Below are 117,167 nucleotides of genomic sequence, written 5' to 3' on the forward strand. Positions count from 1 at the left end.
CAATCCAGGGACTGAACCTGGGTCTCCTGTATTGCAGGCAGATTCTTTACTGCTGAACCACCAGGAAAGCCCTTAGTGAAGAATATATGGCCCCCCCCAAAAAAGAGTAGCTGAGTTTTAGCATGCTCTTGATGTGAAAGGATAATTTTGACGTTTAAAATCAAATATACCATGAACTTATTTTATAAATCTTGTATGTGCATATGTTAGTCACTCAGTGGTGTTTGACTTTGTGGCCACATGGACTGTAGTCCGCCAGGTTCCTCTGTCTGTGTAACTCTCTAGACAAGAATACTGGATTAGGTAGCCATTCCCTTGTCCAAGGGATCTTCCCAACCCATGGATTTAACCTGGGTATCCTGTATTGCAGGCAGATTCTTTACCATCTGAGCCACCAAGGAAGCCCATAATTCTTATATCCATAGTTAGTTTCTAATCCTGTCTTCAGAAACACTGATGGAAACAGATTACAGTTTTCCTCCACTGAGCATATAGATTGATCATGCCTTTTTTTCTAATGGACTGATTCTGTCCATTAAACATAGTAAAATTCAATACAGACATAGAGGTTAACGGACATACAGTGCCTGATTTATCCTGGACACCCAAAAAGTGAGTGAGGCCTGGGTCCCATCCTCCTTACACAGTCTAATTGGGGAGCTAGACAACACCTGGACCCCATGAGGTTGACTTAAAGACCAGAAAGACCAAGCTGAATGCTCAGGAAATCTTCTATAGTGGCTCATATTTTATCATGATGTACTGAGGATTAAATAATCAAAGACATTGTTTAGACATTTAGAAAATAAAGGGAATCCAAGAAGAAAATTTAAACCCTACAGGCTGGCAGCAAATAGAAGCTTAGGCCATAGGAGGGAGAGGTAGCCAAGATGGCGTAGGAAGACCTGAACTCACCTCCTCCCATGGATGCACTAAAATTATAACTACTCACAGAGCTACTATCTGTGAGCACAACCTGAAGGCTAATGGAAAAAAGTTTCCACACTAAAGGCATATTGAAGGAACCACAGTAAGATGGATAGAAGGGGTGGAGACAAGGTATGTCAGGACCCACATGCCGGGGCCAGCAACGCACAAGTAGATAATTACAATCATAGAGTCCTCCCCAAGAAGGACAATCATAGAGTCCTCCCCAAGAAGTGAGGGGTCCAAGCTCCACATCGGGCTCCCCAGCCAGGGCTTCTGCACTAACAAGTCCCCCAGCAAGAGAAGTGGAGGGCTAAAGAAACAGATTCTGCTCTTAAAGGGCGCGCACAAAATCTCATGTGCTCCAAGTCCTTGGGGAGAGGCGGCAATTTGCAAGGTGCCTGTGTCAGACCCACTTGCTGATTCTGAAGCATCCTGGAGAGGCAGGAGGCAACTGGGACTTGCCCGGGGCTAGAGACGCTGGCCGCAACCATTCTGGGGAGCTCCACCAGTGCTGGCAAGCACCATTTGGAATTCTCCCCCAGCCTATTAGCAATGTATTCTTTGACATCAGTCTTAGCAATGTGTTGTGGATCTGTCTCCTCAGTCAAGAGAAAAAAAGCAAAATTAAGCAAATAGAACTATATTAAACTAAAAAGATTTTGCAAAGTAAGGGAAACTATCAACAAAATGAAAAGGCAGCCTAAGAATGGAAGGCCACAAGCCAGGCCCTGGGGTCTTGGCTCCCAGTCTGTCTCCAACCTTGATGGCATAAGAATAGAGTTATTAAGAGCTTAAGGACAACAAGAAGTCAGCCTCCCAGACGGACAGTGATACCACTTTGTCACTGCCCTAAGACTTAACTATGTATTTCTTCCTGACTCATGAGATTAAAAATCTGTGCCCAAATGTTGTCCCTCCATTTCTTTGTCCCAAAGAAGAGGAAGCCAAGACCTCGAGATCCTTATCCTTGGAAGTAGTGAGGTTCACTCAGATTTGTCTGATCCCATTCTCAGTGTCCTTCTAACCCCATGCCTGGTACTCTTAGCTATGAGGAAATAGCATCTATGCTGTGGTGGGAATTTCCTTTTGAAATTGAGCCTATCAAAATTTGCTTATGTTGTTGACCATTTTTCGGTGGTTAAGAAAATCGCATTGAGAAAAGGAGCCTCTTAGCAAAGTGGGGGTGGAAAATACGCTGTGTTTGTGTGTGTGTGTGCTCAGTCGTTCAGTCTTATCTGATTCTTTGTGACCCCTTAGACTGTAGCCCACCATGTTCCTCTGTCCATTAGATTTTCGAGGCAAGAATATTGGAGTGGGTTGCCATTTCCTCCTCCAGGGTATCTTCCTGACCCAGGAATTGAACCCACGTCTCCTGAATCAGCAGGCAAATTCTTTACCAGTGAGCCACCTGGGAAGCCCTGGAAGAAACATTAAAAGAGGGAAGATATGAGAGCAAGGACAAAATTTGAGAAAGAGGAAGTGTTCTGATAAAACTGTGTCCCAACTAGGATCCTCACGTACCTTCTGACTTTTTCTGAGTTCAGGGGAAAATGTTTCAAAATTGTCTATTATTTCAGCTATTCTTGTAGGGCTGGATATCTCAGCACATGGAGCCACAAGAAGGGTAGTAGCAGAGCTAAATGTTAACTGTTGCCTTCAAGGGCTTCTCTCCAACAGTGAAAGCCTCTTAAAATCACTAACTCCAGTATTTTTTAAATGCTTCTATAGTCTAAAGAGATTTTACAGTTTATCACCTTGGTAATAGCAGTTATCACAGAAAGCATTATTGGAATACAAGTATGCGTTCCTCCTTGCAGAGGTTCAATGTTTTCATAAAAACACAATGAATGAGGCTTTTAAAATATCAAACATCCATTTTTTTCCCCTAAGTCAAATTAGTTACGATTACATGAACAGTTTTGGAAAATATGTGACAGTTATAGCTCATAACTAAGTGGTGCTATAACTTCAAACAGCACGTCTTAATGTTTTCATATCATGGCACATAAATGATGAAAATATTTGGCATCTGGGATAAAGTGAAGAGAATTGTGTGTGTTTTGGCACCTAGGAGAAGGTGAAGAGAACTTGGGAGAGGTTTATAGGGCTTGGTTTTAAAAATCATTGCTTTTTAGTATTATGATTCTATGGTAAAAACAAAGTATTCAGGAAAACAATAAATATTGAATTTGCCTAAAATTTCCACATATGACACTTTCTAAATTTTTATAGATTTGAGTTTTCTAATATCAGTAATGTTATAACTCATTCTTACTGGAAGAGAAAAATATTTTTCATTGAAAAAAGCTGAATTCACCGTGCCAGAATTCTGTTTAGGTCACAAAGTGTATTATAAGACCATAGTTCTTGATGTTTCATGATATTTCAGAATTAGCCATGTTGACATTCATAGTTTCGAATGCATCAATCCCTACCCTAGCACCATCTGGGGGCTGGGGTCCAAGCCTTGTTGTTCACCAGAACTGATTGCCTTCAGCATTAGCCCTCTGGGAGGCCAGCTTTTTAAAAGAACAAGTCTGCACTTGCACAAGCTTCCAAAAACCTGGAGAAAGGGAACACTTCCCAGGTCATTTTGTAAGACCAGAATAAATTTAATACAAAAACTGAAAAGGATATTGTCGGGGGGAAAAAACCATTAGCCAATCTCATTTATGAAAAATAATGCAAATATTTTAAAATATTAAAATATTTTAATATATATATAAAATATCAAGAACAAATTGGGTGTATCTTAGTGTCAAGTTATCCAGTATAACTCCATGCACTAAAAGAATAAAATAAAAAAATCTCAACAGGTAAAAAGAAAAATAATTTGACAGAAGTCCAAGATCTATTCATGCTTTCCTCTTTTAAAAAATTTTTGAAAATTCATTCATAAAGATCCTTCCATCTGCCTCTCAATCCACCCTCTAAGTCAATCTGTCTGACAAGAATCAAATTATTTTAATTTGTTTATATCACAGATTAGCCCATCCCACCAAGTGACCAAGTGAAGCTGCTCAGTCGTGTCCGACTCTTTGTGACCCCATGGACTGTAGCCTACCAGGCTCCTCCATCCATGGGATTTTCCAGGCAAGAGTACTAGCGTGGGTTGCCATTTCCTTCTCCAGAGCATCTTCCCGACCCAGGGATCGAACCCGGGTCGCCTGCAGTGTAGGCAGACGCTTTACTGTCTGAGCCACAAGGGCAGTCCTATCCCACAGTCACTCTCAATAACAAAAACGTAACTGTCCTCAGGTTTAGAACCAGTGAAAGAGGAGACAGACACTGTGGTCGTTCAAGCCTCAGTCTCCTTATCAGGAGCTGACTCTGACTTCAACTGGCTGGGAATCGGGGCAGCACGAGCGCTCTCAGTAGCCACAGTCCTGGACTGAGCAGCAATGCACCATGCTTCTTCCAGCTGTCACCTGAGAATTGAATGACTGCATCTGGCCTCTGCATCCCCGGGACCTCTTACAAGGAGCTCATTTCCAACTCCCAGCACACAATCTGAGTGCTTCTCAGCTCTTGAGTGAACACAGATCACCTGTGGGTACCTTTAAATCTTTAAAAACGAATTCAGTCAACCTGTAACAGAGCAGGACCCCACAGGGCCTTTGTGGGGGGACGGGGGAGGGGGTTGCAGAGGACTGGCCTTCCCCCACACCCTCTACTTTAGCTCCTCTCTGAAGTTTCTAGATAATAGTATTTTATGCAAATGTCCTGAGTTGTTTTGCAGTTGTGAACTCCCACAAGACCACCACCAAAAGGAAAATGTTAACTACTTGATGATCTGAAGCACATACTCCCAGGCCTCCTGGAGCCTAAGGACTGATAGGTTAACCCCTGTGAAACTGCCTGCTATCTCACCATCAACCAGTCAGAGGGCTGTGCACAAGCTGATCCTAGACACTGCACACACACCCCTCACCTGGCCTTTAAAAGAGGCCTCTTAGGCTTTGCCTAAACTTTTTGGGGAACTCAGGGTATTTTAGGGTATGAGCCACACTTCTGCTTGCATGGCCCTGCAAGAAGCCCTTCTTTGCTCCAGACTGCAACATTTCTGTTTATTTGGCCTCACTGTGTGTGAACTGGCACTAACAAATCTGGAGTAAATCTGCCAGGTGATGCCTGCGGAGCTCCTTCTGCTGACCACACTTTAAGCAGCAAAGTAGACTACATACTATCCCAGCTTGCATCCCACCTAATGGGAGGACAAGGTAGGAAGTGGGGAAAGCCATTGCTGTTTTCCATTAATCAATCAGGCCCTCCTGTTGGCAGCTGCAGCCACCGACTTAACAGTGCAAAGGTGGAAGGTAAGTCCACCTGGGGAGGTATGAACGAACTTCTTTTGAGGGTGGCAGCTGGGAATGGGGGACAGGATGAAAAATATCTAAGCAAACAACGTTCTGCACTGTTTTTGTTATGAATCGTTCATCTTCCAGACTGATCTGGAGACAGGAGTCAGACTGCAGTTTCAAATTCTGAATGACTCTGAGATTTTAATGATGTTGGAGAATAAAGTTTCATTTTAGGCAGTGAAACACGTTTTTAAATCTCATATCTTTACATTTTTAGATCCAACAATCTCTAGAGTGGTTAAGAATAGATTTTATGAATTATCACTCAGTTCAGTTCAGTTCAGTCGCTCAGTCATGTCCAACTCTTTACGACCCCATGAATCACAGCACGCCAGGCCTCCCTGTCCATCACCAACTCCCGGAGTTCACTCAAACTCATGTCCATCGAGTCGGTGATGCCATCCAGCCATCTCATTCTCTGTCGTCCCCTTCTCCTCCCACCCCCAATCCCTCCCAGCATCAGAGTCTTCCAGTGAGTCAACTCGTCTCATGAGGTGGCCAAAGTATTGGAGTTTCAGCTTTAGCATCAGTCCTTCCAATGAACACCCTGGATTGATCTCCTTTAGAATGGACTGGTTGGACCTCCTTGCAGTCCAAGGGACTCTCAAAGAGTCTTCTCCAGCACCACAGTTCAAAAGCATCAATTCTTCGGCGATCAGCTTTCTTCACAGTCCAACTCTCATATCCATACATGACCACTGGAAAAACCATAGCCTTGACTAGACGGACCTTTGTTGGCAAAGTAATGTCTCTGCTTTTTAATATGCTACCTAGGTTGGTCATAACTTTCCTTCCAAGGAGTAAGCGTCTTTTAATTTCATGGCTGCAATCAGCATCCACTAGCCATGTTTAAAATATTTTCTCTATTTTCTAAAACACCTTTTCACAGCCCTCAAAATAACCATAACCAATAGGAGATCAAGAGAGTCTGTCTTTTCACAGCTATTGGTAGGAAACCAGAAAAGTAGAATTTATTTATCTGAATGCTACAATTATGAGTCAAAATTAAGTCCCTTCATTCTTGAGTGAAAGTTGCTCAGTCGTGTCCAACTCTTTGCTAACCCTTGGACTGTACAGTCCATGGAATTCTCCAGGCCAGAATACTGGAATGGATAGCCTTTCCCTTTTCCAGGGGATCTTCCCAACCCAGGGATCGAACCCATGTCTCCTGCATTGGAGGCGGATTTTTTACCAGCAAAGTCACAAGGGAAGCTCTCAGAAGAGAGGGAATCCCTTTTCTTCTGTTCACCCTCTACCTTATTTTTCCCCTCTACTTTTCTCACTCTAAATCAATATGGTGGGAGGAAAGAAGGAGAAATTTCACTTTTCCATCACAAATTATGTCCTTTACCAATAAGAAGATGTAATGAGACCCCTTTATGGAATCCTGAAAGATGGGAGAAGATTGTAGCCAAGGGAGAAGCCAGGCTCTCTCTCTGTGTGTGTGTGTATATGGAGCACACTTGGATTGAAGCTAAACACCTCGGAATATAATTTGTAGATTTTGATTTGAAAAAAAGTTTCAGTTCAGTTCAGTTCAGTCGCTCAGTCGTGTCCGACTCTCCGTGACCCCATGAATAACAGCACGCCAGGCCTCCCTGTCCATCACCAACTCCCGGAGTTCACTCAAACTCATGTCCACAGAGTCGGCGATGCCATCCAGCCATCTCATTCTCGGTCGTCCCCTTCTCCTCCCGCCCCCAACACTTCCCAACATCAGAGTCTTTTCCAGTGAGTCAACTCATCGCATGAGGTGGCCAAAGTATTGCAGTTTCAGCTTTAGCATCAGTCCTTCCAATGAACACCCAGGATCAATCTCCCTTAGAATGGACTGGTTGGATCTCCTTGCGGTACAAGGGACTCTCAAGAGTCTTCTCCAACACCACAGTTCAAAAGCATTGATTCTTCAGCGTCAGCTTTCTTCACAGTCCAACTCTCACATCCATTCATGACCACGGGAAAAACCATAGCCTTGACTAGACGGACCTTTGTTGGCAAAGTAATGTCTCTGCTTTTGAATATGCTATCTGCTGCTGCTGCTGCTAAGTCACTTCAGTCGTGTCCGACTCTGTGTGATCCCATAGACGGAAGCCCACCAGGCTCCCCGTCCCTGGGATTCTCCAGGCAAGAACACTGGAGTGGGTTGCCATTTCCTTCTCCAATGTGTGAAAGTGAAAGTGAAGTCGCTCAGTCGTGTCCGACCCATAGCAACCCCACGGACTGCAGCCTACCAGGCTTCTCCATCCATGGGATTCTCCAGGCAAGAGTACTGCAGTGGCTTGCCATTGCCTTCTCCAGGTTGGTCATAACTTTCCTTCCAAGGAGCAAGCGTCTTTTAATTTCATGGCTGCAATCAGCATCCACAGTGATTTTGGAGCCCAAAAAAATAAAGTCTGACACTGTTTCCACTGTTTCCCCATCTATTTCCCATGAAGTGATGGGACCAGATGCCATGATCTTTGTTTTCTGAATGTTGAGCTTCAGGCCAACCTTTTCACTCTCCTCTTTTACTTTCATCAAGAGGCTTTTGAGTTCCTCTTCACTTTCTGCCATACTACTTTAAAAACTGTTTTATAATTATGTAAAATAATTTTTAAAATTGGAACCAAAATGCATAAAAAAGATGCTAAATGTGTAAAAGTTGGTGTCATAACCACACAAAGAAGAATTATTTCAAGTGACTTTAAGGACAGTAATTTTACAATTTCTCTCCAGTGGGATATACCTAAGATTTGAAAAACTGCCCCCAAATGATAATGATTTTGGTTATCGTATTATTGGTGTTGGAACTGTTATTCTGACAAGGTTTTATTGTATTGTGTTTGTATTGGAAATGACTGGGTCATAGGAGGGGGAGAGAACAGGGAGGAAACTTCTCTCTCTGATTCAAACTCCTTTCTGTGCTCCCGTTTTTGTTTTTGTCTTATTTTTTAAGACATACAACATAATGATTTAATATACAGTATATGTTGTGAAATGATTACTATAACCAAATTAACACATCCATCACCTCGGGTAGCTGCGTGCGTGTGTGTGTTGAAAACAGTTAAGAGTGTTCCCCATTCTTCTTTAGTGTCAGGCGAGTGTATTCTCCTCAGTTCTGTCTCATCACAACAAAGATTTGGAGTGATGGACATTAAAGCCCTCAGCATGTCACAGCTCTCAGGTCTCGAACAGACCGTGTTATAGCTCTTAGATAAATCAGTGTTACAGCTCAGTGTTACAGTTGTTATTTAGAAAATAGCAGGAAAATCCATCCTTGAGACATGAGGGCATGTTGACACCCAAAGACACAAAAAGAGCGCCCCAGCATGCAGGAGAGAAAGAGAAAGAGCCCCGGCATTTTGGCTTCTCTTTTTATATGTTTTTTCTCCCCGGGGCCTGTCCTATGTAAATTGGGCTAGCCAGGAGTGTTGTTTGTTCTACCTGAGGTCCTCACTCTGGCCCTCGGACTTTCCTTTGTTCTATTTTCACGGACTTTTTCCTTCCTTGTCTTTTAGCCACCACCATTCTGGACTCCTGTTTCCTATTCTAATTACCTAACATTTAGGTTTCAGCTTTTTTGCTTTAATGGCGACTAACCACTTGCTCACTTTTAATGTGAATGTCTTCTTAGCGTTGCCTAATAATGCTGTGCAATTGGGTCACTAGTCTTATTTTAAGCAAACTTAGATTTGAAATGCAAGCTAATACTTTCAAATACATGTCAGGGTTTAACTTGGAAGGCAAAAGATGAGCACTAAGGACTTGCATTTTCCCAATAAACTGAGTTCTTTGCTCTCCTCCTTAACATCTAAACGAAGAAATCAACAAAACGACTTAACTTTAGGGCTGGGAAGGTAAATTGTCGTCTAAAACATCTCACAGTCTATAAAACCTGTCAGGACAAATTGTTACGTTATTATTGACCAAATGCGGATGATATAATTTGGGAAACTTTTTATATGCGTAGAAAATGAAACGTTGGAAAAGAAGCCCTCGATCACTGTGTATCCCCAGCTCACGACCTCAGTCCACGCTACACCTGCCTTCCTGCCTGCTCTGCGAGGTCCCAAAGCATGGAAATCCCACAGCGCCTGCAGAATTCTGCACCCGCTTCAGGCTGAAGATAAGTGAACATTAGTTGTTTTCGTATTTATAGTGAAGGAGGAAACAGAACAGGCTCCATCTTGAAAGCAGGACCCCATCTTGACCGGACTATGGACTTCGAGCTATATGCCCAGTATCTATGGAAACGACATACCAACCGGAAAAACCAGGCCCCCGGAAGGAAGAGCCCCGGGCTATCCCTTGCCTAAAAGAATACCCTAATTATCTGTGTAACAGAATAGAATCATACATTCTATTATGCTTATTGGGGTATGACCACAGGCCTATTGATAATTGTCCACTGTTAACCACCTAGGCTTAAGGCATATGAATCACAGGTTAACTGATTGTCAGGGAATTTGGGGAGGTGGGTTTGTGCACATACACTTAAGGTATATATATAATGTTTTCACAAAAACTAGTCCGGGTCCTTGGCTAAAAGGAGACTCTACCTTGGGCCTGCTGGTGTAATAAACTGCATTCCACTATCTGCATGAGTGAGTGAGTTTATTTCCCGGAACGCATGGCTACAATAGTAGCTCTTTTCATAAAACCTGACAAATACCAGGCTCTCAATAAAGGATTATTAAATTAATGGCATTATGCAAAGTTTACAACACTGGAGAATAAACTTTGGTCATGAAAGATACTAAACAGAGGATGGCTATTCTTGTTACAGTTTTACTGTGGATCCATATACTAATGTAAAAATCTACCTTAAGGATATTTTTAAAGGCCATTTGTTCTTCATTGGGAGTACCCTTCTATCATAATGTTGTTGTTTAGTCACTTAGTTGCAGGACTTTTTGTGACCCTATGGACTGTAGCCCACCCGGGTCCTCTGTCCATGGGATTTTCCAGGTAAGAAAACTAGAGTGGGTTGCCATTTCCTTCTCCAGGGGATCTTCCCTGTGTCCAACCCGCCTCTCCTGAATTGCAGGTGGATTTTATTTTACTGCTGAACCACCAGCGAAGTCCTCCATCATAATAGTATTGATCAAATGATGATTATACCTTTACTAGGGGTATTAATTATATTGTGAAAGACGTTATCACTATAAAAAATTACTTTTTTAAAAAAAGTACAGAGGAATGAGAGGAGAGGAAGAATATACGCATGAGAAAGTGCTTTTTCTTTCTCTTTAATAGTTTGAATAAAAGTTTTGATCTGGAGAAAGGCAAAGGGCAGGGGACTAAACTCTAATCTTGAGCTCTCCTGCAGTCTCCTAACAGGTCCTCTCCTGGTCCTGGGCATGGCAGTGGGAGGTGTTCAACCTGGCCAGTGGCAGAGGCATACTGATTGTCACCCTCACACAAAGCCAGTCTTTAAATCTGGGCAGCTGTGAGAGTGGATATGCAGTGAGGCAGGAATCTGGTTAAGTGGGAGATGTTTCTGCTTGGAAAATGTTCCTTTCCTGAGAAACATCTTTTAGGTCTTCCATTTCTTGACCCTCTATGCTTGTCACAAGTCCACCACCACCACTCCCAGACCCTAGCCACATTCAGACTCCACTCTCTGGCCTAGCAGAGCAGCACCCAGCCCGGATCCGACGAGGTCCCAGGATGCAGCCCTCCTTGCTCCTGTCCTAAGATCCCCATGTTAATGAAGATTATCACATATATAAAGGATCAAAATATCTTTATTTTGATAACAGATAATTCATAATAGAAGGGCTGATAAGAAAGGGAAACTAAATTTTTAAGATGAAATATTGAGAAAAATTTTGGGTTTTTTTTTTTTTTACATTTCCCTTTTTCTCATCTAAAAATCATGAATGATATCAAACTAATATTTTCAAAATATCCTGAATACAGAAAAGAAAAAAACCTTGAATACTTGAATATTTTCTGAAGACAATCTTGATTCATTCTACCAAGGTTGTTAAAAGACAGAGACTGTAATAAACTTTAAGAAGTATAAAGTTGAATGTTTGTCACTGTTGTTTCTTTTTCTGGTGTTTAGCAACAGAAATAGAATGCACTTAACAGTTTAAGCATAACAGGATTTATTAGGAGATAAAGATCATTCTAAAGGAGATCAATCCTGTGTGTTCACTGGAAGGACTGATACTAAAGCTGAAACTCCAATACTTTGGCCACCTCATGAGATGAGTTGACTCACTGGAAAAGACTGATGCTGGGAAGGATTGGGGGCGGGAGGAGAAGGGGACGACAGAGAATGAGATGGCTGGATGGCATCACCGACTCGATGGACATTAGTTTGTGTGAACTCCGGGAGTTGGTGATGGACAGGGAAGCCTGGCATGCTATGATTCATGGGGTCGCAAAGAGTTGGACAAAACTGAGCGACTGAACTGAACTGAAAGATCACTTAAAATTCAATAGAGAGATGAATCCAGATTTTAAATTGAGCACCAGAGAGTATCTTTCAGAAGCTCACTGCAGACTAAGGCACAAAGATTCTGTCAGAAATCAGAAAATACTGCATCTGTGGCTACCACCCCAAGTTGCTCTCTGAGGACCATGCAGCCCCTGGCAAATGCTGGATTTGGGGTCATTCAGAGTGTTTGTGGGAAATGTGTGCACCAAGTGTTAATAAACTTCATGCACTATTGTTAGAGGATAAATACTACATTCATTCTAAAGAACCACCTAGCAAAAGTTGGTAGGGTTAGGTTTATACATTTTCTATGACATGATTCTGCTCATGGGTATATATCCAACAGAAATTTTCTCACAGATCCATAAGGGACTATTATATATGGTGGTGGTGACTAAACAGCCATCTGAGCATCCACTGGGGACAGCAAGTATATAAAATGGCAGAGACTTATCAGAGGCTAATGTGCCAGATGTGGAAGCAAGTCAAAAGTCCATATAAAGATCTGAAGAATTTGCAAATGAGTGGAAAATAATAAAATAACATGTTTAGCCTAATATCTTTTACATGAATTGAAAATATAAGGACACACATGAATAAATCACAAAAAAGACTGACACAAGAAGAGACTTTTTAAATAAAATATTCATAGGAAGAAACTGCAGTGGAAGAAGGGAAAGCAAATAACAACTAGTTGTGCCTCCCCCCACACTGGATTTCAGCTGTGACTGGAATTCCGAGTTGGCCTCACTCTCCATCCACAAAGGCAGAGCACTGTTATCTACTCTGAATATCTTTGTCTGAATTCTCACCTCAGCTGTAAATGTCTTTAAATTACCTCCTAAATTTATCCAGCTAGAGTTTTCAATCATCTGCCATCTTTACTGTCTGTTCCGTTTGAATTTTCTGTTTTGTTACTTTTACCATTTATTATTTCTGTTATGGTCTTCCCCCACTGCAGCTAACAATAAAAAGCTGGCTTTCAAAAACAGAAATATAGATCAACGGAACAGTACAGAAAGCTCAGAAATAAACCCATACACCTATAGTCAATTAATCTATGACAAAGGAGGCAGAAATATACAATAGAGAAAATACAGTCTCTTCAATAAGTTATGATGAAAAAACTGGACAGCTACATTTAAAAGAATTAAATTAGAATATTTTCTCACACCATACAAAAAAATAAACTCAAAATGGACCAAAGACCTAAGTGTAAGATCAGATACTATAAAACTGTTAGAGGAAAACATAGGCAGAACACTGACATAAATTGCAGCATTATCTGTTTGGACCCACCTCCTAGAGTAATGAAAATAAAAACAAAAATAAATGGGACCTAATTAAACTTAAAAGCTTTTGCACAGCAAGGGGAAGCATACACAAAATAAAAAGACAACCCACAGAATGGGAGAAAATATTTGTAAATGAAGTGACCAACAAGAAATTAATCTCCAAGGTATACAAACTCAATGTAACCTCCAAAGTATGCAGCTCAAAAACAAAAAATAAATAATTCAGTCAAAAAATAGAAGATCCAAATAGACATTTCTTCAAAGAAGACATACAGATGGCCAAAAACCACATGAAAAGATGCTCAACATCAAAAAGCACATGAAAAGATGCTCAACATCACTAATTAATACAGTAATACAAATCAAAACTACAGCTCACATCATCATAAAGTCTACAAACAATAAATGCTGGAGAGGGTTTGCAGAAAACGGAACCTTCCTGCACCGTTGGTAGGAATGGAAATTGGTACAGCCACTATGGAGTTTCCTTTAAAAAAGTAAAAATAGAGCTACCATGTGGCCCAGCAATCCCACTACTTGGCACCTATTTGTATAAAAGCACACATATAAGATACACCCCGACGTTCATTACAACACTATTTATAATAGCCAAGACATGGAAGCAACCTAAATGTTCATCAACAGACAAACGGATAAAGAAGACGATATAGATAAATAGATACAATGGAATATTGCCTGCCTGCTCAGACTCTGCGACACTATGGACTGTAGCCCACCAGGCTCCTGGGTCCATGGAGATTCTCCAGGAGCGGGTCGCCATTCCCTCCTCCAGGGGATCTTCCCAACCGAGGGATTGAAACCGGCTGTCTCACATCTCCCGCATTGGCAGGTGGGTTCTTTACCACTAGCCCATCTGAAGCCCTTCTATACCCCAGTGTGCGCTCAAACATTCTTTCTCTCCAGTGTACTAGTTCTTTTCCTTTTCAACCCTAATCCAACCTATATTGAAGAGATTTGATCTGCGTAATTTTATCCGAGATGTATGTTTTTGTATTATCAGTATTAGGTCTTCTGATGCAGTTATCTCCTAGGATTAATGCCGCCACCTTTCTATCTGATAGGGCTTCCAGGAGGCCAGAAGAGCATAAAAACTGCGGACTGAGGACTTCTGAATCTCAGACACTTTGCATCTCCTGGTGTGAGAGCCACGCGTTGGCGCAGTGCTTTCCCGGCTGTGAGCTCAGAGCCTGGGGTCCAGCCGGCGAGGCTCCGGGGCCCTAGAAGCCGCCAGACCAGAGCTCCGCGGACTCCGCGTGGTCGCCGCTCCCTTTCCACACTGCCCTGTGTGAGCTCTCCTGGGAGCGTCCGGGTTTCGATGGGGAAATGCTCTCTAGTCCCTGCGGGCTTCGGCGATGGGACAGTTCGCTAAACGGACGCTTTGCTGGAGCCTGGAGCGCCTCGCAGGGGGACGAAGAGCCCCCCTGCCCCGGACACGACGCCGGAGACCCACCCGGACCCAGAGCCGCCCCTGGGAGAGGAGGCCGCCGCCCCTGCAACCTCCCTCGCCGGGTGGCAACGTTTCTTAGACCGAGAGGATCCAGGGAGCGCCTAAGGCGGGGACACTACGGAGCCTCGCGCGGCTCCTATCTTCAGAACCCACCGCAGGTGCCAAGGCTGTAGGCAGCGGATCCGCCGCGCAGGGGCCCGGAAGACCCAAGGATGCCAGGAGTTGGAGGTTTGCGCTGAGTCCCTCATCCCCGCTGGCAAATGCTACCGTAACAACTCTGCCTTTGCGCCACAAGGATGGAAGCCCTTTGCCTTCCGAGTTCTCGGATAATTTTCCTTTCGCTAATCAATAAAGACGACGAAAAACGATGTCACAGTTCGTTGTTCCTCCGGTGAGTCTCTGGTTTGTCTGTTTGGGAAGACGAGGCGCACGGACGGCGGTGGCTGCCTGTTCCCAGTGGAGATCCTTGGTCGCCCGACCTTGCTGGGCGCCGTTGGGACCCTGGGGTCGCCTGTGCACCCAGGGAACGGGGGTACATTGGGGAAAGAGCGTGGCCTCCCGTCGACTCCCCGACCCACACTGGGCCTCCAAAGAGAGCAGACAGGCGGTCTGCAGCCCCGAGGACTCCGCTTGCCCGGGAAGAGCCCCGGCTCCTTGGCCGTGGTCCCTTTTGGCTCCGAGTCCAGCTCAGGGCCCTCCAGTACCTGCGCGCGGTTCTGGCGCCGCCTCCACCGCATTCCTCCACCCCTTCCCCGAACTCACCCAGAAGTTCAGGGTTCCTAAGGCCCAGATGTTTCGGCTTACTCAGACACAATCCAAACCCCAAAAAAGTGTCCCTTAATCCCTCTACCCTCCCCACCGTCCTTGCCCAACGCCCGCCAGCGACCGGCGGAGATGACTTGCTCCGAGACCGCTGGCGTGGAAGTTGAGAGGATAATGACCTTGGACTAGAGGCCGGGAAACCAGCCACCCTGCTCTGCTGCGACGGGCTGATCGCTGCCTTTCCTACTCCAACCGAATGTGGGACTCCCACGTAGCGAGGATTGTACCAGTGCAAGGAAACGACCAGGAACGAACCTCTCTCCAGGAGGACCCTCCTCTCCTCCCCTCCCCCACCTTTAACCCAATCAGCAAAAACCACTCAGAACTTCCATGACCCTCCCAGAAAGATGGAGTTCGCCTCAGTCCCCAGGGACCCCGAGGTAATTTGCAAGGCAAATGAGTGTGGATCCCGCCTATCAACACCAAGGTTTCCCAAAACCTGGTCAGGCAGGCACTATAAAAGGCACACTCCGCACCCAGCTCAATCATTCGCCCCTGCGCTCTCGGCCTGGTGAGGAGACTGAAGCCATGGAAGCGCACGCACACTGCTGCTTGGAAGCGCAATCTTGGAGGAGGGCACCTCCCGAGCCCCACTTGCCTCCGGGCCTGAACCGAGAACAGGCCTGGGCCTGGGCTCTGGATAACTTCCCCGCGCTGAGCCGCCCCTCCTGCCTAAGCCCCGAGTTCTGCGGGGACCCGCACTACTGCGCCTGTGGGCTGCCGCGCCACGCTTGCCCCGGACATGCGGACGGTCCGAGCGTCCAGAGCGGCCAGAAACGCTGGCGAGAGCCTCAAGTGCAGGAGCCGGCTGCCAGTCCGGGATGGAGCGACGGTCCCGTCAAGAAGAGGCCCAAGCCACACAGCGGGCCCAGGAGGCTCTGAACAGCCAGCAGATGCCAGCAGCTGCGGAGGCCGCCAGACCCGCGGCCAGATCGCCTCCAGGACCCCAGGACGCCCCCACTCCACCCCACTCCATCCCACACACCCTGAGGCTACCGAAAACTGAGACTTGAAACCCGGTTGTACCCGGCAAGGAAAGGAATAGCAGCCTCCTGCCTGACTCACAGCACCCCTTCAATCACCACCCTGGACTGGAGCCTGAGTCACCCCAGAGGAGGCCTCATTCTGCCGGGCTGGACTTCTCCCCTGGGCCCCGCCTCGCTCAGCTAGCTTAAGGAACTTGCTTGTAGCTGCACTCAGAATCGTTGTGTTTCTTATGTATTCCGATTGTGCACAATGATTAAAGCCGGTTTCCCTATTCTCTGCCTGTGGAATTGATTTGGGTGGGTGGAGTCAGGGCTGGAAGTGATATGGGTGAGGGGCAAGGCTGTACCTCAAAAGGGAGCTGGGACCCAGGTCAGGGCTCCTTAACATCGATGAACTGAAAAGTGAAACAATGACATAACTTTGACTACCATAGAGGCCTATATTAAACTTTTTCATTTTATCCACTGTTGGTAAGGTAAAAACTCCACAACACAGCTTTTGGAAATTGATTTGAAAGGATCTTTGGAAAGGCAATATTGTATGGAAAGCACATTAAACATTTCATTGTGAACACTATTTTGACCCAGAATTTCACTTCTTACAAGCAAAGAATTATACTTTAAAAAATTGTGCTTTCCAGTAAAGGCTGGGAAAAAAATATGATACATCTACAGGAGTCCCTCTCCCATTTTAACAACTATTTCCTGCTTCCCTATTCATATGTCTGCAGGAGTAGCCAAGTTAATGCTTAACCTTTGTGCTAACTGGGTATTGGTTGATGGTCTAGATCTTGGCATTTACCCAAGCCAAGTCAGCAAGTCCCTACCATGGAATGTGCAACTGAGACTTAGAATTTGATCTCTTTTTTTAAGGTTTGTGTTTTTTCTTTCTTTTTTTTTTTTTGGCTATGCTGGGTCTTTGCTGCACCAGGCTTTCTCTAGTTGTGGCACATGGGGGCTACTCTTCATTGGGGTGTGCGGGCTTCTCATTGCAGTGGCTTCTCTTGTTGAGGAGCAGGGACTCTAGGTGCTTGGGCTTCAGTAGTTGCCCCACAGGCTCAGCCACTGTGGCTTGTGGGGTCCAGAATGCTGTCTCAGTAGTTGTGGCTCAAGGGCTTAGTTGCTCCACAGCATGAGGAATCTTCCTGGATCAGGGATTGAACCCATGTCCTCCTCATTGGCAGGCAGATTCTTAACCACTGGAGCACCAAGGAAGCCCCAGAACTTGATCTTAACATATACTCTAAGTACCAATTTCCTTCCCAATTTCTTGTTATCTATCTCAAGTCTACATGTAAAGGGAAGTTCACATGTCTCTTCCTGGATTGTTCATACAATCATTACTTCCAGCCCTCACTGAGGCCCACTCTGTTATTCCCAGCTCCTCTATAAGAAAACTTCACATCACTGCTCCTCTCCCACTGGATGGATGGATGGATGCCAGGACATGTGTGTGTGCTAAGTCCCTAAGTCGCTTCAGTTGTGTCCAACTCTTTGTGATGCTATGGACTCTACCTGCCAGGTTCCTCTGTCCATGAGATTCTCCAGGCAAGAATATTGGAGTAGGTTGCCATGCCCATCTCCAGAGGATCTTCTCAAACCAAGAACTGAACCTGGATCTCCCACATTGCAGGCAGATTCTTTACTGTATATTCTGCACTGAAGTCTTCTGCATTGCAGGCAGATTCTTTACTGCTGAGCTACCAGGGAAGCCCCCAGATGCCAGGACATGCTCACCCTAACAGCACACAGTTGTCAGTGAGCTGGTTCTGAAAAAAAGATTACTGTTTCAGGATGCATTTCCTCTTTACTGCCCATTCTTTAATCCCATGAAGTATCATCACACAAGGTGGAACAGCTATATTGATTTTTATAGAAGGATGGGATAACTGAAGGAAACTACACATCAAGCAGGAGAAAATTAAACTAAATATTTAATTTTTAAAAAGTTATCCTTCTGAGAGTACCCTATGACCCATTGTAGAAGATGAACCTCTTTAGAATTAGTCTACTTACAGGGCACGATAACGATCCAAAATAGAATCTGAATATTTACCCCAGGCACTAAACAGAGCCAACTGGGTTTCCCAGACTCTCCAGATTGTACTGCTCCCTTAAATCAAGTGGGCTCACAGCTATCACTTGTGCTAGGAGGGCTGAAAGACATAACTGTGGCTCCTCCTTCAGGAGTCTACATTTTGTTTCAGTTCTTTCTCAAAACATAAAGAACAGCGGCACTAAGAAGGCGGTCAATAAGCAAGGCCTCCTCATCCTCAGACTGGAATCCCAACCCCCAGGAAAAGGAAACACATAGTTAGGATCCGTGAGAATAGAAGGATCCTTGAGGATCCTGTAGTCACACACGAAGACTGTCCCTGACTCTCACCAGAAGCCAATCCATGCCTCACATACCCTTGTTAACTCTTCTCACAGATCTATCTATATTCTATCATGATACTCTTTTTCCTAACAATGGACCAGTACTTATTTTTGGTATAGGCAGAAAAAGAAATGGACTTACTTTATTCGGAAGCCTGTCTACATCATTTCACATTCATTCTGATGATTATTTTTTGAATCTATAAAATACTCATTGTTTCTTCCCTTCTTGAAACCACCTCTTTCCTTCCTTGAGACTATGGCTACCTGGAAGATATGTTCCTATTTCACATGCCCAGTACTGAAGGATGAGTTTGCTCCATGCTGGCTTACAGGATCAATGGAATTCTCTTATTCTTGATGCTCAGAAAAGTTATTTATGAATGAAATTTAGAAAAAAACAGGTAGGACAGAGTACTTGATTTGCCATTTTCTTTGAAAATTTAAAGAGAAAACGTAAAAGAGAATGGAAACCCTTACAGATTAAAAGAGACTGTTGCTGTTTATTCACCCACTTGTGGTATCCAACTCATGGTATGCAACCCCATGGACTGTAGCTCGCCAGGCTCCTCTGTCTGCGGGATTTCCCAGGCAAGAATACTGAAGTAGGTTGTCATTTCTTTCTCCAGGGGATCTTCCCAACCCAGGGATCAAACCCACATCTCATTAGAGTTCCGACCCCCCCCCCCAAATCAGTTGCAGCCATTCCATGTTATTCTAATGGAACCCCTTCAACTTACCACTATTGGCTCTCTTGACCAGAGCCTCCAACCCTCTACTTCCTCTGTTGTTCATGCTTTCATCCACTTACTTTATTTACTTATTTTTCATTTTGATTGTTTTCCTTCTGTTCTCTGTTTCCTTTTCCCTCATTTTTACCCCTACCATTGTCTTTTTCCCTCAGCTCATGCAAAATATTGGCTTTAGTGAGTCTTTCAAACATTAGAGTTTTCTTTCCAAGCAGCAAATCAACTGTCATAGGGAACAAGATTCAGCTGTATCTTCATGTTCTCTTGTCTGTGTCTTTGCTCTCCCCTTAAGATTCAGCTCTGCCAAATCAGGACCCAGCTCTACAATTCTGCCTGTGCAGCACTCTCACAGCACCTTGCTCACAGTAGGTTGTCAAAACATTCTTATTTAGAACTCTTTGAATTAAACTGGCTTTGTCAAGTTGAAGAAAAATGACTGATCAAGGAAATTTAGGCTTGGATGCACTGACATGTTTGCCAAGACAATGTCTGAAAGAAACGAGGAAGGATGTAAGGAGATGCAATTTCACTTTAGATCTGACACTAGAAGGAAAAAGCAAACCACTCTGATTAAACACACAGAAAAAGACAACATTTTCAGTTTGCTGTTGATTGATGTTATGTTTAATATCCATGATCATATTATTAAGAATGATGATGATAATAATAATTGTAAGTGAATAATAGGGTTTTTTGCCAGGAAATATCTAATTATTTGACTTTGTTATTGAATTAGCCATAAAAGCTTCCTGTTAATTTTTTGCTATTATCCAGGTGAAAATATGAAGACAAGAAAGGTTAGGTAACTAGCTGAGTCATATAGAAATAACAGACAGAACTTCTTTTTTTTTTTTTTTTGCTGTTGAAATACTGGTTTTATTCTTGGTCACAGCACCATCAGAGTTCCTTTCATCTGAGTCAGAGTCATCAGAGTCAAGAGGATTAGTAAAACTGAGGGGTGCTCTGAATAGAGGGGAACTGTCATGATGATCTGCAAGATCATGCATTTCAACTTGTATTGTGGGGCTTGGTGTTGAACTCACAGTTTTCATTGTTTGACAGTGGATATCTGAGGATTTGCCTTCAGATGAATCAGGCATGGGTAGAGTGTTCTCAGGTCCATGAAATGACCACGTTAAATGTCCTTTTCCATCAAGAGGTAAGTGGTCTGGCCTTGGAGGTGTGTCTGAATTCTTCTGTGATGCTTCTGGTAGAATAATCGGATCTTTATTTGACTGTGTTGCATTGCAGTCCACACAAGAATTTTGGGAAATCTCATCAACTTTTAGATCTCTTGAACTTAATTCCTGTGACTTAGAGATTTTATCAACTGTACACAGTGAAGCCGAAGCAGATTTAATTTTAATTGCATGTCCCCTATTTAAGAGTGTGTTCCCATCAAAACTTCTTGGTCCTTCTTGAAGAGGAACCTTCTTAATCTCAAAACTTAAATTTCGCTCCAATTTTTTATCTATCTGTTCAATAGTTGATTCATTTTTCCCTGTAAGTTCCGTTGATTTATTATAGTTTCTGTTGAGGTCTGTTGAAGGTTGTTCTGATGAAACCATGTGCAACATTGGCTTTGGATGGTATCTGTCATTGTCCTGCCACACAGTAGTGACTGTCGGAAAAGCTGAAGGGGGAGAAGGTGTCAAGATGGGGGGCACTGGGTGAGGTTCTGGAGGCTGCAGTATTTCTTCCTTAGCATCCCCTTCTACAAGGCAACTGCGGGTCCTTGGTGGTTTTGGAGGGGGAGAATCTTGTTTGTCATGATCTATGGAGCTGATCATATTTTCAGTGTTAACTTCATTCACTCCATCAGTAATTTTCTGGGTGCCATGAATTTCATATAGTTGTAGTTGTTTTTCAAACAGTTGGGCGATAGCTCTATGAACAAGCTCATATTGCTCCTTAGTTTGTACTGCAGAATGCCTCTGTGTTCTCATTTCTTGTATTAAGTTAAAAACATTAAATTCTTCTGGTATTTTCCCAGCTTTTAGTAAATTCCATGTATAATCTATGGCACAAATGGCACCTGTTCGTCCACAGCCTGCACTGCAATGAATACAAATAGGCACACCTTCATGTTCCTGTGTATTTCCTCATTAAGCTTATCATGTCCAGAATAGAATCGAATGATGAAGGAACATCATGGTCTGGCCAGTTCACATAATGAAACTGATACAGCCTACGAGATTCATTTTGAAATTCAAGTAAGAGTGTCCTAATGAAGTAGTCTGTTCTTGCTTGTTCAGCTTCACAAGAAATTTTAAATGGTGCAAATGTTATAGGGTCTTCTCCATACAAAGGCCAATACCGTTCACATTTTTTCCTTCCCATCTCAAATTCACGACAGGCCATTACAATGATTACAACATTGTACTCCCATATCATCCTCCAAAAATCTATTACTGTATTTGCTAAAGGTCCTTGGGTTGCCACATATGCTTTTGGCCCATAAACACCATGGCAGTATGTCCTTATATCTGTTCTTTTTAACATTTTCTTCTTTTTCTTTTCTCCAGTGGCTGTGGGATAAATCTTTTCTGTTCTATATTTGGTTGACAATCTTCTTAGTCGCATGAAGTCCCGGGCGAAGTTGTCCTCCCCATTGTGGTCCGGACTCTTCATGGCCTGGACCCTCTGGATGAATTTCCTCAGGATCTCCACTTGCTCCATCCTCCCGCGTCCCCCCGGCTGCGGTCGCTGGCCCCCCCGCCGCCCGCCCGCCCGGCGCAGAGCCCGCTCAGCCTTCCCCAGCTCGCCCCCACTACCCGTCCCGTCTCTCCCGACCCCCGACGCTCCCTGCTCCTCCCCATCGCCCAAGGCAGCGGCGGCACGGGCGGCACCAGCCCGGCTCCCGACCCTACAACTTCCAGGAGCAGCCACTCTCCCACAGTAGTAGCCGAGCCGCTGCGGCTAGCACCAACCCCAACCCCCAGCCTGCTCCATCCTCCTTCCCCGCCCTGCTCCTGCTCGGTCGGAGACGCAGACACCGCCTTAGGAACACGGCTCTCCGATCGCCCTGCCCCCCCCCTTCCCGGTTCCTCCTTCCCTCCCTCCAGACTAGCAACCTCAGCCGCCACTCTCCCAGACAGAACTTCTACCCAAAAAGTCTGCATCTAGATTCCTAGACCAACTCCCCCTACCAATATGTTGGCTCGAAGTCTGAAGTAATTTTAGTTTAGAACTGAAGAACTAGAGTGAGAGTCTGACCAACAGTGTGATTTCCTACAAAAATGGCCAACTTCTCATTCTGATCAACTGGATAATATTTGATGGAACTTTCCCAGCAGAAGGGCCCTGAGACTCAATGGACATACAGTTACCTAAAAATGTCAGGCACTTAGGATACTTTTCATAAAAGAGTAGCCTTCCAAAGGGCTTGTCTTGACAGAGCCCCTGTACCTATTATTCCTGTAAAACCAAACAACACAAGAACATTAATTCTCTCAAACCACAAAATCAACTCAATTTTGAATAACTCAATCAGATGACTGGATTTTCCTTTAACCTCCTCAGATCCCTCCTTCTAAACCAGTTTGCAACAGGAATAAAAAGACAGGTCAGGATTAAAAGCCTTGCTGTTGTAGAGTCACTAAGTCCCCTCTGACTCTCTTGCTACCCTAAGAACTGTAGCCCGCCAGGCTCCTCTGTACTTGAAATTCTCCAGGCAAGAATATTGGATGGAGTGAGTTCCATTTCATTCTCCAGGGTGTGGATTCCGGGTCTCCTGCATTGCAAGATACCTTACCGCTGAGTCCGAATTTTCCTTTCATCTCCTCAGGTCCGGCCTTCTGAACCAATTTGTAACAGGAGGACAACCACACATCAGGACTATAAGCCTAGGAAAGCATAAATTCTCAAGGAGGGGATTCCTGGAAACTTCTCCGCTGAGGGGCGAAGCGATGGAGCACTTTCCCCGCTGTGTGCGCGAGTCCTGGAATTCCTCAAAGGAGCCCCAGGAAACAGAGGTGCTGCAACTCTTGAGCTTAGCGGACCCTGAGGAATGGCAGCTGCCTTGCTATCCTACTCTGGGCGAACGCTCTTCAAACAAGGAGAACTTCAGTCGGAAACAACTTTCTACCCCCTGCGGGCTTCTGCGCCCATACTGCCCGAAACACGGGCCCGGAGGCAGAGCAACTGCGGGCCGGGAGCCGGGCCGCCAACTCCGGACACCACGCCCGCGCTCGGCCGGGAGCCACCGGCGCCCTCAGAAGGGGAAGACGCCGCGCGCCCCCAAAGCTTCCCTGGGCGGATCTTGCCGCAACAGGAGGACCCGTCGTCTGAAAACCGAGACCTCCGACCCCGGGGACTGTTTCGGAGCATCGCCCTCCTCCTGACCTGGGGAGACACCACCGCAAGTCCCCAGAATGGTGGCCGCGGACCTATTCTCAGCGGCCGGAAAGACCTAGGCTGCCTCTCCCGTCGCCTTTGGCCCCAGGAGCCCTCATCTCCCCTGAGACTCTTCATTGGACGATCCTCTGCGACAGAGTCTATTACAATAGCACCTCTCCGTTTAGAAATCGTGGAAGAATTCGTCTTCATAGACATTTGGGAATTTCTCTTTCTCTTAATAAACTGTACCAAATTCCAACGTCTTTCTCTGTCCTGCTTTGACTTTGGGGGAGGGCCGGGCACGGGGGCGTGACGGCCGGTGCAGTTCTCCTAGGGGACCCTCAGTACCCTGATTTGCTGAACTGGGGATGGGGGAATCGGTGGGGGTTCTTGGGCACACCGAGTGGCCAGGGGTCCACACAGCTGTTGTCAAACTGGGTCTCACTTGTCAGGATTCAGGAGATCCGGCAAAGCGCAGCAGGCAGCCCCGAGAACTCCGCTTCCCGGAAACGCTCCTGCTGGCTCGCTGGGACTCTCCCTTCCAGTCCATTTGCGGGGCGTCCAGTCATTTGCATGTGGCTCCCCGGCCCCCAGCGCCCGTCGCCGCTCCAAAGGTTTCCAGAAGCCAGGACTCTGCAGCGCAGAGCTCCTGTCTCCCTCGGACACTTTCCTGGGCGCGTCCCTTCTTCCTCTGAGCCACCACGAACCTGATTTCCAGCTGGCACGCCTGAGCTGACCTGGAGCCAGATCGCTAGGGCCGCAGACAAGAGAGAACCCGGGATTGGCTTTGTGGTGAGGGATTTCTGCAGCCAGATTCTGGAGCGATTAGGCTCGCTTCACATCCTAACTCCACTTGCCAAGGCTCCTGACTTCTCATTGCCAATCAGAGCAGAACTCTATTTCCCCCAAACCTGGGGTTGAAATGGGGCGCTGAGACAACAATGGCAGGCTAAGTGTAAGAGCTCAATAAACGTTAACACAGTCATTCTGAGAATCTCTCAACTGCTGTGATCTGGGGGTAAAATCCTTCACCGGGATTAAGCTCACAAGAGTCTGAAAGTGGGGACTCCCTTCCCAGGTAGGTATTTCTTTAAATTCTTTCACCTCATCTCTCCAGTTTCTGGTATAGCACCAAAACCCACCCTTTCTCTCTTTTTGTGCTGGGATTCCATGGACCACCTGTGAAGACTGCATGCTGTGGCTCAACCAGTATGGAACCCTGACCTCTCCCCAGGGAACTGCAAAAAGTATTCTTTTCACCCTCCTATTGGGCCCCAGGGTGATATTTTACCTTTTAGACTCAAATAGAAAATTTCCAGTGACACTTTAGCATGGAAAGCATACAGCACGTAATAAGAGGATGTAAAAGCAGCTTCATAAGGGGACACTGGGTTTCTAAATGATGGATCCCAAGAGCAGGAACAGATAACTGGCAAGTGATTATTGGGAAACTTCAACAGTGACCCACAAAAAAACTGGCTGTAGCATTGCTGTGCCAAGTAGTAGAAATATGTCTGTCCCAGTATGAACAATGAATTGACCTTTGCATAGTAGAGAGAGAAAATAGCCTGAGTGGCTATAGCACACAAGAGGAGTGAGGTTTCCCAATGGGGAACCTATAGGTAAAGACCTATTAAGCAGCTTTCCAGCTGACACCCCTCTCCCTCCAAGCCATACAAGTCATGTTATTGGTTCCTTACAACCTCTCTAGAAAGAAACTGCTGAGAGGGGAGATAATGTATTAGAGAATCTTCAGTTTACACAATTCAAATTACACTGTTGTTTTATTTTTTTTAATTTATTTTATTGGAGGTAAATTGCCTTACATTAATATATTGGTTGGTTTTGCCATACATTGACATGAATCCGCCCTGGGTGTACATGTGTTCCCTTTCTTGAACCCCCCTCCCACCTCCCTCTTCCCCATATCCTCCCTCCAGATCATCCCCGTGCACCAGCCCCAAGCATCCTGTATCATGCGTTGAACCTGGACTGGTGATTCATTTCACATATGATAATATACATGCTTCAATGCCGTTCTCCCCAATCATCCCACCTTCACCCTCTCCCAGAGTCCCAAAGACTGTTCTATATACCTATGTCTCTTTTGCAGTCTCGTATACAGGGTTAAGGTTATCATCTTTCTAAATTCCATATATATGCGTTAGTATACTGTATTGATGTTACACTGTTGTTTTAAAATTCTACTGGTCACTAGTGTCTTGGAAAAGCTTCTTGAATCATCACTTACTATATGTTTCTTATATACATTTGTATTTTCCATGGAAAAACAGTGTCATAACCTAGAAACTAAATAACTCAGCTGATGTGTGGGGTCATATAATCTGACAGAGTAAGGAAGGAAATGTGAACACATCTTCAAACATCATCAGTTAGGTTTCCCTTATCAATCCTTCAGATACATCTATAGTCAATCTCATAATTATTAGGTCAATATCATATATTTGAGCAGTCTTATAGCCAGTAATTAAATTATCCAATCAAAACTAACTAAAAACTTCAGCATCATCCAAATGATCTATCAAGCATACTTTGATGCTGTCAGGGCCTCTTGAACAGAGAACTCCACAATTGCTGTGGTCAAGATACATTACACTTAGGATTGGTTCAGAATGGTGGAGTAGAAGGACATGCACTCATTTTCTCCTGCAAAAGCACCACCATCACAACCAGCTATTGAACAACCATTGACAGGAGGATGCTGGAACCCACTGAAAAAGGATACCGCACATTCAAGGACAAAGGAGAAGCAAGGAGGCAGTAGGAGGGGAGCTATCAGGAAAAATCAATCCTATGCCCACCAGGCTCCCCTGTCTCTGGGATTCTCCAGGCAAGAACACTAGAAAGAACCAATAGCAGAATAACTGAGTCAGAAGAACAGGTAAATGACCTGAAAGACAGAATGATGAAAATCACTGCAAAACAGACTATAGAAAAAAAGAATGAAAAGAAATGAAGGTTCATTATACTTGGGCCATGTGAAGTCAGAATTTGCCCTCCTTCTCTCCCTGACTGCATTAATCCTGTTCTATGGTGAGACCTTAAACTGATATTCTCTCTTGATGATGACCCCTCCTCTAGATTTTGCATGATTTTCTATCACATAACTCAGATCTAAGTTGAAAGGACACTCCCGGATCTCTAATAATTCTATCTTGACCCTTGCAGATAGGAGGAGCACCCTCCCCAAAACATTCTTTCAATTAGTTTATAACCATTCTCGATACACTAAAATAATCTTATAAATTTACTTGGTGACATGTTTACTGTCTGTTCTTCCCATGAAAGTATCTGGCACTTTATGGCAGATCTCACTGTCTGCTGGGTTTTATGTTTATACCCAGGACCACGTACATAAGTAGCATAATATTCAAGCTTAGTAAGTCTTGGGAGTGAAGAAAGAATGAATACACAGAACATATTCTCCAGTCACAGGCTGAACAGAAGGGCAGATTTCTTTGGAAAGGAGAAAAATACCTTTCTTGGAGGGAATTGTTTGTTTTTCCATGCTATTTCTCAGAAGATGCTATTAGACTTACTGTAACTTTCTAATGCTAACACAACTGAACCAATCAAACCTGGCCAAACCTTACTCAACTTAGTTTCATTGGGTGGCATTCAAGAAGGGCATATTTAGATATTTCTTCTCACCAGTCCTGGCATCCTTAAGCAATGTGCAGTGAAAGTTATCACATCCATGTTTTAGCACCTTGTTCCTGATGCCTTAGAGGTCCTAGGCTTGAGGACTCCTGTTTCCTGCTCTTCTCTCTCTATGTGGGGACATGCTGCTTCACCCTATAGGACAGTGAAGGCTTGGCACTTCACCTGTCTTGCTGCAAAGGTTGTCTGCAAGCAAGAGGTGGGAACCTGGCTACTGTTCTCCCTTCACTGAATAGAAGCCTGGGTCTGTACAACCACCAGGAGCCAGGCAGAGGCTCAGGGGAGTGCTCTGCTTCTGGGAGCATACTGTGTGGGAGAGAAATAATGAGAGCTCAGATGCTATCTCTGTGCTATGAATAGTTGGGAAGCTTCCAAAAAGGTCTGCCTGGGAGTTGACACTTGGGTTCCTGCCTGGTCCCACTACAGCCTCAGAGAAGCTGAATGCCCAGAAAAGCCACAAAACTCCATTGCAGGTGGTCAGAGGGTGCCCACAGGATAAGGACATGGAATTCTGTCTTCTCTAAGCCTACGTGGGCGGTGACCTCAGTGTTTTCCCCTCTAACTTGGTTAAAACCATCTCCTGGAATTCGAAGTCCTGTTGTTATAGTCGCTGCCTGCCCAGTGTTCAGTCCCCCTAGTATACATTCAGCCTCTGGGATATCTTTTCAAAATCATGCCTTCCATTTATTTCTTCTGTGCTTTCCTGGTGGCTCAGACGGTAAAGAATCCGCCTGCAATGGGGGAGAACTGGGTTCGAGCCCAGGGTTTGGAAGATCCCCTACAGGGAGGGCATGGCAACCCACTCCAGTGCTCTTGCCTGAAAAATCCCCATGGACAGAAGTCCTCGGGGATTCTCCAGGCCTGGCAGGCTACAGTCTGTGGGGTCGCAGAGTCGAATACGAGAGACTAAGCACAACCATTTATTTCTACGGCTGTGTAGTTTTGGATCATGCTGATATAACCACAATTTTTTAAATCATGTAAAAGAATGATCCCGAGGTTGCTCGCTGGCTGGCAGCAGTGTGCACTCGCTTCTTCTCAGTACTTTCAAGCGTCCCGGGACGTCGTGTCCTGAGTCTGTGATTGGCTCACCGGAAGGGCGGTTTACCCTTCCAACCGAAGTGTTTCCGAATGCGCGCACCAAACCTTCTCCACTGTCCCCGCTTTCTCGCCAGCAGCACAGCTACTTGAGGGGCCCGGGGATATTTCCCTTGGTAAAAGCAGTAAGTTGCCCAGAAACCGCCTTGTGGCACAGAACTCACCTTCCAGTTCGACCCGAGCTCAGGGCGTGGGAAAGCTCTCCAAAATCGAACCCCTAAGTTCTCCCAGGATATCTTCCCCACCCCTGTTACCGGTGGCACTTTCCCTGGTTGTGCTGAGCCCGAGGCCTTTCTATCACAGAGCACGTTTGCATGCAGTCGTTTTCTCGGTGGCCTCGGTGCTCCTCCTGCGTCCCTGCGCGGTTCCTTGCTCCCGGGCCGCGTTGCTTGGAGCCAGCGCCAAGTTGCGGCGCCGGAGTTCGGGTTTTGCGAATCGCGGCTGGAGAAGGCGCTGGTCAGCGTGGTTTCTCGAGCAAAGCGAGTGGCTATTCAGGACCAGCAGGGGGTTAGCCTTGCTGGTCGTAAAAAGTCGGGCTTTAACCTTGCTCTCGGGATTTTTTAGTCTGAGCAAGCCGGGCTGGAGGGATTCCTTAGGGTAGCAAGTCGCCCTTCATTGCGGCCTGCGAGTTTTCAGGCGTAGCAAATTCTGGTTTCAGAACACCAAGTCTTCGCTGGCATTTCCTGGTTTGCGGTGCCGCAGAAGCTCCAAAGCCAAAGTATGGGCCCGGCGGGCCGATCCCTCCCCTATGTGGTCGCTTTGTGGGACCTCGCAAAGCTAGTGTCTGCCTGATGCCCTTTTGGACGGTGGTGGAACGATGAGATTAGCCTCGTGCGATTGTAGTCCTTAGTGGCAGAGTGTGTGTGTGTGTGTGTGTGTGTACGCGCGCGCGTACACACAGTCGCTCAGTCCGACAGGACTCTGCGATACCATGGACTGTAGCCCGCCAGTCTTCATCTAAGGGATTGTCCAGGCAAGAATACTGGATGGATTGCAATTTCCTACTCCAAGGGATCTTCTGAACCCAGGGATTGAACCTGTGTCTCCTGCATTGGCAGGTGGATTCTTAACCACTGAGTCACCTGGGAATCCCGTAGTTTTGTTTAAGTAGCCCAAACCGTTTGTCCCTAGGGGGATTTTCAAGCCTTATCTATATTTTATTTTCTTTCATCCCGCTTCATTCATCTCATTTTATCTCCTGCACTCTCATCTTTCCTGAGAGTTAGCAGCCCTCATTTCTCAGTGTCCGCTATTTTTAGTGCCTTGAAAGCTCCAAAATGAATAGTTGCCTTTGAACATAGAGCCGCTGAACTGTGCCTACCCGGCTGGGTCTCTGCACCGGCCCCGTAAGAGGCTCTGTGTCAGAGATTTGGACTTTGCGGCCCTGGCCAGTACACCGGACCCGAGCATTCTCAGAGCTTGCCATTAGAGTCCAGCCGGCACTTTCTCAGGGTCTCAGTCCCTCGGCCATCCCCACCCTCAGAGCGAGTGGCCAGAAGCAATGTACTTGCTTAGAGCCGGTTTCAATTTGGCAAGTTCCACATTAACCTCTGCTTCCCATTTCACTCTTGTACAAATCACAAGTCTTACAAGTCGTAGTATGTTCCGCCCAGCGATTTTCAGCGTGGCCAACACTGATTTAGCAAGAGTGACAGTAATCATTTAATGGTAGTGTTACTAACCAGGGTTCTTGGCCTCTTTAATCAATAAAAATTGAGGAGAGGCTAGATGAGAAATTCAGGCAAGTCTTTACTGGAGCCTGCTGCAGAAAGTGGGAGCTGAGAATTTGCTTTCTCAAGGAGGTGGGGCAGCTGGTTCTTTATATGGGGTGAGGATAGGGGTGTGCCCAGGGGTTGGTGGATTGGGTGGTTTACCAACCCCTTAGAGGGTGTCGTGAGCAAGGAGCATGCGCAGTACCCTGCTCTTGCTCTCCGCTCTGAGGCAGGTGGGATTTTAGGTCTCTTTTCCTTGTGTCTCCTTGTCCAGAACTTGCCCCAACTGGGCAGGCACGCGGTTCTTTTAGTCCCTTATAGTTTCTTTGTATCTTGGTGCCTCTGGAGGAGACATTTTGTCCAGGTGCAAGCATTGCAGGACTGCAGCAAAGGGTCCCAGGTCTCAGGCCACCGCAGTAGACTATACCTATCCACGGTGTCTGCTGTCTCATCTTCGTAGAGTTAGCTTCTCTGAACGGTTGGCTTGCAGAAATTCTTTTTCGGTGTGGTTTGCTGTGCAATTGGTGCGATCGAGTTGTTTTGTTTTTACTTGTATCTGCGCCTGAGGACTTATTCTCATTTGTATTATTATAATGTAGGTGTAGTTTTCCACCGAGTCTCTGGGTCTGTCTGCGCTCAACGGTAACCCTCTGGGGCGCACCCGGATCTTGCGCCGCCAGTGGAGGGTCCGGGAGCCAAGGTTGCGGGCGGTTCCAGCCGCCCTGCCGGGGGTTTCTCAGCCACACTTCGGCCTGCAGCGCCGAGCCGGCGCTTTCTCTTTGGCATCCACCCTCCCGGCGCTAAAGGGAAATTCTCTCCCTCGCGTGGGCCCCAGATCCCCTGTGCTGTCACTTCTCGGCCCCAGCACCGCTCGGTTCGTGCCGCCGGGTCAGCGTCGCGGCGCCGGGATCTATTATTCGCCCCGACCTGGGATCTATTAACATTTTCACAGGGAGACAGACGGGCTGCCATTTAACTGACTCAAGGCGAGTCTGCTACCCGCTGGCTGTCTTGTTGGCGGCGGCACCGTTCCTTCCTCCAAACCCGATGTTTCTCGGCCGCTGACCGCTAGGGTCTCAGAGTTTCTCGGTGACTTTCCCGGCGCCAGGCCCCTCACCTCCCTAAAGAAAAGGGGATTTGATTTAGAGTATAGACGCCCTGTCCCGGGCTGGTGTGGGGCGCCGAGTTAGAACCACGTCCAGCACCGTCTAAACGCTCGGTGAATGTTAGCTACAAGTTTTCTTAGAATTGTTCTCCTACTGCGATTTCTCCGGGGCCAAATAGTTCCAGAGGACTGAACTCAGCAGTGATTGAAAAATCTGGATTCTCTTCCCCAGGCGCCTTCTCCTATAATCTCTTCGTCTCCCTTGGCTAGGGTCTGGAACCCCACACTCCCCCTCCCTTCGCTGACAGGACTCTGTGTGCTCAGTTGTAGAAGTGAGTGCTGTGACTCAGTTGTTACAAAGCTCGACTCTGGTGGAAACTACCGAGGAAACACCGGCCCAGTGCACTTGCCCGAGGGCGATCGACAAAACGACAAAACGCTGCCACAGAGACCAAAAGAAAGGCGGCACCCAGCAGGAGGGCACGGCGCAGATGGGAAGATTGTGTCCAAAGGCAGATGTCAGTTTTGAAGCTTTTCGAGGGTGCTGTCCCCTAGAAACTGAGAACCGAGTTTCAAAAGAGTTTGAAATCTTGAAAGATCGGAGGTGCAGGGGATAAATGGCATGAATAAAGTGGGGTGAAAAGAAAGAAAACATGGACCGGCCTTGAAAACGCCCCTGATCGAGAAACTTGAATAAGGCAGGTAAGCAAAACAAAATCGAGTTTATTCAAAATACACGGGTAATTTAACTCAGGCTATTTCTTACAAATGCCTTCGAAAATGATTTTTTTTAAAACTGCTGTTATCTTCTTAAAACGAAGTAGGAGGGGACTTCCCTGGTAGTCCAGTGGCTAAGACTCTGAGCTCCCAATGCAGGGGGCCTGGGTTTGATCCCTGGTCAGGGAACTGGATCCCACATGCTACCACTAAGAGTTTGCATACTGCAACTTAAGATCCTGTGTGCCACAGTGAGGACCCAGCACAGCCAGATAAATCAATCAATCAATAAAATGCCTTAAAAAAAAAAAGAAGTAGGATAATCACTTCAACCCATCCCCTGCTCCCTGGAAACCCCCAGGGTAATAACCAATCATTGTAAAGGTCAAACAGTTTCCTCAAGTTCATTTTATAAGCTGCCCTGAGTCATCAAGGCTCTGGGTTTCATACTAGTTTTGAATTTGAAATCTTCCCTTTTGAGAAGTTTGTTTCTTCTTCAATAAAATATTTCTATCCAGTAAAACTCTCTGGAATTTTAACAGTTCTTGTGTTTAAAATAGGGTAGGAAGTAATCTGAAGCTGGTGAGTAACTGCAAATGGTGCCCATGGAGCCCGTTGCCCTCACTGATTTCGACTGATTGGAGATCTCAGCTCTTCTCCCTTTGTATTGAGATCTCCAATTCTGTTGAGGGGCCTTTGTGAAAGCTTCTTGGTAAGTCAGTCTACTCTGTTCAAAAGTGGGAGTACCTCATGATTCTCTGTGTTTTTGAAAAATGGCCTGGCAGTGTTGTGGCCTGAGGAAATAAATGCAAATATGTGTTCCACTTGGTTCAGTTCAGTTCAGTTCAGTCGCTCAGTCGTATCCGACTCTCCGTGACCCCATGAATCACAGCACGCCAGGCCTCCCTGTTCATCACCAACTCCCGGAGTTCACTCAAACTCATGTCCACAGAGTCGGTGATGCCATCCAGCCATCTCATTCTCCGTCGTCCCCGTCTCCTCCTGCCCCCAACCTTTCCCAGCATCAGAGTCTTTTCCAGTGAGTCAACTCATTGCATGAGGTGGCCAAAGTATTGCAGTTTCAGCTTTAGCATCAGTCCTTCCAATGAACACCCAGGATCAATCTCCCTTAGAATGGACTGGTTGGATCTCCTTGCAGTCCAAGGGACTCTCAAGAGTCTTCTCCAACACCACAGTTCAAAAGCATCAATTTTTCGGTGATCAGCTTTCTTCAAAGTCCAACTCTCACATCCATACATGACCACGGGAAAAACCATAGCCTTGACTAGATGAACCTTTGTTGGCAAAGTAATGTCTCTGCTTTTTAATATATTATCAAGGTTGGTAATAACTTTCCTTCCGAGGAGTAAGCGTCTTTTAATTTCATGGCTGCAATCAGCATCTGCAGTGATTTTGGAGCCCAAAAACATAAAGTCTGACACTGTTTCCACTGTTTTCCCATCTATTTCCCATGAAGTGATGGGACCACATGCCATGATCTTTGTTTTCTGAATGTTGAGCTTCAAGCCAACCTTTTCACTCTCCTCTTTCACTTTCATCAAGAGGCTTTTGAGTTCCTTTTCACTTTCTGCCATAAGGGTAGTGTCATCTGCATATCTGAGATTATTGATATTTCTCCCAGCAATCTTGATTCCAGCTTGTGCTTCTTCCAGCCCAGCGTTCCTCATGATGTACTCTGCATAGAAGTTAAATAAGCAATATACAGCCCTGACGCACTCCTTTTCCTATTTGGAACCAGTCTGTTGTTCCATGTACAGTTCTGACTGTTGCTTCCTGACCTGCATACAGGTTTCTCAAGAGGCAGGTCAGGTGGTCTGGTATTCCCATCTCTTTCAGACTGTTCCACAGTTTATTGTGATCCACACAGTCAAAGGCTTTGGCATAGTCAATGAAGCAGAAATAGATGCTCTTCTGGAACTCTCTTGCTTTCTCCATGATCCAGCGGATGTTGGCAATTTGATCTCTGGTGCCTCTGCCTTTTCTAAAACCTGCTTGAACATCTGGGAGTTCATGGTTCACATATTGCTGAAGCCTGGCTTGGAGAATTTTGAGCATGACTTTACCAGCATGTGAGATGAGTGCAATTGTGTGGTAGTTTGAGCATTCTTTGGCATTCCCTTTCTTTGGGATTGGAAAGAAGACTGACCTTATCCAGTCCTGTGGCCACTGCTGAGTTTTCCAAATTTGCTGGCATATTGAGTGCAGCACTTTCACAGCATCATCTTTCAAGATTTGAAATAGCTTAACTGGAATTCCATCACCACCACTAGCTTTGTTCATAGTGATGCTTTCTAAGGCCCACTTGACTTCACATTCCAAGATGTCTGGCTCTAGATCAGTGATCACGTTATCGTGACTAACTTGGTCGTGAAGATCTTTTTTGTACAGTTCTTCTGTGTATTCTTACAAAACTGGAAATACGATCTTGTGCCTTTTGGGGAAATGGGTCATTAGTGAGGAAATAAAATTTCTATTTCAAGGCAGGACAATAAAATTTAACAGAAAACTCTCTTTCCCTTCATGCCCCCCCTTTCAGCCTCCTCTTTCCCTCCCAGTGTGCATCCTGTGATACACACCAGCCAGACCTCCTGAAAGAGGGGAATGCCTGTTCCACTCTTTTTGTGACCCTAGCAATGCAACTTCTTAAAGATGACCATTCTTTCCCAACTCCATAGGGGGTCATAGTGACATACTGCTTGCTTTGTGTTTACTTGGACGATGTATCTTTGGGAAACTTTATGTAAAATGTCATTTTGTAGGCTCCTTTGTCTCAAAAATGTATATGACTCTACCTTGGGCTGCTAACAGGAGGAACTGTTTTTATAGCTTCTAAGGGTCTATCTCCTGGGTTGCAATTCACAGTTTGACTTGAATCAAATTCTCTTTTGCTTCTTGATTGTTCATTGAATTCCTGTCAGTATTTGCTTGGCATAGTTGGCAGGATATAAGAGACACCCAACAGAGGAAATCTGGACTCTACCCTGAACAGGTGCTTGGACACATGCCCGGCCCTTTGAGCCCAACTGGCTTTTCGGTATTCCTTTTCAGTATTTATCTTTTGGGTAAATTCTCCTGATATCCCGGCATCATTGCTTTACATTTAAAGTTTAAATGACATCCAAAGTTTCCCTCAAGCCATTTATCTTTGGACTTGGCCTCCCAGGTGAGTACTGACATTCCCTACGCTGGGATGGGGAGGGGGTTGGAGTGAAAAAGCTTAATTGCCTTTTTAATTTTTGACTTAAGTTGTAAAGACTGTGTATCTGTGGTCTGAACAAACCGTTTGCTAGTGAGAGACAGCCGGCTCAGCTGCGAAGAAAAGGGACCCTTGTTCCTCCCAGCCACAAGGCCTTCTCCAGCGACTGAGAACCTATCAGAAGTGTCTGAGGGTTAGTCCTCGTGAAGGGAGGCAGGGATCGCGCGTTCCGAGCCTGCTGGGTTGCCGCGGGCTTTGTCCGCGGCGCAGGGACCCTGGCGGTCCGCTCCTTGCCCGCCCCCTGGACGACCGCTGACCCGCCGGGCTGGAAGCGCCAAGCCGGCCCAGGCCAGCCGCGCCTCCCAGGTCCTCCATGTCCAGCCGCCAAGCGGGCTGGCCGCAGCTGCCCTGGTTGCCCTCACTGCGGAGCCAGTCAGCCTGCCTGCCTGCCGCGCCGGCGGCCGCGGGTTCGAGACCGCCTCGATGCCCGAACCAGACCCCAGGATGCAGGGCTTCTCGCTGGAAAGCGGAGCTGGCTCTTCTGCTGCTGGGCCTGCCGGAGCCTCATCGCCGTCAAGCTGGCCTTGCCGCCTCCTGAGCCCATCTACCACGGTGCTGGCGACCTTCCCTGGCCTCGGTCGCCGCCACCGCCCTGGCCCAGCCGCGCAGCAGGCGCCAGAGGAGGGCGCGGGGCCGGGCGCCTGCAACCTGCGCCAGAGGGAGCGCGCACACTTGGAGGTGCTCCGGGTGCGAGCTGATCGCCGTCGAGGTTTTCTCGCGCACCGCCTGGGACAAGCGGCTCGGCTGCACGTTCCTGTGCCGGACGCCCTTCAGCCGCCGCACGCTGTTCTCTCCCACCGCAACGCCGTGGGCCTGGGCCAGATGCGCAGTTTCTCTTGATACATCGGCCTCCGCTCGCGCATCGGCTGCAACATCTACCAAGACTACGGCGTCAGCTCCCGCAAGCCCTCTAAGCTGATACCGACGCCGCCAGGCGGCAACTGCGCACCCAGTACAGCGTTAAATCCTGAGAACATCCTGTATGGTCATAGCTTTGGGAAGCACCTACCCCTTGGTAGACCTGGCCTCGAGGTATGAGTGTGCAGTTGTAATTCTCCATTCGTCGCTGATGTGTGGATTGCTTGTGGCTTTTCACGATACCAGGAAAACATACTGCTTTGATGCTTTCCCTAGCATTGACAGATATTTAAAGTCACCTCTCCCATACTTTCGCGGTACACAGGACGAGGTCGTGGCCATGAACGCAGGAGCGCTTTCCCAGGGCCGTGGAGCCCTTCTAGGTCAAAGGGACCGGGGATAATGACATAGTTTTATATATACAATACCTAGAAAGACTACGACAGTTCATATCTCACGAACTTCCTAATTCCTGAATATGACTTGATTTTACTTCATCAACTGTGAACGTGCTTCAACTGGATGGCTGTCATGGGCCTGATAACCACGAGGAAATGCCCAGCGTTTCAGGCGTCCTAATCAAAGAGCTGAGGACATCTTGGTCTTTTGTATATAGAGGTTCTTCTAACTCACACATCATGTTAAACCGAACAGTTGTGATTTCCAGCTTTGTTGCCTTGTGGATTGGAAAGGAGAGCTGAGTGGGGGGATCGTCTTCTTGTGCTGTAAAAAGGATGCTCACACCCCTTTCTCCAGCTTGCCCATCAGGTGGAAATCATTTATGTAGGACTCAACCTCTCTCCGCCAGTGTTCTCAGTATTTGACCCTTTCAACCACTGGATTCATGGCTCTAATCCATTGTGAAGATGGGGTAGTGTAACTGGAAACCATTTACATGATGAAAATTCCTTTGTTAATTTTTGTTAACATGCTGATCTTTCCCCCACACAAATCAATTAAAGGGTAATTTATTGGGACAATTGTGAACAGCTTCATCAACTGGAACAATATAAATATAACTGGAGCCTTCATATATAAAAGTAAACAGGATTTTTAGAGCGTAAATTTATTACTAGTGCACAGAGTTTTAACATTTTGATCATTTGATTAGTCTAACAAAGAATCTAGCCCACTGTCCTTCTGTAAAGTCCTCCTTGTAGGCTTCTTTAAAGTGCTGTACATATTTGCAATTACATAGTGCATAGATTGTTAATGGGTAATTTTCTTTTGTCAGGTTTCAACAACAAAACTGCAAATTTATTTATAATGTAAATGATTGAATACATTTTCTTAATATGTTTTACTCCTATATTTTGCTATTAAAAATGTTAGAACATTTCTAAGACAAAAATTACAAGTTTATGCTTTGAAAAATTATGTAATTAAAATTTCACTAAATTTTTAGTTTAGGAGTCACTTGGGTTTGACACAGGATTTGTGCCAATAAGCATCAGAATTGTAAAAATACTAAAACTACTACACTACTTGTAGTGGTTGGGTTTGGGTTTGAGGGGGTCTTTGGCTTTATTAAAATGATTTTCTTTCCCCAAATTTGAAAACCTTAAATGTACTGTAAGCCTTAGATTGCTGTCTAGTTGGATTAAGATTGATTGCCAGTTTGTATACTGTTGCTTGGATATGACACAGTAGTTGGTCATGGAATAAAGGATGCATGGATCAGAAAGAAATTTTAAAAGGAATTCTTAAAAAAAGAGTTTTATGCATGGTGAGCACTGAATAAAAATAGATGGAATTCAATCAGGTGAATGAATTTTAATAGTGAAGTTGTACAAAACTAGAACTTATCTTTTCCCTTATTAAGAGGACAAAGTTTTCTTGAAATACTGATCTTTTTTGATAAATAGCTTATAAACTCTGTTTGCTAACTCTTATGCAACCTGTTGTAATTTTCTGTATTTGCCTTTGAAATCTTTTATTGTCACTTTGGTTAAATGACTAAGTGGTGTTTCACAGTGACTATGATCCTACTTAGCCAAATGTTAAAAATCCTTGTGATATCTTTGACAAACTTTTTCAAATCAGATTCTGAATGAAGTTCTTTTGACCTCTGGCTAACTTTGGAATGCTTCAATGCATCCCTGAACATCTCAAAGAGAGATTTTTAAACTAATTAAGCTTATTTGGTGTACTAAATTACATGGAAAATATTGTCAAATAATTATAAACTTTCTTAGGTTATAAACGTTCTAGAAATTATATGATCTTTCCTAAAATTTGCAATGTTGTGGTATGTTCTCAGTCTTTTCCAGTTATTATCTCAAAATGTTGTATGTCACAGAAATAGCCAAATTTCCTTGACAACTGTATCATAACCCATTCTTTAGCTAAGATTTTTTGTCTTTTGTCATTTATAGTTATTATCTCACTCTGATGCTTTTACAAAAATCTTATGTAGATGACTTGCTTTTATGCTTGTAAACTAAATTTGAGGAGCTTGGTGGGGTACAGTCCTTGCAACCACAAAGAGCCCAACAAGACAGCACATTTCTCATTCATAATCTCAAACCTACCTATACTCTGATCTTAGATTTTTAATTTTTTTCCTTGAATTTCCTTTCCTTTGTGCCAACTTGTCCTTGTCCATAGAATTCCAAAGTTTAGCAGTCTTCTGGTTTCTTTATCTGCTATTTTCATTCATTCTACACCCTATTCTGTTGAGCCTTCTCACCCCATGTGAGCAAAACCAGAGAAATAGTTTCAGCAGAAATCTCAGGTCTCCTAAGATGCTTAGGCTCTGCTTCCAGCATCATTGGAAATGGAGATGGTGGTCCCTGGGGCAGGAGCTGAGCTGTAATGCTTGGAAGTGTCCAGGACACTAGAGTGTCCACACTCAGTTCGCAGAGTTGGGTAACTCCGGCTGATGGTGAGATCCCTTATCAACAGATCTCCTCCACAGCGTCCACCTCTTCTGGGGTCTCCTTTTATGGATCCTTATGACTCTCAGGAGTCAGTTGTAGGCAGTTTCTATGCACTGCCGCTGGATGCACTGCGTTCTGGGTCTGTGTCACCAACAGTTGCAATGCACAAACTCAGAGACCAGAAAACAAATCTCACTCAAAGTCCTGGAGGTCCCAAGAGAGTGGACTCACCCTGGGATAGGATCAAAAGGTGACACCTCCTGGCTCCCTCATCCTAGATCATCCTTTAAGTGTCCCCTCCACCCACTAGCTTCCCAGGTGGCACTAGTGGTAAAGAACCTGGCTGCCAATGCAGGAGATGTAAGAGACATGGGTTCTATCCCTAGGTCGGGAAGATCCCCTGGAGAAGGGCACAGCAACCCACAGCATAGCATTCTTACCTGGAGAATCCCATGGACAGAGGAACTGGTGAGCTATAGCCCATAGGGTCACAAAGAGTCAGACACGACTGACGTGAACTTAGCCACCCCCACAAGCCCCATTACCATTTCCCTGGGCAGGACCTGTGCTTCAGTCTCCGCTCCAGCACTACCAGTACGGTGCTCTGTGTCAGCTGGTCTGAGAGCTACGGACTGGACTGTCGCATGCTGCAACTAAAGATCCTCTGTTCTGAAACTAAGACCTGGTGCAGCCAAATAAATAATTTTTAAAAATAAAAAAAAATAAAGTACTACATATAAAAGAAATAAAGCATCCTTATTTAACTATTTTATTTATTTCTTGATGGAAATACATGTACAAAGGGAAACTGTAAAAGTTCCAAATGAAATATTGTGGAGAAGTTTTCTTTTTACTTTTTTCTCATTGAAAAATCATGATCACTAGCAAACAAACATCCTGAAAACACCCTGGATGCAGAAAGTAAACTTTAAAAATATTTATACATTTCACTCAGGACATCTAGGTTCATTTTTAAAAGGTTGGTTAAATAAATAGGATTGTAATAAGTCAGTAAGGATGAAGATGAGTGTCTTTTCACTGCCTTATTTATTTTATACCTTCTAAGAAACAAACACAACACTGAAATCACTTACACAGGAGAGTTATTAGAGGAAGGAGATAACCGGAATTTGATGGAAAAGGAAGACATCAGACTGAACATCCCTTGGGAAAGACTGAGAACCACACTGCAAACTGGCCCCCCAAGAGGGACACTGTCAGAGATCCAAAAAGAAAAACATGGAATCAGAAGACTCACTAGCTGCTCCCTTTGGCACCATGCAACTGATGGCACGTGGTAGAATACTAGGTCATTCCAAGTATTAATATGTGGGGAACATATGCATAGAGTAATCCATAATCCTCATGCACTGCTTCCTGATCATAAATGCTGCACTGATCCCAAAAAATCATCCAGTAGTACTCCCTTAAATTTGGCTGATGCATTTTCCATGACATGCCAGTTCTGCTCCTGGGTACCTATCCTAGAGAAATTGTCTCACTGACCAATAGAGATGATTCTATATGTTAATGGCAATAATTCAGTATGGTAATGACTTAGCAATCTGAGTGTCCCTGGGGTACAGTGCAGCGGTGAAGTATGACAGAAGCTTATTAGAGGGGAACAGGAAGAGAAGGAAGCAGCAGATGAAATTTTCATACAGAGATTTTGTATATAGGCAAACGAGTGAAATGTAATGAATAAAATCAGGATAGAACACATTTCCTTTTACATGAATATAGAGGCATGCAGAAAAATATTATATAATGCAACACTGAAAAATATTAAAATGCACACTAAAATTACAATAGTTATTAATAGAAAAAAATCACGCCTAAAGGGGAGCAGACAAACGAGAATTACTTATGGCAGAATGGCAATAATTACAAATAAACAGGATGGGGCCATACAAACAGACACGATTAAAAACACGGTGTTCACTCAATTCATTGTGCTCTGGGAAGTATGAAAATCAGGGCAAACCAGGTTGATTAAGAACCCACCTACCAATGCAGCAGATGTGGGTTTGATTTCTGGTGGAGGAACTAACATCCCACAAGTGGCAGGGCAACTAGAGAGACTTCGTGCTCCGAAACTACACAGCCCTTTCACTCTGGAGCCCACAGAGCTACAAAGAAGACCTGAAAAAGAGTGAAAGTGTTCAGAGCCAAGTTCTGTCTCTCTGCAACTTCATCCTCCTGTAAGGAAGACTCAGTGCAACCATAAATAAATATTTTTTCTTAAAAAAAAAAAGAAATATCAGAAATCTAAGTAGGCATGGGACTCTCCTTTCTCCCACCACTACATGATCACTCCATTCCTCTTTTCCCTTCCTGATGTGAAAGCAAGAGGACCTGGAATCTCAGCCCAGCTCCAGCATGAACCAGCTGTGGGTTTTGCAAAGAGGGAACCTGGCTGAGCCTTCTCTCTAACACCAGGCCACCCTCTCATCTGCTCAAAGAGAACCTGAAGTGTGATTTGACCAGTTGTGCCTCCCAAGCAAAGAGGCTTCTTCCAGTGAATGGAAACTGCCAGGGACCCTCCTCTCCTCCCCTCCCCCACCTTTAACCCAATCAGCAAAACCCACTCAGAACCTCCATGCCCCTCCAGAAAGATGGAGTTATCGCCTCAGTCCCCAGGGACCCCGAGGTAATTTGCAAGGCAAATGAGTGTGGATCCCACCTATCAACACCAGGGTTTCCCAAAACCTGGTCAGGCAGGCACTATAAAAGGCACACTCCGCACCCAGCTCAATCATTCGCCCCTGCGCTCTCGGCCTGGCGAGGAGGCTGAAGCCATGGAAGTGCACGCACACTGCTGCTTGGAAGCGCAGTCTTGGAGGAGGGCACCTCCCGAGCCCCACTTGCCTCCGGGCCTGAACCGAGAACAGGCCTGGGCCTGGGCTCTGGATAACTTCCCCGCGCTGAGCCGCCCCTCCTGCCTAAGCCCCGAGTTCTGCGGCGACCCGCACTACTGCGCCTGTGGGCTGCCGCGCCACGCTTGCCCCGGACACGTGGATGGTCCGCACGTCCAGAGCGGCCAGAAACGCTGGCGAGAGCCGCAAGTGCAGGAGCCGGTTGTCAGTCCGGGATGGAGCGACGGTCCCGTCAAGAAGAGGCCCAAGCCACACAGCGCCGGGCCCAGGAGGCTCTGAACAGCCAGCAGATGCCAGCAGCTGCGGAGGCCGCCAGACCCGCGGCCAGATCGCCTCCAGAACCCCAGGTCGCCCCCACCCCACTCCACACACCCCGAGGCTGCGGAAAACTGAGACCTGAAACCCGGTTATACCCGGCAAGGGAAGGAATAGCAGCCTCCTGCCTGGCCCACAGCACCCCTTCAACCCTTGCCTTGCCCTGCCCTGGACTGGAACCTGAGTCACCCCAGCGGAAGTCTCATTCTACTTGGCTGGACTTCTCCTCTGGGCCCCCTGCCTTGCTCTGGGATGAGCCTGGAGATCTCTTTGGGCAGAGCATTCCTTCTTTATCGTTCCTTTCCTGAATTACTGACAGGCTTTTCGGTTAGAAATCTCTGTTCTGCTTTTGAATTGTGGTGTTGGAGAAGACTCTTGAGAATCCCTTGGACTGCAAGGAGACCAAATCAGTCAGTCCTAAAAGGAATCAACCCTGAATATTCATTGGAAGGACTGATGCTTAAGTGAAACTCCAATACTTTGGACACCTGATGCAAAGGGCCGACTCATTAGAAAAGACCCTGATGCTGGGAAAGATTGAAGGCGGAAGGAAAAGGGGGTAACAGGATGAGATGGTTGGATGGCATCACCAACTCCATGGACATGAGTTTGAGCAAGCTCTGGGGAGATGGTGATGGGCAGGGAAGCCTGGTAAGCTGCAGTCCATGGGGTCCCAAAGAGTCTGACCTAACTAAATAACTGAACAACAACAATTTCTGGGAATCCATGCTTTCTTAAGAAACTTCCTTGTAGCTGTACTTAGGTCATGCTTCTTATATTAATTCCAATTGTGCCCAATGATTAAAATGTAACTTCTTAATCTCTGCCTGTGGAATTTATTTGAGTGGGAGGATGGGTGGGGTGTGTGCTGGTTCTGTGGCTGAAAAGGGAACTGTAGCCCAGGTAAGGGTTCATTAAGATTAAAGAAATGCAAAGTGAAACCATGACATATAACTTTGACTACTTTAGTGACCTGTATTAATCTTTTCCATTTGTTCAAATGTTAATGAAGTAATAAATCCCCAATCCAGCTTTTGAGAAAGAAGTTGAAAGAAATCTTTGGAAAGCCAATATGACAATATACATTAAGTGTTTCAATATGAATTCTCTTGATCCCAGAATTCCACTTCTACATGTCTGAAATTATAGTTCAAAACCAATGGGTTTTCCAATACAAGATTTAAAAAATGATAGTCATATTTGAACAATCCCAAACTATGCAGCCTTAGAAATAGAATGGAAGACATAATTTTGGAAAGATAACCTGGAACACAGTGCAGTGACTGTAACAACAGGGCTGGAACTCAAGGTGGAAATTCTAACAGCAGCAGCGAGACGATCACCCATGTAGGCTAAGAGAGGGCAGAATTGCAGGTCTTTCCCCTGTGGACACCCTGTGACCACTTACCCTGGGGTATCCTGGCTTTTCTGGATCCCATTCAGCCACTTGATCTGCAGTATTTGGCTTCTCTGGGGCTGCAATGGGAACAAGCTGGAACCCAAGTGTCAACTCCCAGGCAGGCCTTTTCGGAAGCTTCCAAAGTACTCAGGGCACAGAGAGAGCCTCTGAGTCTTCATTATTTCTCTCCTGCTGAATAGTTCCCACTCTCCCAGAAGTAGAGCACTCCCCTGAGCCTCTGCTCAGCCCCTGAAGGTTGTCCAGCCCCAGGATTCTACTCAGTGAAAGGAGGGCAGTAGCCAAATTTCTGCTTTTGCTTGCAAACAACACAGCCCTCACAGCAAGACAGGTGAGGTGCCAAACTTTCACTCTGCTGTTCCATGAAACAGCATGTCTGGGCCAAGGAAGAGGAACGAGAAGCAGAAGTCCTCTAGCCTAGGACCTCTAAGATGTCAGAAACAAGATGCTGAGAAACAGACATAGGTGTCAACACTCGGTACACATTCCTTCAAGATGCCAAGTCCAGGGGAAGAAGCAAATTAATATCCTCTTCTGAATGACAAAGTGTGGCTTTGGTCAGATCTGATTGATTAGGTCATCCTAGCATGTGATGCTCACAGTATGTTTACCAGCGTTTCTGAGAAGCAGCAAGACAAAACAAAGAAATCCTCCCAAGAAAGGTATTTTTCTCTTTTTCAGTGACATCTGCCTTTCCTCTCTTCAGCGTGTGGCAGGAGAATTTTTTCCCCCTATGTTCACTCTTTCATTCAAAAAGTCTTACTAAGCATCAGTATTGTACTACATATGTACATGATCCTGAAGCTAAAACCATCAACCAGCAGACATGATCTGTCATACAGTGTTTGACTTTCATGGAAGGAACAGGCAGTGAACATGCCAATAAATAAGCAAATAAAACTCATTTAGTATGATAAGTGCTATCAAGAATGCTTTATAAGTGAATTGAAAGAAGGGAACTAAAAGGGTGCTATGCTTACCTTGAAGAGTCAAAATAGCATGATTAGAGACATGAGGGTGTCCTTTCAACTTAGATCTTAATAGTGTGATGGAAATGCTAGAGGAAGGAAAACCTCACCATCGAGAGAGGACATCCAGTTCCCAGACTCAGCCTAGAAAAAGGTGAATACAGTCATGGACAGAAGGAAGGCAAATGCAGGCTTTTATGGCCCTAGTGAGATATATCTGGACCTTGGCAATCTCAGAGCCTTCTCTCTGAGAGGACCTGCTAGCATAAAATCATACCTAATAGACAATTATGATGAAAGATTTAAATTTTATGTTAGATTTGATTGAATAGTTGCATTGCTGACTTTGCTGACCTAATCAGTTATCAGATTGACCATAGATGTAGCTGAGAGATTGATAAAGGAGAACTAACTGATGGTATTTGAAGGTGTGTTCACATTTTCTTCTTCACTCTGTAAGATTATATGACCCCATATATCAGCTAAGCTGTTTAGTTTCAAGGTTATGACATTGTTTTATTCTGGGGTAGATACAAAATAAACAGAAGGAAAAAATGTTGTGATAATTCAAAAATCTTTTCCAAGACACTAGAGAGCAGTAGAATTGGCTTTAAATATAACAGAGTAATCTGGAGTGTGTAAACTGAAGATCCTTTAATACATCATCTCCCCTTTAGCAACTTATGTCTAGGGAAGTTGAAAGGAACCGGTGTGGTGATTTCCACGGTTTGGAGGGGGAGGAATGTCAGCTAGAGGGTTGCTCAGCAGGTCTCTGCCTTGGTAATGGGACTCCCCGTTGGGAAACCTCATTCCTCTGTTTCTTATAGCCACCCAGGCACCTTCCCTTCTTACAATGCAAATGTCCACACACTGTTCACACAGCACAGCTGCACTCAGCTTCCTATTTAATTTTAAAGATATTCAGTTCAGTTCAGTTCAGTTCAGTCGCTCAGTCGTGTCCGACTCTCCGCGACCCCATGAATCACAGCACGCCAGGCCTCCCTGTCCATCACCAACTCCCGGAGTACACTCAAACTCATGTCCACAGAGTCGGTGATGCCATCCAGCCATCTCATTCTCCGTCGTCCCCTTCTCCTCCCGCCCCCAACCTTTCCCAGCATCAGAGTCTTTTCCAGTGAGTCAACTCGTCGCATGAGGTGGCCAAAGTATTGCAGTTTCAGCTTTAGCATCAGTCCCTCCAATGAACATCCAGGATTGATCTCCTTTAGAATGGACTGGTTGGATCTCCTTGCAGTATAAGGGACTCTCAAGAGTCTTCTCCAACACCACAGTTCAAAAGCATCGATTCTTCGGCGATCAGCCTTCTTCACAGTCCAACTCTCACAACCATACATGACCACGGGAAAAACCATTGCCTTGACTAGACGGACCTTGGTTGGCAAAGTAATGTCTCTGCTTTTTAATATACTATCAAGGTTGGTCATAACTTTCCTTCCAAGGAGCAAGCGTCTTTTAATTTCATGGCTGCAATCAGCATCTGCAGTGATTTTGGAGCCCAAAAAAACAAAGTCTGACACTGTTTCCACTGTTTTTCCATCTATTTCCCATGAAGTGATGGGACCAGATGCCATGATCTTTGTTTTCTGAATGTTGAGCTTCAAACCAACCTTTTCACTCTCCTCTTTCACTTTCATCAAGAGGCTTTTGAGTTCCTCTTCACTTACTTAATAAAATACTGGGGTCTAGATGTATATCATAATTTAAAATGTAAGAAGCTTATAAAGTGATAATAAGAGCTTACCTGATAGAGTGCAACCCTATCTGCAAGGTCCAGGACAGCCCCAGGAAGCAGTCATTCCTACAAACACGCCTGCTGCTTTGGGCCCTATGGCTTCACATCACTCTCTGCCATATTTTGCTTTCCACAGAGCTTTGAACCAAAATTTACACACAAAAGGTTAGGGTGCATAAAATTTTGGATTTTCAAATTGCTAAAAGAACTAGAACTGAGTATTCCAAATCCTGCTGGTGATTCTTGACAAGTGGGCTTATAAAGAACCGTGTCTTTCCATGAATTCAAGGGCTATTTCATTTATTTACCTAAGAATTTGAAATTCCTACTGAAAAATGAAGATGAAATGTAAATGTAATTTCTTTATGTCCAGTTCTTATTGATTTCATTTCTCACATACCCTTTCTAAGAAATAAAGGACAAAGTAGAACATGAAAGTACGTTAATAGAGGCACAGTAGTGACTGCAACACACAGCCACATCATCACGTCCTCTGGTTATGTGCTGTATGCTTTACAGGCTCAAGCCTCGCTGGAACATTTTTGATTGAATCTGAAAAAGTAAAATATCATCCTGTGTTCCAATAGCGGTGAAAAGAATACTTCTGTAATTCCTTGGTGCAGGTCAAGGTTGCACACTGGTTGAGCCACAGCATGCACTGGGCACAGGAGATCCATGGAATCCTGCCAGGGAAAGAGAAAAAGGGTGGCTTAGGGTGTGACACCAGAAACTAGAAAGGTGAGTTGAAAGAATCATAGGAAATAGCTCCCCGGGGAGGGAGCCCCCACTTTCAGACTCCTGCCAGTTTAATCCCAGTGACGTATTTGCCCTCAGAAGAATCACAGCATTTGAGAAAATTTCAGAATGACTTTATTAATGTTTATTATACTCTTACATGAGCTTCCATGTTGGTTCAATAGTAAAGAACCTGCCTGCCAATGAGGGAGGTTCAAGTTTGATTTCTGGGTCAGAAAGATTCCCTGGAGAAGAAAATAGCAACCCATTACAGTATTCTTGCCTGGAGAATTCCATGGACAGAGGACCCTGGCGGGCCACAGTAGCATAGTCGGACATGATTTAGCAACTAAACAAGGTCTTAAACTTGGCCTGCATTCTTCTCTCAGCTCCTCCAATTCAACCCCGGGTTTGGTGGAAGCAAGAGTTCTACTGTGATTGGTAATGAGAAGTCAGGAGCCTTGGCAAGTCGCCGGATTGGAGTTAGGATGTAAAGGGAGCCAACCGCTCCAGAATCTGGCCGCAGAAATCCCTCCTCACGAAGCCAGTCTCGAGTTCTCTCCTGTCCGCGGCCCCAGCACCCTGGCTCCAGGCCAGCTTGGACGTGCGAGCTGGAAATCGGGTTGGGGCGGCTCAGACGAAGAAGGGACCCTCCCGGGAAAGTGTCCGAGGGAGACAGGAGCTCTGCGCTGCTGGGGCCCGGGCTTCTGGATGCGTTTGGAGCGGCGACCTGCGCTGGGGGCCGGGGAGCCACGTGCAGATGACTGGACGCCCCGCAAATGGACTGGAAGGGAAAGAGCGGGTCGAGGGAGCAGGAGCGTTTCCAGGGCGAAGCGGAGTTCTCAGGGCTGCTGGTTGCGCTTTGCGCGATCTCCTGGATCCTGGCAAGTTTGTCCCAGTTTGACAACAGCTGTGTTGGCCCCCTGGCCGCCCGGTGTGCCCAAGAAATCCCAAGAACTCCATCCCCAGTTCCGCAAATCAGGGGACCAAGGGTCCCGCGGGAGAACTGCACCGGCCACTCGGCCCCCGCGCCCGGTTCTCCCCCAAAAGCCAAAGCAGTAGAGAGAAAGACGTTGTAATTTGGTTAAGTAAGAGATTTACTTAACCATCAATTAAGTAATGGTTAAGTAAGTAATAAAGATACAATTTATTAAATAACATAAATTCCCAAATGCCTAGGAAGAATTCTTCCACGATTGCTAAACCGAGAGGTTTTCTTGTCATAGCATCTGTCGCAGGGAATCCTCCAATGAAGGGTCTCAGCGGAGAGGAGGAGTCCTGGGGACAAAGGCGCCGGAGAGACAACCTAGGGTCTTTCTGTCCAGTGCGGGGGCGTCTGTTGGTGTGTCTCCAGATCAGGAAGAGGGCGATGCTCCGGAAGGGTCTCCGGCGTCAGACGTCTCGGGTTTCAGACACTGGGCTCCTCATGGGGCAAAATCCGCCCAGGGAAACTCTCTGGGCGCGCGGCGTCCTCCCGTCCGGAGGGCGTCGGTGACTCCCGGCCGGGAGCGGGTGTGCTGTCGGGAGCCCGAGACTCGCCGCGCGACCCGCAGGGGCTCTGGGCTCGTGGTCCGTGTTTGGGGCAATATGGGCGCAGAAGCCCGCAGGAAGGAGAAGTTTCTTCCCGATTGAAGTCCTCCTCGTCCGGAGAGAGATCGCCCAGCGAAGGATAGCAAGGGAGCTGCCATTCCTTAGGGTTCACCGAGTGCAGGAGCGGCCGCACCTCTTGTTCCTGGGGCTCCTCCGCGGCATCCCAGGCCTCGCGCACACAGCGCGGAAAGTGCTCCATCGCTTCAGCGGGTGAGAAGAGACGTCTTCAGGGATCCCTTCCTAGCGAATTTATAGTGTTCTGGGCTCTTAGGCGTCCAGCCAGAGGCTATTAGGGTGGGTGGTTGCAAATTTCTTCAGAAGGTGGGACCTGAGAAGATTAAGGGTAAATTCAATCATCTTGGATGGAGTTGTTAGAATTTATTTTGTTGATTTGAGAGGATTAAAACTTTTGTTGTTTGGTTAAACGAAATAGAGGTACAGGGGCTCTGTCAAGAAAAGCTATTTGGGAGTCTACTCTTATGAAAAGTATCCTAAGTGCTTGTTACTTTTAGGTTGCTATGTCCTTTGATTCTCAGGGCCTTTTGCTTAGAAACAGTATCATTAGATTTTACTGAGATGATCAAAATGTGGCCGTCTTTGCATGAAACCACACTGCTGGTCAGACTTCCCCTTTGGTCTTCAATTCTAAGTTAAAATTGCTTCAGACTTTCAGCCAACAAGTAGAAGTGCCAGGGTCAGGATCTACAGATTTAGAAGCAGACTCTTTGGTAGAAGATACTCAGCTAGTTGTCTAACCTCTCTTGTCTTCATAGTCTTACCTGAATGGTAGCTGAAGTTTAACATTTTAAAGGCAACATTTTTTATTAAGTTCATTAACAAAGGTCATGTAATTAGAGAATCCCAGGCAAAATAATAAGTTGCTCCATTACAGTTATTGTTATTTTCATTGTCATTCTTAGTGCTATAATCATGGCTATTAAACAAAACATCAATCAATAGCAAACTCAAAATGTTGTCTTTTTCTGTGTTTAATCCTAGTGGTTTTTCCCTTCTAGTGTCAGATTTATAGTGAAATTGCATCTCCTTATATCGTTCCTCAGATGTTTCAGACATTGCCTTGGCAAACATATCAGTGCATCCAAGCCTAGATGTCCTTGATCAGTCATTTATCTTCAACTGAACAAAGTCAGTTTAATTCAAAGCATTTTAAACAAGCATGTTTCCACAACCTGCCGTGATGGGTACTGAACACCGACTTGTAGAACCTGCTCCTGCTTTGGCAGAGCTGAATTTTAAGGGAAGAGCAAACTTATAGACAAGAGACCATGAGGACACAGCTGAATCTTCTTCCCTACGGTAGTTGATTCTCTGCCAGGAAGGCAAACTCTAACGTTTAAGTTAAAGCCGGTGTTGTGCACGGAGAAGGCAATGGCAAGCCACTCCAGTACTCTTGCCTAGAAAATCCCGTGGACAGAGGAGCCTGGTGGGCTACAGTCCATGGGGTCGCTACTAGTCAGACAAGACTGAGCGACTTCACTTTCACTTTTCACTTTCACACATTGGATAAGGAAAAGGCAGCCCACTCCAGTATTCTTGCCTGGAGAATCCCAGGGATGGTGGAGCCTGGTGGGCTGCCGTCTGTGGGGTCACACAGAGTCGGACACGACTGAAGCGACTTAGCAGCAGCAGCAGCAGTGTTGTGCATGAGCTGAGGGAAAAAAAGAAGAAAGAAAAGTAGGAATAAAAATGAGAAAGGAGATAGAGAAAAGAGGGAAGAGAATCAAAACCAAAAATGAGAAATAAGGAAATAAAGAGAATGGAAAATATGGACAACACAAGAGGCAGGGAGTTGGAAACTCTGGTCAAGGCAGCCCAGAGTGGTAAGTTAAAGGGGTTCATTAGAACAACTGACTTTGTTCTTGTTGTTACTAAGTCTAGTCTGACTTTTTGAAACCCCATGGACTGTAGCCCACCAGGCTTCTCTGTCCACGGGTTTTTCCCAGGCAAGGATACTGCAGTGGGTTGCCACTTCCTTCTTAATGAGATCTTCTCAACCCAGAGATTGAACCCAAGTCTCCTGTGTCCCAGATAGATTCTTTACCACTGAGTCACCTGGGAAGCAACTGACTTGGGGAAATCTAATAAGGATATTCCAAGTCAGAAAGTTCTGCAGGTCCAGGCTTAAGGGAAGGACAACAACACTGTCCTCTTTGAAGGCTCAGCATGATGCTGTTAGGCTCTGGTGGTGTGGAAACGTCCCAGAAACTTGTTTGAACACAAATGACAGCTACTTCCCCTACAGAGATTAGGAGCTAGTAGCCTGTGTTATGGGGCTTCCCAGGTGGCTCAGTGGTAGAGAATCCACCTACCAATGCAGGAGCCACAAGAGACTCCAGTTGGATCTCTGGTTCAGGAAGATCCCCTGAAGGAGGAAATGGGAACCCAATCCAGTATTCTTGTCTGGAAAATTCCATGGACTGAGGAGCCTAGCAGGCTATAGTCCATTGGGTCACAAAGAGTTGGACACAACTGAAGCAATTTAGCATGCACACACATACCTTTGAATAAAGAAAGAAAGGTGTCCAAAGTAGTACTGACCAAGTCATTAATCCATGAATATAATGTGGTTCTTTGGAGGGAAATAATATTTGTTTAATTAATTTGCATTAGTATATTTACATTTGTAAAAAATATAAATATACTTCAAAATATATCAATACTCATTGGGAGTATATAGTTGGGAAGGGATAGGGTGTAAGTTATATTTTCAGTTTATAAGGTACTGTCCTATTTTACTTTAAAATATTTATAACTTTTATATTAAAATGTTTAGAGATAGTTCAACAAGAAATAGAAGGATTCTAATGCCTATGCACATTACCTTTAAAACTACAACAGGTAATAGTCACTAAGAACTTAAGCACTGTACTGTGTCATTTTTATTATCCCATTTATTTCAGTGCTATTATAAATTACATTTTATAAGTAAGAAACTGTAGGGTTACAGAATTTAAGTAATATTGCAGCATGAAATGCTGATTAGCACTTGTTGGGATCTGTAATTTCCATTGGAAAACTACACAGCTCTGTGTGTTACTGTCACGTGGGCATTGCCCATTCACAAAACTCTTTCTGGGTCTAACCTCTTGGCCCACATATATTGATTCAGCATCTAGGAGACTAAAGGTTTGGAACTTCACCTGTCTACCCTCAAGCGTTTTGTTGTCTGGAAGCCAGAGGGGTAGCCTGGGTTACTCCCTGTCCCACACAGGACAGGAACTTGGGTCTGAACAACCCCCAGAAGCTGAGGAGAGACTGGGCGGATGCTCCACTTGTACTAGGGTGAGAATTGTGTGGTGAATGATGGTTCCCCGTCATTTCTAATTTCAGCCCCCAGGAAGCTGAATACTGTAGATCAGGTGGCTGCGTGAGACCCAGAAAAGCCATGAAAGACCAATGTAGGCACTTGCGGAAGGAACTGCAGCAGAAGGATACATAGGAAAGGCTCTGGAAACTGCCGTCTCTCAGCCTTATGGGTAGCTGTGCCTTAGTGCTTTCCCTTCCAACGTGCTTAGAAATACCCCCTTCAGGCTTAGTTGCTATAGTCACTACCGTCTAGGATTCAAGTACTGCTGTGGTACATTCAGCCTCTGGGTGCCTTTTAAAAATCATGTCTTGCAGGGTCTTCCCTGGTGGCTCAGCTGTAAAGAATCTGCCTGCCAATGCAGGAGACATGGATTCAATCTCTAATCTGGGAAGATCCTACATGGTGTGGAACAGCTAAGCCCTGGTGCCACAACTATTGGGTCTGTGCTCTAGAGCCCACGTGCTGCAACTACTGAAGCTCACAAGCTCTGAACTCAGGCTCTGCAACAAGAGAAGCCACTGCAATGGGAAGCCCAACACTGCAACTGAAGGGAAGCCCCTACTCACCACAGCTAGAGAAAAGCCAGCATGGCAATGAAGAAATAGCAGTCAAAAATAAATTTTTTAAAAAAAATCATGCCTTCTGTTTTATCTCTAAGAGCAGTATAGTTTGGAGTTGAGCAGATATGACTATCATTTACATATTTTATCTTGTATTGGCATACACGTCTGTTTTTAACTACAATTTCTGCTTGTAGAATTAGTACTCTCGCTCAAGAGTATTCATGTTGAAATGTTTAATGTGTATTATCATACTGGTTTTCCAAAGATCCTTTCAAATTTTTCTCAAAAGCTATGTTGGGGAGTGCTACTCTACCAATATTTGAACAAATGAAAAAGATTCATATAGGCCCCCAAGGTACTCAAGGTTATATGTCATGGTTTCATTTTGTATTTCCTTTAATGTTTTGGAACCCTGACCTGGAACTCAGTTCTTTCAGCCAAAGACACCCCCACCCCATCCCAATAGCACTTCCAGCCCTGACTCCACCCACCCAAATCAATTCACAAGCAGAGAATAGGGAAGCATATTTTAATCATTGTGCAAATTGGAATTAATATAAGAAGCATGACAATTCTGAGTACATCGCCAGGAAAGTTCCTTGATTGCACAGATTCCTGAAGAGAGATTTCTTTTTTTTTCTAATTTATTTTTCAATTGAAGGGGAATTGTTTTACAGCGTTTTGTTGTTTTCTGCCAACTATCAACATGAATCAGCCACTGGTATACATACGTTACCCCTCGGTCTGAACTTCCCTCCCACCTCTCTCCGGATCCCACCCCCACTAGATTCTTACAGAGCCGCAGTTTGAGTTCCCGGAGTTATACAGAAAATTCCCATTGGCTATCTATTTTACATATGCTAATGTTTCCCTGTTACTTTTTCCATACAGCTCACCCTCTCCTTCCTCCCCCTGCCCTGTCAATAAGTCTGTTCTCAATGTCTGCTTCTCCATTCAGTTCAGTTCAGTCGCTCAGTCGTGTCCGACTCTTCGCGACCCCATGAATCACAGCACGCCAGGCCTCCCTGTCCATCACCAACTCCCGGAGTTCACTCAAACTCATGTCCATCGAGTCGGTGATGCCATCCAGCCATCTCATTCTCTGTCGTCCCCTTCTCCTCCTGCCCCCAATCCCTCCCAGCATCAGTCTTTTCCAGTGAGTCAACTCGTCACATGAGGTGGCCAAAGTATTGGAGTTTCAGCTTTAGCATCAGTCCTTCCAATGCTGCCCTGCAAATCAATTCATTAGTACCATCTTTCTAGACTCCATATATATGCGCGTTAGTATACGAAATTTATCTTTCTCATTCAGACTTACTTCACCCTGAATGATAAGCTCTAGGTTCATCCACCTCATTAGACCAGACTCAAATGCGTTCCTTTTTAAGGCTGAAGAGATTTCTAATTAAAAAGCCCGTCAATAACCTAAGAAAGGAAGGACAAAGAAGGAATGTTCTACCCCACAGATATTTCCAGGCTCGTCCCAGATAGAGATGGAGCCCAGGGAAGAAGTCCAGCCCAGCAGATAGAGCCTCCGCTGGGGTGACTCAGGCTCCAGTCCAGGGTGGTGATGGAAGGGATGCTGTGAGTCAGACAGAAGGCTGCTATTCCTTTCCTTGCCGGGTACAACCGGGTTTCAGGTCTCAGTTTTCCGCAGCCTCGGGGTGTGTGGAGTTGGGTGGGGTCGTCCTGGGGTCCTGGAGGCGATCTGGCCGCGGGTCTGGCGGCCTCCGCAGCTGCTGGCATCTGCTAGCTGTTCAGAGCCTCCTGGGCCCGGCGCTGTGTGGCTTGGGCCTCTTCTTGACGGGACCGTCGCTCCATCCCGGACTGGCAGCCGGCTCCTGCACTTGCGACTCTCGCCAGCGTTTCTGGCCGCTCTGGACGCGCGGATCGTCCGCGCGTCCGGAGCAAGCGTGGCGCGGCAGCCCACAGGCGCAGTAGTGCGGGTCCCCGCAGAACTCGGGGCTTAGGCAGGAGGGGCGGCTCAGCGCGGGGAGGTTATCCAGAGCCCAGGCCCAGGCCTGTTCTCGGTTCAGGCCCGGAGGCAAGTGGGGCTCGGGAGGTGCCCTCCTCCAAGACTGCGCTTCCAAGCAGCAGTGTGCGTGCGCTTCCATGGCTTCAGTCTCCTCACCAGGCCGAGAGCGCAGGGTGCGGAGTGTGCCTTTTATAGTGCCTGCCTGACCAGGTTTTGGGAAACCTTGGTGTTGATAGGTGGGATCCATACTCATTTGCCTTGCAAATTACCTCGGGGTCCCTGGGGACTGAGGCGATAACTCCATCTTTCTGGGAGGGGCATGGAGGTTCTGAGTGGGTTTTGCTGATTGGGTTAAAGGTGGGGGAGGGGAGGAGAGGAGGGTCCCTGGCAGTTTCCATTCACTGGAGGAAGCCTCTTGCTTGGGAGGCACAACTGGTCAAATCACACTTCAGGTTCTCTTCTTTGAGCGGATGAGAGGGTGGCCTGGTGTTAGAGAGAAGGCTCAGCCAGGTTCCCCCTTTGCAAAACCCACAGCTGGTTCATGCTGGAGCTGGGCTGAGATTCCAGGTCCTCTTGCTTTCACATCAGGAAGGGAAAAGAGCAATGGAGTGATCATGTAGTGGTGGGAGAAAGGAGAGTCCCATGCCTACTTAGATTTGTAATATTCCCATTTTTCTACAGTAGATGATGTGAATCAAAGGAAGACTTCATATATGCCTAATAGGTTTTCGTACCTAATTCACATATGCATTGAGTTAATGCCACGTTTTCAAGACTTTTTTCTTTCATTCTTTTTTGTTATTTGCAGAACTCTTATCCTTTCTTATGTAATTATGTTCATTCTATTATTCTGGGTTCCTCTTTCTCCCTGCTCTCCCTTCTTCTACTGCAATTCTTCCTATTAAAGAACTATTTTATTTTCTACATGTGGTTTTGTATCAGACTTGTAATATGTGACATAGTTTTGTGTATGCATATCTTCAATTCATGTAAGGTTATCAGTTTAAAGCATCTACTTCTGCTTTATTGACCATGAAAACCTTTGACTTTGGATCATAACACACTCTGGAAAATTCTTAGAGATGGGACTACTAGTCCACCTTACCTGTCTCCTGAGAAACCTGTATGCGGGTCAAGAAGAAACAGAACCAGACATGGAACAACAGACCGGTTTAAAATTGGGAAAGGAGTACATCAAGGCTATATGTTGTCACTCTGCATATTTAACTTCTATACAGAGTACATCATGCAAAATGCCAGGCTGGATGAAGCTCAAAGTGGAATCAAGCTTGCCTGGGAGAAATGTCAATAACCTCAGATATGTAGATGACACCATCCTAAAGAGCCTCTTGATGGAGGTGAAAGAGGAGAGTGAAAAAGCTGGCTTAGAAGTCAACATTTAAAAAACTAAGATCATGGCATCTGGTCCCATCACTTCATGTCAGATAGATGGGGAAACAGTGACAAACTTTATTTTGGGGGGCTCCAAAATCACTGCAGATGGTGACTGCAGCCATGAAATTAAAAGACGCTTACTCCTTGGAAGAAAAGCCATGACAAACCTAGACAACATATAAAAAGCAGAGACATTACTTTGCTGACAAAGGTCTGTTTAGTCAAAGCTATGGTTTTTCCAGTTGTCCTGTGGAATGTAAAGACCCTGATATCAGAGGGCCTCACTTTGTATTTAGAGTAGGCCCCTTTTCTGTTCAGTTACACCCTGTGCTGCTATATTTTCCAAAATTTTCTCCTCCCAATGCATTCATACTACTTTAAAGCTTAGGATACCGCTTTTTCACTTTGAGAAACCTTCTTAAAGATATGATCACATAGTGTTTCCAGTATATATAGGCACTTTCTATTGGGTCAACACAGGCACCCCTCCACTTTGTCACATCAGGACTTCCATTACATTCCGTGACTTTTTCACATCTTTGCCCTCTCATTCAAAAGGGACACAAGACCACATCATAAACTTGTGCAACAATCCTGTTGCCCCACTGGTAAGTAACAAATTCTTTAACTTCTGTCATCTTCAGTGTTGATATATATTTATGTCCTTAAGCTCATCTTCCCTCCCTCTTCCTCAAAAGGGCAGGGGTAAAGAACCAACATTCTAATTTGATGATGAACACAGTGACTTCTGAAACAGAGAATGAAGGAAACAGGCTGGGTCTCTTCTACATCTCTAGGATGTGAATTTACCTCTGAATAAAGAGGCAGAGTCAGAAATCTGATTCCCGAAGGAAGGCAAAGAAAGGACGGCATGGCTCCCCCTCACAGGGGGTTGAAGGTAAGAAGTGTGTCTAGAGAATTCTTCCTCCCATGCCACGTCTTCATAGTTTGGTGGTGCTTCCGACTGATCTGGCAGAGTCAGTGTCAACCAGCTCATATGGAACCACCTGGATATTATGCAGTTCTTGCTGCTGCCAAAACCATTAGTAACAGAATCATGCTAATCACTAACAGCAGCTCAAGCATCAACTTCTTTTAGCACCAGAAATGTGAACAGACACAGCTAAAGAGTAGTCCCCTTTATGCTGCAGCAGTTCAGGATTGTTGGCGTCGCTGGTGGGATCCGAAGGATCTTCCTTTTCAGCTGTCGGTGCTCCTGGAGGTGGTGTGGTTCCCAGTCACATTGGCCACCTCGAGCCTCACAGTCTTTGTTTTCGTGTTGGCCAGATATGTCTGCATATGGAAAACAGCCACTTTGGGATCAATCAGATGAGAGCAACAATTCTCTGCTGTGTAGATTGGAATAGCTTCTCCATTGCAGGATCCCTTTCCTTCAGTCTTGGCACTCAGTGAAATTGGACCAGAGGTGAAAAACTAACAGGAGGTGAGGGGTGGGAGAATAGGAAGGAGACTCAAGAGGGAGGGGATATATGCATACATATAGCTGGTTCATGCTGTTGTACAGTAGAAACTAACACAACGTTGTAAAGCAATTATACTCCAATTAAAAATAAATAAAATGAAAAAAATTAATTAATTAAAAAACCCAACAGCCAACTATTTTCTCTTGAGCTTTCAATACAGGGGTTCTCACACAGTACTGAATAGTTGCATATTTCCCAATGAATGAGGCTACCAAAGGTTCAGATGGAAGCTGAAAGCTAAATGGAAATGCATGTTTTCCAGGCTGTAGTAAGTGGATGCCTTCTCGGACTCAGGCACACGGTCAGGTACTCCACCTGCAGGCAGCGGCGGGGGGGGGGGGGGGACTCTGGGTCTCCAGGCACAGCATGCACCCTGGCTCTGCAGCATCCAGCTTCCAGCCCCCAGCCGCACACTGAGGCCCTCACGGAGCTGTGTGGTGCCCTGGGGGGAGACCCCACAAGTTATGTGTTATCCCCTAATAAATTACTTTAAGTAAGTAAGTAAGTGAATTCGTTCAGTCGTGTCCGACTCCCCACGACCCCATGGACTGCAGCCCACCAGGCTTCTCTGTCCATGGGATTCTCCAGGCAAGAATACTAGAGTGGGTTGCCATTTACATTTACACAATTGAGCTATCCCATTTCTGTTCCTAAAAACCATAAAAAGAAATATAATAGCGGCACCAGTCAACATTATATTTACTTACTGCAATCTGTTCAACAATCATAGTGGAATAAATCTAGATTTCCTTAATGTGTAAATATTCAAATTTTTCTTTTTGTTTTCAGGATATTTTGAGAATGTTTGTTTTATATTTATTAGTGGTTTTTTTTTTTTTAATGCTTATTTATTTGCTTTCCTGGGGGTCTTAGTTGCCAGACACAGGATCTTCCTTGTGTGTGTGGCCTGAGTAGTTGCCAAACCAGGGATGGAATCCATGTCCACTGCATTGCAAGGCGAATTCTAAACCACTGGATCATCAAGGAAGTCCCTATATCAGGGTTTTTAGATGAGATCATAAGGTTAAAAGATGAAAATTGTCTCTCAACACCTTATCTTGAAATTTTACATCTTTACTTTCTCACACATCTTTCCACCACAAATTAAATAAACCATTCTAATAAAAATATTTAAATGTCTTTCATTTGCCTTAATATTTTAAACACAGGGATCCTGGAGCAGGAGCAAGGAGCTGCTCAGACCCCTAGTAGGCACTGAAGTAGCCCAGAGATTGGGGAATCCAGAGTGTGATGTGATGAGGGGCTGAGCCTAGTGGTGAAGTGAATGTGGACAGTGGAAAGGACCCTGAAACTGAAGACCAAAGTGCAGTTCCTTAGCTAGACCAAGAAGGAAAATCATCAGAGACACAAAGACTTCGTGATTAATCTTGTTCTTTCCTCATTTACTCACATCCCTTCCCTGAAAAGGGAAGAAGGAGAAGAAAAGGGAAGGAGGGGAACAGGAGATAGTGCAAGAGGAAGAAAATAAAAAAGTAGTGTTTGACTCAGAAAATTCTAGCAGCTTCAGATCGTGGAATTTCCCCCCCCACCCAAGTCTCAAGCCAACCCTTCCCTTTTCTACCTGCCAATGCAGGAAACTCAGGTTCAATCCCTGGTGGGGAAGATCCCCTGGAGGAGGAAATGGCAACCCAATCCAATATTCTTGTCTGGATTTCCAAGAGGCAGGCTGACTACAGTCCATAGGATTGCAAAGAGTCGGACATTACTTAGTGACTAAACAACATTTATACCATATCCCTCAAATGCTACAAGGGTGTTGGTTTTAGGCTTAGAAAATATGACAATGGTGCAGAGGCTCAGAGCTATCAGAGCAGGAGAATGCAGGAAAGAAAAGTAAGTTGGAAGAAAGAAAAAGGGAGAGGAAAGGAAACCAAAAAAAAGGAGCTTTGGGTCAAAAAATCCTGTAGACTTTAGAGTCAAACCAAACTACGAGGCACACTTTTGTCCACTAGAGTCACCCCCTCTAAAACCAACAGCCAACAAAATTCATTTGCAAAAGTCAAATAAAACAAAAACAATTTTTGTTTTCCCACAAATTTCCCACACAGTTTAGACTTGGGTTCCTGCCAGAAGATCCACTCTGTCCACCTTCTATGTTGTGTTCGTTTCACATCCATGCAAGTAGGGAGATGGTACTGACTAGCAAAGGGCTCAGATCCGGCACCTCAGTTGAGGGATCCCATCTCAGCCCTCCCTCCCAGTGCCGGGCCTGACCCTTCCTCTTGCCTGACTCAATTATTTGGAGAGGGTTGAGGGGAGTAGATGGGGTGTGATGGATTTCAGTAGTCCAGCCAATTTCAGCTTTTGTTAACCTACAGGCTGGATGTTTGGGGCTCCCTCCTTCTGGAAGAAAATCAGTGCATCCTTTGCCACCCACTCACCACTGGGAGCAGCAGCAAGCCAGGCTCTACCGGTGGTTGAGGCGTCAACACTGTGATTTGCCCCTGACACAAACCTAAACGCTGTGGTTCAGGGGAAAACCTAGAACCTGTAGTGGCCTAAAGCTACAGGCTCAATCCTGAGAGGATTAAGCAATTAACCAAACTCAGCCACTAGGGAAGTGGTGTCGCTTTCTCAAAAAGTGAAAATGAAAACCTTTTGTTCCCCGCCCCCCAACCTTTATTGATATATAATGAACATATATTTTGTAAGTTAAGGTGTACAATGTGTTGATTTAATATACTTATATACTGTGAAATAACTGCTATGGGAACATTAGTTAATACCTTCATCACATCGCATAATTACCATTTCTTTTCCTGATGAGAGCATTTAAGATCTATTCTCCAGGCACCTCTTAAGTTCGCAGTGTGCCCTTTGACCTCTCTTCTTCTCCCCCAACATCCCAGCCCTGGCAACTGTCATTCTACTCTCTGTTTCTATGAGTTCAGCTTTTCTAGATCCCTCATGTAAGTGAGGCCATAGAATATTTGTCTTTCTCTGACATTTCACTTAGCATTCTGCCCTTGAAGGTCTACCCGTGTTGTTGCAAATGGCAGGATTTCTTTCTTTCTCGTGCCTGAGTAGTACTCCACTGAGTATATATCCATGGAGTTAGTGGTAAAGAATCTGCCTGCCAATGCAAGAGTTGTGAGACACACGGGTTTGATCCCTATGTTGGGAAGATCCCCTGGAGGAGGGCATGCAACCCGCTCCAGTATTCTTGCCTAGAGAATTCCATGGCCAGGGGAGCCTGGCAGGATACGGTCCATAGGGTCACAAAGAGTTGGCCATGACTGAAGCGACTTAGCACAGGCATGCATGCAACACGGTTTCTTTGTCCATTCATCTGTTGACTGACACAAGGGTTGTTTCCATATCCTGTCTATTATGAATAATGCTGCAATGAACATGGGAGTGCAGATATCTCATCAGGATCCTGATTTTGTTTTCTTTGGATATACATACCCAGAAAGGTGATGAGTGGATCATGTAGTCATTGCATTTTTAGCTTTTTGAGGAACTTCCATACTACTTTCCCTAGTGACTGCAACAAGTTACCTTCCCATCAGCAGTGCATGTCCACATCCTCACAAACGCTTGTTACTTCTTGTCTGTCTGGTGATGGCCATTCCAACAGGTGTAAAGTTCTATCCCATTGTAGTTGGGTTTACAGTTCCCTTGTGATTAATGATGTTGGTATCTTTTCTTGTACCTGTTGGTCATTTGCATGTCTTCTTTAGGAAAGAATATCTTCAGTTCCTCTATTTCTTAATTAGATTTTGTTGCTATTATGAGTTATTTATGTATTTTGATATGAGCCCTTTTATAAGATATATGATTTGCAAATATTTTCTCACATTCTATAGGTTACCTTTTCATTTGGGTGATTGTTTCCTTTGCGATACAGAAGCATTATTTTTTATATAACCCCACTTACTAACTTTTGCTTTTGTTGCTTGGGTTTTTTGTGTCATATGCCAAAACATCATTGGCAAGACCAGTGTTAAGAAGATTTCCCCTATGATTGCTCGACAAGTTTCAAGGTTTCAGGTTTTCTGTTTAAGTCTTTTTGAAAAAATTTATTTGTTTTTGGCTGTGCTGGGTCTTCGTTGCTGCACGTGGGCTTTTTCTAGCAGCAGCGAGCGAGGGCTACTGTTCATTTCTACCGTTTAGTACTCTGTTCTTATTTCAGCGGCTTCTCTTGCGGCAGAGCACAGGCTCTAGGCACACGGACCTCAGGAGTTGAGTGTGAGCTCAGTTGTTGTGGCGAATGGACTTAGTTGCCTCACAGCATAGGGGATCCTCCTGCACCAGGAATCAAGTGAAGTTTTGAGAGTGGTGTAAGTAAGATAAGGATCCAATTTTACTTTTCTGAATGTGGTTATCTGTTTTTCCCAACATCATTTATTGAAGAGACCATCCTTTCCCCACTAAGTATTTTTGGATCTCTTGTCAAATATTAGCTGACTGTGCACGTTTGAGTTTATTTCTGTGCTATCAATTCTGTTCAACTGGTCTTCTTTTATGCCAATACCATATTGCTCTGATTACTGAATCTTTGTGGTGCCACCAGCTTTGTTTTCTTTCAGGATTGCTTTGCTATTTGGGTCTTTTATGATTCCATACAAATTTTAGGATTTTTAGGACTTTTTTCTACTTCTGTGAAAAAGGTCAATGAGGTTTTGTTAGGGGTTGCATTTAATATTTAGGAGGCTTTTATAGAATAGCATTTTAACTATATTAATTCTTCTGACCCGTGAACACTGGCTATTCTTCCATTTATTTGTATCTTCTTTGATTTCTTTTATCAGTATTTTATAGCTTTCTATATACAGATCTTTCACAACCATAGTTAAATTTATTCCTAAATATTTTACTGTTTTTGGTGCTATGGTTAATGGGATTATTTCCTTTATTTCTTTTTTAGGTCATTTGTTGTTAGTGTATAAAAACACAACTGATTTCAGTACGTTGATTTTTTAATCCTGCAACTTTACTGAATTTGTAGATTAGTTCTAACAATTTTTGGGGAGAGCCTTTAGGATTATATGTATAAGATCATACCATCTGCAGACAAAGAAAGTTTACTTCTGACTTTCCTGTTTGGATGTTTATTGCTGTTTTTGTTTTGTTTCTTTGTTTGTTTTGCCTGATTTCTGTGACTAGGACTCCCAGCTATGTTTATAAGAGTGGTGAAAGTTGGCATCTTGTTTTGCTCCTAATCTTACAGAGAAAGCTTTCAACCTTTCACCATTGAGTATGATATTAGCATGGCTTGTCATATATGACCTTTATTATGTTGATGTATTTTCCTTCTATGGGCTTCCCAGATGGTACTAGTGGCAAAGAATTCACCTACCAATGCAGGAGATATAAGAATTCGATCCTTGAGTTGAGAAGATCCCCTGGAGGAGGGCACAGCAATCCACTCCAATATTCTTGCCTGGAGAATTCCATGGACAGATGAGCTTGGTGGGCTATGGTCCACAGGTATGCAAAGAGTCGGACATGACTGAAGCAACTTAGAACACATCCTTTTCCTTCTATACTAAATTAGCTGAGAGTTTTTTTCATAAAAACGTTTTGTGCTTTGCCAAATTATTATATGAACCTATTAAATTATTTAATAATTTTTATTTTATTTTCTATTAATGAGTTGTGTCACATGTTTTGAGTTGTGTATCTTGAAACATCCTTATACCCCAGGGATAAAACCTGTTTAATCTTGGTGTCGGATCCTTTTCATGTACTGCTGAATTCAGTTTGTTAGAATTTTGTTGAGAATGTTTGCACTTGAATTCCTCAGAGACATTGGCCTGTAGTTTTCTTTTTTTACAGTGTCCTTATCTGGCTTTGTTATCAGAGTAAAACTGACTTCATAAAATGATTCTATGAGTGTTCCCTTCTCTTCATTTTTTGGGGGGGAAGAGTTATGTAGGATTTGTTTTAATCATTCTTTAAATGATTGGTAGAATTCACCAGCAAAACCATCTGGTCCTGGGTTTTTCTTTTTAGGCAGGTCTTGGATTACTGGTTTAATCTTCTTACTCATTATCAGTCTGTTCAGATTATATTTTTATGATTCATTCTTGGTAGGTTATACGTTTCTAGGAATTTTCCAGTTCTTCTAGAATATCCAGTTTGTTGGTGTTCATAGTAATTTCCTCTGATTTTTTATATTTCTGAGGTATCAGTTGTAATGTCTCTTCTTTAATATCTTTTCTTTTATTCTTTTATTTCTTTTCTCTTTTTTCTTAGTCTAGTTAAAAGTTTGTCAATTTTGTCTATCTTTAAAAGAAACAGTTCCTAGTTTCCATGATCTTTTCTATTTTTTGTTGTTTTTCTGGTCTTTATGTCATTCTTTCTGCTCTGTTCTTTATTTCCTTTTGTTGCTAACTTTGGGCTTAGTTTGTTCTTCTTTTGCTAGCTCCTTAAGTTGTAAAGTTAGATTGCTTATTTGGGATCTTTCTTTTTTCTTAATGAAAGTATTTATCACTATTAACTTTCCTCTTTGAACTGCTTCTGCTCTATGCCATATGTTTTGGTATGTTGTTTTTTCATTTTGGTTTAAGATATTTTTACTCCTCTTTTGATATCTTCTTTGATCATTGGTTCTTCAGTAGTATGCTGCTTAATTTCCACATATTTATTATTTTTCCAGTTGGCATACTGTTATTCATTTCTAGTTTTATACCATTGTGATAATGAAGTACTTGGTATAATGTCAATCTTCTTAAATTTGTTAACACTTGTTCTATGACCTATGATATGAGCTGTCCTGGAGAATGTCCCAGATAGAAGAATGTGTTGGTTGGAGTCTTCTATATATGTCTGTGAGTCTCATTTAGGGTAAAGTATAGTTCAAGTCTAATGTTCCTTTCCTGATTTTCTCTCTGGAGGATACCTCCATTGTTGAAAGTGGGGTATTGACGTCTTCTAGAGGAACTAAAAAGCCTCTTGATGAAAGTGAAAGAGAAGAGTGAAAAGGTTGGCTTGAAGCTCAACATTCAGAAAACAAAGATCATGGCATCTGGTCCCATCACTTCATGGGAAATAGATGGAAAAACAGTGGAAACAGTGTCAGACTTTATTTTTGGGCTCCAAAATCACTGTGGATGCTGATTGCAGCCATGAAATTAAAAGACGCTTACTCCTTGGAAGGAAAGTTATGACCAGCCTAGATAGCATATTAAATAGCAGAGACATTACTTTGCCAACCAAGGTCCGTCTAGTCAAGGCTATGGTTTTTCCCATGGTCATGTATGGATGTGAGAGTTGGACTGTGAAGAAAGCTGATCGTCAAAGAATTGATGCTTTTGAACTGTGGTGTTGGAGAAGACTCTTGAGAGTCTCTTGGACTGCAAGGAGATCCAACCAGTCCATTCTAAAGGAGATCAATCCTGGGTGTTCATTGGAAGGACTGATGCTAAAGCTGAAACTCCAATACTTTGGCCACCTCATGCGAAGAGTTGACTCACTGGAAAAGACTCTGATGCTGGGAAAAGTTGGGGGCGGGAGGAGAAGGGGACGACAGAGAATGAGATGGCTGGATGGCATCACCGACTCTATGGACATGAGTTTGAGTGTACTCCGGGAGTTGGTGATGGACAGGGAGGCCTGGCGTGCTGTGATTCATGGGGTTGCAGAGAGTCGGACACGACTGAGCGACTGAACTGAACTGAACTTAACTATTACTGAATTGCTGTCCATTTCTCCCTTCAGATCTGTTAGTATTTGAATAATATGTTTAGGTAGGTATGTGTTGATTGTTATATTTTCTTCATTAATTGACACTTTTATGGTTATATAACCATTTTTGTCTCTAGTCATTACTTTTGGCTTAAATGGTCTATTTTGTCTGATATAAGTATAGCTCAAATTGCTCTCTTTTGGTTTCCATTTGTATCAAATATATTTCTCCATTCTTCATTTTGAGCTTCAGTTCAGTTCAGTCGCTCAGTTGTGTCCGACTCTTTGCGACTGTGTTATTTAATCTGAAGTGAGCCTGTTATAGGTAGCATATAGTTGGTTCTTTTTTCTCCATCCAGCCACTATGACTTTTGACTGGAGAATTTAACCTGTTTACAAACAGAGGATTATTAATAGGTAATAACTTATTAATGCAGTCTTATTCATTGTTTTATGGCTGTTGTGAAGTTCCCTCATTCCTTTCTTCCTCTCTTGTTACCTTCCTTTGTGGAATGGTGATTTTTTTGTAGTTGTATGCTTTGATTTGCTTCTCTTTATCTTTTGTGAATCTACCATAGTTTTTTGCTTTGTGGCTACCAAGAGGCTTAACAGAAAACATCTTATAGACAGAACAGTCTTTTATGATTATAGCCACGTAACTGATTGCATACATAAAACTACCCGTTTACCACCCCTTTAATGTCTTTAACAATTTACCTCTTTTTATACTGCGTATTCATACACATTCTTGTAGCTATAGTTATTTTTTAACACTCTTATCCTTTAAACTTTATTCTAGAGTTATGTGGTTAACACACCACCAAATTACAGTGTTAGAGTATTCTGAATTTGAGTATATACTAACCTTACCCAGTGTGTAGTGTGCTCTCAGGGTTTCAGGCTCCTCCTAGATTTTTCATGTTCTTTGAAGTTACCTCATTGACTTCTCATTTGAAACATCAATCACCTCCACCAAGCTTTACTTTGTGAAGATAAATGTCTTCTGTCAGCCCCCCTAGAGACTCTGAGGCTCTCTCAGCCAGGCTATGGACACACCTACTCCACTCTTCTTGTTCCCTCTTGTGGTTGAATTCTTCAGTTTGTATGCCTTCTCTGGATTCTTAAGAGATGGGAATACCAGACCACCTGACCTGCCTCCTAAGAAATCTGTATGCAGGTCAAGAAGCAACAGTTAGAACCAGATATGGAACAATGGACTGGTTTCAAATTGGGAAAGGAGTATGTCAAGGCTGTATATTGTCACCCTGCATATTTAACTTGTATACAGAGTACATCATGCAAAATACCAGGCTGGATGAAGCACAGGTTGGAATCAAGATTGCTGGGAGAAATATCAATAACCTCGATATGCAGATGACACTATCCTTATGGCAGAAAGTGAAGAAGAACTAAAGGGCCTCTTGATAAGAGTGAAAGAGGAGAGTGAAAAAGTTGGCTTAAAGCTCAACATTCAGAAAACTAAGATCATAGTATCTGGTCCCATCACTTCATGGCAAGTAGATGGGGAAACTATGGAAACAGTGACAGACTTTATTTTGGGGGGCTCCAAAATCACTGTGGAGGGTGACTGCAGCCATGAAATTAAAAGACGCTTGCTCCTTGGAAGTAAAGCTATGACCAACCTAGACAGCATATTAAAAAGCAGAGACATTACTTTGCTGACAAACATCCATCTAGTCAAAGCTATGGTTTTTCCCGTGGTCATGTATGGATGTGACAGTTGGACTGTGAAGAAAGCTGAGCGCCGAAGAATTGATGCTTTTGAACTGTGGTGCTGGAGAAGACTCCTTAGAGTCCCTTGGACTGCAAGGAGATCCAATCAGTCTATCCTAAAGGAGATCAGTCCTGAATATTCATTGAAAGGACTGATGCTGAAGCTGAAACTCCAATATTTTGGCCACCTGATGCAAAGAACTGACTCATTGGAAAAGACCCTGATGCTGGGAAAGATTGAAGGCAGGAGGGGAAGGGGACGACAGAGGATGAGATGGTTGGATGGCATCACCGACTCGATGGACATGAGTCTGAGCAAGCTCCTGGAGTTAGTGATGGATAGGAAAGCCTGGCGTGCTGCAGTCCATGGGGTCGCAAAGAGTCGGACACGACTGAGTGTCCGAACTAAACTGAACTGGATTTTGCAATGAACCTGGCCTAGGGCTGACTGCTTCTCTTTGGTTTTCCCAAAGGTGGCGCTCAAGCTCAAGTTTGAACACACTGGCACGCCGATTTGGGCAGGCGTTCCGCGCATGCTCACTTGCCATCTGCCAAAGCGCCTTCCTTCTGCCACAGCGGGAGAGGGAGTTTTTGTCAGTATCTCAGAGCTGGGGAAGCAGTGTTCACTCACAGGCTCTCATTCCCTCAAAAAAGAGCATAGACCAAGAAAACCTCTCTTGGCCTCACTGTGCTACTTTGGGGGATGGGAGATGCAAGTAAAGTCAAGCTGTATTCTTGCCCCCTTTGATACATCTAAATTCATATATGTGTATACACACACACACACACACACATATATTTTCCCCATCCAGTAACATGCTAGAACTTCTCTGGAAACTTGGACTTCCACAAAAGGCTTTTGTCATCCATTGGTGATTTTCTAAGACAGTGCTTTCCAGGGGCTCCTGGGCCGCAACCAAGAGAAGCTGGAGCTAGATCACAGATCACTGCAGGGTCCGTAGCCAGAATCAAGGTCTAAATGCATATTACCTGATGCACAGTGGGAAAGACTTCTCCTGAACCCCTTGGCATATGGTGCTGTATCCCACAGCTCCCACAAAGACACCTTTGTTTGTAAACAGATGCCAGACAAATGTTGTTGATGGGGCAGACAAAAATAAGAAACATCTTCAGTTCAGTTCAGTCACTCAGTCATGTCCAACTATTTGCGACCCCATGAATCACAGCACTCCAGGCCTCCCTGTCCATCACCAACTCCTGGAGTTCACTCAAACTCATGTCCATCAAGTCGGTGATGCCATCCAGCCATCTCATCCTCTGTCGTCCCCTTCTCCTCCTGCCCCCAATCCCTCCCAGCATCAGAGTCTTTTCCAGTGAGTCAACTCATCTCATGAGGTGGCCAAAGTATTGGAGCTTCAGCTTTAGCATCAGTCCTTCCAATGAACACCCAGGACTGATCTCCTTTAGAATGGACTGGTTGGATCTCCTTGCAGTACAAGGGACTCTCAAGAGTCTTCTCCAGCACCACTGTTCAAAAGCATCAGTTCTTCGGCGATCAGCTTTCTTCACAGTCCAACTCTCACATCCATACATGACTACTGGAAAAACCACAGCCTTGACTCAATGGACTTTTGTTGGCAAAGTAATGTCTCTGCTTTTTAATATGCTATCTAGGTTGGTCGTAACTTTCCTTCCAAGGAGTAACCGTCTTTTAATTTCATGGCTGCAGTCAGCATCTGCAGTGATTTTGGAGCCCAAAAAATAAAGTCTGACACTGTTTCCACTGTTTCCCCATCTATTTCCCATGAAGTGATGGGACCAGATGCCATGATCTTAGTTTTCTGAATGTTGAGCTTTAAGTCAACTTTTTCACTCTCCTCTTTCACTTTCATCAAGAAGCTCTTTAGTTCCTCTTCACTTTCTGCCATAAGAGTGGTGTCATCTGCATATCTGAGGTTATTGATATTTCTCCCGGCAATTTTGATTCCAGCTTGTGCTTCTTCCAGCCCAGCTTACTCACCATAAAAAAGTAACAAAATAATGCTACTTGCAGCAACATGGATGGTCCTAGCGATTGTCATACTAAGTGAAGTAAGTCAGACAGAGAAAGACAAATATAATATGATATTGCTTATATACGGACTCTTTAAAAAGGGTACAAATGAACTTATCTACAAAACAGAAATAGAGCTACAGATATAGAAAACAAACTTATGGTTACCAGGGAGTGAGTGGGGAGCCACAAAGTTGGGGAGTGGGGTTGACATATACACACAGATATATATAAAATGGCTACCCCAGTGGCTCAATGGCAAAGAATCCACCTGCAATTCAGAAGCCACAGGAGATGCAGGTTCGGTCCCTGGGTTGGAAAGATTCCCTGGAGGAGGGCCTGGCAACCCACTCTGAAGAATCCCACAGACAGAGGATCCTGGTAGGCTAGAGTCCATAGGTTCACAAAGAGTGCTAGGCTCCTGGTATGAAGATGAATAAGACCAAGGTCAGTGCAAGAGTTGGAGTCAGAGGAAGCAGGAGGTCCATCTGAATTAAGACTTCATATACTTGAAAGGCCTCAGAGACAGAGCTACAGTGACAGGAATGCAAGATGGTGATTCTACAACTTTAACTTTTTGTCCCTGTTTGGCACTATCAATTATCTTTCTTTCTAAAAATCCTGTCATTTTGGGGGGAAAGCATAACTATATTATATTATACTTTAATTTGCAAAAATCAGAAATTTGTTAAATCAACACTTTAAAATAGGCTACCATTTTTGGAAACCTGTTTCAGGATTTCTTGAATCTCTAATATGCCAGAAACCTCCAAAAATGAGAGAGGCTGTGCCCTGTTGATACCTGAGAGCCCACAGAGAAGACATAACCTCAATCCTCAAAATACTTTCAACCCAAGGGGAGACAGAGACATATTAACAGGCTACTTCAGTATTAGGTGAACCTGAAGCTTTCTTAAGCCCAGTGTGTACATCTTTCAAAACAAACCAATGGCCACAACAACAATTGTTTGGCCAGTAACAGATACTAAATTGAAGTACTTTAGTGGTCAGGGGAAAAATGCTAAATTTTTTCACTCCATTTACTGTTCAGTTTTCAATTAATTCCCATGTCCCATTCTGCCACTCCTTTTTTTTTTTTTTTTTTCCATTCTGCCACTCCTATCATTTTATTTCAATAAAGGTTCAAAATGTATTGAAAAAGTTACTTTACCACTTTTCTTCTAGTTAATGTCATCTTATGAAGTGCAATTATCAGTCATGAGTATTTTGGGGAAAGACAAATTATCTGGGTGGAAGTACGAAGAGCATCCCAGGTCTCCTCCCTACTACAGGTTATAAACGGACTGGTTGCACAACATAATCCTCAATGTCTTTCTTTATACCAGGTATACTGCTATATATATGTATATGTATATTTTTTGACTGACATCAACTGCTGGACTCTGTTTGCCTGATCCTTAGAGGGAAAAAAACAAAATAGGAGTTTAAAAGATTCAGAAGAAATCAATGAACATATAAGAAAGTGCTGTCTTTATCAATAAAAATAAAGCTCTGGGCTCTGAAGCTTACAAAAGGCAGAACCACATGGTGGCGAGTGAAGGAGTCTCATAGTAAACCCATGTGCCCTCACTCTAACTCAGAGGTTTTCACTTAGACCTAAAAAAACTCTCATTTATCACAATCACCATCAGGGTAGCCTGGACATAGGCATTACTTCCCCCTTTAACTCTGTCTGGCTCAAGGAAGGACAAAATATTACCAGCAAAGACAGTTACGGAATATTTAAAGAAGTCTTTGGTGATAACATATACGTGGTTGGTGATAACATTCCAGAAACGAGCAATGAGAACAAACCCGCAGACTAACAAAGAAGAGGATTTGATGTGAGTTTAAAACCTATGTTGTGCGTAGTCACTCAGTCGTTTCTGACTCTTTGTGACCCCATGGACTGTAGACCGCCTAGCTCCTCTGTTCATGGGATTCTCTAGGCAAGAATACCAGTGGGTTGTTATGCCCTCCTACAGGGAATCTTCCCAACTCAGGGATCGCACCCAGGTCTCCTGCATTACAGGCAGATTCTTTACCATCTGAACCACCACAGAAGCCCCAAAGTTTACCAAAGATACATAATCAGATTGTAACCCACCAGGCTTCCCTGTCCATGGAATTCTCCAGGCAAGAATACTGGAAAGGGCAGCCATTCCCTTTTTCAGTAGATCTTACTGACCCAGGGATTGAACCTGGGTCTTCCTCATTGCAAGCAGATTCCTTACCATCTGAGCCACCAGAAGAACCTTTACCCTAGAAAAAAGAAAACAGGAAGTAGCTTATTCCTCAAAGGGCAAGAAGTCAAAGTTTGAATCATCTCTAACACTGGAAAAGCTTATCCCAGTTATCAATGTCCCTAGCTGCCTGCCAAATGCAAAAGTAAATCACTTCATGGAGGAAGATAAAGTCATTGTATGCTTCAAATTATTTATAAAAATTTTCACACATAATATCAGCATTTAAGAAAAAATAATTAAGAAATAAGAAAATAACATGATTAAAAAAATCAAGAGAAGCAACAAAGAAACAGAGTCTCCAGACATTGAGATATAGACTGTAAAATAACCACTCTTAAGGTGTACAAGAAAATTAAAGACAATATCGAGAAACTCAGAGAATTTGAAATAGTAACAAAAAGGTAAAAAAATGAAAAATAAGTAACAACCAAATTAAGAACTCAATAAATTAAAAGATTAGACACAGCTGAGCAGGGAATTAGTGAGGTGCAAGATCAGAAGAAAATGTCCATGTGAAAGCAAGGAGAAAAGGCAAGAGATGGAAAATACAGAAGAGGTTAAAAAAAGAAAAAGCATCGAGAATGCAAATGGAAGGTCTAATATGCTCGTATTTGGAAACTCAAAAGGAGCCAGCAAACAGAACAGAAGGAATATGAAAAATATTATGCCACATCCCTCTGACATTCTGATTCCTGATGAGAAATCTATGGTCATCTGAATTGTTTTTCCCTTATAAGTTTTTACTTCTTTTTTGGCTGCTTTTGGCTTCAAAAGTTTAATTATGATGTATCTTGATTTTTATTTCTTTTGACTTACCTGCTTGGAATTTGCTCATCATCTTGAATCCGTATGTTTACACCTCTTACCCAGTTTGAGACGTTTTCAGGCATTAGTTCTTCAAGCATTGATACTTTTTTAGCCTCACTCTTCTTTCCTTTTGGGTCTCTGCTGACATGAATGTTAAATCTTTTCCTGAAGCTCTGTTCTTTCTTTCTTCTTTTTAACTTTTTTCTTCTCTCTGTTCCTTAAATTGGGTTATTTTTTGATTCTTCCATCTTCCAGTTCACTGATTCTTTTCTCTGTACTCTTAGTTCTGCTGAACCCATCCATAGAGCTCTTTATTTCAATTATTGAATTTTTAGTTCTCAAATCTCCATTTGGTTCTTCTTTATGTCTTCTATTACTTTGCTGAGGCTTTGTATTTTTCTTCATTTATTTCACCCATGTTCATAATTGCTTCATGAAACATTTTCATCATGGATAAAATTGTCTACTCATTCTTACATCTCTGTCATCTTTTTGTTGGCATCTATTGCTAGAAAATAGTTTGAAACATATTGGTTCTTGCTTAGTAGAATAAGTGTTTTTTTTTTCCTTTTAAAACAGAAACTTGGATATTTTACAAGTTATAAGACTCTGCATTTTATTTAAACTCCCTGTTTTGCCCATTTGTTTGTTTGTCTTTTTAATGACACAGCTCCTGCAAAGGAAAAGAGCACCTTATTACTGCTCAATGGAGGTGAAGTCCGGGTTCCTCACTTGGCCTCCACTGACACCCTAGGAGGAAGCTGATCCTTGTCGTAACGGGGCAGGCACGGATGTTCTGGCTCCCTACATGGTCTTTACTGACAAGGCCATGGAGTGGCCTCTTACTGCTGAATATTGGTGAGAGTCCTGATGCTCCACTAGGCCTCCGATAACATCACCCCAGGGAAAAAGCTAGGGGACTTTGTTACTGCTGGGTGTGAATAACAATCTGGGCTCCTTCTTGGCCTTCTCTGACACCACCCCATCAGAGAAGAGGAATTGGGGTTCCTCATTATGGCCCTGAGACGGCAAACATTTAGGCTCCTCATTCAGCTTTGCTGCTGTGGGTAGGGATGGGAACATATTCTTTCCTGTGATGTTTTGGCTTCAATAGAGCAGTTTGTTTTTTTTTTTTCCTAAAAGTTTTATGTCTTGTGAAGCTGCCCCTTTCTTGGTGCTTCAACTAGAGACAGCAAGGTTTTATTGAGTAGGCTTTTTTTCCCTTAGGCGCACTGGCACCTCTGGTTTGCTGAGTTCTTTGCCTACAAATCTGGGATATACAGGCCAAAAGAAAATTCCAGAAACTTACCAGTGTGTTGTTTCTCAGATTCTGAGATCCTGACTCAGCCTTCTTTCTTCTGTTTATCTTTCAGAGTTTTCTTATGTTTGTTTTTTACATAAGCTATAGGGGTTTTTTTGCTGTTGTTTTGCTTAGTGAGAGAAATAGTGAAAGGTACATCTACTCTCTGGCAATGGAATTTTTTCATTCATTATGCTTTCTAAAAACAATGTGTAAGAATATTATTTATCTTGATTTCTGTATTTTGATCCCCTCTTAAATTTGGCAACTTAGGCAATTACCTCCTTCACCTCACCCTACTTCCACTCCTGTTTGGAAGTCATCATAGAGGCTGAAATAATTGAGAAAAACATTAATCCAAAATAATGTAAGAAATGAGACAGAAGAGTAAGACAAATAGAAAACAAATGTTACCATAATAGATTTAATTCCAAATATATTAAAATGACTAAGTAATACACAGGGGTATTCCAACATTAAGTTAAGGAAAAGAGGAAGATCCACAGTGAGACCAGGGAGGGTTTAGTAAGTTCCTTGTTTGCAATAAAAAATTTAAAAATGAGAGCAGCAATGCTTGGATCCTAAAGGACCCTTTGACAATATAAACATTCGGGAGTTTCTCCAACTTCCAGGAGAATAGTAGCCACTTCCACATCTGCATGCTAATACATTTCATATTGCTGCTATTCTAAGACCGGGCCAGAGTTAAACTTGAACACTCAAGATTTAGCAGCCACTTGGGACAATAATGCTGAAAAGAAATTTCTAGACCTGGTGTGTCATCCCCTGCTTAGCCTGATATCTTCTGTGATTTTTGCCGCCTAAGCCTGTCCTGTCTTTTTCTCAGCTCCACAGGAATGACTGAGTACGCTCCTAGTTTAAAGTTTCCAAGCCAACATTAGAGTTTAACTACTGCAAGAATCAAGGCCATCATCTACAAGCTGAGAAGCAACTAAACTGTTCTCAAGTACATACTCTCATCCTGGTTCCAACACATTGCCTGAAGGAAGAAAAGGAGGAACTAACTCCAGTTATCTGTAGCATATGTAATATATTAAAGACCCCTCTGAAAAATCTGGACTTGTCAGGATCCCTTTTCAGCTTGCTGTATCTGTGGCCTCACTGGGGATATCCCAGATTTTTAGTTCATTTTGTTAACCATAATTTCTTTTTTTGGCCGCACCATGCAACTTATGGGATCTTAGTTTCCAGATCAGATATTGAAACCCAGGCCCAAGCAATGAAAGCGCCAAAACCTAATCACAGGATCACCAGGGAATTTCCAAAGATTTCATTTTTTGACCCATAAGTATATTTTTTTTTAATTTTAGCAGCTAGCAAATAGAATATAAACTTTATACTGAGGCATAATAATGAAGATCATGTAATGAAAGCTTACTCTGTACAGGTACTAATGCTAATATAAGTGCTTCCCATGTATTATCTCATTTGCTTTTCACAACAACACTATTTTAAAGGTGAGGAAATGGAATATAGATAAAGTTAAATAATTTGCCCAAAGTCACCCTGGTTAGATCCCTGGTTGGGAAGATCCCCTGGAGAAGGGAAAGGCTACCCACTCCAGTATTCTGGTCTGGAGAATTCCATGGACTATATAGTCTGAGGGGTCGCAAAGAGTCGGACACGACTGAGCTACTTTCACCCCACTATTAAGGTGAACTAAGACTTCAGCTCAGGCTGTCTTTCAAACCAGTCTTAACCACAAGACTATCTCCTTCCCAATGTTGCCTTAAAACAGACACAGGGATATGGTAGCCAGAACTACCCTGACTTTGTCAACTCTCCTTAAGTTTGAACAATCCATTTTCACTCCAGAGAACACCTGACAATTATTAACTGACACAAAACCTGCACCACAGAGAAATGTGTTTTAACACTAACTTCATTCTTAGGTCTTCAATCTTATTATCCTTGTAGGTGACTGATTACTAAATGCTTCTGGAGGAAATCTCAATGTCTGAGAAACTGCTGTCATATAAATTCAAGGTCATGAACTTCTACCAGATCCCATTGATGCCACTGTGATATTATGTCCTAGATCTATTTTGAATCTTTCCATTCTGTTCTGTAGTAGGCAGCTTCTAAGATTGCTACCAATGATCATGCCTCCTAGGACAGGCATACCTCATTTTATTGCATTTCAGATAATTAAAACAAATAATAAGCTTAAGGTTTGTGATAAACCTGAGATGTCAGATGATGATTAGTATTTTTAAAGCAACAAAGTTATTTTTTAATTAAGGTGCCTGTGTGCTAAATCGCTTCAGTCACGTCCGACTCTTTGAAACTCCATGGACTATAGCCCACCAGGTTCCTCTGTCCATGGGATTCTCCAGGCAAGAATACTGGAATGGATTTCCATGCCCCCTTCCAGGGGCTCTTCCCGACCCAGGGATCGAACCCACGTTTGCTGGGGCTCCTGCATTTCAGGAGGGTTTTTCATATATTTTTTCATCTTCCTCTCGGTTGGATTCTTCTCTATCAGCATTTACGTTAAGATTCTCTCATCCTAAAACACAAAAACTAAAACTGGCTTGACATATCACCCTCTGCAAGTAGTCTTTTCTTTCCTCTCTCATTTTTTAATGACAGTTTGATCATTGCCAACCCGATTTATTTTCCTAACTATTCCTTAACCTACTTATTTATTCCTATACTCCCCTACCCACCATGGAACGTTCCTAATCTTTACTCAGCTTCAGCACTTTGCAGCATTTGGCACTGCTGATCATACCATCTCTTTGAAACATTGACCTCCTTGATGTCATACTCCTCTGCTTTTCCTTTCTCCAGCTGCCATACTGTCTTTTCAGGATTTTTCTTTACTGCTAAGCCTATAAACATTGATACTTCTTAGGGATAAAGTCCTTCACCCATGTCCATTCTGACGCTGTAGGCCATAAGTCCAAATTCAAATGCTTTAAGAAAAAGCCAGGTAAAAATGAATGATATTCACTGGGTCTAAGACTCTAAAAAGTGATGGGGTCTGTGGTGAACTGGATAGTTCAAATTCCATGCAGAGATGGCAATCTCTGTTTGGCTTAATCTAGTTGTTGTTTTATAGGAAAGCAGCCATATAGATTGGAATTTCTAAAATGCCTATTTTTAGGTGCAATTTCATCTTAAAAACTCTGTCAGTCAGTTCAGTCGCTCAGTCGTGTCCGACTCTCCGCGACCCCATGAATCACAGCACGCCAGGCCTCCCTGTCCATCACCAACTCCCGAAGCTCACTCAAACCCATGTCCACAGAGTCGGTGATGCCATCCAGCCATCTCATTCTCGGTCGTCCCCTTCTTCTCCCGCCCCCAACCCTTCCCAGCATCAGAGTCTTTTCCAGTGAGTCAACTCGTCGCATGAGGTGGCCAAAGTATTGCAGTTTCAGCTTTAGCATCAGTCCCTCCAATGAACACCCAGGATCAATCTCCCTTAGAATGGACTGGTTGGATCTTGCGGTACAAGGGACTCTCATGAGTCTTCTCCAACACCACAGTTCAAAAGCATCAATTTTTCGGCGATCAGCCTTCTTCACAGTCCAACTCTCACATCCATACATGACCACGGGAAAAACCAAAGCCTTGACTAGACGGACCTTTGTTGGCAAAGTAATGTCTCTGCTTTTTAATATATTATCAAGGTTGGTCATAACTTTCCTTCCAACGAGTAAGCGTCTTTTAATTTCATGGCTGCAATCAGCATCTGCAGTGATTTTGGAGCCCAAAAAAATAAAGTCTGACACTGTTTCCACTCTGTAAATAATAATAAAACACCAGGAGTTCAAGTTAATCTACAAACTGCTCACTAGTCCATCGTCCCCACAGATTCTCCTAAAACAACCTCGTCATTTCCCAAGGCTTCAACAGCCATTTTATGATAAAATTTTCCAGATCTCTAAGGTTAGCTCTCTCCTCCAAGCTCTATACAGATCCAAATGTAAAATGCCTTCCTTTTTTTTTTTTTTACCTCACCAGGTGGCTTGTAGAAACTCAATTCCCCCACCAGGGATCAGACCCACAGCCCCTTCAGTGAAGAGTGAAGTCCTAACCAATGGAGTGAGAGAGTGGAAGTCACTCAGTTGCAATCAACTCTTTGTGACTCCATGGACTGTAGCCCATCAGGCTCCTCTGTCCACAGAATCCTCCAGGCAAAAATACTGGAGTGGGTTGCCATTTCCCCTTCCAGGGTATCTTCCCGACCCAGGGATCAAACCCAGATCTCTTATGTCTCCTGCACTGGCAGGTAGGTTATCACTAGGGCAAGTCCCTAACCACTGGACCACCAGGCAATTCCCTGTCAATTTTCTAATCTCATTTGCCACCATGGTTTCATCTAGATTGCTAACCATCTCCCAACTAATCTCTACTTCTATTTCATCCCATTTAATCTATTCTCCATAGAATTCTCTTTACAAAGTAAAATTTACGATGTCACTATCCTGCTCAATCTTCAAGACTTCCCTTTGCCATCGTGAGAAACTCTACGCCTTTAACACTGTTTTCAAGGCCCTGTGGGTCTGTCCAGCAACATTCATTCCTTCAGTTCCTCAGACACTCAGACTTCATATATGTCACTAGTTTTCCTTGACCTCCAGATTATCTTATTCTGTCTCATAACACTCAGCAGTCAGCACCCAGGAAATTCACGGTTCAGCAATGTCTATTTACTCTATCATACTAAGATCAGGAAGCCAAAACCACATATGCCTTGTTCACCATTGGAATTCCTAGTCCCTTAAATAGTGCCTAGGCTTCCCTGGTGGCTCAAAACCCTGGTTCAGTCCCTGGGTTTGGAAGATCCCGTGGAGAAGGAAATGGCAACCTACTCCAGTATTCTTGCCTGGAGAATTCCATGGAGCAGAGGAACCTGGTGGGCTACAGTCCCTCAGTCCGGGGAACCACACAGTCCGTGGGGTCACAAAGAGTTGGACATGACTGAGTGACCAACATTAAACAATGCCTAGCACAATGTCGGCTCTTAATAGATGTCTGCTGAAATAGTCATCACATTTACCCTTGAAAGTGTTAGTCGCTCAGTCGTGTCTGACTCTTTGTGACCCCATGGACTGTAGCACGCCAGGCTCCTCTGTCCATGGGATTCTCCAGGAAAGAATACTGGAGTGGGTTGCCATTTCCTTCTCCAGGGTATCTTCCCAACCCCGGGATCTAACCTGTGTCTCCTGCATTGGCAGGAGGGTCCTTTACCTTCTGAGCCACCAGGGAGGCCCAGATCCCTGATAGTTCAGCTGGTATAGAATCTGTCTGCAGTATGGCAGACCCTGGTTCGAATCCTGAATCAGGAAGATCCCCTGGAGAAGGGATAGGCTACCCACTCTAGTATTCTTGGGCTTCCCTGGCGGGTCAGCTGATAAAGAATACCCCTGCAATGTGGGCGACCTGGGTTGGATGCCTGGTTGAGAAGATCCTCTGGAGAAGGGAACAGCTAGCCACTCTTTTGGCCTGGAGAATTCCATGGACTACAGTCCATGGGGTTCCGAAGAGTGGGACACGATTGAGCAACATTTACCCCTGCAGACAACTATTTAAACCCTTCCCTAATCCTTAATCCTCATCTCTCTTTTGAGAGAAAAGAATGGGTAAATCTTGACTGTCTCATTCTCAAAAAGTCATTCCCCCCACCCCCCGGAGGAATGAATGAATGACCCAGTCACGTGGGGCTGATTATGGGTCACTGGCCTCTTTAAGCACGGGACCTGGGGAATGGAGAGCAGCAGTGAACAGCACCACGTGTAATAACCCGAGCAGCCGCAGGACCTAAGTCTAGCAAACCCGCGCTGCCCGCCGAACAGAGAGGGCGGGCACCCGGGAGGAAGATCCTAGGCGGCCGGAACGTGCTCGCGCCCGTGGCCGCCGCTGCCCGCGCCGCGGCCGACCGGGTGTCGGAGCGAGCGCACGTGCGCCGGCCGGACCCGAGCAGAGGGAGCGCGCGGATACTGGCGAGGACATGGCTGGAGAGGCGCTGTTCAGGGGTAGGGAAAAGTGCGGGGCGAGTTTCGCCCCGAGAGGGGAAAGCAGAAAAGGAAAGGCTTTCGGCACTGAGAGGAGAGAGGGAGGCTCGTGAGCTAGGTAAGGCGGCCAGGCTTAGGCCTCGGGAGGAAAGGGGGCGGGGCGCGGGGGGGCCGCGGTGTCAAACACCGGAACCGGCTGCGAGTTGATGCTGAGGTCCGGCTCGGAAGTGTTCACACCTGGAGTGTGGCGCGGGTGGGTGGAAGGTGGAGCCCCACCCCCGACAAAGCCAGGCTGTAAACCGGCCTAACCCCGCCTGCTGGACTTCCTCCTCCCTGCGCGAGCGGCCTAGGCTGCGCGAGCGCCAAATCCTCTCGGTTAGCTCCGCCCCGCCACTAGAGGAGGGCGGGCAGGCGGGGGCGTGGCCCTCCCGCGCTCTAGTCTGCGCTTCGGCGTCCGCGTCAGCCGGAGTCCGGCGCCGTGACGCAGCACGCCGACGTAAGTGACGCGCAGGCCCGGGCCGCTCCTCCTTCCCTGAGTGAGTGCCGGCCCGGTCGGGGCGGGGGAGAAAAGGGAGGGCGGGGGAGGGGAGAGGCGACCCGGGAGTCGTTGTGGGCCGCGGGCCGGACCGGGTCCCGGGAAGGCGGGAGCCAGGGACGGGCCGAGGGGCTTGGCGGGCCGTTAGCTGGCCGCGGCGGCTGTAGGGTCTCCTCCCCTGCCGGACTTGCGCGCCCCGGCGCTCGGAGCCTCCGGCGCTGTGCCCACCCCGCTCCAGCTCGCGTCTCCCGACTCCAATTAGGTCAGGCTCGGAGTCCCGCGGCCGCGGCTCCGGCCCCCAACGCGCGGCGGCCGACCGGCTCGCCTTTCTTTCTTCCCTCGCCTTCCTCTCCTCTTGCCTCACCCTCCGCCTTCTTTCACGTTGCTGGGGTTTTGGTTTTTTTTGTTGTTGTTATTTTATGCTTTAGGGGTTTTGTTTCTCAGCCCGAGCTCATGGGTGTACATTATCATGCTCCTCTTTTGTAGAGCAACCGGACGGCCATGGAGGCCGAAGAGACGATGGAATGCCTTCAGGAGTTCCCTGAACATCATAAAATGATCCTGGACCGATTGAATGAACAGCGAGAGCAGGACCGGTTTACTGACATCACCCTGATTGTCGACGGTGAGCAGGGTGGTGGGCTGAGGAGCTAAGTTTGTGCCTTCAGATCACTTCCCTTCCCCCACCCGCCTTTTTTACCCACCTTCTGTAGACTACCTATCGAAAGTCTGTGGAGGGTGCGCTCTCGGACCACAGAACACTTATCAGTATCCCTTAACGGAGACCATGCTGCAGAAGGCTGGTCACGCTTTCAACGTAATCATGGCATTTTAACTTCTTGCAACCATTTGAAGTGTTCCCATTGCACACTTTAGTGCAGGATGAGGGCGTGGGTTAGGGAGGATGTCTCTGAATGTTTGGTTAGTAGATTTCTGCTGCTAAACTGCTTTGAGCAGTCAACTCACAGGAGTCATTTGGGAACGTTGATGCTTTCTAGTTTCCCAAATGGTCTTGGAGGTAGAATGTGAGAGACTGCTTTGCAGCACTGGTACCCGCTTTGGTAACCCCCAAAATAGAATGGGGTATTTACCAGTTTTGAGAGTTGTCATTACAGTGGAGACAAACACAGCTTAGGTGTCTTTTCTGTTTAGTGGAAACACACTTCTTAAGGTAAGCTAATCTTTGTTATAGGTCTGCTATAGATTGAGTTTCCTAACATTAGGCATCCTAAAGTGTTTTTCATAGCAAACACACCCAGCTTGGTGCTTATTCTGTGGCTTTTTCTTCTCTTTTCCAATGATATATAACCTTTTTGAGTTACGTTTCTGTTTAGCAGTTTCAACTGAATAGGATATGCTTTTGACTTAAAGTGGTACCTCCTGAAATGTTGTAAGATATCCTTTATAAAAGTGACTTAATAAGTAAGGCCTTTGAGGTAGAGATCTGGCTTCATGTCTAATTGAGATTCAAATTTGTCAAGATAGCTGCCCAGAATATAGTTTTTAAAATTATATTAAGAAAGATTTTAGTTTAATTTTTTAACTTGTTTTATTATACTTGATTTTTGTGAATATGATGATTTCATTTTTTTTCTCTAGGACACCATTTTAAGGCCCACAAGGCTGTTTTGGCTGCTTGCAGCAAGTTCTTCTATAAATTCTTTCAGGAGTTTACTCAGGAACCTTTGGTGGAGATAGAAGGTAAATGCTTGCTTTAAATACATTATTTACAAACATTATAATTTGATGATATTTTTTAGACAGTAATTTAGTAAAATACCATGGGAAACAGGTATGAATGGTACCTGTTAGGTGACTGGATAAATTGTTCTTTTGACACCTGAGAATTCTTACTTTTAGTAACGTGCTTGGTAAAGTGATCTTCCAGGAAAAACTTAGGTTAAATGGTATTTGTTGGTCTCTTAAACAAGTCTTTTTCCTTGCTAAAACCAGTGGTCACTGTCTTTTGAAAATGTATTAAAAGTGAATTTCCATCTCACTTAGTGGTTTTATGTTTTAGACTGTTCAAGATGCTGCAGGCCCCTGTATTAGCGTGACATGCACAGTGTGAAATGGGCTGCTATAATATGGAAAAGGCTAGGAAAGATTAACTGAAGTGACATTTAAAAGAAGTTGAAGTGGTTGTAGAAGGTCTAGAATGGAAGGGGTCATCCACTGCATAATGTCCTGAAATAGAAATTGTTATACTTGGTTTTTTTGTAATAGTCCAACAAGGCCAGGTATTATGCTGCGTTGTTGGTGTGCATTTTCTGAGTTTCACAGCTATCCTTTGAAGTAAGTTATTTTATTTCCAATTTACATATCAGGGAACAGGCTCTAAAAGGTTACTTACCTAAGGTTAACTACCTAGCAAGGGATTCAGTTTATGCTGTTCCCATGCTTTTGTTTTCTGCTACTATAATACCTAGCTCACTACCCCCAATCCAAAACTGTAGGAAATAAATCAGCTTTCTTACACAAATATGGGGTTCTTGAGTTTTGGTTTTGTCTCTCTTTCGCTATGTATATATTCTCTGTTATGAACGGGTTGCCTAGAAACAGTATTCCCTTGGAAAAATTTGGTGCCTAGGGGAGTAAGGAAGACATAGAGTTAAAAGATCTTCTTACTTTGATAATGCCAGCTTATCTCGCGTTCTAACTGGTATCCATAGATAGATTATCTTTTGGTATCTGTGATGGAGAGAGCACAGGCATAACAGAAATCCTCAAAACATACTAAAGTGAGACTCCAGGTTCCTATATGGTGTTTGTTTCTATTACAAGGCAAAGTTGCATCCAGTTACTCACCTGAGGTACGAGACCCCAGGCATGTTACTTTACCTCAATTGCATATTGGCTGCTTCATCTGAGAAGTGTGATTGTTAGTAGGCTTGTACTAATGATTAATTGAATTAACATGTGCAGAGTGCCTGGTATAGTGTTTGGTGCATTGCCAAAGTTTACTAAATTGGGGCTATTTATAAAATTTAATACCTGTTAATACCGTGCCAGATCCAGGAAATGAGAAATTGATTAATAAGACAGCCCTTAAGAGAGTTTCCAGATTTACTTCCCTGGTGGCTCAGATGGTAAAGCGTCTGCCTACAATGCGGGAGACCCAGGTTCAATCCCTGGGTCGGGAAGATCCCCTGGAGAAGGAAATGGCAACCCACTCCAGTATTCTTGCCTGGAGAATCTCATGAATGGAGGAGCCTGGTGGGCTACAGTCCATGGGGTCGCAAAGAGTTGGACACGACTGAGCGACTTCCCTTCCCTTCCCTTCACTTCCCTTCAGGCAACAGGTAGAAGAGTGCAAAAAAAAAAAATGTTGCAGGGAATTTTATTGCAGAATGGTGTAAGAAGGGAAGAAGGATGAGTGGTTTAGTAGCTTAGAGAGAGGAAGGATTTCACAGAGGAGGCAACTTCTGGGCAGAATCCTAAGTCAAAAAGTAAGTGGCCAGGGCTAGAATATGTATTGCTGGTGGAGCATGGAATACTGACCTACCTGATGAAGTAGGGTTTTTTCTTCTCAAGAATAATCACTTTGGAATTATTTCTTATATTTCTGATGTGCTATGTCCATTATAGGTACTTCTCTGATGGTGCAGATGGTAAAGAGTCTGCCTGCAATGCGAGAGACCTGGGTTTGATCTTTGGGTCAGGATCCATTATAGTATAGGACACACAACCTTCAGTATGTAAACTATTGAAAGTAAGAAGGGAACATGTAAAAACATTCTTTGTTGTTATTTGTCAGATCCAGGTTTATCAATCTGGCTCAGTGTCTTCTTAAGCCTTTAACTTTGAAATTGCTTTACTACTCTCTGGCTTGGTCACCTGGCTGTACAGAAAGCCCTGGGCACGCACTTAGAAAACCTGGGTTGTGGTCTTAGTTTTCCTGTTTGTTAGTTGTGTAACACTGAACATCTTCCTTTTTTTCTCTTTTAATTTGCAAAATATGTCAAGTAAATTTGGATGACATCATGGGCATTTTGAATATTACATTTTGACACTCTGCGATCTGTTAGAATCTCTGGAAAATGCTTTGGTTTTTGTTACTGATTTGATTGTGGTTTATTTTGTTTTGGCAGTCAACCTGATTAGGTTCATACTGCCTTGTGTGGGCTGTGCATCCAATTCCAATTTAGTTCTTAACCCCTTTGTTCTGTTCAGGCCCCAGGTGTGCCGACCTGGGTGGTAGTGCACACACAGTCCGATTCTCAGAGCCTTTGCTGTGCTGCCTCCCATTATTGCAGCTAGGCAGTATGCTCAAGATGGCATACACAGACTTAAAGGACTTTTCACCAGCTCCCCCCTGATTTTCTCTGTACTTTAGCTCCTCAGAGCTCCCTTTCCTGGTCCTCTGGCTGGAAAACTGGGAATTTAACCTCTCTGTGGTCTCCTACATTTTCTGTGATAGGATCCATTTCCTGGGTAAAATGGTGAGAGAGGAAAATAACATGAATTCTCTCCGTCTCTTCAGATGATTGTCTCTTTCCTAGTTCTCAGCCAGAGGAACTTTGTCATAGAGTTTAGGTGCCTGCTTGGTGGCAGCTAGCCACAGTTATGCAGCATTCTAACTGGTGAAGAGCTGAGAGAGGAATAAAAACCAGTTATTTTCCCACCATCACACACACTCCATCTCCTTTCCTGGTTCTCTAGTCAGTTTCTCTTGGAACTTTTTCTGTCTGCACCTACTACCCAGTTACGGGAGTTTTACTGTCATCAGGCCGTGCTATGGAGGAGGAAAAATATAAAGCAGGAAACTCACTGCTCTTCTTTGAGTTCTGTTTCTCTCCCCAGGCTCTTTGCTTCTATTTTTTCTTCAGAGTCCTTTTATATTTGCGTTAGATGTTCTGTCCAGGGTCTTTAGTTGTATCAATGGACAAGATAGGATGGAGCGTGCTTTCTTCATCGTAGCTAAAACTGGAACTCCTATCTGTATAATAGTGATAGTTCTCATATTTAGCAGCACATTAGAAACACCAGAGGAGCTTTTGCAAGTACTCAGAGCCAGGGTTTTTCTCCAGGTCTGTTCACTCTTTGAGGGGTGAAGTCCAAGCATCTGTCTTTCAAAGTCTTTCTCTAGGTCCTTGGATTTCAGGGTGTGGTCTGAGGATGCATGGTATCGCCTGGGAGCTTGTGAGAGCTGTAAACTCTGAGGCTGTACCCTAGTCCTACTGAATCAGAACAGAATCCTCAGATGACTCCTTTGAACAGCAAAGTTAGGGCAGCACTGCCCTAGGATAAGTCCAGTATGCAGCCAGTGTCGAGAACCACTGCCTTAGGGTTTTGTAAAAGCAATCATATATAAAGGGAATTTAAACTGTAATATGTTCTATGAGTATGAACTGTCATTAGATGCAAGCTGAGCCAGCTCTCTCTCTGCTTTTTCTGTCTTTGGTGAAGTGAGTTATCTTTGAATAGGACTACAGGTTCACCTTTGACTTAAAATTGTTTTTTCAACTGAAAAGCATCCCAGCTAAGCTTTGTGACTTAGAGTTACACCACATTACATCTTCAACAGACATTGATTTCCTTGTTTGGAACACAACCTTCTCCTAAACCGAGCTTCCAATTTTCCAGATCCATTCTTTACTTCCCCTGAAATCACAGATCCATAAGCCCCTAGTTTCTCTCAAACAGCAACTCTGTCCAAAATTTTAGCTCCTAATAACAAGAATGAAACACGCAAGGACATGTTCATACATTCTATTTGAGTAGGAGTTTTCCACTAGTTGGGGAATTCTATAAGACTCAAGAAATTCCAGAATGCCCTCCACCCCTCAACATTTTGCCTCTTTCTGAATGGGAAAAATGACCCAGGTTAAGGTGTTTGTAGTAACATTTTTCTTAGATACCTTGTTTAAAAAATTGTTTTCTCTTGCACACTTACATTATGAAAGGAGTAAGGAATTGAAAAAATGGGCTGAAATTTGAAAGTTAGCCTACTAGTCCTGATAGAGTATAAAATATTTTTGCAGGGCTGTGCATTACCTACCGACCCTTCACTTACCTGGGCAGGTGTTATAAAGGTGTTGTAAGTTTGGTTGCTGTTAACTAATTAGTCAGGTCCGTGGTTTATTCCTGGGACCAGTTTTGGACTGGCCACCTAAAGAAGCACTTCGGTGCTTGTAAAAAAAACAGTTCACTACCCCAGTTGTGGTTCTGGAGATGAGGAAACCATGCTTAAGTCACAGGTGACTCTGATTAACCAAGATTGGGAGCTAAATCCACAAATCCTTGAAGGTCAAATGTTTCTTGAAATTACTTTTAGAATTTCCTAAGGTAGTCCAATATGTATATTCCACAGTACTCGCAGTGGGGCCTGGGGCAGTATCCTATAACCAAATAATAATAATCCAATGTATTATTAATAAGCAACATAGCTTATTAAAATTTACTGTAAGTGGGATAAAGATAAATAACCTCATGTCAGTTCAGATCAAATTTTGCTGCCACATTTATTGGAAACTTTTGGTTTTAAGAGATATGGGGGACTTTCAAAGTATGAGTAAGAGATTGCAGTCCCATAGTGAGTGAGACTGTGGGTATTCACACTCTTCCAGGCAGGAATATTTCTTAGCATCATCCTGTTCAAAAATCTTTATTATGGACTTCAGAGCCAGACCATCTGGGTTTGATTCTAGTTTTATCATTTAATAGCCATGTGACTTTGGCAAGTTACTTAGCTTTTCTGTGCCTCAATTTCTTTAAAATGGGGATTATAATAGTACTTCATAGGGTTGTTACGAAGATTAAGTCAGTTGATAATTTGTATTTAGAGGTCTGCCTGATATATATAGTATGTATATATGTGTGTGTTTAATTAAAAAACAAAATTTAATTCCACTTTAGGAAAAATTTGTACATCATTTATAGGAAAAATTTTTGATTCACTTTTAAATGTTTGATCAAAACATCTTAAAAAAAGGAAACAAAATCTAGTTGTCTGTTCCTCAGGCTACTCTTGAATAACATGGTCAAAAGACAACCAGGAGAGGGACTTCCTGGGTGGTCTAGTCGCTAAGATTCTGTGCTCCCAATGCAGGGAGCCCAGGTTCAATCTCTGGTTCAGGAACTAGATCCCACATACTGCAATTAAGAGCTTGCATTCATAATGAAGACTGAAGATCCTGTGTGCCACAATTAAATATTTTAAAAAAAAGACAAGAGAAAAAAGACTAGGAGACCCAAATAAAATTAGCCTTCAGTGAATCCAGTTATTTTTAGTTGCTTATTTGGTAGCATGTAACTTGGTCAATTTAAGTCTGAATTTGGCAGTAAGGAGTTCATGATCTGAGCCACAGTCAGCTCCTGATCTTGCTTTTGCTGACTGTATAGAGTTTCTCCATCTTTGGCTGCAAAGAATACAATCAGTCTGATTTTGGTGTTGGCCGTCTGGTGATGTCCATGTGTAGAGTCTTCTCTTGTGTTGTTGAAAGAGGGTGTTTGCTATGACCAGTGCATTCTCTTGGCAAAACTCTATTAGCCTTTGCCCTGCTTCATTCCGTATTCTAAGGCCAAATTTGCCTGTTACTCCAGATGTTTCTTGACTTCCTACTTTTGCATTCCAGTCCCCTATAATGAAAAGGACATCTTTTTTGGGTGTTAGTTCTAAAAGGTCTGGGCTTCCCTGGTGGCTCAGAGGTTAAAGCGTCTGCCTCCAATGCGGGAGACCCGGGTTTGATCCCTGGGTTGGGAAGATCCCCTGGAGAAGGAAACGGTAACCCACTCCAGTATTCTTGCCTGGAGAATCCCATGGACGGAGAAGCCTGGTAGGCTACAGTCCACGGGGTTGCAAAGAGTCGGACACGACTGAGCGACGTCACCTCACCTCACCTCTAAAAGGTCTTGTAGGTCTTCATAGAACCGTTCAGCTTCTTCAGCATTACTGGTTGGGGCATAGGCTTCGATTACTGTGATATTGAATGGTTTGCCTTGAGTTAAACAAGGCTGTAGTCCGTGTGATCAGATTGACTAGTTTTCTGTGATTATGATTTCAGTGTGTCTGCCCTCTGATGCCCTCTCACAACACCTAGCATCTTACTTGGGTTTCTCTTACCTTGGGCGTGGGGTATCTCTTCATGGCTGCTCCAGCAGAGCGCAGCCACTTCTCCTTATCTTTGACGAGGGGTATCTCCTTATGGCCATCCCTCCTGACCTTGAATGTGGAGTAGCTCCCTTATGATTATACAGTGGAAGTGAGAAATAGATTTAAGGGACTAGATCTGATAAATAGAGTGCCTGATGAACTATGGATGGAGATTCATGACATTGTACAGGAGACCACGATCAAGACCATCCCCATGGAGAAGAAATGCAAAAAAGCAAAATGACTGTCTGGGGAGGCCTTACAAATAGCTTTGAAAGGAAGAGAAGCAAGGAGAAAAAGAAAGATATAAGCATCTGAATGCAGGGTTCCAAAGAATAGCCAGGAGAGGTAAGAAAGCCTTCCACAGCGATCAGTGCAAAGAAATAGAGGAAAACAACAGAATGGGAAAGACTAGAGATCTTTTCAAGAAAATTAGAGATACCAAGGGAACATTTCATGCAATGATGGACACAATAAAGGACAGAAATGGTATGGACCTAACAGAAGCAGAAGATACTAAGAAGAGGTGGCAAGAATACACAGAAGAACTGTACAAAAAAGATCTTCACGATGAAGATAATCACGATGGTGTGATCACTCACCTAGAGCAGACATCCTGGAATGTGAAGTCAAGTGGGCCTTAGAAAGCATCACTACAAACAAAGCTAGTGGAGGTGATGGAATTCCAGCTGAGCTATTTCAAATCTTGAAAGATGATGCTATGAAAGTGCTGTACTCAATATGCCAGCAAAGTTGGAAAACTCAGCAGTGGCCACAAGACTGGAAAAGGTCAGTCAATCCCAAAGAAAGACAATGCCAAGAATGCTCAAACTACCGCACAATTGCACTCATCTCACACGCTAGTAAAGTCATGCTCAAAATTCTCCAAGCCAGGCTTCAGCAATATGTGAACCGTGAACTCCCAGCTGTTCAAGCAGGTTTTAGAAAAGGCAGAGGCACCAGAGATCAAATTGCCAACATCCACTGGATCATGGAGAAAGCAAGAGAGTTCCAGAAAAACATCTATTTCTGCTTCATTGACTATGCCAAAGCCTTTGACTGTGTGGATCACAATAAACTGTGGAACATTCTGAAAGAGATGGGAATCCCAGACCACCTGACCTGCCTCTTGAGAAACCTGTATGCAGGTCAGGAAGCAACAGTCAGAACTGTACGTGGAACAACAGACTGGTTCCAAATAGGAAAAGGAGTACGTCAAGGTTATATTGTCACTCTGCTTATTTAACTTCTATGCAGAGTACATCATGAGGAACGCTGGGCTGGAAGAAGCACAAGCTGGAATCAAGATTGCTGGGAGAAATATCAATAACCTCAGATATGCAGATGACACCACCCTTATGGCAGAAAATGAATAGGAACTCAAAAGCCTCTTGATGAAAGTGAAAGAGGAGAGTGAAAAGGTTGGCTTGAAGCTCAGCATTCAGAAAACGAAGATCATGGCATCTGGTCATATCACTTCATGGGAAATAGATGGGGAAACAGTGGACACAGTGTCAGACTTAATTTTTGGGGGCTCCAAAATCACTGCAGATGCTGACTGCAGCCATGAAATTAAAAGACACTTACTCCTTGGAAGGAAAGTTATGACCAACCTAGACAGCATATTAAAAAGCAGAGACATTACTTTGTCACCACAGGTCCATCGAGTCAAGGCTGTGGTTTTTCCAGTGGTCATGTATGGATGTGAGAGTTGGACTGTGAAGAAAGCTGATCGCTGAAGAATTGATGCTTTTGAGCTGTGGTGCTGGAGAAGACTCTTGAGCGTCCCTTGGACTGCAAGGAGATCCAACCAGTCCATTCTAAAGGAGATCAGTCCTGGGTGTTCATTGGAAGGACTGATGCTAAAGCTGAAACTCCAATACTTTGCTACCTCATGTGAAGAGTTGACTCATTGGAAAAGATCCTGATGCTGGGAGGGATTGAGGGCGGGAGGAGAAGGGGACAACAGAGAATGAGATGGCTGGATGACATCAACGACTCGATGGACGTGAGTTTGGGTGAACTCCGGGAGTTAGTGATGGACAGGGAGGCCTGGCATGCTGTGAGTCATGGGGTTGCAAAGAGTTGGAGATGACTGAGCGACTGAACTGAACTTGGTCAAGTTACATTGTATTCTGTAGTGCTTTACAGTATTCAGATTGTTGTCAGGCAATTTGAAGATGAGTTTTCTGAGACTCAGATGTTCTGACTTGTCCCAGATTGCACAAGTCATGAAGAGCCTAGACTAAAATTTCAAAGTTGTGACTTCCTGCGTGATATTTTTCCTTACACCGATAGAGGATGGTGGATATTCCACCAGCTCTCTTACTGTTCTCTGGGAGGCTACATTCAGGTGTATAAACTACATTTTAAGAACATAAAAATATGTATATATTTTTGGCTGCTCCAAGTGCCTTTTGGAATCGTAGTTCCTAGACCAGGGATCTAACACCACATGCCCTTTGCAGTGAAATCTTGGAATCTTAACCACTGGACTGCCAGAGGACATTCTTGTTGTGTAATTGTGCATATTGTATGCAGTTTGATCTTAGGCATTTCTTAGCATAAAAAAGCCTGTAAAGAGTTTTCTCTTTGTTCCTGTCAGTAGCTTTTCATACCTCCCACTAGGAGACTGAAACAATATTACATAGCATTGAAGGGCTCAGGGCAGTATAGTATCATTTTGGGCCAAAATCTAAACATAGAACTTGTAAAGAAAGGTTGGAATTATGGAAGCTTAATTCTAAAAATGGCTTTAGCCTTTATTTTTACCAAATTTGTGTGCTTTCATTTTAGGAAGCCTTGTGTTAGATACTGTGAGGTGAGTTTAGACAGAAATTCTCTTCAAGTAACTTGCAGTCAAGGGTTGTCTATGAATTTTAACTATCAGACTAGGTTCAGCGTTCAGCCTGAGGGAAGTATTAAAGAAGGTTCATTAAAGACGTGACATTAAAATTGGGCCCTCAAGGGTCATAGAATTTGTCCAGAAATAAAGTGATTAAGCAGTCAGGAAAGGAGGGTGTTAAAGGCAAGGAAGTGCTTAGAAAGTGAAGGGTTTGTTTGAGGATCAGTATATAATGTCAGCTTGATACATTTTAAAATTTGGAAGGGAAAAATAGTGGTAAGTAGAAAAATAATGTAAAGGACCTTGAAATAAAGGCAGAATGGTACTGAACTTTATTTGCTAAACTGTGGAAAGCTATTGATAATTTTGGAGCTGAGTTGACACAGAGCTCCCTGGCAAGAGGGAGAACTTCTGATGTAATAGTTAGCCCGTTTGTGTATTTGCATGATAGATTTTACTGTTCTGTAAAAACCTTAGGAAATCTTTGGGAAAGATCTTAAAGTAATTTGCTAGTTAGTGTTGAATTTTGCTATGATTATGCTGTAAATGAGAATTCTGCCCAGAAGTTGACTGCCAAAATGACAAATGCTAATCAGTTTTCAAACACTGGGCTTCTTTTTATTCCCATTACTAAATGTTATAAGATTTGAATCAGTGTGAATACATGTTAATGCACATCCTTTTTACAGGTGTTAGTAAAATGGCCTTTCGTCATTTGATTGAGTTCACATATACAGCAAAGTTAATGATACAAGGAGAAGAAGAAGCCAATGATGTATGGAAAGCAGCAGAGTTTCTACAGATGCTAGAAGCTATCAAAGCCCTTGAAGTCAGGTAATTACTTCCTTAATGAGGCCCAGATAGTTACTTTCAGTCATGTTTACCATGACTGTTAGTCAAGAATTTATCGTATGTATCATGTCATAAAGAACTGATAGTTTGAAATCAGGAATATATTTAAGGATCTGTAAAGTTCTTGGAGAAGGAAATGCAACCTACTCCAGTATTCTTGCCTGCGAAATACTATGAACAGAGAAGGCTGGCAGGCTATAGTCCATAGGGTTGCAGAGTCTTAGATGACTAAAGCGATTAGTTTTACTGGTTACTGATTGTTCTTTCCCTCACACTCGATTTCTTGTCCTTACAGTAAAAACTGTCCTAATATTAACAAAGGTAGCATCTTTTATTTCTAATTAAATAAGGCATGCTCATGCTCAGTCGTGTTCGACTCTTTGTGACCCCGTGGACTATAGGCCACCAGGCTTCTTTGTCCATGGAATTTTTCAGGCAAGAATGAAAGAGTGGGTTGCCATTTCCTTCACCAAGGGATCTTCCTGACCCAGGAATTGAACCCATGTCTCTTGCATCTCCGGCATTGGCAGGAGGATTCTTTACCATTGCACCACCTGGGAAGCCCCAATAAAGTAAAGGAGGGCTACGCAATTTTTAAGTTCTCTGGGTTCCTATATACTGTTCTGTGGAGTCAAGTTGTTAATTATTTGTACCAAGACTTATTCTAAAAAATGCATGGCTTACAGAGATTAACATGGTATTGTTTAAAAATAAGTGAGAAAGTTGGTGAAGATACAAGAAATAGGCCAGGTGAGGTGATAATCAGTGAAGTTAGAAATATGGTGGCAAAAATACATGCCGTTTGAGTCTGTACTTGCCAGATAGGCTAAATGTAGTTCTGAGTTCTGAAGCACCTAGTATAAAAGAGGGCTTCCCTGGTGGCTCAGCTGGTAAAGAATCTGCCTGCAATGTGGGAGACCTGGGTTCAATCCCTGAGTTGAGAAGATTCCCCTGGAGAAGGGAATGGCTACTCACCCCCAGTATTCTGGTCTGGAGAATTCCATGGACTTGATAGTCCATGGGGTCGCAAAGAGTTGGACATGACTGAATCTCAGTTACATTATTTATGGTTGTAGGATGAGAACAAATCAATTGCTTAGGAGCCATTCTTGGTATTAAAACACACAGTATCTCATAGGAAATTATTAGGAAGACATTGAGTGGTATCATGAATAAATACTTCAACATCTTACATAATGAATAGTGGCACTGTAATGAGTGATAAGAACAAGAGCTCTGGAGACAGGCTGCCTTGAAAATATGCCCGCTCTGCCACTGTGTGGCCTTAATGAAATTACTTCACCTCCTGTCAGCTGTGCAGTTTCCTTATCTGTCAAGTGGGGACAATAAAGGACCTTTCTACATAGGATTGTTTGTGAGGGTTGAATGAATGAATGAATGTAAAGTGCTTAGCCTGGAGTCTGGCATGTAGTACTCTAAGTGTGAATTACTATTGGTGGTATCACCTGGCTCTGTTTCTTAGGACCCTCGATTTAGGTCATTGGTAAAACATGAAGGTGAGGTTTGCTAAAAATCAGTTTCACATGGGACAAAATGGTTTAGTCTGACTCAAAGATGTGGTTCAGTTAGATGTAATTTAGAATAATTTAGAAGTAATTGAACTGTAGTTATCCAAAAATACTTTTTTTCCTAATGAGCTTTTAATTAGTTTGGTGACAGAGTTCAGAATTAGACTTTTCTGATAGGAGCTTGGTGTGTGTATATTCTCTGGTGACTAGCATCTGGCACATGGTTTGTGTGCAGTAAACATTTATGAATGGATGAATGGTGCATGCTGATTAAAACCAGGCCAGCATTCTTCTGCAGAGAGAGCTGAGATCTGGATGGCAAAAATGAAGGTGTGTTGTGGATATGTACCTAATTAGATCATACTGTGTTAAAGTGGAGGTAGATTCGGCAGCATCAGATTTCTGTTTAAATCCTGTATGAGAACTCTCTGAAAACATGTTCTGTGTGGTCCCTTTGCTGCTTGGGGTAGTGAGTAGCATCTCACTATAGGGTAAGTCCTGAGTAGCAGAACATCGGAACATATTCTCTGACAATGGACATAGTTGGATTTGGGAGGCATTTAACTGAGTTTATGTGTCTAGTCAAAGGGTAAGAATAGCTGGGTACAGCCATTTAGAACCTTTTAGAAGATTTATTATAAGACTGAGATCCTTACGGTAATTACAGCCATCAGCACTTGCCAAGATAAATGTGTTGGCATGTTGAATTGTTGATGAACCAGTTATACATGGAGTAAGGTCTTAAGAGTTCTTCAGGAAGATAGCAGTATTACATATTGGCTGTTTTTAATAGGTTATGTGTATGTCAGTATTCTACAGTTTAGGAATAAAAACTGCATAATTTTGTTGTGTTTAAGTCAACCGGCAACTCTACATTGAGAAGCTTATTGTATAACTATTGTTTATTGTATGTCTTATTGCAGATAGAGAAGGTGAATAAATGCTCTTCTGGCATTTGCAGTATGCATGTATTTTTGAAATACAGTGGTAAACTTTTTGAATGGCACTGGAAAAGATTCTAGGACCTTATTTTTCTGAAATTGCATCATTGTTTTTATTTAAAACTGTATGAGAAGGTTCCTGTTACTTGTTAGGAAGCAGCAGTTGCCTTGTAGATGTTTTCTTCCTCAGCCATTTGAAATATAATTCATATATGGTTCACTCATTTTACTATAAAGTTTGAAGTTTGTTAATTGTACACAGTGGTGTGACCACCACCACAAACATTCCCATCTCCCTATGTTTTCTTATGACTTTGCAGTCAGCCCTGATCCCCAGCCCCAGGCAACCAATGATCTTGATTTTTATCACTGTGGCTTTATCTTATTTAGAATATCATATAAATGGCTTCCTATATTGTCTAGTCTTTCATGCTTGACTTTTTTCACTTGGCCTCATGCTTTAGAGGTTTGTCCATGTTGTTGTGGGTTCCTTTTTATTGCTGACTGTTATCCCATTGTCTGAATATACCATCTGGGCTTTCCTGGTAGCTCACATGGTAAAGAATCTTCCTGCTGTGCAGGAGACCTGGGTTTGATCCCTGAGTTGGGAAGATCCCCCAGAGAAGGGAATGGCAACCTCCAACCAGTATTCTTGCCTGGAGAATTCCATGGACAGAGGAGCCTGGCCAGCTACAGTCCATGGGGTTGCAAAGAGTCAGACATGACTAAGTGACTAACATACACCATCTGTTGATAGACATTTAGATTTTATTTTCATTTTTTGGCTGTTATAAATGAAATGGCTGTGAATATTTGTAGGTCTTTGTATCTATGATTTCGTTTCTCTCAGTAAATACCTAGAAGTGGAATAGCTGGGTTGTATGTGTTTTGTTTAGTTTTTTTTTTTTTTAAAGAAACTGCCAAACTGTTTTCCAAAGTGATGTGCCATTTTATATTTCTAGCTTGTAGTGTGTAAGAGTTCCAACTGCTTCACAGCCTTACTAATACTTGATATGATCAGATATTTATTTTAGCCAAGTTGGTAAGTGTATAGTGGTTTTAATTTGCATTTCCCTCATGGCTAATGATGTTGAGCCTTTTTCATGTGCTCTTTTGCCATCTGTTTATCTTCTTTGGGATATCTTTTGCCCATTTTTAAAGCTGGGATATTGTCAAGAACTGTGACAGGTGTGAGATTTTACCCTATTTGCAAGCTAATAAGTTGGCATGCCACAGCTTTATGGATGCTGGCAGAAGACATGAAACTCATGAGTCAGAAAGGACTTTATTTATCTCACAGCATACAGAACAGCCTGAAGTTCATGTTCATATCAGTTTTTCTTGCCTCCATACCCCGAGCTCCATGCAGAATAATGCAGTCACTTTGCTGTGTACTGTGCTCCCAGTGGTTTACATCACGGTTGAGAAACTCTGGGCTTTAGGAAACCCAGATCTTTTATAACAAGTTGCAAGCAAACCTGCCCAGGTTTTTCCCCAGAGGGGCCATTATCTTTATTATTCTGGACAATAAATAATTGTCCTCCATTCTGGAGGTAGAAAGGATCTATTTTGTAAGGTAATTTGCTATATAGACAACTCAGAAGACAGAACAAGACTGGCCTTACGTTTGTGTATAAGATTTGCAGAAATCTGAGGGATCCATGGAGAATTTTCTTCCACAGTATGTTTTTTCTGCACTCTGCTTCTGGTGAATTTTCTCATGAGTATGCTACTCCGTAACCACTTGGACTAATCTGACCAATAGGGAACTTGGACCAAGTCCATGTAGTTTTTCTCACACTGGATTTAATTAAGGCAGCTGTTTCAGCAGAACTCCAAGTAGTGGGATATGGCCATCCCGCAGTGCTAAGCTTAACAGTGCACCCACTCCCCTGAGGTCCTGCACTAAGCCAACTGAGTAAATCCCTAGAAAGCCGGGTGGCTTTCTCCTTTAGTTTCCGTATTGGCTTTTCCACTTAGCTGTAAGCATTAATCTGAGTATAGCAAGATGTTTTAGCAATTGCGCAGTCTCATTATTGGTCCACAGGGAGGACATCTAGGGCAAGTGTAGCCTCCGTAATAACCTTGGCTAGTGATTTGAGGCCAAAATGAATACCTTCCAGAGCCCAAGTGGTATCATTGATCACATTGTGTTGAGTCAGGCACAAATTTTTTACCACCTTTTTATTTGAGTAGCCTCATTTTGGAGAGATATATGGTCATCTGAGAACTAAATTGATAAACCAGTGGTGTTTCCTTAAACATTGGATGGTGTCTTCTTCCCACCGAGAACTGCAAGGCATTTATAGAAAGGAAAGGAAGTTAGTACCTGACTTCATACAAGAAGTACAGTCCTTGGAACACATAGGTGCTTTTGGAATAAAGTGTTGTTTACAATTTGTTTGTGCCCCCAAAGTGGGATGACCTTCTTAAGTTGGCTCACAGGTTGATGTTGTCACCAGCATGGCCTCTCCTTTTCCCAGCTCAGCTTCAATGATTGTGTCTAGGCCTTGTTTTTGGAGAGAATGTCCAAGGGCAGCCAGTTTAATCTGTTCTGTTTATCATGAGCACATGGATGCCAGCTCAGTGGCAGTCAGGTGCCTCATGAACTGAGCCTCAGCTTTGGTAATGGTGGTGAGCAAGCATCTGATGTTTTTGCATGGGACACATAAGTCTTGGCCGTCCCCTGCTCTTTGCAGAATTCTTCCTGGTCAAGTTGAGATGGTAATTGAGTTGTCAGAGCTCTTGGCGTGAGACGACAGATCGAGGAGTTGCAAGTTGCAGCACTTGAGGAGACCTGAATGAGAGCCTTTTCCTACCTGAGGAAGACTCAGAGCAGTCCTGAAGGACAGAGATCTTTAATGTCCCTTCCTCCCTTGTACCTCCTGGAGTCTACGAGGTTTTCTCTCCAGGTTCCAGGGTGGTGGTTCTCCCTCTACCCCCTCAAAACCAGTGTGTGCCATTCTAGTAGCTGTAACTTAACCCCATTTCCAGTTCTCTCCTTCTCTTACCCTGACCTTTCATCTGGAGTGGTCAGGGACACAAGAACATTTTATAAAACTTAAGATACCTGTTATGTCTTCCACCTTGGGTCATGAGGACCAGTCTAAGAACACTTGGCAAGCTGTATATTCACCCAAGTAGTCGTCATGCTTAGGCTCTAAGATGATGTCCATTCCGTAAGAGAATCCAGATAGCTGAACTGGAACTAAGTTTGAATCTGCTAGGCCCACTTTTGACCAGGCTGACCCCAGGTTGCCATTAGGCAAAAGGAAGAAGATCATGTCTAAGACTGGTCACAGCGGCCCCTGAGTTTCCACTGAGGTTTATGTAACTTCCCCACCCCATTTGCCTTGATTGTTATTGCCCAGGAGGCAGCCAAAAACAGATGATTCTGGGGTTAGTGGGATTTGATGACTAAACTGCCTTCCTGGATTTTTGGACGAGGCAGAAGTGAGGGAAATAGAGTCAGAAAGTTTTTTGAGTCAGTGTTTGAGAAAGTTGTTGCAGTTCTCTGCAACACCAGGATCTGGATGGTAGAAAGCTTGAAAGGTTTAACAGTACCTTGACTAACAGCTGATGGAGTAGCATTTGGTGCATCAGTATCAGACTGCAGATGGTCCAGAAAGCTAAACATATGACACAGCTTAGTTTTAAGAGCCCTATGGTGTGGCCAGAACCAGCTGCTCAGACTTGAATAGCAACAGCATACTCTGAAAAAGTGTCAGTAGTTGAGAGGCATATAGCCCTGAGATGGGTCGAAAGGTCTAGTGTAGTCAGTCTGCTGGGAACAGTTGGAGACAAGGTGTCCTGTATGATTTGGCCTCATTCACCATAAGACAGGCCAACTTTTGGCCAGTGTCACAAGTCTGACATGCTGTAGTAACGTCTCCATCAGAAGCATAGGGTCCTTGACTTTTTGCTCAGTCTCTGATGGTGGATGTGTCACCATGTTCAGAATAATGTGGGACCTAGGCGGCGGTGATGGAAGTCTGGGCAGTGTAGGTTGATAAGCAACTTGATTCCGGTTGGTATCATTAGAGAACAGGCCTTTACCACGAGTATCTAAACTACTTACTCAGATGGTTGGATCAACCGCTCTTTGTCTCCATGGTTTTGACCCTCAGGATGGGTGTCTTTAATCTGCCAAGATTTCCAGGTCTCCTAGACAGCTTGGCCATTTGCAATAGCCCAGGAGTCAGTAAAAATATCTCAAGGTTCATTGTGGACAGTGTCACCCAGAGTGACTAATATAGCCTTGAGTTCTGCCTTCTGAGCAGAACAACCATGTCCACTTTTGGTTTTGCATAGTTGGTGCTGAGCATCTGGCAGCTCAGTGAATACCATCAGCCTTCAGCTTAGCTAGGCCACCAGTGAATGAAAGACCCCATTGATCTAGTGGCTTTCTTTGGGCAGCAAGGGTGCTATCACTTTTTCATGTAAAGCCAAGAGTTTAACTGCTTTCTTGAATGTAACTATTTCTTTGTGACCAGTGAGACTTGTTGGGCACCTTTTACCTTGATAGTCATTAAGTTTTAGTTAACACTCCCAAATGGCAGTATCAGGCTGGAGAGCCTCAAAGGTTCCATGGGTCAGGCATCACTTTTAACAAGAATCAAATAACAGCCAACCCTTTGTCAGAGTGAGTGTACCTCATAGCCATGTCAAGGAATTGGCAAGTCCAAAATCCAAGGACTGTCTTTGGGTGGAGACAGCCTGCCATTAGCAGAAGCAGCTATAATCTGCAAAAAGTGTCAGTCTCAGAGACTTAGAGCTCAGAGAAGTCATTAGAGTAGGGGGTCCCTGAAGGTAGGGAATGTGCCACAGTTAGATGGAAACTTCCAGTGCAGCCTATTGGTTGGAAGCCCACTTAAAAGGTTCTGCTTTGCACATTGACTGATATACAGAAAAAAGTATTGATAGAGTACCCAGGTGAAGCATATGCTTTCCTTAGTACCTAAAAAATCCAGTGAGATAGTGGGCCTCATGTTTGGTGGGAAGAGGGAGGAGGTGGAGAAGCTGTTGTTGTTTGTTTTTTTTTTTTAACTGATGGAGGGAATTGAATGTTGTGAATCTGCCTATCTAGTCCCAAGAAATTTTACTTGGTGAGCAGTCCTCTGAATTTCGTTGGGATTTCTCAGCAGTCTCTGGACTTCCCTGGTAGCTCAGATGGTAAAGAGTCTGCCTGCAGTGCAGGAGACCCAGGTTCAGTCCCTGGTTCGGGAAGATCCACTGGAGAAGGAAGTGGCAACCCATGCCAGTATTCTTGAATGGAGAATCCTGTGGACAGAGGAGCCTGGTGGTCTACAGTCCATGGGGTCACAAAGAGTTGGACACAACTGAGCGAGTTTCACTTAATCACTTACCAGCAGTCTCTGCTGGTAGAAGTGTCATGACACTGTAGTCAGGGCTTTTCAGACTGAGACTTCGGGCTTGCCAGTCAATAGAATATCAGCAATATATACATCAAGAGATAGACACACTCGTGCTAAATCCTGACCCAGCTACTGGTGGCTGATGTTATGGGATTTTCTTCCAGTGGCTCTTCTCTACATGTGGCTCTTCTCGATTGAGATGGTCCATCTCTGGTATTTATGGGAAAGTAGTAAATGCCCATACCATACCAGTCCCTGCTGTGCATTCAGATGTCAAAGCAATGACAGTATATATTGTGTTGGCCACAGTGTTTATTTGAGTTTTTCTGTAACATCAGCCCTGCCCAAAGGATAGCCTCCCTTTCCTTCTGTGACCTTGCCCAAACCCCAGCACTTGAATGCAAGCACCTCCTCTCTCTGAGGATGAGAGATGGGATGGTGAGTTGGACATCTTTGGAATATAACAGAGCTGTGTCAGTTTGTGTCTTTACCATCCTTGAGTTTTCCTCAGCATGTTTGGATATGTATAGTGTCTTCACTATTTACCCTTGAGAGCAAGGAGACTTTGGCTTCAACTGTAATTCTCTTTCTCCAAGCAGGTACATTCAAGTTAGGGGTGAAGGGGAAATGCTTTGGAGAGAGAAAGTGACTGTGCCAGTGAGCAAGGTACATTTTGGTTTCCAGCAGCACCTGAGCTGCGAGTGGCTCAGCCAGACAAACCTCCAGTGTTTTCATCCCCCTCAAAGCCCAGTGTCAGGCAGAAAGGTCGTTGCAGACACCATCGGTGTCTGTCTGGGGCTTCTCTTGATTCAACAGCCCCATCCACATTGCTTTCCGCTTGGGGCTACGTGGTTTATGCCTCTGAACTGACTGAGACTTGACTTCTGCAGTGATGGCTTTTTCAAAAGAGTGTACCTTTCCTTATTCATAGGTGTTTTCGTTTCCTGGGGCTACCATAACAAAGTACCACACACTGTGTGTCTTAACACAGTTCTGGAGGCTAGAATTCCTAAATCAAGCTGTTGGTAGGGCCACATTCCCTCGGAAGCCTCTAGAGGAGAATGCTTCCTTCCATGACTTGACTTTCTCCTTTCTTGTAGGCTGGTAGCCCCAGGTGTTCCTTGGTTTGTGATAGCGTAACTCCAGTTTCTGCCTCCATCTTCCCTCAGTGTTTTCATATGGCCTTCTCTTCTTTGGGTCCAATGTCCTTCTTCTTACCAGGACATAGTATAGGGCCTGCTTTGATGACCTCAACTTGATTGCATCTGCAAAGACATTCTAAATGAGGTTACGTTCATAGTTATTGGGTCAAGACTTCATCATATCTTTTGAGGGTGCACAGTTCAACTCAGAGCAGTAGGCAAGTAAGTAGAGAACCATTTATTGTCCAGTTGACCATACAATTTGGTAAACATGTTTGATGCCAGCTCCAGTAGACTTCCTCAAATTCCATTTGCTCTGTGAGGTCTCATCCTTCCTGTTCCAGAAAGTCTTGTCTTTTTCAGCATCCTGTTCTTGGTTGCCAATATCTGGCAAGATCCGTGAGGGATCAGAGATGTTACCCTACTTGCAAGCCAGCAAATTATCCTGCTACGATTTCACGGATGCTGATAGAAGATAACAGGACTCGTAGGTCAGAAAAAAGGACTTTATTACTCTCTTTGTGCCACTTTTCCCTTCCTCAAGTCCCAGAGTTGAGGAAACACATAAAGTGGCCTGCATGTGGTTGGTTTTCATCACAGATGAAGAAGCCCCAGCTTGGAAAACCAAAGTCTTTTAGAATGGGCTGCAGACAAACCTGCCTGACCTTTGTCCCATGGCAGGGACATTATTATATGGACAGTAAGTAAAGCTGTTTTCTCCAGAGGAGCCACTCTGTATTCTCAGGCTGTTGGCCTTTCTGCAAACACCTTTGAAAAATAGTCCAGAACCAACACTGTCTTCGCAAGATATGCAGAAACATGAGGGACTCATGGGGAATTGTCTCCCAACAGTTGTCTGAAGAGATTGAGTTTATTGAATTGTAAGAATTCTTTTTATATTCTCTATATAAAACCTTTGACAAATATGTTTGCAAATATTTTTCTTCTGGTTTGTGGCTTGCCTTCCTATTAGCTATGTATTTCAAAGGACAAAGTTTTTAATTTTGATGAAAACCATCTTACCAATTTTTACTCCAAGTTTTTGTTTTCTGTGTGTTACTTAAGTAAGAAATCTTTCAGTGTTGCAAAGATTTTTATCCAGTTTTTTTCTAGATGTGTATAGTTCTTACATTTAGGTCTATGATCCATTTTTAACTTTTTTGTGTATGTTAAGTGAGTAAGGGTCAAGGTTTATTTTTCCTGTATAGATAACAGTTGTTCCAACACTACTGTCATATGTTTTCTCCATTAAATTATCTTGGAACCTTTTTTCAAAACTCAATTGACTGTACACATGTAGTCTATTTCTGGACTTTGTTTTGCTCCGTTGATCTCCTTGTCTATCCTTTCGCCAGTCAGATTGTCTACATTTTGTAGCATTATAATAAGTCTTGATGTTAGCTAGTATAAGCCTTGCAATCTTGTTTTCTGCCTTTCCATACAAGTTTTATTATCAGCTTATCAATTTCTTCCAAAAAGCCTAGTTGGATTGATTGGTCTTAGAGAATTTTTAAACCCCTGTTTTATGTATTTCAGAAACAAAGAAAACTCAGCTCCACTAGAGGAAAATACCACAGGGAAAAGTGAAGCAAAAAAAAGAAAGATTGCAGAAACTTCAAATGTTATCACTGAGTCGTTGCCATCTGCAGAATCTGAACCTGTTGAAATTGAGGTGGAGATTGCCGAAGGCACAATCGAAGTGGAAGATGAAGGCATCGAAACGGAGGAAGTGGCTTCTACCAAGCAGTCCATAAAGTACATTCAGAGCACAGGTTCCTCTGATGATTCCGCTCTGGCATTGTTGGCAGATATTACCAGCAAGTACCGCCAAGGCGATAGAAAAGGGCAGATTAAAGATGATGACGGCTGTGCATCTGACCCCACAAGCAAACAGGTAGAAGGTATTGAAATTGTGGAACTTCAGCTGTCACATGTGAAGGACTTGTTCCATTGTGAGAAATGTAACCGTTCATTTAAATTGTTTTACCATTTTAAGGAACACATGAAATCACACTCCACTGAGAGTTTCAAGTGTGAAATATGCAATAAAAGGTATCTTCGGGAGAGCGCGTGGAAACAGCACCTCAGTTGTTACCACCTTGAAGAAGGTGGAGTCAGTAAGAAGCAGAGAACTGGGAAAAAAATACACATATGTCAGTACTGTGAGAAGCAGTTTGACCACTTTGGACATTTTAAAGAGCATCTTCGAAAACATACAGGTAAGTAACAAAATATTTTATATTAGAAGTTTATTTTTTTCCATGCTCACTTCAAGCTGAGTGTCTGAATTCTTTTTTATTAGCGTTATAGAAACCATTTCATGTGTTCCCTAATGTGTAGGCTGAACACAGTGTTTATATAGTACTAGTTTGTTGATATTGATGCTATCAAAGCAAAATCAGTATTAACTTTGAAGTTAATTGTCATTCTTATATTTTGCCAATTTTTGTATTTTTAAAAGATACACATAAACACTGTTTGTGATTATTATTAAAGATTATTAATTATGAAATTTTAATTATATGAAGCTTCACTGTTAACTGTTTTTACTTTATCTGCCTTATGTTAACACATTACATAGATGAATACATTTACAAACAATCCCAAACATGTTTATACCTTTGCGAACATTTGCTTATCTGTTTTGACCTGGCGGATAGGTAGGCAGTATTTGCCCATCTCCCTCATCTCTCCAAGGCAGACATGTCAGGACTGATGGACAGCCAGGGAGATGAAAAGGGTAAGGTTTCTGTACTTTAGGTCATGGAGATTTAGAGTACCTGCCTTCAAGGAGTTCAGAGTTTTGTGAAGAGAGACAAGCAGGCACAGTCAGCTAAGTGCTGATAGAGGTAAGCACAGAGTCTTATGGGAATGCCTGCTTACGCTGTTTATGGTGGAAGACAAGGATGGCTTCCTAGAGGGTTTATCCTGTGATGATTCTCAAAGGAAAAGGAGTTAGCCAGGAGACGAGCCCTCCAGGCAAAAGAAGCTAAGTGTACAGACATGAGGAGAGAAAAGTCACTCATATGGAGTACTTGTTAGCAGGTTATTATGGCTGGAGAATTGGGTCCAAGTAGAGGAATGCCAGGAGATGCAGCTGAAGAGTTTTGGGGCTGACTGTATGATACACACTTTGGCATCATGGATCATCTGCCAGTGGTTCAAGGACAGGAGAGAGAAAGTGATGGGAGATGAGGCTAAGATCATGTAGTTATCTTAGATACATGCTCTAAATGAGTTAGATTTTATCTTGGAAGATTGGGTCACGTTTAAGAAACTTGAAAGAAATTTAACCCAGGGAGATTTCTGATTAAATTTATGCTTTAGAGACAGAGAACTGGCAGGATTGGCGTGGGTGAAGCCTGCTGGGTCTAGTTAGGAAGTTTGAGTAGTCTCAACAAGGATGGGGGGTTGAATAAAGGCAGTAATGTGGTAAAGGCTTGAAGGCGTAACATGAAGTAGGCAGAGTCGATAGGGTTTGGTGATTGGTGAGGTGTGGAGGTAAAAGAGGGGCTTCCCTGGTGGCTCAGATGGCAAAGAATCTGCCTGCCAATGCAGGAGACTGGGTTCAGTCCCTGGGTCGGGAAGATCCCCTGGAGAAGGGAATGGCAATCCGCTCCGGTATTCTTGCCTGGAGAATCCCTTGGACAGAGGAACCTGGTGGGCTGCAGTTCATGGGATCACAAAGAGTCGGACATGACTGAGCAAGTAAGGGGTGAGAGAGAAGGTGACTCCCAGCTTTCTGATTTGGGTGGCTTAGTGATCGAAAGTTTATTATGTTAGAAAGAAGAATAAAGAATGGTAAAATTTGGGGATGAGGGGAGAGAGCAGATATACTGACATCTGTACCTGTGGGACACCCAGTGTGAAAGGCAACCTAAAGATGACCTGTAACCATGTTTTCAAATAATTGTTGCCTAGTTTTCCAGGGAGGTAGTATGGAAAAGGTGGGGAAAAGGTGGGTTTGGAAACCAGAGTTTGATTTCAGGCTCCAGGTTTTTTTTGTTTGTTTTGGCCCGACTCTGCAGCTTGTGGGATCTTAGTTCCCTGACCAGGGATTGAATATCGGGTTCCGCAGCGGAAGCGCAGAGTCCTAAGCTCTGGACTGCCAGGGAATTCCCAGGCTCCATTTCTGACATTTGTCAGCCTGATGAACTTGACTGGTCTCTTTATCATTGGATCTGTCTCCTTATCTGTGTAAATAAGAATAATGACACCTACTTTACAGGGTTGTGACAAATAAGAGAAATTGATAAAAGCACTTTGAAGATTGTACTTTTTATACATCTAAAGTATATTTAATCTGTTACTGTTTCTAGACTTTATTGGGTTTATTAAATTAATTTTTTAAATAGCAGAAGTTCAAATAATGTGCACTGAAAAGTCAGTCTCTTTGCTACTTAAATAGATCTCCCCAGAAGCAATTACTGCCTTCATTTTCTTAAGTTTATCTTTCCAGATATGTTCTTTGCATTTTCAAGTAACCATAAACAGACACAGAACTTTTGGAAAAAAGAAAAGAAAAAAAGACAAACAGGATCATATAGTACAGTGTTACACCATTTAATTTATTTTGCAATCTTTTTAATATGTGAAACATTCATGAATGTACTTTTTTTTTTTCACTGTGACTGCATGGGATTTCAGTTACAGGCATGCCCTAATTTACTTCATCACTCACGATGATACAGTTTTAGGTTGTTGCTAGTCTTGCCATTCATTACAAACTGTGCTGCAATAAACGTACTTGTACATAATTTCTGTGTACATGTTTAAGTAACTTAATTTTTGACAGCAGAGTTGCCAAGTCAAAGGATTTTAAATCTTGGCAAATATTATCAAATTTTCCTTTAAAGAAGTTAACAACAATTTTTATTTGTAGGCTTCATTTTATCGTGAAAAATTATACACTGTTAAAACCGTTCTAGTTAGCAATATTCCACCATTTTGGGAATTGTAAAAGAGTTTCTGTACCAACAGTAATTCTAGGTGATTAGGTCTTTTCTCTCATTAATTTTTTCATGTTATGAAAATTATATAAAAAATAAGCTATAGTTGTTTTTTCAGGGAAAAAACACAGCTCAGAGTTATTCCTTGACTGTGTCGGGTCCACGTGAGTATGAGGGTCACGTCTGGGACCTGATCATCACTGAGGCTCCACCTCTGAAATCTTAGTCCTGTTCTTCCCAGGCATCATCCTTTCTCTTGACTTCTCTCCTGCTTTCCTTCCTTGGCTGTGGGACTCTACCTCATTTAACCTTCTTGTCCTTCTGTATCCCTTAAACCTCATTTATTGCCCCGTTTCTGACTTCATCTTATCCTCATTGTGTACTTCCTGAGTCACTTTTTCTTGTACTCTAAGCACGTTTCCTTGGCTTTTGAACCCTACCTCCTGGAATTATTGTAGTCATTTACTTCTGCTCCCTGCTGAGCACTTCTGGCATCAGACCTTAAGTTAGGTCTTTTGGTATCTGGTTTATATCTTTCCTTTCCTAATTGCCATTCTAGACCTTCAGTGCAGTACTTGAGCCCCTGTCCACACCCCAACTTAGCTGTGGAGAAACCTGTGTGGTTCCTTTATTGTCTCCTTCTTATTACAGAGAAAGATATTTTCCTGTTTTTCAAGGCCAGTCCTGAATCCCACATCTCAGTGTCTCCTCCAAAACCTTGTTTCACCTGTCATTCCTACTACTCTCTTCTTCTCCACTGGTTCCTTCTCCCTTAGCAAATAAGTAATGATTCTTTTCTGGCTGAAAGAACCTCTTATTGACCTGTCCCCATTGAGCCACTTCTCTTCCAAGCCTTCTTGAAAGAATTTCTGTACTGACTGTTTGCACTCACTTGCCTCACTCACTCTCCCTTACTCCCCACTGTAGCGTGGCTCCTGATTGCCCCATACCACTCAGTGTTCTTGCTGGCGTACCCCAACCCCCTGTTGTTACCCTACCTGTCATTTCTGTTGGGTTCAGCACGGTTTACTCCCTCATCTTCCTGAAATTTCTTCCTTAATTTTTCTTAGTGTTGTTCTGTCTACCAGACTTTGCCACTTTGCTCTGAGTACCTCAAACTCACCAGCCTCAAAACTGAATTTATAATCTTCCCCAGCATACCCTACTCCACACCTCCTTAAACATCTCTGTTCTTTATTCTGGTTGGTGTTCTAAACCAGCGATCTGGGAGTCAGTATGATACCTCCCGTCTTACTCCTCACCCGCCATGCTGTTTTACACCTCTGTGCCTCCTCCTGGAATAAACTTTCTTTCCTGAACTTCTCTTAGTCCATGTTAGGCAGAATTCATCACTCCTCTGTGCTGCTACAGCCCACTTCTCATTGCCCTCTTCTCTGTAACAGGCTTTCTATGGTATATTGCATTTGTTTCATGCCCATATATTTCACCTTCCTAAAATACCCTGGCCTATGATACAAAAGTTTTAAAAATAAAGACAATTTATCTTCATTACCTAGCACATGGCTTGGCAATACAATAAGTGCCCAAAAATTGCTGTGGAATGGAGAGGGCTGCATGTCCCCAAAAAGGAATTTGATTTTTGTCTAAGGGAAGATAGACAGTTTTTTAAGAAATGCAAAAGCATGAAACAACATTCAGATCCAAATTTTTATTTCTTTGCGAGAGCACAGTTATAAGAATCATTAAAAACTTGTATTTCCACCTCTTAAACAATAGTCTTTTAGATGTGGTGGAAACATCCAAGTTATACGTTCTGCTCCTGCATTCAAGACAGTCCTATCAGAATTACCCAAAAAGAAAAAAACGTTTTGCATTTTCTTTTTTTTTTTAATTTTTTATTTCTTAATATATTAAAAACTATACGATTACTTAAGAATGTTTTCTTGTATTTCTATGCCACCTTTATAGTTCTGGTTTCTCATTTCTTAATTAGTAAATTCAGCGTGCAGGTTCTATCCCAGGCTAATTTATACACTTCCGGAAGGAACGGCCTCTTAAATCCACAGAGTGTTGAGGTGGGGAGCCCCCAACCACATCAGATTTGTTTCTGATGTGTATTTTCTGTTTTTCTTGATTTGTCAATATTTTTTTGTATTCTAACAGGTGAAAAACCTTTTGAATGTCCAAATTGTCATGAACGATTTGCTAGAAATAGTACCCTCAAATGTCACTTGACTGCATGCCAGACTGGAGTGGGAGCAAAAAAGGGGAGAAAGAAGCTGTATGAATGTCAGGTATGTGTGGATGTGGTGTACTCTATTCTGAGCAAAGAAGTCTGTGTTTGAAATTGTTAGAAGTGACAAGTAACAAGCCTAGACCAAAAGTATGGCGCTGACAGTTCAGAAAGAGATGAGAGTAAAGAACATAATTGTCTTGCTTTTATAAGGGAAACTGTTGTTTTTACCCAATCCTGGATGATACCAGTGTTATTAACATTATGTCCTAAGTAACAAGCACTGTGAAACTATGATTTTTCTTAACCATAGAGCAGTCATGGGAATTCTGGAGTGGGGTGAAAGAGGCAGACCAGCTGTAATGGCTCTTCTTCCTTGGTTAGTGTTTTTATTCCAAATGGTGAGATTGTTCTTAATGTTGATATTAGGTAAGGAAGTATAATAGTGTTACTTTTATATTCCTAGAATTTATGACATTTAAACAATGAAGGAAATATTAAAATGTTTCCCAAAAAGGATTTAAGTTGTTAGCTGCAACACCTAAAAGGTCAAATAAACAAAAGATTTATGAAATCCCTTAGACTATATTACAGATGTTATATTTATAACATATTGAGAAAAATCTGCAGCTTTTCCCTTACACAGATTAAATGCATCCCATATTTCTTTCAGTTTGAGTGTAAGTGTTAACACTAACTATTTGGTTGTTTCAGGTCTGTAATAGTGTGTTTAACAGCTGGGACCAGTTCAAAGATCACCTGGTGATACACACTGGAGATAAACCCAACCATTGTACTCTGTGTGACTTGTGGTTTATGCAAGGAAATGAATTAAGGAGGCATCTCACTGATACTCATAATATTTCAGAGCGCCTGGTAACTGAAGAAGTTCTTTCAGTAGAAACACGTGTGCAAACTGAACCTGTGACGTCAATGACTATTATCGAACAAGTTGGGAAGGTGCATGTGTTACCACTGCTCCAGGTTCAGGTGGATTCAGCACAAGTGACTGTGGAACAGGTCCATCCAGATCTGCTCCAGGACAGCCAAGTGCACGAGTCACACATGAGTGAGCTTCCAGAGCAGGTCCAGGTAAGTTATCTAGAAGTGGGGCGAATTCAGACTGAAGAAGGTACTGAAGTCCATGTAGAGGAACTGCATGTTGAACGGGTAAATCAGATGCCAGTGGAAGTACAGACTGAGCTTCTAGAAGCAGACTTGGATCAAGTGACCCCTGAAATCATGAACCAAGAGGAGAGAGAGCCTACCCAAGCAGATGCTGCTGAGGCTACTACAGCAGAACACGAAGATGCGGAGGGTTTAGAGACCAAATCAGCAGTGGATTCCCAAGCTGAAAAGGCAGGAAATGAGAACAGAACACCTATGCCAGTTTTAGAATGAAATAACAAATGCATATATTTTTAAATTTATGTGTTGGGTTTTTGAACTGATGATGGGCAGTGTGACTGTCCATATGCTAACAGACATGTGGACCAAAGTTAAACTCTTTCCTGTTGTGCTGAACTGTTTCTATGGAAACAGACTGATTTTTTCCCCCCCACTTTGCCACAGAGGAGGGATCTTTCCCATAAGTGAATGGGAAGCTTTGAGAAGTATATTTCTGGAAAACTTAAATGGATTATATTCTTATTATATAGTTGGGTACGAATGTATATTTTCATTGTGGTAAGAGTTCTTACTGTCCCTGGTCATGTCCTTCCTCAAGTTTTTTTTCCCCCCATGTTGTAAAATCAAATGTAAAATCATTAGAATACAAGTTTATGTATTCTGATGCATGTTAGAAAATTTGAATATATAGGAAACAAGACTGCATGAAGAAAAGTGTGTTGTTACTGTGCAGTTAAATTTTGGCTTCTGGCTTCCTTTAGTTTGAACAACATTCTTGTCTGCCCTGATGGATAGTCATAGATGTCATCTCTGCAACAGAAACAGAGTGGTGGTGGCAAATTTCTAGAATGTTTAAAAAAAAACACACACCCATGTGCCTTTTCAAAACCAACTGAACTTCTATAAAGCATCTCTAGTTCTTTCAAAATTTGTGTTGTAAGCAGTGTAGGTGATGCTGTAGTACTTTATATATTTTTTCTTATAATGACAGCTACCAATTCTTTTTCACTTAGGTTGAGAAATTTCGTTTAATGGCAGCTGAAGGGCCATTTTCAATTGGGAAAATTCATTTATATCTGTGGTAAACTTTATTTTGATGAAAAGTTGCACTAGTATTTTACCACCAGATGAAAACAAGATGAGCATCATTTAAAAATTAATGTATTTAAAATAAACTACAGAGAAAAACATGTATATAATATATCAGGCTTTGTTTTGAATGAATCTTTTCCCCCAATCCTTAATGTAAAGATCTTGTGCTATAACTTTTAAAGCCATACAAATAAGAGTGCTAAACTGTGGACTTAAAAGTAGGTGTGTAAATATTTTTAATCAGTATTACTTGGAAAATAAAATATAACAACTACAGAAAATAAACCAATATGCTATTTTCTTTACCTGTTAAATATTGGGAGATATTTACATTTTTAAAGTAAACTTTAAAATTATGTGTTTATGACTCTTTTTTTCAATTTAACCAGTGTTTAATTTGGTTTGTGATCAGAGGTATCTTCTCATCTGTACTAATATGGCTGACACATGAATTGAGATATAACATTCTCTGTATATATCTCCAATCCTCAAAAATTAATTCAAAAGAAAGTAAGAAGGAAGAGGTAGATATTTGCTATTTTACATGATGGGACACAGTAACCAGTGGAATTTTAGTAGAGCCTGTTTTAAAAATCCTTTCTCCACTTACTGGTGTGTTAAATTTAAAAGATAATTCCATGTAACACATTTTGATAACCCTAATGTTAAATAGTTACCACATTTATGAAGTATATTGAAGAGAATTGCTTTCCATGACTGGAGAAGTCATGGATTTAAAGATAAGAGGAATTAGGAGACTGTCTTTATTTTAAATCTAAGTGTATGAACATTTCCAAGTCTGTTCTCTTTGATAGTTGGGTATCTGCTACAAAGCATAATGCTATAAGGCATAATTATGTTTTATATAGAGAGACGTATTTTTTTTTTTTGAAGTCGAAAATACTGATGATAGAATTAACTGAAATTTTCAGTTTGCCTTAGGATGTCCATGTTCCTGAGTTACAGTTTTTAAAATGTTTGAATTCCTGACAGTGGTCTCAAGTATATAAATTACTAGTTAGTGTCTAGTGAATTTTGAATGCTGAAAATAACTCATGCTGTGCCTTTAAGCCAAGGTATGAAACAGTGTTTATTTTTAAACATAATTTTTCAAGAGCCCTGACTGCAATGTAGAGATCAGGGACAAAGGCACAGCAAAGCATTAAAATTATCATTTGAGTTTTCAGATTTGGCAAGGCCTTTCAAAGCAGGTTTGAGGGACAGAGATAGTTCATTTAGTTTTCCCAAAAAGTTTGAAGGCTATGTGCTCCAAATGCTAGTAAATTAGATTATCACAGAAGACAAGGAAAGGTACCCACTGGTAGTAAACCTTGCAGTTCCTAAAGCATTTTGCATGTTGTTGTTTAGTCGCTAAGTCATGTTCTTTTTGCATGACTCTTGCAACCTCATGGACTTCTTTGTCCACCAGGCTCCTCTGTCCATGGGATTTCCAAGGCAAGAATACTGGAGTGGGTTGCCATTTCCTTCTCCAGGGGAATCTTCCTGACCCAGGGATTGAACCCAAGTCTCCTGTGTTGGCAGGTGGATTCTTTTACCATTGAGCCACCAGGGAACGATAATGTATATTAAAGTACTGAACTGGATATTTTGTTCTCGCTTTTTACTCCTACTGGAGTTTTTAGCTAGCTCTACAGTGTGACATCTGGGTAATACTGCCAGACATTGGTCACCCACAGGAATCCCAAGAGCACTGGAAAATGATAGGAGAGCCTCTCCTGTCTACCCTACTCCACTGTTCAACAGGTTCTTTGATTCCTAAACAGCAACTTGCTGTCTTTCAATTCTGATGGTACCTGGAATTAACATAGATTCCAGAAAGTGAGAAGGGAGATCAAACCAGTCAATCCTAAAGGAAATCAACCCTGAATATTTATTGGAATGACTGTTGCTGAAGCTCCAATACTTTGGCCACCTGATGAGAAAAGCTGACTCGTTGGAAAAGACGCTGATGCTGGGAAAGATTGAAGGCTAAAGGAGAAGGGGATAGCAGAGAATGAGATGGCTAGATAGCATTACCAGCTCCATGAACATGAATTTGAGACTTCAGGAGATAGTGGAGGACAGAGGGGCCTGGCATGCTGCAGTCCATGGGGTCACAGAGTCGGACACAACTTAGCAACTGAACACCCAGGATACTGCCCCCACTTCAGACACCAGCCAAAAATAGAGTCCCCAGGGTATACACACTTCTGCCTGGTTAACTACAAATTAGGTGTTCCCACTCCCTCCCAGGTTAAATAATTCAGTGGAATGATCCGGAACTCAGGAAAGCACTATGGAGTGTAGTTTATTATAAAGGATACAAACCGGGAACAGACTGAGAGATCCATTGGGCAAAGGGGTGAGGTGGGGGGCAGGGGTGCAGAGTACATCCCTGTCCTAGCCTGGTGCTCCACCCTCCCAGCGCACGGATGTGTTTACCCAGATGCTCCCTTAACCTTGTTTGCCTACTTCCCTTGGGGGTGGGGCTGATAGTTCTAGCCCTCTAATCCATATGGTTGATGACTGGTCACTGGAGCTAAGAGTCACCTCATGACATAAACTCAGGTAAAGGCTTGTTCGGAATAACAAAAGATATCACTCAGGAAATTGCAAGGGTTTTAAGAGCTCATTGCCAGGAACCAGATACTTATTTTTTTTTTTAATTATACCACATGTATCATCTGGGATTCAAAGGGAAACTAACTGAACCCCAATGTCAATAAATTTAAAATCTAGAATCTTTTGAACATGTGCAAAACAGGGATCTTAGAGTCCTACCATTAAAAATAGGCTGCGATCCTCTTCCTAATATTGAAAGTAGAAATACTTTCATGGACAGGTAAGTGCTTCTGATCCTACTACATTAAATTTTGAAGTAATATTTCAAGATTTAAAAAGTCTATGCAAATCTTCTAGGCTAATTACCCACTTTATACTTTGAATAAGCGAACAGCATTGACTTAGGCCTGAATGTGATAAAATGTCCACTGGTAAATCAAGTGGATTTTAATGCACATTTTCAACATTTGTTACTGTTTTAAACGATCAGATGGTCATGACAGTATTCACATGGAAACAGTTTATAGCCATCATGTAAAATGACAAGTAAATGACCTTCAAAGTTTAGCCTGATTTTGTTGGAGATAGCAGCTTTGAATTTAACACTGAACTTTGTTACATCAGGAGAGGGAAACCTAAGCTGAATGTTAACTACTCCATGTTCTATAAACGTTAACTTCCTTAATTCTGTTGACATGATACGTAGGAAGGCAGCATGTGAATTCATCATTGTTTTCTTAACTTTCCCACCTAATATGACACTAAATATGATGTGATTATGCAACTGAAGTGATGCCCACCTTGATACTTGTAACAAAGTACAGCCTAGAAGAGGAACCTTGTAACATGATAGCATCATTTATGAATCACTTATGCCAAGCACTTTGCATTTAATCATCTGAATGACGTCCTGAAGTAGTTTCATTATTAGCTGTTGGCTTACACATAGCATAAGCAAAACAGCCATTTTCCTTCCGGAATTTATATCAGCCCTTGGGTTTGGGGTGGGGGGAACAGGAGATCAGAAAAGATGGCAAGAGAGTCACAGCAAATTGCCTTCTGAGAGTTCCTCACTGTCTCCTTGCCTGGAGACTGCACCGTCTGGGCAATGGTTCAACAACAGCATGCAACAGCATTTTGTTAAAACACAAATTGAGTCGGTCTGGGTTAGTATTAGGACCCGAGAATTTGCATTCCTAACATTCCCAGGTAATTGATAGTCCTGGAGCCACACCTGGAGAATGGCTGACACAGAGTACTTAAGGGAAGCACAGATGACCAGGCAGTGGTGTGGACATTTTGAGGGTCTCTCTTTTTTATAAGTAGTCAGGGGCTACTTTCAAAATATCTTGTTATTTATTATCCATGTTGACTATTCAGGTAATGCACTGGACTAAGACAATGGTCTTGTATTTTCATATTAATCAAGAACTTTCTACTTATTCTCAGTAATGAATTGCTTTTATGTTTCTGAAATTAAAATGCCACAAAGACATGATCTGTTAAAGAATAATAAAAACTGGAAAATCAGAATAATTGAATACTTTTGCTTCTACTGCATAACTCAAATACACTTAAGAGACAAAATGATGGCTAGTATCTGCCGAGGAGCAAATGTCAGTGTATGAACTCACCTAAGAGAAGAGCTGATCATTAACTCTGTCGCCTGATAGACCACCTTATTAGAGGTGTATTAGAGCAGTAACTGTGTCCTGTGAAATAATAGTTATCTGTTAGATACAGCTATGAAACATTATGGGGGAAATAACAGATTCAGAACCCTATTCCAGTTGGAATGGTGCTTATTAAAAACTAAAGATAAAAATCAAAAGTAACTATTTGATTCTTAAAACTTTTCATGAGATAATTTCGGCAAAGGATCCATAATGGGCCCAGAGCCTTCATCTGTTCGTTGTTCAACTGTAGATCATACCCAAGTGCTGATTATTAAGAAAATATCACACTTGTTGCTATACTTGGGCTTCCTCGGTGGCTCAGACAGTAAAGAATCCCCCAGGAATGCGGGAGACCTGAGTGCGATTCCTGGGTTGGAAGATCCCCTGGAGAAGGGCATGGCAACCCACTCCAATATTCTTGCCTGGAGAATCTCAATGGACAGAGGAGCCTGGAGGGCTGCAGTCCATGGGGGTCCAAAGAGTCGGACATGACTGAGTAAGTACTGCCCAGCACATTGCTATACTTGGCTACATAGTCAAGAAAAGTTTGGAGTACAGTTGCTATTAATATTATAGTGGGAATCTCAGGTAATAACTCAAACTTTATAATGAAAATTACTTTTATAATGAAAATATCTCAAGATTACAATTTGAGTTTTTTTCTCTTTTTTACCCCCTCTATTCATTGTACTTCACCTTTAGGAAGAAAGCTAAGTATTGAGAATGATGAGGCAGGAATGTCTAAAGTGAATTAAAGTACCCAGAATATCAACAGAATTTAACCTGACTTGGTAGGGGAAGTAGTGGCACTTCACCCAGTCACTGAAATGTACCACCTTTTTTTCTGCTTTGTTGTTTCTGTTGTTAAATTATACTTGCTCAACACAAAGATTCATGTATTTTAGAAAAATAAGTGAAAGCCACTCCGGGGTCATTTGTCGTTCACTCAGTCGTGTCCGACTCTTCTCAACCCCACGGACTGCAGTGCGCCAGGCCTCCCTGTCCTTCACCATCTGGAGTTTGCTCAAACTCATGTCCATTGAGTCGGCGATGCCATCCAACCATCTCGTCCTCTGTCGTCCCCTTCCCCTCCTGCTTTCAATCTTTCCCATCATCAGGGTCTTTTCTAATGAGTGAGCTCTTCACGTCAGGTGGCCAAAGTATTGCAGCTTCAGCTTCAGCATCAGTCCTTCCAATGAATATTCAGGGTTGATTTCCTTTAGCATTGACTGGTTTGATCTTGTAGTCCAAGGGACTCTCAAGAGTCTTCTCCAACACCACAGTTCAAAGCTCTTAATCAGAAATAATTACTGCTAACATTACATGAATATCTCTCCATACACATACAGATGAGAGAAAACTTTTAAAAACAATTACCATACTAGGCTTAGTTCTTTTGATTTAATATTGCTTGAATAGAAATAAGAGAAACAGAATACATGGGTAAACCTCAAAAGTTTCTTTCCTGCTGGTTCTTTAAAAGTGCCTATAAAATTAAGGAAAAGGATTTTAATAAATCCTAATTGTTGTGATTCAATTTGGTTTGCTAATTATACTTGCATTGTCAAGGCTTGTGAGGTTAGTGTGCCAATTAAACAGCTGATTAATTGCAGTACAAGAGAGAATCTGTGAAATAAATCTGAAGAAACTAACCAGAATGTGAAAGAATGTAAATAGAAGATAAAAATCTGGAAAATACAAGAAAGACATGAGATAAAGTGAGAAAGTCTGACACATAATGTTCAACTGGAATTTCTGAAAGATAAACATGGGACGGGATCATAGTCAAAAGAGATATTGTCTGAGAATGTTTCTGAATTGTCTCGAAGACATGAAGTCTAAGATTGAGGTAGCATTTAGAATCTAAACAGCATAAATACATTTTCCTGGAACAGGATATGCTTTTTGAGTTATAGATTCAACTCTGCAGCAACACAGTCTTAAAAACTTTTGCTCTGTGTCCTCTCCCTGACATTTGTCAAATATCCCTCCCATATCCCTCCAAATATCCCTCCCTTTCACTAGCCAAAATGGCTAGCGGAAGAGGAAGAAGAAAAGCAGAGGTAAGAAAACCTCATGAATAGCCCAGGTTGACATTCAATAGGGATGTTCTGTATCAGGTAACTTAAAATTAGAGTAGGATGTGCCTATATTCCCTAGAACAGCACTAAAGGTGGGAAGGTATGTCAGAATTTGAAATCATAATGCTACCATTTATTAAGCATTTATTGAGGGGATTCTGTGATTCATGGGGTCGCAAAGAGTCGGACACGACAGAGCGACTGAACTGAACTGAACTGAGGGGATTCTGACATTTGGGCCCCAACTACTTACTGTGATGAAAGGAGTAGACAAATACATTATTGATGGGGGAGGCTCCGGCCAATCATCCGAGCCCATGGGACTCCAGGTTAAAAAAACCTAGTTCATTGTTTACCAGAAACTTTGTCTCATTAATTTTCACAGCTCCCTGATTACAGATGAGAGAACAGACGAAGGTACATGAAACCAGAGTGTCATGTAATTAGTAAGGAATAGAGTTAAGAGGCAGGGTGTAGCTTTATGAATCAAAACTCTAAACTTTTAGCCACTGTCGGTGCTTCTCAAAGTATAAAACAAGGACCTCCTGCATTAGAGTCAGTTCTTCTATTAATAATTAGTTATTTCTAAGAATGTACTAGAGATCTCTTCAAGAAAATTAGAGATTCCAAGGGAACATTTCATGCAAAGATGGGCTCGATAAAGGACAGAAATGGTATAGACCTAACAGAAGCAGAAGATATTAAGAAGAGGTGGCAAGTATACACAGAAGAACTGTACAAAAAAGATCTTCACGACCAAGATAATCACGATGGTGTGATCACTGACCTAGAGCCAAACATCTTGGAATGTGAAGTCAAGTGGGCCTTAGAAAGCATCACTATAAACAAAGCTAGTGGAGATGATGGAATTCCAGTTGAGCTATTTCAAATCCTGAAAGATGATGCTGTGAAAGTGCTGCACTCAATATGCCAGCAAATTTGGAAAACT

At 43.3% G+C, this 117,167-nt stretch overlaps 1 protein-coding gene and 4 pseudogenes across 7 annotated transcripts; 3 read left to right on the forward strand and 2 right to left on the reverse strand.

Annotated features, from left to right (window-relative positions):
- Positions 1–20,235: 20,235 nt before the first annotated feature.
- On the reverse strand, positions 20,236–22,167 carry LOC129553091 (tyrosine-protein phosphatase non-receptor type 12 pseudogene; annotated as a pseudogene).
- Positions 22,168–35,771: 13,604 nt separating this feature from the next.
- LOC129553054 (alpha/beta hydrolase domain-containing protein 17C pseudogene) lies at positions 35,772–36,682 on the forward strand (annotated as a pseudogene).
- A 5,069-nt stretch (positions 36,683–41,751) lies between these two features.
- On the forward strand, positions 41,752–42,354 carry LOC148774977 (uncharacterized; annotated as a pseudogene).
- Positions 42,355–56,657: 14,303 nt separating this feature from the next.
- Positions 56,658–72,036, reverse strand: LOC148774978 (arrestin domain-containing protein 4-like; annotated as a pseudogene).
- Positions 72,037–78,983: 6,947 nt separating this feature from the next.
- On the forward strand, positions 78,984–110,304 carry ZBTB35 (zinc finger and BTB domain containing 35). 7 transcript variants are annotated; one of them, XM_055422105.2, is made up of 8 exons: positions 78,987–79,340; positions 80,244–80,382; positions 81,357–81,458; positions 91,387–91,531; positions 102,073–102,430; positions 102,533–102,755; positions 107,610–107,740; positions 108,394–110,272. In XM_055422105.2, exons 2-8 carry the CDS (start codon positions 80,259–80,261, stop codon positions 109,078–109,080), a joined length of 1,770 nt encoding a protein of 589 aa, XP_055278080.1. In that variant the 5' UTR covers positions 78,987–79,340; positions 80,244–80,258; the 3' UTR covers positions 109,081–110,272. The 7 variants fall into 7 exon arrangements, with proteins under 7 accessions (XP_055278077.1, XP_055278080.1, XP_055278079.1 ...); XM_055422102.2 differs by having other exon boundaries at positions 78,984–79,340; positions 102,073–102,755; positions 108,394–110,293; XM_055422104.2 differs by lacking the exon at positions 78,987–79,340 and adding an exon at positions 79,660–79,758 and having other exon boundaries at positions 102,073–102,755; positions 108,394–110,304.
- The last annotated feature ends 6,863 nt before the right edge of the window (positions 110,305–117,167 follow it).

The sequence above is a fragment of the Moschus berezovskii genome, chromosome 18 (genome assembly GCF_049115385.1).
Source record: "Moschus berezovskii isolate FMDL1 chromosome 18, NW_MosBer_1.0, whole genome shotgun sequence".
In the NCBI taxonomy this organism is placed as follows: Eukaryota; Metazoa; Chordata; class Mammalia; order Artiodactyla; family Moschidae; genus Moschus; species Moschus berezovskii.

Coding starts and splice junctions, on each gene's coding strand:
- ZBTB35 (XM_055422102.2), top strand. CDS start 80,259: ATGGAGGCCGAAGAGACGATGGAATGCCTTCAGGAGTTCCCTGAACAT. Junction 80,383..81,356: donor CATCACCCTGATTGTCGACG/GTGAGCAGGGTG, acceptor TTTTTTCTCTAG/GACACCATTTTAAGGCCCAC. Junction 91,532..102,072: donor ATCAAAGCCCTTGAAGTCAG/GTAATTACTTCC, acceptor TATGTATTTCAG/AAACAAAGAAAACTCAGCTC.